This window comes from Oncorhynchus tshawytscha, linkage group LG07 (genome assembly GCF_018296145.1).
Source record: "Oncorhynchus tshawytscha isolate Ot180627B linkage group LG07, Otsh_v2.0, whole genome shotgun sequence".
NCBI lineage: Eukaryota > Metazoa > Chordata > Actinopteri > Salmoniformes > Salmonidae > Oncorhynchus > Oncorhynchus tshawytscha.
Genome location: NC_056435.1, coordinates 22,004,948 through 22,149,126, shown reverse-complemented (window position 1 = coordinate 22,149,126; position 144,179 = coordinate 22,004,948). Strand labels below are relative to the sequence as shown.

General features: G+C 42.7%; 3 protein-coding genes across 8 annotated transcripts; 1 reads left to right on the top strand and 2 right to left on the bottom strand.

The window, feature by feature from the left end:
- Positions 1-6,766: 6,766 nt before the first annotated feature.
- LOC112254141 lies at positions 6,767-17,025 on the bottom strand. 3 transcript variants are annotated; one of them, XM_024426416.2, is made up of 12 exons: positions 16,697-17,017; positions 15,788-16,054; positions 15,472-15,514; positions 12,224-12,267; positions 12,062-12,115; positions 11,351-11,387; positions 11,141-11,191; positions 10,786-10,878; positions 10,444-10,652; positions 8,491-9,962; positions 8,221-8,308; positions 6,767-7,492 (listed from the first exon to the last, which is right to left on the bottom strand). In XM_024426416.2, the coding sequence occupies exons 2-12, from the start codon at positions 16,020-16,022 to the stop codon at positions 7,392-7,394; spliced, it is 2,427 nt and encodes an 808-aa protein (XP_024282184.1). In that variant the 5' UTR covers positions 16,023-16,054; positions 16,697-17,017; the 3' UTR covers positions 6,767-7,391. The 3 variants fall into 3 exon arrangements, 2 of the variants coding, with proteins under 2 accessions (XP_024282184.1, XP_042180109.1); XR_006083713.1 differs by lacking the exon at positions 6,767-7,492 and having other exon boundaries at positions 8,231-8,308; positions 8,491-8,686; positions 8,814-9,962; positions 15,788-17,025; XM_042324175.1 differs by lacking the exons at positions 12,224-12,267; positions 16,697-17,017 and having other exon boundaries at positions 15,788-15,994.
- A 13,082-nt stretch (positions 17,026-30,107) lies between these two features.
- On the top strand, positions 30,108-46,773 carry LOC112254140 (poly(rC)-binding protein 2). Of its 4 annotated transcripts, none has more exons than XM_024426414.2 (12): positions 30,108-30,284; positions 32,014-32,152; positions 32,311-32,367; positions 32,478-32,594; positions 32,927-33,058; positions 36,444-36,578; positions 36,820-36,894; positions 40,078-40,119; positions 41,127-41,199; positions 41,572-41,627; positions 41,834-42,003; positions 45,735-46,773. In XM_024426414.2, the coding sequence occupies exons 2-12, from the start codon at positions 32,084-32,086 to the stop codon at positions 45,769-45,771; spliced, it is 963 nt and encodes a 320-aa protein (XP_024282182.1). In that variant the 5' UTR covers positions 30,108-30,284; positions 32,014-32,083; the 3' UTR covers positions 45,772-46,773. The 4 variants fall into 4 exon arrangements, with proteins under 4 accessions (XP_024282182.1, XP_024282179.1, XP_024282183.1 ...); XM_024426411.2 differs by having other exon boundaries at positions 41,106-41,199; XM_024426415.2 differs by having other exon boundaries at positions 30,109-30,284; positions 36,444-36,572.
- A 3,851-nt stretch (positions 46,774-50,624) lies between these two features.
- Positions 50,625-124,493, bottom strand: LOC112255227 (mitogen-activated protein kinase kinase kinase 12-like). The gene is made up of 16 exons (XM_024428267.2): positions 124,074-124,493; positions 107,229-107,811; positions 97,797-97,980; positions 97,091-97,282; positions 96,638-96,796; positions 87,516-87,674; positions 81,731-81,839; positions 65,396-65,505; positions 58,047-58,163; positions 57,709-57,846; positions 57,174-57,419; positions 56,420-56,613; positions 55,811-56,085; positions 55,548-55,615; positions 55,101-55,395; positions 50,625-50,734 (listed from the first exon to the last, which is right to left on the bottom strand). The coding sequence occupies exons 2-16, from the start codon at positions 107,725-107,727 to the stop codon at positions 50,666-50,668; spliced, it is 2,814 nt and encodes a 937-aa protein (XP_024284035.2). The 5' UTR covers positions 107,728-107,811; positions 124,074-124,493; the 3' UTR covers positions 50,625-50,665.
- Between the last annotated feature and the right edge of the window lie 19,686 nt (positions 124,494-144,179).

The window sequence follows — 144,179 nt, the reverse complement described above, 5'->3', positions numbered from 1 at the left end:
TTTAAGTGGCCATCACAAAGCCCTGACCTCAGTCCTATATAGAATTTATGGCCAGAACTGAAAAGGCATGTGCGAGCAAGGAGGCCTTACAAACCTGACTCAGTTACACCAGCTCTGTCAGGAGGAATGGGCCAAAATTCACCCAACTTATTGTGGGAAGCTTGTGGAAGGCTACCTGAAACGTTTGACCCAAGTTAAAGAATTTAAAAGCAATGCTACCAAATACTAATTGAGTGTATGTAAACTTCTGACCCACTGGGAATGTGATGAAAGAAATAAAAGCTGAAATTAAATTCTCTCTACTATTATTCTGACATTTCACATTCTTAAAACATAGTGGTTATCCTATCTCACCTAAGACAGTGAATTTTTTACTGGGATTAACTGCAGATTTTAGGAATTGTGAAAAACTGATTTTAATTGTAATTGGCTAAGTGGTATGTAAACTTCTGACTTCAACTGCATGTAAATGTGATATTTCATTTTTTTTATAGAGACAATTTCTAAAAGCCAGTTTTTACTTTGTCATTAATGGGTATTGTGTGTAGATTGATGTAGATTGATGAGGGGGAAAACAATTTAACATTTTAGAATAGGGCTGTAACCTACCAACATGTGGAAAAAGTAAAGGGGGCTGAATCCTTTACGAAGGCACTGTTCTGAATCGACTATCGTCGCATCTACAATGTAACCACATGGACTTGGTGAAGTACCTCATCCAAGTCTGTGGTTCCTCCTTCTGAAAAGACTGTGGCACATCCTCTTCCAGGTCCTAATAATTATAATAATATGGTTATTATGTGCTAAAAGAGCAAGGATTTCATTGTTACTAAAACCAATTCTAATGTACAGTTTCACTAGTCATCTAACTCAAGCATTTCAACTGTGATGTTCACAGTAACAGGTAGCCAGGGAGACATGCAAATAATTACCAAATCCCATACGTTAATATTGAAATATAAATTACTTTACTCTCAAAATACTTCCACTATTCTGAAAATATTTCCACTTTATTCTCTAAATATTGCCACTTTTTAAAGTACTATCCATGCAAAAACTATTATCCAAGTACCACCACCCATCTGTTGATTAATTTTTTTCTCTTCACTTGGCCTTAATACTCTTGCGTACTTCTTATTTGACATAACTATTGAGCATTAAAATAAAATGTGTGTGAGCCTGTGTATTTCGGACTTATTTGTTTCATAGGCTGTTGCATATTGCAGGCAATTATGACCACAACAGGAATAATACCTTTACGTTACTTCAATACTCACATGAAATCTTCCCACCAGCCCGCCACTAATTGCTACTGGTCAGATTTCTGCTAACAAATCCAAGCCAAATCAATGGAGGTGCAACAGCTGGGGGTACTTGAGAAGAGGTTTGAGAAACTGTGAAACAATGAAATGAAACAATTCTCTGTCTTAGCACTAGCATCCATCCACTTGCTCCCACAGGCAGTGGCACATCTAAATAGCCAGTCAAGTGGAACTCTGTAGCTAAGATGTTGTCCAGGCTCCATGATGTTCCTGTGGACCTGAGGAGCAGCCATGAGACGGAGGCAGAGGATGATACTTTTACCCTAGTGAGACATGGGGTGTGTTCATTAAGGCACAAAATAGGTAAATCATTTTACCTATGGTGCTCGTTGATGGCCTCTCTAAGCAAATAGTTTTTTTATTTTTTAATATTGCTGCTGTGCTCGTCTCTTGATACGTCGTCATTGTAAATAAGAGTCTGTTCTTAATTTTCTTCCTTGTACATATAAAGGTAAAATAAAATAAAAACATTTGCATGTGTTTGTATGTGAGATTCTGACTCCATTGTACCGTTGTCTCCTCTGTTGGCAGCAGGGGGGAAGCAGGGAAATGTAAAGGTTTGGGCTGTACATCTGATGGACTCTGAGGAACTCAGCAGGAGAGACAATACTGCAGCTGAGGAGCCACCCTCTGGGCATATCCAGCTCTAACTTATGCTCTCTGCTCCATGACCTCGCTGAGGAACAGCGCTTCAACGTCAGCTATCTCGACATAGGTAAATATCCCCCATTTTACTGGGGCCTGTACCATGGCCTGATTAGGAAAACTAGGCACTGGTGTTGTTCCTCATTTATCCATCACCACTCACTACTGCGTTATCTCTATAATTCACTCCTCAGCAATATTCCTTCTAATTTTGTTTCAGCAATGAGCAAATTTCAGGTCTGCTGAGCGCAAACTTGAATATTGTGAAAATTCTGTGCACCTTTTTGCACGTGTTTACTTTGAACACTGAGACTGTACCTGCTTTAAGTTACAATGTTAACAGTGGCCATGTACAGTATATGATCAGACCAATAATAGATTAGTTGTTGTATTACTTGTGATGCACAGCTGAGTGAGCATACATTTATTTTACTGGCTGATGGTGCCAGCATCAGATGGTCAGTCTCAGTGGCATGAGAGAGCAGCAAACTGAAGGCCCACCTCTCAACATCCCTCTGCTCCCCCTTTCTTCCACTGACACTGACCAAAAAGGGACACAGTCTCCCAGATGATGGCGAAACTTGAGTCGTACCGCATTATTTCTGCCTCATGCACAAGTGCATGTTACTCCTATGAACAGAGAAAGTTAAATATTCCTCGCTATTAAAAAAGACCCAGGCTGCTAATAATAACAACAACACAAGCCTATATATACACTTTTCTACTCATTCATTACTGCTGCAGGGCTTGTTGTAGTGGAAATAGAGTGAGTGGACATAGGAAGAAGTTGCATTTTAGGGCTTATAAAAGTGTTAAATACAAAGTTTTGACAGTGCTGAGTAAGAACTTAAACATGAACTCACTCATAAAAACAGCATATCTTTGCTGTTTACTCTGGGCCTTCCAAGAAGGCAGAGTTTGTACCTTCAGACAGATTAAATGTTTCAAAATGGCAACAGTTCGCGCACAGGGCAGCTGAATCGGGTGTTTAAAAAAAAAAGAAAGTTTGGTGATCGACTAGGAATGCCTTGGAGATCAACCAGTTAGTGACCACTGCTCTAGAAAGTTGAGTGAAGTTCAATATCGTGCTTCTCTCTGTGGGCTAATATTTCTGTGCAGCAGTCCCTGGGCAGTCTCACGGTTACTGTTGAGAGGGAACATTTCTCCTCAGTATTTAGTATCCTACATGTATGGCTTGACGCTGGCAACAAACAATAGAGGATTTGGTAACTAATAAACAGATCTGGCAACCAGGCTAGAGATGGTCTTTATTGTATTGAACCTAACGTAGGTTTGTTAATTTTAACTTGTTGTTCAAGAGGGGCGTAGTCTGAGCGATCTATGCCAGTGTCTGTTAGAGCTATCCACTCAGCCAATCAGTGTGCCACGGCTTCACACCCAATCCGGACGCTGCCCGTGCCAGCGCAGCCCACAATGCACTGCAGTACCTTAAAATCATAGCCAGGGGGAAGTGAGCAAGAAGTGACTCCGTCTTCCAGACCCAACTCGCTCTCCATGGCCAACCTTGACACTGGTCACATGACATCCACCTCTGAGGATGGAGCATCCTGCAATCAATGGTGGTCAAGGGACATGACCATTGATTGACCTATTCCACAAGTTTATCCAGAATTATCCATGAGGGAATTGAGATTTCTCCCCCCACACATCCCCAAAGTCCTTCTCTCTGTGTTTTTTATTCCATTTCTATATGACCTGAAGATATGGGATTTCCTTAGAGGATGCGTCCCTATACCATTGAAGATATGAGCTAGCCCTTGATGCTCTCCTATACCTCTGAAGATATCCCCCATAGCCTTAAATGCCCTCGATTGCCTACCCTGACCATTCATTTGGATGGTCAGTCACCCACCTGCTCAGCTGTAACATGCTTAGAGACAGACTCTGCAGGGAAAGGGCAGAAGACAATTTAAAAGATAAAAAAACAACATTTTACTGTAGCCTCAATAACCCTTTTTCACACCTAAAATGGTTCTCATTGATTGAAAAATGACCTTGGTTGCCTTTTCATTACTAAGTACTTTGTCGTTGACCAAAAACATTTCTCCCCCATTGTCACTTCCCCTGGATAACTGTTGGAAGAAGAGTGCTTGGTGCAAGTAAAGTATAATTTGGTGCACTTATAAAGTGGACATTTTAAATAGGAATTCTTAAATTGGAGACCAATATATTTTTATCTACAAGAATCACCCGGTCTGTCTTACATGCCTTGTCATTAGTTGGATTATACGGAACTATGTATTAAGGCCTTTAGAAAAGTACTCTGATAACTATTAAGGTCTACGTTTTACATTTGAATTGTTTAACATCTGAAGTGCAAAATGTTATTTTATGATTATTGGAAATACATTTTAAACATTGGGTACTTTACCATTGAATTTATTCATTTTCAGACCTCACAAAACCCAGTTTTAAATTGTGTGACAAGATTGCTACTGTGATTAAAATTTGTAATTTTAGGGTGTCGCAAGTTTTAATAGCTGTTGAAGCAATGTTGTCTTATGTGTTTGAGTAGCTGGCTACTCTCAAAAAACCATGTCCATGGTCCTTAATTCACTTCGGTAACACAACTACTATGATTTTGAATTGATAACATTACATACCTCAACTGTGGGTGTGTTCATAATGTCTGAAATAGAGCATCAAATTGAGATGGAACTACATTATTACTTCCTGAATTGACTGCCATTTAAATTGAATTGACCCCAACCCTGTTGCTGACTAATCTTTTCTTCATCTTCCGTTACATGCTAACCTGAACTCAATATTCTCCCATGTTTACTCCCAAGAGTTCAGATACAAATCCAATCAAATCAAATCAAATTTTATTTGTCACATACACATGGTTAGCAGATGTTAATGCGAGTGTAGCGAAATTCTTGTGCTTCTAGTTCCGACAATGCAGTAATAACCAACGAGTAATCTAACTAACAATTCCAAAACTACTACCTTAGACACACAAGTGTAAAGGGATAAAGAATATGTACATAAAGATATATGAATGAGTGATGGTACAGAGCGGCATAGGCAAGATGCAATAGATGGTATCGAGTACAGTAGATGAGTATGTAAACAAAGTGGCATAGTTTAAAGTGGCTAGTGATACATGTATTACATAAAGATGCAGTAGATGATATAGAGTACAGTATATATGTATACATATGAGATAAATAATGTAGGGTATGTGAAAATTATATTAAGTAGCATTGTTTAAAGTGGCTAGTGATATATTTTACATCAATTCCCATCAATTCCCATTATTAAAGTGGCTGGAGTTGAGTCAGTGTGTTGGCAGCAGTCAATGTCAATCACTCAATGTTAGTGGTGGCTGTTTAACAGTCTGATGGCCTTGAGATAGAAGCTGTTTTTCAGTCTCTCGGTCCCAGCTTTGATGCACCTGTACTGACCTTGCCTTCTGGATGATAGCGGGGTGAACAGGCAGTGGCTCGGGTGGTTGTTGTCCTTGATGATCTTTATGGCCTTCCTGTGACATCGGGTGGTGTAGGTGTCCTGGAGGGCAGGTAGTTTGCCCCCGGTGATGCGTTGTGCAGACCTTACTACCCTCTGGAGAGCCTTGGGTTGTGGGCGGAGCAGTTGCCGTACCAGGCGGTGATACAGCCCGACAGGATGCTCTCGATTGTGCATCTGTAGAAGTTTGTGAGTGCTTTTGGTGACAAGCCAAATTTCTTCAGCCTCCTGAGGTTGAAGAGGCGCTGCTGCGCCTTCTTCACGATGCTGTCTGTGTGGGTGGACCAATTCAGTTTGTCTGTGATGTGTACGCCGAGGAACTTAAAACTTACTACCCTCTCCCCTACTGTTCCATCGATGTGGATAGGGGGGTGTTCCCTCTGTTGTTTCCTGAAGTCCACAATCATCTTAGTTTTGTTGACGTTGAGTGTGAGGTTATTTTCCTGACACCACACTCCAAGGGCCCTCACCTCCTCCCTGTAGGCAGTCTCGTCGTTGTTGGTAATCAAGCCTACCACTGTTGTCAAACCATGTTTTGTATAGGTGGTAAAGTAAGGATAATTTTGGTAGTAAGTGTATCTAAAGTAAACTGGCCATAGTAGGCTATCTACCTATAAGGGATTGCTGCTACGGAGTAAGGCTACATCTCCTGATGATGATTATGATATGATTAGCAGAGAGAAGTTTAGCTGAAATTGACATAGCCCAATGTGTGTGATGTTGTGGAATGTGGTGCCCAAATACAAAGTATAATTGGAACCGAAATGTTGCCTATTATCATGTCCCTATGGCAGCTATAAACTGTTTGATTTGCTCCTGTTTTAATTAAATATTTGTGCTATTTCAGTGCAGGTTGATGTTAATTGAAGTCACTTAACATTCATATAATGATAATCTTAAATGTGTTTAAATTATCTTTATTAACATCCAATAAATAAATACCAACTTTCACAAAGGCACAGCAGTAATATCTTATCTACAGTACATCTGTCAAGGCTCAGGAGAAGACCTAGACGAAGACGGTTTCGAAGTAACAAACGTTTATTACAATAACAGAGAGGCAGGCAAATGACAGGTCAAGGGGCAGGCAGAGGTCAGTAGTCCAGAGCAAAGTCCAAAAGGTACAGAACGGCAGGCAGGCTCAGGGCAGGCAGAGGTCAGTAATCCAGGGTGGTGTGACAAGGTACAGAACGACAGGCTGGGTCGAGGCAGGCAGAATGGTCAAATACCGGGAAAGCTAGAAAACAGGAACTAGAGACAGATGGGAAACCACGCTGGTAGGCTTGACAAAACAAAACAAACTGGATACAGACAAAACACAGGTATAAATACACTGGGGATAATGAGGAAGACGGGCGACACCTGGAGGGTGGTTAAGACAAGCACAAAGACAGGTGAAACAGATCAGGGTGTGACAACATCGATTTAATGATTGTCATCAACAGTAACACTATACATGGAGATAGGACAATCTCTTCACAATTAAACAGTATGTGTGGACTATACCTCCAGGGCAATCCTTTCCATCAGATTACTCTGTCTGCACTCAGTCAAAGGACTGGTGTTGCATAGGAGTGGCAGCATTCAGAATGCACCGACTGATGCCACCTGATTCATAATGTCATTAACACTAACATGAACAGACCTCATACCTCATAATCAAACAATCAGTATCTGTTGGATGAACATGTTTCTGTGTGACTCATACAAATAATACTCACAGAGTTCCCTGAGTCTAGTTCCCAGAGGGCCTTGGTCAAGTTCCTGCCTGACTACGATGCCTTGATAGGTATTTAACATATCACCTAACCACATCGTATGATATAGTAATCTGATGCCCAACTGCACAGTCGATGACATGGCACGCGACCATTGGTTGATGCAATGCAATGCCTGCGTATCGAGTCAGGCAGGAACTCAACCCTTATCAGTCTGTCAGCTCTTGTCTCTGTCAGTGGAGTAGACTGAAGAGATGACGTCTTCATCAGCATAGCCACTACTGTCTGACTGCATGCTGTCCCCTCGAACCACCAGACCTACACAGAGACAAAGACAAATACACTGACACTGTCAGGTCTACACAGAGAGAAACACAACCACACTTACATGGCGCGTAACCCTCGAACTCCCAGGCCTGCATACTGTACAGGCAGAAAAACACAAAGTCAGGTCGAACGCAGATTTAGTTACACAGTCATACTCATGTCACTTAACCCTTGAACCACCACCAGGCCTACAACATACACACACAGATGGATACACAGTTATATTCTATTCATGGATTTAACACGTCAGGCCTGCTTTACAATATTTCCCAGAATAAAACATGCAGGGTTGGCCAGAAATTCACCCACACTTTACTCAACATTTCCAGTTAGCTGACAATCTTAAAGAACAAGAATGTGAGAAATTCTTATTACGAGAAGGTGTGAGAACAAGTGGTGAACGCACCCCTTTCTTCACACACACACATACATGCATGCACAAATGCACACAGCAACTCATTCACAGCTAACGTGACAACAGCACTGCCCATTTGAGGAACAGTATCAACCACATTCACTTTCAAACTGTAAATTGAAACGGTTGTGTGTTCCTGTGAAATTAAACTGACGTCACATTCAGCACATTGGCTGCTCCGAATCGCGGTAGTCAGTCACCTTTCACTAAACAACTACTTTGGTAGTAAGCAGATGTACACTGTTAATATCACTCGGTTCAGCTGAATATAACCATGATGTATCAATCAAGACTATGAACTCACCTGTGTTTTGATTGACAGTAGACAGTGACAAAGATGTTGACCTTATGGTTTCTTGCTGTCCAAAGTCTTCCTCCCCTGCACTATGTACCTGTTGTTAAACAAAATTGGAAAACAGGTGGTCAGGAAAACTCCTGGCTCCAAGTATATGTCAGGCAGCCATGGGTGGATAGGTAGTCGACTACGCCACCTAGATGTGTCAATAAGCCCTAGGAAGTCAGACTGGAGTAGATTGTGCCATATAGGTTAAATCCCCAAAATTCAGTCATTTACCTCCTCTAGCTCAAAGGAGTTGGCCTGTTGAAGACTGTGGGATGCCTCCCCTTGGACCCGGATTGGTGGCGGTTTCAGAGGACTCAGGCACCACTTGTTCTCCCATACACCTGGATAATACTGGGCTGCTGAAGGCACCTCAGTGGTACCACCACTGGGAGTGAGATCCATCTCCGGTGTGTATGCAGAACTAAAACTACAAGCCACATCAGTTACAGTGATTAGACAAGGGGACCTCTTTCCACTAGGGAGCTTTATGGGCACGAACGTTGACTCCACCAGTGTCCCAGTTTCTCCCAAACGAGAGTCACCCTCAGACTCACCCTCATAACTCAGAATGGGAGTTATGGCGACCTCTAAACTCTTGGCTGAGTTATTGGTAGTTAAATCCTTCTCCTCCCTGGATTTGTGTAGTGCGTCTGATGTGGTGAAGGACCGGTCAGATCTGACATTCTCAGAGGACACAACAGACGACAAAATGGTCGCCATCTGTGTGTTATTATTCCACTGTTGTAGTTGACTGCTGTAGAGTGCCTGGTGCACACTCTCAACGACCTGAGAACATATGACGTCATGGGTAACCTTGGCAACCGGTGCCACCACCGCTGCCCAGTCTGTGGGATGAATTGTGTTGTGAGTTTCTCCAACCTCACAAGTAGAACTTGAAGTAGTAAGGCAAAAGTCCAGCTTCATTCTACTACTGGGTTCTCGCTGACCTGATTCTGAAAGTGATGATGCTTGAAGATTTGGAGTTCCATCGTTGTCTCTCTCTCTCTCTAAATCAGCCCCATCCCCATCTGATGACGATCCCTGGTCCAACCCCTTGCCTCTGACTGTGTCTCTATGTCCCTGTGTCTCCGTCGCTCTGTCCTTGACCAGATGTGGCTCCACAAAACTAATCAAACTACTATGCCCTGTGTCCATATTCTGTACATCTGATAACAAACCCTGCTCCATCTCCTTGTCACTGACTGTGTCTATGTGTCCTTGTGTCTCTGTCTCTCTATCCTTCACCATAGTACTCGTGTCCACAGCAGCACTCATCCCATTACTGTCCCCTGTATCCTGATTATCCTCCTCCATGTCTCTGGATACAGCCTCTGCCTTGGCATTCTCCAAGACCAGTCCCACCAAGTCAGGCAGGCTGCTTCTCTCCTTGGGGGACAACCCAGACCCAGGTCCGGAAGAAAATCCCGGACCGTGGCAGGCAGAGTCCGAGCCTAGCTGGGTGGAACCACCAGAACTAGTATACAGGCACATCTTAGAAACCGTGTCCTTAAATCGCTCCACTGGAGACCTCGGTTCGCTGCGAACGCTTCCCATGAAGCGCCGTCCAGTCTGCATGTCGGCGGTGGGGGAGATGCTGAACTCGGGAGGGGAGAGCTTCTGAAGGGGCATGCGGGACACATGGGAGTAGAGGGAGTAGAAGGCATTGGCCATGGCTGTTAACACCTCTACCTGCCTGAAACGACCTGCAGGGGGGAGGTGCGTTCATCAGGACAATTGAAAGAGAAAACAACCATTTGTTTTGAATGTTCTGGCTGCCTAACACACAGGACAATGAGAGATGCATTAACGTTTTTTGTTCATAGCAAAAACTGAGTATAAGGTATTTATTGTATGTTTAGGATGATTGGTGGAGAAACATACTATACTAACAGTGCTATGTAAATGTAGACCGAATCATATGGACACTGTCTATTTAGAGATTAAGCTCTTTAAACCATTTGAACTGCATAAAAAGTGCTGCATAACTAAAGTTATTATGCAAATGAAAGTTGACTCATGTACAGACTCTCTATACCTGGTTGTGTTGTGGGTGGGTGTTTATGACAATGATGATCATTACCACAGTAATGTGTGGGATTCCGACACAATGGTGGTGTGTGTGGGTGCGTGCGTGAGTTTGTGTGTGTGTGTGTGTGTGTCTGCGTGCATGCGTTTGTGTCTTACTGGCCAGAGAGAGTCCTGGGTCCTCCTGTCGGAGGCGGTACAGTTGGGACTGGAGGAAGAGGCGGAAGTTGATACCGTGAAGCTGGGAAGGGAAGTTGAGGAAACGGGTGGGGATGCGGTCTGTAACATCAGGCTCGTCACATCCGAACCCCAAATCGTACAGAGTCTCCTCTGCATCCTCTGCACACAGTTGCAGCACCTCAGACACACTGGGGTGTGTGTGTGTATGTGAGTGGTGGGGATGGAGAGATAGAGGGAGATAGAGATGTCCTGACAGATTGTATATACTATATGACTGTTAAGACTGTAACATAAGGTTGATAGTGGTTGGTCCTAACACACCTTGATGCCTTACTGGTGCTGTTGGAGAAGCCACTGGAGGCAATACTGTAACCGAGGTGGAGTAAGGGCAGAGCCAGCCTCTGACGGGGAGTACTGCAGGAACAAAGAGATGAGATCAACATGCAACAGGTGAAAAATAAGCAATGAAACAACTTAAAAAACAAACCAGAATTATTATAGTAACAATGTAATAATGGTTGAAGCATGCCTGTATTCAACAGATACCATATGTTAATGTAATCGTATTTAATGTACTAGTAGCTGGAAAAATGCATAAAGAGGGATAGTCAAAATAAACTCTAGAATATAAATATAGCTTGCCATATGTCATAGTTTGTGGGTTGCTCTAACTGACCTGGTGGTGACTCCACCTCTGTGAAGATGTTTGGGTGGCGGAAGCAGCACCCTACACAGGCACCAGTCAGCAGGCACCACAGTGGGAAGATAAAAGCAGGTCAAGCTCAAGTCATGTCAACCAAACTTGACAAATCTAAACCTCCCTCTGAATAGGAAGGAATTTGGTGCAACATTTCTGTAATGAAATCACACATTCCATTTATCTTACCTCAGTTCTGAGACTCCTTTGACATTTAATGCTGTAGCTGTAAAACATAAAAGATTGAGTGAAAACAGAACACTGTGTGTGTTTGTGTATGTGTGCAAGCGTGCGCATTTGCATTCATGCTTGTGTGTGCGCATCTTCCTCCCAGATCTCTGTGACATTTGGCCCTTTGTGTTGAGAGGCTCCAGTGAGTGTTGGTTCCTCTCTTTGCAAACATGCTATTATTATTGCTTTGAATATTGGGCCAATCTTATAGCGTTTCCGTCAGTCAGCAGCTAAATCACATGCACCAGGATGTCAGTCACTCATGGAAGAGGTGAAGGCTTAAGGTTTGATGCTACAATGAGTACATGTTCCTGGTGTACTATCAGTGGAGAAGCAGTCCTTAGACATGAGGACGGGGTATGTCACCAACATGTACAGACTTCTACTCTGAACATTTAAAAATTGAAAGTGTCCACTATATTCAAACAGGTATAATATTGGATAAAAGGCCTATGTTCTTTAAACATATTCAGTAATGGAAAATTAGTTTGAATAGGAATAGCAAAAACAAAGAGGAAGGCGGTCACACAGAGGCAGGAACAAAGATGAAAATAACCTTTTTCCAAAACATTCATGATGCTCTCCTACTTTTCCTACAAAGCTATTTCCTGCTTTGATTATTTAATATGGTATGCGTGTCATTGGGTTTATGTTCTCTTTTATCCTCACCCTCGGCACCCAGACTCAGGTCATCTTCAAAACTGTTCGCTTTCAGCAGAGACTCTGGAAAAGGAGAATAAATTATAAAATAGAAACGGAGAGACTATAGTCAGTGTTTTATGCCGACCAGTCAGTAGATTGCAGTCACGGCGGCTTTATTGTCAGACTTACCAACAGTCAGATTATTGCTAGAGTTCTCTGAGCCTGTCTCCAGCCTAGTAAAAATATATAACATACACCGAAACAACATTTTAGGATTCTGTATGGAGGAATGTGTAAGGTTGTGAACTGGCGGCAGAGAAGTCAGACGCAGGAGAGAAATAGAGTGCCTTGCGAAAGTATTCGGCCCCCTTGAACTTTGCGACCTTTTGCCACATTTCAGGCTTCAAACATAAAGATATAAAACTGTATTTTTTTGTGAAGAATCAACAACAAGTGGGACACAATCATGAAGTGGAACGACATTTATTGGATATTTCAAACTTTTTTAACAAATCAAAAACTGAAAAATTGGCCGTGCAAAATTATTCAGCCCCCTTAAGTTAATACTTTGTAGCGCCACCTTTTGCTGCGATTACAGCTGTAAGTCGCTTGGGGTATGTCTCTATCAGTTTTGCACATCGAGAGAATGAAATGTTTTCCCATTCCTCCTTGCAAAACAGCTCGAGCTCAGTGAGGTTGGATGGAGAGCATTTGTGAACAGCAGTTTTCAGTTCTTTCCACAGATTCTCGATTGGATTCAGGTCTGGACTTTGACTTGGCTATTCTAACACCTGGATATGTTTATTTTTGAACCATTCCATTGTAGGTTTTGCTTTATGTTTTGGATCATTGTCTTGTTGGAAGACAAATCTCCGTCCCAGTCTCAATTCTTTTGCAGACTCCATCAGGTTTTCTTCCAGAATGGTCCTGTATTTGGCTCCATCCATCTTCCCATCAATTTTAACCATCTTCCCTGTCCCTGCTGAAGAAAAGCAGGCCCAAACCATGATGCTGCCACCACCATGTTTGACAGTGGGGATGGTGTGTTCAGGGTGATGAGCTGTGTTGCTTTTACGCCAAACATAACGTTTTGCATTGTTGCCAAAAAGTTCATTTTGGTTTCATCTGACCAGAGCACCTTCTTCCACATGTTTGGTGTGTCTCCCAGGTGGCTTGTGGCAAACGTTAAACAACACTTTTTATGGATATCTTTAAGAAATAGCTTTCTTCTTGCCACTCTTCCATAAAGGCCAGATTTGTGCAATATACGACTGATTGTTGTCCTATGGACAGAGTCTCCCACCTCAGCTGTAGATCTCTGCAGTTCATCCAGAGTGATCATGGGCCTCTTGGCTGCATCTCTGATCAGTCTTCTCCTTGTATGAGCTGAAAGTTTAGAGGGACGGCCAGATCTTGGTAGATTTGCAGTGGTCTGATACTCCTTCCATTTCAATATTATCGCTTGCACAGTGCTCCTTGGGATGTTTAAAGCTTGGGAAATCTTTTTGTATCCAAATCCGGCTTTAAACTTCTTCACAACAGTATCTCGGACCTGCCTGGTGTGTTCCTTGTTCTTCATGATGCTCTCTGCGCTTTTAACGGACCTCTGAGACTATCACAGTGCAGGTGCATTTATACGGAGACTTGATTACACACAGGTGGATTGTATTTATCATCATTAGTCATTTAGGTCAACATTGGATCATTCAGAAATCCTCACTGAACTTCTGGAGAGAGTTTGCTGCACTGAAAGTAAAGGGGCTGAGTAATTTTGCACGCCCAATTTTTCAGTTTTTGATGTGTTAAAAAAGTTTGAAATATCCAATAAATGTCGTTCCACTTCATGATTGTGTCCCACTTGTTGTTGATTCTTCACAAAAAAATACAGTTTAAAGTTTGAAGCCTGAAATGTGGCAAAAGGTCGCAAAGTTCAAGGGGGCCGAATACTTTCGCAAGGCACTGTAACTGTGTTTCCAACGACGCAGTTTATTGACAAAAAACCCCACAGGAAAGAAAACATAATAATTAAAATCAATGGGTAACATAACCCCGACGCACACCAGTACAGACGTACACATACACTTACAATAAACAATCACCGACAAGGACATGAGGGTTAAATACACAACATGAAATTGATGGGATTGGAACCAGGTGTGATGGAAGACAAGACAAAACCAATGAAAAAAAAAAATGGGATCAGCGATGGCTAGGTCGGTGACATTAAAAAGTAAAAAAAATGTGTTACTTGTTCAACAAAATCTCTGTCTCTGAGCAATTGTATTAGTATAAAATAATATCTAACTTTTTTTGAGCATACTATATAAAATAATAATTTGGTGTGTGCTTCTTATTTGTCCTATTTCACACAAGTACATGTGTATATTAATACACATATCCCAACTCTTCCTGAGATACTCTTGGAGAGTGGGGTCACAGCCAGGGTCTGCCATAATCAACGGTGACCCTGAAGCAATTAGGGTTAAGTGCCCCATTTCTTTTACAGATTATTAAAACAGAAGTTCACTTTGTCGGCTCGTGACCTTTCCGTTACTGTCCCGATGCTACCTGGGCTACCTGCCATCCTAGATATCTATTTTATACAGTCATTTTTGCTCATCTTTATCAAGGGTGTCAATTTCGCAGACCACAGTATACTACACAGCTCTGGATCAAACCTATAGGCATGATCTCTAGCTAGCTATCCTCCTAGTCTGTTCAGTAAAGCTACAGCTTTTAAAAGTCGGTTCACTTCCTACATAGGAGATGCTCTCAGGCTGAGTGATTAGCAGTCAGATTGTCAAGTCACGTTAACCACAGATGTTTTAAGAACGCCCCAACATTTCTTATCTGACATTATTTTAAATCAGATTCTATAAAACCCACAAAATAGCCTGAACATCCAAGTTCACACACCAGTTTAGCCACATTTTCAGACTCAACTTGATCAGCCAAGTTAGCCATGATCATTAGTAACACATGTGTAATTGCACAATAGTGAAGTTTGCATCCAGTGATGGAACAATTGCTTTTCTGTGCTTACATGACTACAATTTTTTTGGTCAACACATAACTGGAAGAATCAACAGAACAAACAGTACTTTTGTACCATTTCCTATGATGCAAACTTGGGACTATAAACACCAAAAGCATTCAAATAGAATGTCCTCTAGTATAAACAGAGCCAAACTAGTTCTAGAACCAAGGTGTTTTGGAACAAGAATCCACTTTGGGCAATGCCATTGACCTGTTTCCATATTCTAAACAGAATTCACATCTGTAACATTTCCCCAAACGGTGGGTGGTTTACCTAGACAATTTATTTTTATTGTTTAACTTACCAGTTGCCACTGGCTGACACACATCATCCTATTAAGAGTCTTTCTTGTAAATGTCATTTCAAAGTCAAACCTTGCACGGCATGCTCACTCACTCACCCACAGCCCAGAAGCCAGGTCTCAATCTTTCCTGCAGAGCATCCTGTGGAAACAGTGGACATAGAACAGTCTGGGTGAGCATTCAGCATTCAGAAAATTAAAACTTCTTACACACTTTTTTTCTGTGCTTTGTCGCAAAGATGTGTGATGCATCATGAAGTGGCCAACCGCCCACATATGAGTTATAAATATACCAGACTAAGCAGAGTTTTAACCCCCTGCATGTTATTTTCTTTATCACACAGATATCTTACAGTAATAAATCAATGTCACTCAAATGTAAATTCTTAATCAAGCTACCAAAATGAGAACTGACCATCTGAGAAGACGTCATCCTCTGATACAGACTGGTGTTGATCAGAGGGATGGGTGTATGGTGGTCCATGTGGGGCAGAAGGATGGGTATATCCTGGTCGTTGTAGGGTAGATGGGTGGGCAGAGGCGTGGATGTATGGTCCTGGTACCTGTGGATCTAGTTCTTCCAGGGTTAGCCACTGTCGACTGGTCTGGACCCAGGCCTGACGCCTGGTCGTAGAAGACGGGCTCTCCATCAGACCGCTCACCTATTCCCTCAACAGCTCACCTATTCATTAAATAGGCTACTTCAATAATTATCAACTGGGAGAACCCAAACCGTGAAGTAAGTACTGTATCAGTAGGTTTATATTGACACAATACTTCCAAACCAGGACCATCCAAATGATTAGTTTCAGTGAAACTACAGTAGCCTACAGGGCATTTCATGCAGGAAAATTTAACCCCCTGATTTATAATCTAGTACAGCTGGTTGGAATAGCAAATTATTACATTATTGAAATGAACAGCTGCAATTTTAAAAGATTTGACACCACACACTCACTCAAATCAATCCATAAGTAGATAATCATCATAAGTCACAAACTCACAAAATAATTGCAATTATGTTAATGTTGTGCTGAAAAATAATAGCCTACATGACAATCACATTAGAAGTTCCCTCTTAGAAAAATAAAGTTATTATATAGCTTAACAACTGCCAATATTTTTAGAAAGCTTTCAGTGAGTGCACATAATTACTCATGTTAAATTTGATACAACTTTATTTCACTGCTCAAGCAAAAACAAGGACATATTTAGAAAACATGGCTGAAAATCCAAACGCATGCAGATGCTGATACCAAAGTAGGCCTACAGTAATATATTTCAATAACTAATGTAGACAAGCAAATCTTCATTTCAAGCCTACCCTCACTGGCGCACCGCAGGTTTCAATTCTGGTTTCTCCCACTGCGCTCACCAGTCTCGACTCGTGTATCTTATTATCAGAATAGCACTGCTTAACGTTACATCATCCAGGTTTTCTTCAGTTTTTCTGATGACAATCTACTTAAACTGTTTATCAAGTACAAATGTTGAGACTATCAACACATCGCCTAGGCTACATGTTCGCCGCTGTCTCTTTAGGCGCAAATACAGAGAAGGTAAAAAAGGAAGTGTGGCTTCAAGTGAAATAAATTAACATTGCGACACATCCTCCCGGCAGTAAAAGAAGCCGACACATACACACTGTAGAATAGCTAGCCTAAAGACGAAGTAGCCCTCTTTATACCTGCTGGTGATAACATGCGCCCTGATATTTTCGTAGCAGGTTCAGGAGAATCTACGCTGCAGGTTAGGATAATTAGGTTAGGATAATTAGGTTAGGGAAATGGGGGAAAAATTGTTTACTTTTGAGGTCAATTTGACAAAAGCTGTATCCCATCTAGACATGACCCTCGAAGTTGGAGAGACACGCAGATAGTTGGCCCAACCTGGTCTCCGTGCATTTTGTATTATTGTGGGTGTAAATTCGAGACACTCTGCTTATTATGATATGTTATGTTTAGTTTGATATGCATTAATTTCTGGATATCCATCACCCATTTCGTATACGTTACAAATTAGTATTCGTAATTATATGTTACGGATTTAGAAAGTGTATAATATAGTGTATAATATATTAGCCAAATGTTTGAAATATTACGAATTCTAGCTAGGTGGCCAGCTGGCTAGTGTTAGCTAGGCTAGGGGTTAAGGTTAGGGGAAGGGTTAGCTAAAATGGTTAGGGTCAGGGGAAGTGTTAGCTAGCATGCTAAGTAGTTGCAAAGTAGCTACAAAAGCTGCTAAAAGTGTCCGTGATGAGATTTGAACTCTGGAACATTCAGGTTGCTAGACTTAAAGTTATAGGCCCACCCATCCACCCAAAACAAGTAACCATCTCTCTTGTCTAAGTATACCAAATGTAACATAGCACACATATTTTAATGATTTACGTTTACTATATTACGTCTAGTCTATGAGACCAGGCTGGACAGACAGACACCAGACCACAGGCTCTCCTGCTAGTGTGTGCCAAGGCTGCAAACAGGTTATCGATTATTTATCCCTTCAATTCCTTTACGTTCCTCACAACTAAGTCAAATGTATTTTTATTATAATAAATCCCTTTAATAACAGCAATATTTTGATGATCCTGAAACAAGACTGAAATCTGAGTTAGGCCGATGCTACTCGAGCCATAATCTTATGAAAGTTGTATTTATTTCTTTTTTTAACATTAAAATCATTGCCTGCAGTAGGGTTAGACATGCAGTACTAGTCATAAGTGTAGACACACCTACTCATTCTAGGGTTTTTCTTTATTTTTACTATTTTGTACATTGTAGAATAATAGTGAAGACATCAAAACTATTAAATAACACATTAAATAATTTAGTAACCAAAAAAGTGTTAAATATATCAAAATCTATTTTACATTTGAGATTCTTCAGAGTAGCCACCGTTTGCCTTGATGACAGCTTTGCACACTTGTTAAACGTTAATTTGTGAAATTTCTTTCCATCTTAATGCGTTTGAGCCAATCAGTTGTGTTGTGACAAGGTAGGGGTGGTATACAGAAGATAGCCCTATTTGGTAAAATACCAAGTCCATATTATGGCAAGAACAGCTCAAATAAGCAAAGAGAAATGACAGTCCATCATTACTTTAAGACATGAAGGTCAGTCAATATGGAACATTTCAAGTTTCTTCAAGTGCAGTCCACAAAAACAATCAAGTGCTATGATGAAACTGGCTCTCATGAGGACCGCCACAGGAAAGGAAGTTAAAAGTTAAAATCCAATCAATTGTATTTGTCACATGCGCCGAATACCTTACAGTGAAATGCTTACTTACAAGCTCTTAACCAACACCTTTAAAATAATACCTTTAAAAAGTAAGAAATTAAAGTAACAAATAATTAAAGAGATGGTAGCAGCAACATTATGAACAAAATAAGTTACAAACAATGCAAAAAAAACAAACAAAATAGCACAGTTGGTTAAGAGCCTATAAAACGGCAACCATCCTCTCCGGCGCCATTCTGTACAGATGATCTGTGTACTGTGTATCCAAGCAAACTATGGAACATTCTAATTAATCATAAACCCAGTTTTTAGTCTGTAACCTATGCATGTATCTATAGTTATGCAAATGCGCAAAGAGGATTTATTTACAATTATAAACCTGGGTCTAGTCCTGAAAGCCATGGTATATCAGACCATATACCACCGGTATGACAAACCATTACTTTTTACTGTTCTAATTATGTTGGTAACCGGTATATAATAGCAATAAGGCATCACAGGAGTTTGTGGTATACAGCCAATATACCACAGCTACCAGCTGTATCCAGGCACGCCACAAGAACAGCCTTTATCCGTGGTATATTGGCCATATACCATACCCCCTTGAGCCTTATTGCTTAATCATAGCAGTCCAAGTTAAATCTACATCCACTGATGGAAAATGATTTTTTGGGAGTCTAGTTTTCAGGCCTTTTAGATGGGTTTTGAGTGGTCATTGGCCTAGAAATTTTAGCCTGGCAACCCTGCACTGACAGAAAGTTGGAAAACCTCTGCTGTTTCTAGGAAACATGACAATGGCAGACATGGAATTCACCTTTGTGAAATGTATGCTATTGAAACCACTTCTCTGACACGAAGCTGAATGTGATCAACATGGTCCAAGGAATGAATATCAATATCTAACATCCACAATACTTATTTGGCATTTTTGTGATGGTTTTCTTAAAATATAACCAGGTAGTGAGTGCATAGACTACTAGAATGAGAACATATAGTTTTTTGTGGAATATTGGATTTTTAATTTTTTTTAACCTTTATTTAACTAGGCAAGTCAGTTAAGAACAAATTCTTATTATGCTCTGATATGCTCTGTAGTATGCCATAGTATGCCATTTCTCCGTGCCCTTGTACATTCCTCATTATTATTTGTGATTGTGCAACATGGAATTGTAACAGATGTGATTAAATGGAGTCCACAAAGATACGTCCTGTATGGTAATTAATTGCATGTAAGTATCACTAAAGCATGGAGTGTATTTATTTAATTCTCAACCTTTTTGTTGCTTTTGTCAGAAAACACATAAAGAGAATTTGATTAAATCACAAAACACTCACTGAACAGAAAAGGATTAGACTATACATGTACATCAGTTCACATATTGGGTAAACAATATGAAAAGGAACCTTCCGGGTGGTGCAGCGGTCTAAGGCAGGGAGGGTTTGGCCGGCCGGGATGTCCTTGTCCCATCACGCTCTAGTGACTCCTTGAGGTGGGCTGGGTGCATGCACGTCGACTTCGGTTGTACGGTGTTTTCTCTGACACATTGGTGTGGCTAGCTTCCTGGTTAAGTGAGCAGTGTGTCAAGAAGCAGTGCTGCTTGGCAGGGTTGTGTTTTGGCTGAAGCATGGCTCTTGACCTTCGACTCTCCTGAGTCCGTACGGGAGTTGCAGCGATGGGTCAAGACTGACTACCAATTGGATATCACAAAATTGGGGAGAAAAAGGGGTAAAAAGTACCTAAAATAAAAAATATATGAAAAGGCTTAGACTATACAGTATGTACATCAGTTCACATAACTTACTGGGTAAATAATATGCCAAGCAATCAAATACACTTGCTATTGACTCCACAACTGGTGTCTTGGGTACTTGCTCATCAATGGCTGGTTTCCTGGACACCGATTAAGCCTATACAATTGCCAGTGTAGAAATCCCCTACAATAACCCATGTGTAGCCTATTACACTTTACTCACACTTAATCGACAATCAACAAATTTGCATTTTTTTGGTGACAGCAATATTACAGACAAAACCAATTGCAGGCTCTAACATGGGACACAACATTTAGATAAATACATTAGCTATATTGTTGCAAGCAGCATACAGTCAGGTCCATAAATAATTGGACATTGACCAAGTTATTATTGTTTTAGCTGTCTACCTGTCAGGCATATGTGTATAGGTGGCAGGGAAGTCAGGCGCAGGAGAGTCAAACGGAGTGTAAAATGGAGTCTTTTAATAATGTCATAGTAACATGCTCCATAACACTAAACAGGAAAAGAACATAAACAAATATGGGTACGAAGACCCGTCGCGCACCTATACAACAAAAACACTACACTGACAATAAACAATCTCTGACAAAGACATGAGGGGAAACAGAGGGTTAAATACACAACAGGTAATGAATGGGATTGAAAACAGGTGTGTGGGAAGACAAGACCAATGGAAAATGAAAAATGGATCAATGATGGCTAGAAGACCGGTGACCTCGAACGCCGAGCACCGCCCGAACAAGGAGAGTCAACGACTTCGTCAGAAGTCGTGACACTACCACAGCATATTGGAGATTCAATGAAATAATAATATGAACTGAAAGTTCAGGTATTTACATCCAAATCAGGTGAACGGTGTAGGAATTACAGCACTTTTTATATGTTGTCCCCACCTTTTTAATGGACAATTAGCTGCTCAGCTGTTCCATGGCCTGGTGTGTGTGTTATTATCTCAATAGTTAATTTACAAGTAAGCAGAAAAAAAGGTCTGGAGTTGATTTCAAATGTCGCATTTGCATATGGAATCTGTTGCTGTTGTCATGACTCTCCTGTGAGCATACAACAGATCAGGCTACAGTGGATCAGCTCTACAGAGCTCTCTCTCTCCCACAGAGGGGGAGAGGGATGGATGTGGTGGTTTTATGACACCTCACGTCATTCGTAAAAAAAAAATAGGCAGCAGACGATTCCTTTTGGGGCTTAGTTTGGGTGATCGAATGTCTTTGTGTCTTATGAAGAGTTTGCAGCCCAAAACTACAACATCAAACCATGGACACTGGGACAATATATTTCAACATCCGGATATTGGGAATGATGAGAGATGGAATATGGAAAATGAATGTTTATTTTGTGATGTCATTAAAAGTTGCATGAAGACGTTATAATAAAAACATTGTAACTTGAAGAGTTTTCATACTGTGTATATCATGTTTACATACTTTACATTGTGTGGAAAGTATCCAGGATAAAGAGAATGTTTTGTGATGATAAGACTGTGATTTTAGTTCTCTAACGAGACCATAGTAAATTGTGAAACCTTGCCTTGTAACAAGGGAAGCCAGAGAGCGTGTCAGCCTTTTTACGTCCCCTTTTTACCCGAGGGTATAAAGCATTTGAGTTAAGAATTTAAATATCAGACTAAAACGGACCACAGCTGCAGCATGGGCTAAGATAGTCGCAACCCCAAAAACAGACAAAGGAACCTCATCTATGCTACGGTTGAGTAGCTGTTCTAAGTACTGTATCTAAGAAGGACAATTTAAGTAGGATCATCCAGTTATTCTCTTCAAATCATTGTGTCCTACACTGCTTTCATTGCCACTCTTGGATCATCGACATGGCTGATTAGCCATCCTCAGGCGACCACTCTTCCAGAATAAGTGGACGTAAACAGACAACTAAGGACATTGTGACCTCTTGTGGACAATCAGAAACTTACACCTGAGAACAAAAGACAAGGTCATCCAAAGAGAGCCCAACAGAGCTTTACGAGGAAGACCTTCAACACGTAAATGCATCATTATATTACCTCTTACCCAAAGGAACGGCACTTCGGGGCAAGGTATTCGGGCTAAACTAAGTGTAGTTTACAAATGTATCCAAGTGTTGCTTCTCTTTCTCGCTCTTTCGCTCTCTCTCTCTCTTTAAATCTAAATCTTGTGTAACAAGTCTCATATTTTATTAGTCCGTTAGGGACTTGTCATCATATTACGTTTCTAATCAATAACCTGTACCGTGTGTGTGTGTATCTTATGTTATCATTTAGCTTGTTAGTAAATAAATAATCAAATCAATTTGTGTGATTCAGAATAATTAGTAAGACTCGGGTTTGTGCAGATCTACGAAGTCAACGACATTCAGAATGAGACTGATATGAGGAAATGATTAATTGATGACTGGTATGATATCTATATATTCTTGAGTTAATTCGGGAGACGGGCACTCATTAAGACAGTAACTCCCGTGGTGCCCAAAAATCCTAATGAGTTAATTGTTACATGATTAATTATTATTCGATAAATAGCAGTCATCACATAAATTAGATTTAGATTAAATTAAAGATGAACGTCTACACTTAAAGCACATCTTGATCGATTCCTTTCAAATCCATTGTGGTGGCGTACAGAGTCAAAATTATGCAAATTGTGTCACTATCCAAATACCTGACTGTAATTTCATTTATTTACAGTGCCTTCGGAAAGTATTCAGACCCCTTGACTTTTTCCACATTTTGTTACGTTACAGTCTTTTTCTAAAATGTATTAAATAAAACATTTTCTTCCTCAATCTACACACAATACCCCATAATGACAAAGCAAAAACAGGTTTGTCTTATTTACATAAGTAGTCAGACCCTTTGCTATCAGACTCAAAATTCCAACTTGATTGGAGTCCACTTGTGGTAAATTCAATTGATTGGACATGATTTGGAAAGACACACACCTGTCTATATAAGTTCCCACAGTTGTCAGTGCATGTCAGAGCAAAAACCAAAACTTGAGGTCAAAGGAATTGTCTGAAGAGTGCAGAGACAGGATTGTGTTGAGGCACAGATCTAGGGAATGGTACCAAAAAATGTCTGCAGCGTTGAAGGTCCCCAATAACACAGTGGCCTCCATCATTCTTAAAAGACTGAGCAATCGGCAGAGCTCTATAGTTCCTCTGTGGAGAGCTGTGCGAGAACCTTCCAGAAGGACAACCATCTCTGCAGCACTCCACCAATCAGGCCTTTATGGTAGTAGCCAGATGGAAGCCACTCCTCAGTAAAAAGCACATGACAGCCTGCTTGCAGTTTGCCAAATGACACCTAAAGGACTCTGAAAATGAGAAACAAGATTCTCTGATCTGAATGCCAAGCATCACATGTGGAGGAAACCTGCAACCATCCCAACATTGAAGCATGAGGGGGGCACGCTGTGGAGATGTTTATCAGCGGCAGGAACTGGAAGACTAGTCAGGATCGAGGGAAAGATGAATGGAGCAAAATACAGAGATTCTTGATGAAAACCTGCTCAAAGTGCTCAGGACCTCAGACTGGGGCGAGGGTTCACCTGCCAACAGGACAACAACCCTAAGCACACAGCCAAGACAATGCAGGAGTGGCTTTGGGACAACTCTCAATCAGAGGTTGACCGATTAATCGGGAGGGCCGATTAATTAGGGCCGATTTCAAGTTTTCATAACAATCGGAAATCTGTATTTTTGGACGCAGATTTTGCAGGTATTTTTTTTACAACTTTATTTAACGAGGAAAGTCAGCTAAGAACACATTCTTATTTTCAATGGACGCCTAGGAACGGTGGGTTAACAGCCTTGTTCAGGGGCAGAACGACAGATTTTTACCTTGTCAGCTCAGGGATTCAATCTTGCAACCTTACGGTTAACTAGTCCAACGCTCTAACCACCCTGCCTCACGAGAAGCCTGCCTATTAAGCGAATGCAGTAAGAAGGCAAGGTAAGTTGCTAGCTAGCATTAAACTTATCTTATAAAAAACAATCAATCTATCATAATCACTAGTTAACTACACATGGTTGATGATATTATCTAGCGTGTCCTGCGTTGCATATAATCGATGCGGTGCGCATTCGAGAAAAAGGACTGTCATTGCTCCAACGTGTACCTAACCATAAAACATCAATGCCTTTCTTAAAATCAATAAACAGAAGTATATATTTTTAAACCTGCATATTTAGCTAAAAGAAAGGTTAGCAGGCAATATTAACCAGGTGAAATTGTGTCACTTCTCTTGCATTCATTGCACGCAGAGTCAGGGTATATTCAACAGTTTGGGCCGCAAACTAATTTGCCAGAATTTTACGTAATTATGACATAACATTGAAGGTTGTGCAATGTAACAGCAATATTCAGACGGAACCGTTCCGTATTTCACTGAAAGAATAAACCTTTGGTTTCCAGTTATAGATTCTGGACCATATTAATGACCTAAGGCTCGTATTTCTGTGTTATTATGTTATAATTAAGTCTATGATTTGATTGAGCAGTCTGACTGAGCGATGGTAGGCACCATCAGGTTCGTAAGCATTCATTCAAACAGCACTTTTGTGCGTTTTGCCAGCAGCTCTTCGCAATGCTTCAAGCATTGCGCTGTTTATGACTTCAAGCCTATCAACTCCCGAGATTAGGCTGGTGTAACTGATGTGAAATGGCTAGCTAGTTAGCGGGGTGCGCGCTAATAGCGTTTCAAACGTCACTCGCTCTGAGACCTGGAGTAGTTGTTCCCCTTGCTCTGCATGGGTAACGCTGCTTTGAGGGTGGCTGTTGTCGATGTGATCCTGGTTCGAGCCAAGGTAGCGGCGAGGAGAGGGATGGAAGCTATACTGTTACACTGGCAATACTAAAGTGCCTATAAGAACATCCAATAGTCAAAGGTATATGAAATACAAATGGTATAGAGAGAAATAGTCCTATAATTCCTATAATAACTACAACCTAAAACTTCTTACCTGGGAATATTGAAGACTCATGTTTTAAAAGGAACAACCAGCTTTCGGCAGGGTAGCCTAGTGGTTAGAGCGTTGGTCTAGTAACCGAAAGGTTTCAAGTTCAAATCCCCAAGCTGACAAGGTGCAAATCTGTCGTTCTACCCCTGAACAGGCAGTTACCCCACTGTTCCTAGGCCGTCATTGAAAATAAGAATTTGTTCTTAACTGACTTGCCTAGTAAAATAAAGGTCAAATTAAATTTCTCATGTTCTGAGCAAGGAACTTAAAATGTTAGCTTTCTTACATGGCACATATTGCACATTTATTTTCTTCTCCAACACTTTGTTTTTGCTTTATTTAAACCAAATTTGCCAACAGCATACCACCCTGCATACCACTGCTGGCTTGCTTCTGAAGCTAAGCAGGGTTGGTCCTGGTCAGTTCCTGGATGGGAGACCAGATGCTGCTGGAAGTGTTGTTGGAGGGCCAGTAAGAGGCACTCTTTCCTCTGGTCTAAAAAAATATCCCAATGCTCCAGGGCAGTGATTGGGGACACTGCCCTGTGTAGGGTGCCATCTTTCTGATGGAACGTTAAACGGGTGTCCTGACTCTCTGAGGTCATTAAAGATCCCATGGCACTTATTGTAAGAGTGTCCTGGCTAAGTTCCCAATCTGGCCCTCAAACCATCACAGTCACCTAATAATCTCCAGTTTACAATTGGCTCATTCGTCCCCTGTAACTATTCCCCAGGTCATTGCTGCAAATGAGAATGTGTTCTCAGTCAACTTACCTGGTAAAATAACAGATAAATTAAAAAATTGAACATTTTTCATTATTTATTTGAGGCTACATTGATTTTATTGATGTATTATATTAGGTTGAAATAAGTGTTCATTCAGTATTGTTGTAATTGTCATTATTACAAATAAATGAAATGGACGATTAATCGGTATCGGCATTGAAAAAAATCATAATCGGTTGACCTCTCGTCTCAATATCCTTGAGTGGCCCAGCCAGAGCCCAGACTTGAACCAGATCAAACATTTCTGGAGAGGCCTAAAAATAGCTGTGCAGCGACACTCCCCATTTAACCTGACAAAGCTTGAGAAGATCTGCAGAGAAGAATGGGAGAAACTTCCTAAATACAGGTGTCATACCCAAAAAGACTCGAGGCTGTAATCGTTGCCAAAGGTGCTTCAAGAAAGTACTGAGTAAAGGGTCAGAATACTTATGTAATTGTGATATTTCCGTATTGTGTGTAGATTGAGGGGGGGAAACTATTTAATCCATTTTAGAATAAGTCTGTAAAGTAACAATGTTGAAAAAGTCAAGGGGTCTGAATACTTTCCGAATGCGATGTACCTCAAGAGTGAAGTATTGTTTCTGAAAATGCTCTAAAGGTTGGTGGGACACGTCAAAAAGCCCAACAGCAAATGAAGAGGCAATTTACATTTATTTTGCCTGCAGAGATCCCAGTAAGAAGAAGCAGCATATCATATCGATCAAATCGCAGGTTGTGGGAAGGTGTATGGTAAGACGTCTCACCTTCTAACCCACCTCCGCTGGCACACTGGAGAATGACCATTTGTCTGCAGCTGGTCTTTCTGTGGGAAGAGATTCACACGCTCAGATGAACTGCAGCGCCGTAAGAGGAGACACACAGGTGAGACATGCCAATACAATATATCTTTATTTAGCCTAGTGGTTAGAGCATTGGTCCAGTAACCAGAAGGTTGCTGGATTGAATTCCCGAGCTGTAAAGGTAAAAATCTGTCATTCTGCCTCTGAGCAAGGCAGATAACCCACTGTTCCCCAGGCGTCGAAGACGTGAATGTCAATTAAGACAGCCCCCCTCTGATTCAGAGGGGTTGGGTTAAATGCGGAAGACACATTTCAATTGAATACATTGAATAACTGACTAGGTATCCCCCTTTCCCTTTATTTCCATTTTACAGCGATAATGGAAATGATATTTTGCTCTCAGTACCCAGCCTCACCACAAGTCATGGCCAAGTCAGGAGCTGTAGATACTGTTGTCACTCCTTACGAGGGCTAGATTTCCTTGGCAGACCGTATGGCCAGACCAAGAAAAGCTCTGGGCCCTAGTTACAGGCTCTGAGTTATAATAACTTGGTTTTAGGAATAACCCCTGGCCCTAGCTATTGACATTTCTGTCATTTAGCAGACTCTTCAGTCTTGGAAACTTTTATGGTCAAATGTGACAATGACTGTGCAGTTGATGTATGATGATTTCATTTCTGAATAATCGTTATGAATTAAACCGCTTGATGCCAGAGTGAATAAAAAAGAAGGAACATTTACACGGGATTTATAAAAAATTATAAAATATCTGAGAACAAGCTACCAGCAACCATGCATTTTCAATGAAATGAGGGACACGAGAAGACTAGAGAACTTGAGAGCCAAGTTCAGCATTTCCCAAGATTATTCAAATTTCAGCCACGTGATGGCCAATCAGGATAGGGCAGCTCAGGCTAGCCAGATTTGACATTGGCTAACAACCTGACAAAGATCCGGTTCGGATAGAAATGTTGATGGGGGGGGGGTTTACAATCTCACATATGCCAGCTGGGACACTAACCTTATGTTTCGTTATTACTTCCAGGTGAGAAGTTCTCATGTACATTGTGTCCAAATCGCTTAATGCGCAGCGACTTCCTCTCCAAATACATCAACACCCACCTCAATTTAAAGGAACCACCTGCGGTGCCACGGCCTCCAATAACTCTGCCCCTCAGTCAGGAGGCGGAATCACAAAGGGTGGGGCAGGGGGCGTAGTCAGCGATCAGCACGCACTTATCGCCATGGAAACACTATCGCCTGAGGGCATTGCCCGATTGGCCAGCAGCGGCATCAACGTGTTGCATGTGGCTGATCTGCACTCCAACTGTAACAGATATGAATTACTGATTGGATGTCGGAGTCAGGTCAGAAGAGGAAAGTAGTGTAGACAGTGGACATGGACTTTTATCTAAGGGCTAAGAAGGGATAATGGATAATGTATGTATGGATAATATACAGAACAAAAGTACAACTAAATGCTACTGATATGAAGGGAGGGTAGAGTTCAATAAGTTATTTTTGAGAGCTGCGGCAAGGCAGAAAGACCCTGTCCCTTTATTTAGATGTATGGCGTTGCCCCATGGACTTCAAGCCAATGGAATGTTAAGTGGAGTAGAATCTATATGTTGGTTAGCTAGATCTGATGATGGAAGGGTATGAATGGCACTACTAAAGTGGTGATTTAATTTTGTTTTATATAATTATTTATCTAGGCAAGTCAGTTATGAACAAATTCTTATTTACAATGACGGCCAAACTCGGACAAGGCTGGGACTCCCAATCACGGCTGGATGTGATACAGCCTGGATCCAGCCTGGAGTTTGAGGTAGGCTTCCAATGCAATATGAATCCATCTCTTCCAGTCTTGTTGTACAGCATACAGAAGGCTGCACACTACTACTATTGTTACTCAGAGTCTAGCCCCCCCTTCTCAGTTCCCTCTTGGGTCTCTTCTTTTCCAACCCTCTCTCCCTACCTGGGTATAGTACAATGTATACCAGGGCTTCCTTCTATACTCCACTGCACTAGCGCTTGTGAGTGGGCTGGGCCTTGCCACGCCTGCTCTGACCCCACCCAGTTTGACCATTAGTTCCTTCTCATTGGAGGCCAGTTTAAAGTTTTTATTTGCAAAGTTTGGAGCGTTTTAACTTGCTGAATATGCTGCAGACCTAGGAGCACTAATCATCAGGGGATGGAAGAACTCTCTGGTAGCCTATTCCCTACTTTTGACCAGAAGTCGTGCACTATGTAGGGAATAGGGTGCCATTTTGGACACCGATCTAAAATCCTAATTTGACATATTTTTTGTTGTTGTTGCCATTTATGATTAATTATAGGTATACATTCAAGCCATCATGCTTTGATAAGTTTACTCTCATAGCAAAACACTTTTTTGATAACTTTCTATGTACATATATATATATATATAATTATTTGTTTTAATTGTAAAGCTATGTAAATTACCATAGGAAGGATCAACTGAACTTTTCGCAAGAAATTGCTTTTCTGTTGTGAGTGATTGTGTATGAGAATCAATCTTAAAATGTATTGTTATAAACTTTTATATGATTATAAAAGATTTAGTTTGTTAACTCTATTTCGAGAATTCTGTCTATAGAATGAACTATGCATGTATTCAATACAGTCCAGTTCTTTCCAGTACAAAAACGTATTTCTGTGGCATTTGTCAACTTGCTTCATACTCAAGCCCTTTCTCTGATGCATTTTGGAAATCTAATTCCTCCTTGACTAACAGTTTATTTGCAAATAATGCAAAAAATAGACTATGGAATGTAAACTTTTGGATGTAACTTTTGTGGCGCAATGGGTAACGATGCTTCGTGAGTGACTGTGGTTGATGTGTGCAGAGGGTCCCTGGTTCGAGCCCAGGTTGGGGCGAGGAGAGGGACGGAAGCTATATTGTTACATCTGGAGTGTATGGTCGGTGAAACGGTAGTATGTATGTTGAAGAGACAGAAAGATTGAAGTCGGGGTTGGAAGGGATTTGGGGCATGCGGGAGGTTCTATTATAAGTCAGTAGAGCTCTTTAAAAAAAATGTTTTCTTTTTTCTCAGCAGTACTAGATAGGAGGATTTAAAAATGTGGAGCTTATGTTGTAAACCGTGATTGACCACACTCCTAAACAGTAGGTGGCGGCATGCACCTTTAACGTTTGTTTACGGACCGCCATTTTATCATGGAAGAAGAAGCAGCTCAGCGAGTGGAGCCCGATCATCATCTCACACTTCCCTCTTCCCCGAATCCTTTTAAAACTCTCCCCCGGGTTTCTACCCTCCCGAACCTCTCCCTTTCTACCCTCACAACCCCACCCCCTCCCCGACAACGCATCCCAAAACACGGATCAGGTAAGAACATTTTATATGTGTGTGCAATACAATCACAAATAAACCCAACGCGTGAATATGCCAGGCCACACGACTTGCACGCAGCTCACAAAGCCAGCCAAATAGCTGCTATTTACGCTTGTCCATTTGTAAATGACGAGTGTTGGTGTTTGTAGCCGATATATTATTGAAACAGTGCTAGCGTGAATGACTACAGCACAGCCATTCATACAATGTACACATGCTCCACATATGGATGCTAGCCACCCAGTTAACTTGCTAGTTAGCGCGCTATGCTAGGTCGTAAATCTAGCTAAAAGCTCAACTAGAGCCGGCCGGTGAGGCTAAACTGCGTGCCCTAGCTATGAGCGCAGTTAAATTCATTGGAGCCAAGTAATCGGACACATTGTCCATTCATTTACGAACTGAGCCGTAAGTTACTTTCGTTCCGGATTCAGTCTCGGGATCATTAACCTGTTTGTTAGTCTAACATGCCAGGAGTGTGCTACTAGCAAGCTAAAATATGCACACGTGAACCATTGCTATGATGACCCCGCCAACTAAATATGTTCCTTTTAGTCTAATGGCAGGTTACTTTGCATGAATTATGATACAGTTCTAATGATAATCATGGACGCAACCTCATACTAGAAGGCCCCATTCTTTTTGGGGGGTCAGAAGTTAGCTAGCTGAGAACTCAACTCTTTCCGTATAACGTTAGCTACATCTCTACGGAGTTGAGTGTTGGCGGAGTGTACCACTATCAGTCCATACTCGTAAAAATATATTGTTCTTTGCTTACCTTGTACTAGCTTTTCTTTGGGTGCTGATATCCGTAGTTTAAAAAATCAAAGTAAAAAATGTTCCTCTGCATAGGTAACGTTAGCCGTTGAGAAGGAGCAGACCGTCATTTCACGGCAGATTCTTACAGTAGTTTTGGCAAGGGACACAGAATGCATCATAGATTTATCAAACTATAGATTGCAACTGACAAGCACGGGTACCAGTAAGCGTTAAAAAAAATGATATGTATTAAAGTATCGAGTAGTAGAGCACGTTTTGAAGTCTGAACTTCGCACTCCATTGAAAAGCTGTGGATTAAAGGGTGCATATGACAGACCTCACTCAAAATGACTTTTTAATCAAAAACTACTCAATTCAGCACCCCAAAAAGTCCACAGTTACACAGGACAAACATGGGTACAAGGTGGAATAAAATAATGTACATTTTTACATCCCTGATAGCGACTCGATGTAGTTGGTGGTACTCTCAGCCAACACTTATAGCAACTCTACTCTGTAAAGGTACAGAGTTGAGTTTATGCAGCAAGGTGACGAGCTGCAAATTGATGTTTCACTCTTATAATAATGGCAATCAGTTTACATCAGGTGTTATGCATATATTTGATTAGTTTGTAAGAACATCAGTGCCTACAGATAATCTCATCCATTGAACTAAAAGCAGCTACTGTTTGTTGTAAGTGACATGGCATTATTTGGATGGTTTCAGCAGCTTGGATCGTTTACTTGATACCTTCCTATCAAGTTTTATGAGTTCAATAGTTCGCTAGCTATTTAGTATTATTGTACAAAGTCATAGGCTGAATTAAAAACCAAAACCACCAGTCTTGTTCTGTTCTCACATTCTATATTCAATTGTTCTCCTGCTCTTCCCTCGGCCCCATAATACTTCCAATGCACTATTCTAACTTTTCCTACTTTTCTCACTGTTTTCTTGTCTTACCTCCAGATCCAATCTTTGTGACCATACCCCAGTTTTGACCCATCTGCAGCAGCTACTCTCCCATCCAGTGGTAGTTATGGACTCCGGTGTTATTGAAGGAGGACTCAATGTCACCCTGACCATTAGATTGCTCATGCACGGCAAGGTGAGCAAGATCCCACAGCAGATGACTGTTAGCCCACGGTGCTAAAGGCTAGGTAATGTCATGCTGACCATTAGATTGCTGATGCAAGGAGTGACCTCCCACAGCAGGTGACTAAAGTTTAGGAATTACGTTTCTAAATGTATTTGTTTTTCTTTTAGGAAGTTGGAAGCATCATTGGCAAGAAAGGTGAATCTGTGAAGAAGATGAGAGAAGAGGTGACAGATGCCTTCTGTTTCTAAATGACACTAAAGCTGTTTGTGTTCTGTTAGTTGCACCTCTTTTATATAACTCTCTAATGGTGAATTTCCCAACCCCTTGCGTCCAGAGCGGAGCTCGCATCAACATCTCAGAGGGCAACTGTCCTGAGAGGATCATCACTTTGGCAGGCCCCACCACCGCCATCTTTAAAGCGTTCTCCATGATCATCGAAAAGCTGGAAGAGGTAACTTAATTACCCTGTCTTGTCCAGGCCCAACTGTTTATTTGTCACTTTGGCATCTACAGGGAATGTGATGTGGCTACTTTTACGGAACCGATTAACACTACCTCTCAGGTGCATGAATAGAGGGACTGACTGGATGTGTGAGGTGTTCAACTAATCCTAGAGGACTATTGGAAGTTGATTTGAAAAAAGGTTCTTTATTAACAATACATCTGTTTACAGTTGTCCTCCAAGAGTGTCTGAACACCTCTCACATATCCATCAATGATGTTGTCAAGTGGACGTTGTGGAGTAAGTTCATTGATCAATCATTCTTCTCTCTTCTCTCCCAGGACATCAGCAGCTCCATGACGAACAGTACGGCCACCAGCAAGCCCCCTGTCACCCTCCGCATCGTGGTGCCAGCCAGCCAGTGTGGGTCCCTCATTGGCAAGGGAGGCTGCAAGATCAAAGAAATCCGAGAGGTGGGTGGGAGAACATATGTACTCACATTTGCACTTGCTCTTTCTTACTAGCCAGCAATGCAAACTAGTCACGTTTCGGGTGAAATTAAGAATTTTTGAATCCAAAATAGGTGACCTACTACGTGATTTGTGTAGATGAGAAAAGTTTAGGCGGGGGAGGAAGGGGGAGTTGGCTTTGGATCACTACTGGCTGTAAGCGAACAAGTGAAGTGCGTTTGGAGCAATACTGGCTGTATCCAAGGCTCAACCAATCGTTCACATTAACAGAACGCAACACGCGACTGAAGTTAGAAGAGACAACCAATTTGCTTGTTACAGCATCAGCACGTGCTCTGGGATGAGAGTGGAAAGGCAGTTTGCCAGTTGCAGCAGCGCGTCCCCTGAATGATAACAGAGGTAGGTGAGAAACCTGACCACGGAGATGGGGGTGAGAAGGTGATGACCCGTATTTCATGAGCTGTAACCGAAAAACAACTGGCATTTGGAAAGTTTGAGGTAAGGTAGGGCTGGGCGCTATACCGTATTTTACTATATACCGGTATTGATGCACAGACCTGTTTGGGGTTTTTACTTTACTTTACCTTCTATAATGGTATTTTAATATTTGGTTTGTTAAATGTGATGCGCAGTGTGTAACGTCCGTTTTCATAGTTTACTCCGCTACTTGAGTCAATCCTCTACGCTCTCTCTTTCCATGCCGCTTTCCACACAGACCTAGTCCCACCCCTGTCACTCGAGGAGCGCATTTGTTGTTGCTTGACCACGGGACTGTTTCATTCAGTCTGCATGGTCAATGCAGCACATGCAACAATGTTGATGACAACAATGTTGTTTCCACTTTGATCTTAATATAAATCCACAAGCGTTCTATAATTACAATATTAGTTTGTTTCTTACATCTGCAAACAGCTAGTTTGTATTTTCTTAGTAAGTTCAGCTAAATAGTGTTAGCGACTAATGCTAATCGCTAGCTAACTATTGTTAGCTAATAAAAGTACTGAGTCAGAGCAAATGTAGCTAGCTAATACAGCCTGATACCAGTGCTGGTGGAGGCCTAAATCAGCATGTTTGTGCAACAGTATATTCTAAATTAAAGAGGAATAGGTGACGCATGAATGTTGGCTACATTAATTAATTTATTTTTATTTTACCTTTATTTAACTAGGCAAGTCAGTTAAGAACAAATTCTTATTTTCAATGACGGCCTAGGAATAGTGGGTTACGCTCTAACCACTAAGCTACGCTGCCGCCCCATAAAATATTTAATATAGCCAAAGACTGTAAGGTCCCCTAAGAAACACTGAACATCACTTTGGTTCCTACCCTGTCACAATAACTCATCCATGACATTTTCATTCGTTGTCATGTCAAACAACACTTTTCAAAGTGCCCACTATTAGTTATATTCCAACTATAGAATTATAATAAACATTCTATTTCTGTGATTCCAAAAGTTCACCCAAGTGTTTTGATCTTAATAACAATTGCAACATTTGGTTAAAAATACATTTTGTAATTTTGCCGATATCGTGGCAGTGTGGAAATTGATGGAAATGCAGAAAATAATTTTGGGTTGAATTTAACAGCATAAAACAATCTTAATGGAGAAAGACCCATTGAAATCATTTAGGATATATGTTGCCAACCTAGGGTCACCCACTACTCATAAAGCAAATGTAGAACTTTTATTAATCAAAAAACATAAAATACTGTCAAATGTGAAAAATACCATATGATATTTTGGCCATATCACCCAGCCCTTATGTGAGGGAGAAAGCGTGGTTGAACAAGTATTGTTAGCATTGTTAAGTATCTTGCTAGCTCGATCGAATTCTCCGTTAGCTAGCCAGAGAAATGTTGGGCAACATTAGCCAACTTAACTGATCAATTAGAGGTTTATGGTGTGAAAATTAGCTGATTTAATAAAGTCAGACCGCTAGCTAGCTAACGTTACAACATCAGATGAACCTAACCAATTCACTATAGTGTTAACTATGCGACTCCTTGCCGTTGTGTTGTTTACGCGCCTGCTTCTGCCTCCCACCGCTCAGTCAGATACTTAGATGCTTGTATGCTCAGTCAGATCATATGCAACACAGGACACGCTAGATAATATCTAGTAATATCATCAATATCAACCATGTGTAGTTAATTAGTGATTTTATGATTGATTGTTTTTTATAAGATAAGTTTAATGCTAGATAGCAACTTACCTTGGCTTACTGCATTTGCGTAACAGGCAGTCTCCTTATGGAGTGCAACGAGAGAGAGGCAGGTCGTTATTGTGTTGGACTAGTTAACTGTAAGGTTGCAAGATTGGATCCCCCGAGCTGACAAGGTGAAAATCTGTCTTTCTGCCCCTGAACGAGGCAGTTAACCCACCGTTCCTAGGCCGTCATTGAAAATAAGAATGTGTTCTTAACTGACTTGCCTAGTTAAATAAAGATTAAATAAAGGTGTACATTTTTTATTTATTTCCCGGCGCCCAAAAATATCGGCCATTCCGATTAATCGGTCGACCTCTAATAGAGGTGAAAGGAACACCCCCAATCTCACTTTTTCAATACACTTTTTCAATTATGCCAACAACGGGTATCATGCTCAGCTGGCACATTGTACACTTTCTGCCTGTGGACATCTGTTCTACAATGTAATAATGTGCAGTGTAGCCCAAAGATATTGGTTTTGTTGACCTTTCCTATAACACTTGTGTGAGTGAGGGGGATGATTACATTTTTACTCTGAATATTATTTTTGCATACATGTAGCCTTGTGCACTTGATTGATGTCTACTATAGTGGCCACTATAATAGAAAAAAATAGAATCCCTGTTTCATTCTATTTCTACTTTAAAATGTTTTTTTTCTGAAGTGCAATATATAGATTGTGTGTGGTCACAAGCTTTCTATTATAAAGGCTGTCATGGCTAACTGCCATTTTAGTGTATTGTTTTTTTCTCAAGACTTGAGTGTTTGCAGTAAAATCTAGGCAACAAATAACATTGCATTGCTTTCTTACTTTTTTTAGCTGTGAGTTAGGTTCACGTTAACCACTTTATCTTACACACAGACTGATCATGTAGATTCTTTGTTTAATTAACTTGCATTTTCCCCTAGCAGGGATTTTATGGATGTTTCAGTGCAAAGAAAGTGTCACCTTCTTGGGCCCTCACCAGTTTGCATACCCGACTTGCACAGATTTAGCAGAAAGTGGCTATTTTGAAAGGTTTTACTTGCAGTGACTAAGTTACTGCTGGTGGTCGTTTTACCTACCTTAGTTCAGAGCACTGATTGTAAGTTTTGTCTGGATATGAGCGTCTGCTAAATTACAAAAATGTTAATGTAATATGTAAGTCCAGACCAGTCAATCTCTCCTCTCTCTCTAGTCGACAGGTTCTCAGGTACAGGTGGCAGGGGACATGCTTCCTAACTCTACAGAACGGGCCATCACCATCGCAGGGACCCCCCAGTCCATAATTGAGTGTGTCAAGCAAATCTGCGTGGTTATGCTCGAGGTAAGTGTAAGTAATATCCTCAAATCGTTGATCTATTTTTATTCAGCTTAAATGTTTATAATTTTCTTAATTTGTCAAATTACCCGTACAACCTCTTTTGGTACCCATTTTGGCATCTCTTGCTTACTTATACAAAAGTGTTTTGAAAACACGTCTGAATTAAACCCATTTTCCTGTCCCTCCTTCTCTCCCATCCCTTCTTCTCTCCTGTCTCTCCTTTTCTCTTTCCCTTCCCTCTTTCCTCCAGTCTCCCCCTAAGGGGGTCACCATCCCATACCGACCAAAACCTTCAGGATCCCCTGTCATCTTTGCTGGAGGACAGGTATGTTTGATATATTTTTACACATTTATATACAGTGGGGCAAAAAAGTATTTAGTCAGCCACCAATTGTGCAAGTTCTCCCACTTAAAAAGATGAGAGGCCTGTAATTTTCATCATAGGTACACTTCAACTATGACAGACAAAATGAGAGAAAAATATCCAGAAAATCACATTGTAGGATTTTTTTATGAATTTATTTGCAAATTATGGTGGAAAATAAGTATTTGGTCAATAACAAAAGTTTATCTCAATACTTTGTTATATACCCTTTGTTGGCAATGACAGAGGTCAAACATTTTCTGTAAGTCTTCACAAGACTTTCACACACTGTTGCTGGTATTTTGGCCCATTCCTCCATGCAGATCTCCTCTAGAACAGTGATGTTTTGGGGCTGTTGCTGGGCAACACAGACTTTCAACTCCCTCCAAAGATTTTCTATGGGGTTGAGATCTGGAGACTGGCTAGGCCACTCCAGGACCTTGAAATGCTTCTTACGAAGCCACTCCTTCATTGTCCGGGCGGTGTGTTTGGGATCATTGTCATGCTGAAAGACCCAGCCACGTTTCATCTTCAATGCCCTTGCTGATGGAAGGAGGTTTTCACTCAAAATCTCACGATACATGGCCCCATTCATTCTTTCCTTTACACGGATCAGTCGTCCTGGTCCCTTTGCAGAAAAACAGCCCCGAAGCATGATGTTTCCACCCCCATGCTTCACAGTAGATATGGTGTTCTTTGGATGCAACTCAGCATTCTTTGTCCTCCATACACGATGAGTTGAGTTTTTACCAAAAAGTTCTATTTTGGTTTCATCTGACCATATGACATTCTCCCAATCCTCTTCTGGATCATCCAAATGCTCTCTAGCGAACTTCAGACGGGCCTGCACATGTACTGGCTTAAGCAGGAGGACACGTCTGGCACTGCAGGATTTGAGTCCCTGGCGGCGTAGTGTGTTACTGATGGTAGGCTTTGTTACTTTGGTCCCAGCTCTCTGCAGGTCATTCACTAGGTCCCCCCGTGTGGTTCTGGGATTTTTGCTCACCGTTCTGGTGATCATTTTGACCCCAGGATGAGATCTTGCATGGAGCCCCAGATCGAGGGAGATTATCAGTGGTCTTGTATGTCTTCCATTTCCTAATAATTGCTCCCACAGTTGATTTCTTCAAACCAAGCTGCTTACCTATTGCAGATTCAGTCTTCCCAGCCTGGTGCAGGTCTACAATTTTGTTTCTGGTGTCCTCTGACAGCTCTTTGGTCTTGGCCATAGTGGAGTTTGGAGTTGACTGTTTGAGGTTGTGGACAGGTGTTTTATACTGATAACAAGTTCAAATTAGGTGCCATTAATACAGGTAACGAGTGGAGGACAGAGGAGCCTCTTAAAGAAGAAGTTACAGGTCTGTGAGAGCCAGAAATCTTGCTTGTTTGTAGGTGACCAAATACTTATTTTCCACCATATTTTGCAAATAAATTCATAAAAAATCCTACAATGTGATTTTCTGGATTTTTTATCTTCTAATTTTGTCTGTCATAGTTGAAGTGTACCTATGATGAAAATTACAGGCCTCATCTTTTTAAGTGGGAGAACTTGCACAATTGGTGGCTGACTAAATAATTTTTTGCCCCACTGTACATGTTTTTATTTAGATCATTTAATCAACTTACTGCTGGCTGGGAAGGGGAATGGGGGGTTCCTCTGAGAACTAACCTGTAGTTGATCTGTTGTGTTCTGCTGTATTTTTATAGGGAATTTACCAATTATAAATTCTATGATAGTTTTGCCCAGCCTTTGGTTTTGTGTTACTGTTATGACATCTCTGGTGGTTACCAACAGAAATAGTGATGTGCACGGTTATTTGAACATCTGAACGGACATCAGTATTCAAATACTTGTGGGAGTATTTTTTGGGGGCGGAAGGGTAGCCTAGTGGTTAGAGTGGTGAACTTGTAACCAAAAGGTTGCAAGTTCAAATCCCCGAGCTGACATGGTGCAAATCTGTCGTTCTGCCCCTGAACTGTTCCTAGGCCGTCATTGAAAATAAGAATTGGTTCTTAACTGACTTGCCTAGTTAAATAAACGTAAATAATTCATTTTTGTGGGCAAGAGTGTAGGGGCCTATTAAACAGAGAAAAGGGCTTTTTTTCAAGTTAAAATATCCATGTTACATACAAGGATATACCATGACATTTCAAATTATTAATTCAATTTAAAAACCTTTTCAGTGTAGCTATGACCTCCCATACGTCATAGGAGAGTCTGCTTGCTCCCATTTCACTGGCCCCTCTGCAGCTTCAGCAATATCGCGCCAGCCTCTCTCCCTTGTGCCTTAGTGCTAAGGTTTATAACTTAAGTAAAAAATATCCAGAAATCCCACACAAATGCATGCTATTATTCGAATAGTGAACTTATTTCAAGCCCCATCCCTAAACTGAAGTAGACCTCCCTCCACCCACCATTGTTACTGGGAGAATTAATGAATAAAATCCCTGAAAATCCAAGCCCAGTTCATGCTCCGCTAGGCAGAATGGAAACGTGCTTTGTTTTTTCTGTGTTTTCAATCGCTTTAACATTCCTTTAGAAATGTTATCTTTCTCTATAATATGGATACTTTGTTCAAGATTTGGCTACTTTAAAATGTATTGAGAGCATTTAGAGATATAGACCTATAGGATCTGTGTGTGTTGAAGAAAAAGATACTCTTGTTTGGGGACATGAAACATTCAGGTACTGCACAGACTCTATGGAAGCTCTAGTCCTGAGCGCAGAGTTAAATTGTTTCAAACCATTTTTAAACTCGAAATTGTTGTTTGAGATGGATGTACAATGCCTAGTGAAAGTCGACACACCCTTGCAACGTTTTTACATTTTGTTGCCTTAAATTTCTATTTTAAAGAAAGGATCAAATTGAGATTTTCCCTCACTTATCTACACAATACACTCCACATTTTCAAAGTGAAAGAGAAATGTTCGGGAAATTTAATAAAACAGACCTCTTGATTGCAAAGGTCTTCACACCCCTTTCTGTGGCACATCTAAATACGTTCAGGAGCAAATTTTCATTTAAATTTCTTGGATGGGTTTTTTATACTTTTAACATTCTAACATACGTTTGTCCTGTATACTCTTGTGGCTGCGAATCGTGATATGTGAACAGGATGCCTATGAACACGTTCTTTTTTCAGGCGTACGCCGTTCAAGGACAACATGCGATACCACAGCCAGATGTGAGTACTGTTGTCGCAATTTCTTCCTCCTGGTGTCCGTATCCTCTCTACCCTCTGTCCTTCCCCCAAAATCCTTACCTGTCCCTGCCCTACCTTTCCGTACCTTCCCTACCTTATGCTATCATCCCTACCCTTCACCTCTCAATTTATACCCCCCCAGTTCCCTATCCTCTGTACCTCCCTGCCCTCCCATTTCTTTTATCTACCATTCCTAACCTACCCTCCCTCCAACCAGTGCACTAGGAAAAGGTGTTAGGTAGACTGTAGGGCCGAGGCTCCAAACCCAGCCTGGTTGTAAAATGCCTTAAGAGGAAGGGTTTGATCAGAAATTTGCCTTATGGTGAAGAGATGATATTAATAGACAAATCATTTAGAGGAGTTGGTGTATTTGGTAGTGTGTTAACCAGTAACATCATTCTCAACATTTTTATTTAACATAGCACTGGGTTATGGTTTAAGAAATGATGTTTATGTTCACTATTGATCTTATATTATTGTCCTAACTATTACTGTGTTGATTATACCATGGCCTGTAGTTGTGTGGGCCTGGTTGGTTTTGTTTGGTACAGGCCAGGAAATATCTATTCCTACATACTGAGAACATGTAGTGTCATATCCATCTGCCAGAAGACTATAAGCAAACATTCCGAGTCCGAGTTCTCCAGAGCTACAGTGGAAAGACCATTGGGGTACAAATTTATTAAGAATGATTCCACAACCCATCCAACACTTGTCCATTTTAGAGAAAGAAAATAAGATAGCTGGGTTGTGTGTTTATCAGTGCATGCAACTGAGTTTAACAGAAAAGGTCCAGGTAGTCCCTAACTGTTCGTTAGTTTGGTATGTAATGAACACAACCCCTACTATTATGAATAAATGTCATGGTGAATGAAATGGTTTTGGTACTTTACTGACTGTGCTTCTTGTCCCTTCTCTTTCCTTTCCATTTCTCTCCTCCCTCCCTGCCCCATCTCTTGCCCTCACAGTCTTCCTCTATCTCTCCACAGCTCACCAAGTTACACCAGCTGGCCATGCAGCAGAGCCCCTTCCCAATGGCCCCAAGCAACCAAGGATTCCAAGGTACTAAGGACATAACAATACAATAGTTTGTATAAAAAAATATAATAAAAAGATAAGGTTATTGAAACTACTGTGCTCAGAACTGGTGTGTTGACCAAATTAGAACATCAGCAGGAGTGCGAACTGCATTTTATGTTTTTTTAATTAATTTTTTTATTCGTTGAGGCAAAATGCAAATGTTCTGGCTGTCAGGCCATCATTGGTTTGTCACATGGATAGAGAAAACAACTCCTCGACAAAGGCTTTACCTACTGAAATGTCAGTTAAGATTTTGTTACATTGAACCTGCCACCACAATGGCATTTACATATCATGAAGAGTGCCAAATTGTTCCGGATCCTTGTTTTATGTATTTTTGGCTTGTTGATTTAGGAGGGATGGATGCGTCTGCCCAAACTAGTTCCCATGAGATGACCATTCCAAATGATGTAAGTATTTCCACAGTGATGACTGACCCTCCCCTTCCATTTCCCTCCAGTGGTTAGACATTTCACACTATCAATCGACTCCTCTCTAATTGATTGACGGAACTGAATTCCTGGTTCTGTCTCCCCTCTTGTTGATTGGCTTAACTGACTTCCTGTTTCTCTCTAATTGATTGGCTTAACTGACTTTCTGTTTTTCTTCCTCCTAGTTGATTGGCTGCATCATTGGTCGCCAGGGTGCTAAGATCAATGAGATCCGCCAGATGTCGGGTGCCCAGATAAAGATAGCTAACCCTGTCGAGGGCTCCGCAGACAGACAGGTCACCATCACTGGTTCCCCCGCCTCCATCAGCCTGGCAGAGTACCTCATCAACGCCAGGTCAGACACATTAGTGACAATCTTTTTAACCAACTACCATCTTTTGTCCTTTTAGAGTTGGGGATAAATTGACTTTGGGTTGCAAAATTCAAGAAACTTCCCCTAAATTCCAGTTGGAGGATTACCTCCCTGCACATTCCCTCCTGATTCTGGAAATCCTCCAACATGTTTTCTGAAAAACCTGAGGACTTTGGGTTCTGGGAACTTTCTGGAATTTTCCTCCTGGTCCTGGAGTACCACAGTTGCTTGGTGCAGTAGGCTTTTGATCCAGCCCAACGCAAACTAAAACAGCTGGGTTGGAACAAAAGCTTGTGGCTCTCCAGAAGGACCTTCTTCCGCCAAGTATTCAACCAAGCCCCCCACCCTTTTTTTTTTTTTTTTTGTAGAACTGAGAATCCACCCAATCTCATCTACCCCCACACCATGGTACTTCCTTTTGACATTTGGGTGCCTCCCAGTTAGTCTGCCTACAGTGCAATGTGTTTGTGTTAGATAACTGCTTAACCCCCACCCCTATCCATGGCATGTTTGAGGGGATCAGTTTGAACAAGACGAGGCACAGATTCACTGATCTTTATCACATAATGAGTAGTTATTTGGGGATGGAAGGTGATTTGTAGATCAGTGATCCTGTGCAGTCCGGCTGGAACGTAGTCGATCTTAAACACGCACATTGTCTATTGAAACATGAGTTGGTCTTCTAATGATGTTTGCTCATTGATGGCCACTATTGTCAGTTTTTCTATGCCTGTCACTCTCACACCCCTCCCTTGACTGTCAGTCTGTGCTTATGATTCCCCCTCATGCACCCTCCCAACCCTGAAGTCTACCCCTCACTCCTTCCATACTCACCAGCCTATCCTGGAACCCATCCCGACTGTGTGTCCCTCTTTTTCCTTCTTGTCTCTTGTTTCTACAGCGTAGAGTCCTCTAAATTCTCCTCCTCGAACCCTGAACAGACCCACAGCACCAGCCTCCTCTGCCCTCCTCTCTCCACTACTACCACCTCTCCTGCCGCTACCTCTACTGCTTCCTCCTTCTCTTCTTCCTCCTGTTTGGCGCCCCCCTCCGCCTCCATCTCTCTGTCCTTGTTGGCTCCTCAAGGACCTTCTTCCTCTGACTCACCACTCCCACCCAACTCCCCTGCTGTCCCCTGTGTCTCCAGTCTGCTCAGTCTTAAGCCCCTCCCCCACCTGGCCCTCCATGTTGTTTCCACTGGCCCCACCTCCTCTGGTAACCCTGTCCACTCAGCCAATCCCGAGCCAAAGCTTTCCTCAGAGCTGGGCTCCAAGTCTAAGAGGCGAAGGCTTTCTCCGTACTAAAGCTACAGCCATAATAGAAACTACAGTACAGACGTGAAGTGTGTCCCAAATGGCACTTCCTTATATAGTGCACTACTTTTCACCAGGGCCCTCGTCAAAAGTGGGCTCTGGTCAAAAGTGATACACTTTATAGGGAATAAAGTGCCATTTGGGATGTTGCTTAGCGTTTTCTGTACTTGGTTGTCACTGCTTTAAACCTGGCTGTGCCCTATGCCACATGCTTCTTAACTATACAATTAATCAAAAAATGCCACAAAAAAAGTTACACTTCCAGATCTGGCTTCTCTCCTCCATCTCCTTTGGTCCACTGCTTGGTATATGTCTCGCTCATCCTCTTGAAGGTCCCTGATCATTCTCTGATCGTTCTATCTAAAGACTGCATCCGCATGGGCACGCTTGTCTCAGACCGACTTTAACGTTACTAATTAAAAGCTTTTGGTTGGATTTTCTCTCTTGCTGTAAGCTCAGGTAGCACCTCTCATGCCATCTTTATGTTAAGATCTCATGCTGTATTTCATTTATTTGAATATTAACTTTGTCCTGGATAATACAGTCGGAAGTTTACAAACACCTTAGCCAACTACATTTCAACTCAGTTTTTCACAATTCCTGACATTTAATCCTAGTAAAAATTCCCTGTCTCAGGTCAGTTAGGATCACCACTTTATTTTAAGAATGTGAAATGTCAGAATAATAATAGAGAGAATTATTTATTTCAGCTTTTATTTCTTACATCACATTCCCAGTGGGTATTCCCAGAAGTTTACATACACTCAATTAGTATTTGGTAGCATTGCCTTTAAATTGTTTAACTTGGGGCAAATGTTTCGGGCAGCCTTCCACAAGCTTCCAACAATAAGTTGGGTGAATATTGACCCATTCCTCCTGACAGAGCTGGTGTAACTGAGTCAGGTTTGTCAGCCTCCTTGCTCGCACACGCTTTTTCAGTTCTGCCCACAAATGTTGGTATGGTGTTCTTCGGCTTGCAAGCCCTCCCCCCTTTTTCCTCCAAAAATAACAATAGTCAATATGGCCAAACAGTTCTATTTTTGTTTCATCAGACCAGAGGACATTTCTCCAAAAAGTATGATCTTTGTCCCCATGTGCAGTTGCAAACCGTAGTCTGGCGTTTTTATGGCGGTTTTGGAGCAGTGGCTTCTTCCTTGCTGAGCGGCCTTTCAGGGTATGTCGGTATAGGACTCGTTTTACTGTGGATATAGATACTTTTGTACCTGTTTCCTCCAGCATCTTCACAAGATTTTTTGCTGCTGTTCTGGGTTGATTTGCACTTTTTGCACCATTCATCTCTAGGAGTCTTCTTCCTGACCAGTATGACTGCTGCGTGGTCCCATGGTGTTTATACTTGCGTACTATTGTTTGTACAGATGAAGGTACCACGTTCAGGCATTTGGAACTTGCTTCCAAGGATGAACCAGACTCTTGGAGGTCTATAATTTGTTTCTGAGGTATTGGCTGATTTTCTTTCGATTTTCCCATGATGTCAAGCAAAGAGGCACTGAGTTTGAAGGTAGGCCTATCTACAGGTACACCTCCAATTGACTCAAATGATGTCAATTAGCCTATCAGAAGCTTTTAAAGCCATTACATAATTTTCAGAAATTTTCCAGTTAACTTAGTGTATGTAAACTTCTGACCCACTGGAATTGTGATACAGTGAATTATAAGTGAAATAATCATTCTGTAAACAATTGTTGGAAAAATTACTTGTCATGCACAGAGTAGATGTTCTAACCAACTTGCCAAAGCTATAGTTTGTCAAAACAAGACATTTGTGGAGAAGTTTTAATGACTCCAACCTAAGTGTATGTACATTTCTGACTTCAACTCTGTGGGGTAGCTAGTTATATTTGTAAAGTGTTCATTATAGTGCTAAAATATTGTTTTGTTTATGTATCCATCTGCCACATGGGGAAAAGTTGGGCTTAATCACTAATAATTTGCCCTCAGGTATCATATAGCCCTGCTAATCATGGGCTGTTGGACCTTTACAATTTCAGGAAATTGATGTCCTCGTAATGCCTAGATTAGGACTCTTGAATCGAGCCATAACTGCTTCTTTTATCCTTTCGCTGGCAATCACTGATGCACTACAATTTATTAGCACTGATCAGAGGTCAGTGACTGTAAGGTGAAATGGAAGGACATGGAATACACTCTTTGAAGAGGTTGATGTCAAGGAAACAACATCCTCTTATCCACTGATAGTTAATACACCTCTAGAGGTTTATCTATTGGGTAGACATTTTATGAACTGAAAAAAGCGGGTGTGGAGGTTTGTAAGAAGGTTAAATTGTGAAAAGGTGAGTTTGTCCTATTTTATCGTTGTAATTTGAAACGCACAGCATGGCTTATTCTCTCCCCCTTCGATCTCTCAATGTGTCTCTCCAGGCTCTCCTCTGAAGCTACAGGACTGGCGGCCAACTGATAGAACAGACTCTGCATAGATGTGATCTGCACTAATCCCCCCCACATTTTACCTTCTACCACCAATCGATCCATCAGCTCTCTCCTTTTAAAGTGGTCAATGCAACTATCCAACTTAGTTTATTTGTATTATTTTATGAAAATCACACCCACCCACCTGATTTTACTTTGATCTGCATTCATTTATGTTTTTACTTTTTTTTTTTTTATTAAGGCCCTTTGTGTCCCAGTTGGATGTTTTTAATGATTTGTTCTTAGGTTCTTTTTTGTTGAAGGGAGAAAGTTTTCCATATCTTTCTTGACACCATCACAAGAGTATAGATAGAAAAATCTGAATAGGTTTAGTTCGCTAAAAGTTTTTGTATTTTTTTGTTTTGAACAAATAAATGTCCAAACAAAAATGTACTTTTTTTTCTTCTGCATTTTTAGCCCCCCACGATCCTGGATCCCCTAGTAATTTTATCCATTGCAGAAATTCAAAACTCACCGTCATTTGGTTATGTCACTGCTCACAAAATTAAAGGGGAAATTGCCCACTGCTGTTATTTTGGGTATGACAAACAGCTCTAACACTACTAGAAGACATGGATATTGCATTTGTTGAAAACAATTTCAAACTGTATGTATTCATGTCACCTTAACTTTTTTGTTTCTGTGTCATTCCTATTTTTCCACCTTTGCCCCACCCACCCGTGTGATCATGTTTCTTCAATGGAGGAAATATTTGTTTTAACTACCAAAGGAGAGAAACTCCTGAACTGACTGGTGTGTCTGAGTGTGAGGAGAGAAACTAAGATATTATGAATCGCTGAAACTAAGACAGGGCGATTAAAAACAAATTAATTTCCTGCTCTTTACTTTCTTTGCTCAAGTCATATTTAATTTTTTATTATTTGCAGGAAATAAAATAACTTTTGTGCACGTTTTGGAAAGAAATGTAGACATTGGGTGCCACAACATTGTCAAAAAACTACAGAAATAAAGATGTGAAATGCTCAAACTACATTCTCGTTCGTGTTGCGTGTGTGTAACAATGTTCATTGGAAATTAAAGTTGATGGAAGTTTATTGGAATGGTCACTGCTATGATTTTATAAAAACCTATACTTACCCAGCATTAAAGTCTGACACCCACATTTCCGGTTTTTGAAACGTGATTTTTATTTGTCTTAAATTTGTTTCTTAAATATTTATTGTACACAGATGCAATTATAAAAACAAACATGTACTTTCAAAGGAACGAGGAGTCTGTTTGATTCAGCATATTGGAAACTAGCTTGGAGCCAAATCTGTTAAGTGTTCTGAAAAACCGTTAACGTGACATTTACCATAGGGACTTAGTAAGACAAATCAACATATCAGGCTAATCGGAAACATACAAGAGCCTCTTTCTCCAGTCACCATAGGGCAGTGGTCTTTTGCTGTATTGGCTACAAAACAAATCCACATCTACGGTCAGGTCCAAAATTACTGGCACCCTTGAAAGATGATTTTAAAAATATATATATATAAAATAAATGAAGAGTTAAGGGGACAGAATTAATTCAGATTTTTTTTTACATTTAAAAATCTATGCTTTTCCAGAAAATAAATACTAGTGGATCTATAAAACCTTACCGAACACAGGAGCTGCCATTTTATAGCTTATCAAATGGAACCTGCTGAGTCATTTGATAGGATGGAACGGAGGCTGTTGAAACAGGCCTCAATTGCATCCCAATGCTGCCCAAGTTTACACTTGCTCACTCCTACTAAAGGGAACACAAACACAATGTAACTCCAAGTCAATCACACTTCTGTGAAATCAAACTGTCCACTTAGGAAGCAACACTGATTGACAATAAATTGCACATGCTGTTGTGCAAATGGAATAGACAACAGGTGGAAATTATAGGCAATTAGCAAGACACCCCCAATAAAGGAGTGGTTCTGCAGGTGGGGACCACAGACCACTTCTCAGTTCCTATGCTTCCTGGCTGATGTTTTGGTCACTTTTGAATGCTGGCGGTGCTTTCAGTCTAGTGGTAGCATGAGATGGAGTCTACAACCCACACAAGTGGCTCAGGTAGTGCAGCTCATTCAGGATGGCACATCAATGAGAGCTGTGGCAAGAAGGTTTGCTGTGTCTGTCAGCGTAGTGTCCAGAGCATGGAGGCGCTACCAGGAGACAGGCCAGTACATCAGGAGACGTGGAGGAGGCGGTAGGAGGGCAACAACCCAGCGGCAGGACCGCTACCTCCACCTTTGTGCAAGGAGGAGCACTGCCAGAGCCCTGCAAAATGACCTCCAGCAGGCCAAAAATGTGCATGTGTCTGCTCAAACGGTCAGAAACAGACTCCATGAGGGTGGTATGAGGGCCCGACATCCACAGGTGGGGGTTGTGCTTACAGCCCAACACCGTGCAGGACGTTTGGCATTTGCCAGAGAACACAAAGATTGGCAAATTCGCCACTGGCGCCCTGTGCTCTTCACAGATGAAAGCAGGTTCACACTGAGCACATGTGACAGACGTGACAGAGTCGCAGTGGAGAACATTCTGCTGCCTGCAACATCCTCCAGCATGACCAGTTTGGCGGTGGGTCAGTCATGGTGTGGGGTGGCATTTCTTTGGGGGGTCACACAGCCCTCCATGTGCTCGCCAGAGGTAGCCTGACTGCCATTAGGTACCGAGATGAGATCCTCAGACCCCTTGTGAGACCATATGCTGGTGCGGTTGGCCCTGGGTTCCTCCTAATGCAAGACAATGCATTGTGGCTGGAGTGTGTCAGCAGTTCCTGCAAGAGGAAGGCATTGATGCTATGGACTGGCCCGCCCGTTCCCCAGTCCTGAATCCAATTGAGCACATCTGGGACATCATGTCTCGCTCCATCCACCGGGCCAGTCCATAGCATCAATGCCTTCCTCTTGCCACGTTGCACCACAGACTGTCCAGGAGTTGGCGGATGCTTTAGTCTAGGTCTGGGAGGAGATCCCTCAGGAGACCGCCACCTCATCAGGAGCATGCCCAGGCGTTGTAGGGAGGTCATACAGGCACGTGGAGGCCACACACTACTGAGCCTTATTTTGACTTGTTTTAAGGACATTACATCAAAGTTGGATCAGCCTGTAGTGTGGTTTTCCACTTTAATTTTGAGTGTGACTCCAAATCCAGACCTCCATGTGTTATTTTAGTGTTCCATTTCTTTTTTTGAGCAGTGTATTTGGATTGGGAGAGGGTGATTCCACCATATTTCTTACAGCAGTCCTTTCCTTTTCAATCCAAGAAGGGAAGTGAACAAGTGCGCATTTAGTTGATAATGATTTAGAATTGGGACACAACCTTAGCTGACAGGAAAGTAACTAGTTGCCAGACAACTAGTTTGTTCTTAAACTAACTAGTCTGCTACTCGTGAGTGGTAGATTTCCTTTATTCTATAGATTCTGTTTCTATGGGTGATTAAGTCCCTTTGATCTGAGCCTCATGCTCTGACTAACATCTGCATTTGGACAAAAATACAAGTACAACCCATACATACTATTATATTACAACCATGCTTTAGTAATCTGATCTAGGATCTTGACACTTGTAGATGGTAATGCAAATGGTCGGTGACTGAGGCTTCGTCTCGAATGGCACACTATTTCCTATGAAGTGCACTACTTTTGACCCAGAGCTGTGGGGATTAGGGTGCCATTTGAGATTTGACCTGAGTTTTTGTTCTCAATGGTATCCTAGTACGTAGTATTGCATTTTAATACAGTATAAAGACTGCAATACCAAATATACACAAAAGTTAATCAACAAAAACAAGTGCGGTCAAACCCTGAAAGAAAGGGGCTGTAGTTTTAGTTTACTCCACGGTGCAGTCAGGGGAATGATTGAGTTAGTGTACATATTGCTTGGTGTTGTTCATTATCTATTATTGTTCTGTTCTCTTCAATCTGTCTAATGCCATAGAAATATAATTATTAGATTTCTATGCTTATTAATGCCCTGTAATCATCATCATCATCATCATGAACAGCATCCGGTATCAGACCAATAGAATATCTGTTCAGGGCCATGTTCAGTAGGCAAACATTGAATGGTTCAGATAGAAATGTCATGAATAGAGCTGACATGATTAATTTGTTCTACATGTCAGAGAGGTATGTATGTTCTACATAATCTATTTCTATCTGAAATATCCACAATCTTGTGCCCTGCTGAATGCACCTGAGTTCTGTTGTCTGGTACAATTCAATAGCGCCCTCTAGTGTAAAACAGTCAGCACCATTAGATGATCCAGTCTCACATTTCAACTCTTACAAATGTTTGTTAATTGAATAGTGTCTCAAGAGGTCCAAATATTTACATACAGTTGTTACATTAAATAAAATACAGATTGTATAAAAAAAGTTGGACAACAAAATCCCTGATGAAAAACATTTATAAATACATGTGAAAATGTAAAGAAGAATGTAAACATTGATTCTTAATACCCAATAAATAAATTAAACGACACTCAGTGCACAATCCTTGTGAGGAAACAAAAGATTTTGGACATGAAATAATCAGTACCAATCAAGTAAACAAAGTGCAGATGCCTCTGACAATGTTGACATATAATCTGAATAGGAGACTTTACATAGAATAGATAATAAAGTATGACAATATTTGGAGAAAATATAGAAGTAAGAAACAACGGATAGTGAAAGAATCACTATAACATGTAGAAGTTACATCTGTAGTATGGTGTTGCAGAGGTACCTGTAGGTGAGGTGAGTTGGCTTGTTGAAGTGTTTTTGCAAGGCTGGGACTGGGAAGTGAGAGAAGGGAGGTTGAGGTGAGGGGGTTTGGTTGGCTGTACATAGGCCTGTCCAGGAGACTGGGGCTGAGGGGGGGGCTGGCCTCCTCACCAGTTGGTGCTTGAGGGTCTATGGGGCTGGGGCTCTGTGCAGCCTGAGTAGCTCAGCACTGTCACACTCAGAGTCATCATACAGGCCCTGGGGTGAGGTGGAGAGGCAGAGTTAGAGGATGGCAATGGGCATTACTGCATTGTTATTAATACAGTTTTCCTAGCCATTGATTAAATACATATTTCACTCATCAATCTACACACACTACCCCATATTGACAAAGCGATTACAGGCTTTTTGAAATCTTAGCAAATTATACTTATTTACATAAGTATTCAGACCCTTTGCTATGAGACTCAAAATTGAGCTCAGGTGCATCCTGTTTCCATTGATCATCCTTGAGATGTTTCTACAACTTGATTGGAGTCAACCTGTGGTAAATTCAATTCCGTGGACATGATTTGGAAAGGGACACACCTGTCTATATAAAAGGTCACACAGTTGACAGTGCATGTCAGAGCAAAAACCAAGCCGTGAGGTCGAAGGAATTGTCCGTAGACCTCAGAGACAGGATTGTGTCGAGTCACAGATTTGGGGAAGGGTACCAAGACATTTCTGCAGCATTGAAGATCCCCAAGAACACAGTGGCCTCCAAATGGAAGAAGTTTGGAACCACCAAGACTCTTCCTAGAGACCTCAGACTGGGACGAACGTTCACCTTCCAAATGCAAAACGATGCTAAGCACACAGCCAAGACAACACAAGAGTAGCTTTGGGACAATTCTCTGATTGTCCTTGAGTATCACAGCTAGAGCCCAGACTTGAACCTGATTGAACATCTCTGGAGAGTAGAGGTCGACCGATTAATTGGAATGGACGATTTCAAGTTTTCATAACAATCGGAAATCAGCATTTTTTGACACAATCATGGCCGATTACATTGCACTCCGTGGAGACTGCGTGGCAGGCTGACTACCTGTTATGTGAGTGCAGCAAGGAGCCAAGGTAAGGTGCTAGCTAGCATTAAACGTATCTTATAAAAAACAATCAATCTTAACATAATCACTCGTTACCTACACATGGTTGACGATAGTTTACCTAGCTTGTCCTGCGTTGCATATAATCGATGAGGTGCCTGTTAATTTATCATTGAATCATAGCCTACTTCGCCAAACGGGTGGTTTAACAAGCGCATTCGCGAAAAAAAGCAATGTCGTTGCACCAATGTGTACCTAACCATAACATCAACGCCTTTCTTAAAATCAATACACAAGTATATATTTTTAAACCTGCATATTTAGTTCATATTGCCTGCTAACATGAATTTCTTTTAACTAGGGAAATTGTGTCACTTCTCTTGCGTTCTGTACAACAGAGTCAGGGTATATGCAGCAGTTTGGGCCGCCTGGCTCGTTGCGAACTGTGTGACTATTTGTGTGACTATTTGTTCCAAATAAAGACAGCCAACTTCGCTAAAACGGGGGATGATTTAACAAAGCACATTTGCAGGAAAAAAATCCACAGTCGTTGCACGAATGTACCTAACCCTAAACATCAATGCCTTTCTTAAAATCAATACACAGGAGTATATATTTTTAAACTTGCATATTTAGTTTTAAAAAGTCCAGGTTAGCAGGCAATATTAAATTAGGGAAATTGTGTCACTTCTCTTGCGTTCATTGCACGCAGAGTATATAGAACAGTTTGGGCCGCCTGGCTCGTTGCGAACTAATTTGCCAGAATTTTACGTAATTATGACATAACATTTAAGGTTGCGCAATGTAACAGGAATATTTAGACATATGGATGACATCCGCTAGATAAAATACGGAACGGTTCCGTATTTCACTGAAATAATAAACGTTTTGTTTTCGAAATGATAGTTTCTGGATTTGACCATATTAATGACCTAAGGCTCGTATTTCTGTGTGTTATTATGTTAGAATTAAGTCTATGATTTGATATTTGATAGAGCAGCATTTCCGTCGGTGACATCGTTCGCCCTGAGCCCTGGAAGTAGTTGTTCCCCTTGCTCTGCAAGGGCCGTGGTTTTTGTGGAGCGATGGTAACGATGCTTCGAGGGTGGCTGTTCTCGATGTGTTCCTGGTTTGAGCCCAGGTAGGGGCGAGGAGAGGGATGTAAGCTATACTGTTACACTGGCAATACTAAAGTGCCTATAAGAACATCCAATAGTCAAAGGTATATGAAATACAAATGGTATAGAGAGAAATTTTCCTATAATAACTAACCTAAAACTTCTTACCTGGGAATATTGAAGACTCATATTAAAAGGAACGACCAGCTTTCATATGTTCTCATGTTCTGAGCAAGGAACTTTAACATTAGCTTTTTTACATGGCACATATTCCAATTTTACTATTTTCTCCAACACTTTGTTTTTGCATTATTTAAAACAAATTGAACATGTTTCATTATTTATTTGAGGCTAAATTGATTTTATTGATGTATTGTATTGTTGTAATTGTCATTATTACAAATAAATAAATACAAATCGGCAGATTAATCGGTATCTACTTTTTTCGGTCCTCCAATAATCTGTATCGGCGTTGAAAAATCATAGTCGGTCGACCTCTACTGGAGAGACCAGAAAATAGCTGTGCAGCAACGCTCCCCATCCAGCCTGATAGAGCTTTAGAGGATCTGCAGAGAAGAATGGAAGAAACTCCCCAAATACAAGTGTGCCATGCTTGTCGTGTTATACCCAGTGTTATACCCAGTCAGAACTTCTGGGTCTGGTCTAGCCTCCCTCCTAATGAGTCTCTCGCACTAGGTGGCTTACGTCCGCACATGAGACTAGATCTGCTCTATCAGGTACAGATGGTGCTAAAGCATAGTTAATTGAAATTAATCTGGAAATAAATAATCATAAGTGTTATCAGAACCTAAGCCGGACATCTACATCCAACAAGAGTCCAAGGACAGATGGATACACTAGCTAGAACTTTCTCATCACGGATATTATTATTTTTCTTTTTTACCTTTATTTTACTAGGCAAGTCAGTTAAGAACAAATTCTTATTTTCAATGACAGCCTAGGAACAGTGGGTTAACTGCCTGTTCAGGGGCAGAACGACAGATTTTGTACCTTGTCAGCTTGGGGGTTTTGAACTTGCAACCTTCCGGTTACTAGTCCAACGCTCTAACCACTAGGCTACCCTGCCGCCCCAATATATATAGTAGGACAAAAAAACATGACAGCTAGCTGGTTGCTAGCTAGCTGGTTGGTTGCTAGCTAGCTGGTTGCTAGTTGGTTGCTAGCTAGCTGGTTGCTAGTTGGTTGCTAGCTAGCTGGTTGCTAGTTGGTTGCTAGCTAGCTGGTTGCTAGTTGGTTGCTAGCTAGCTGGTTGGTTGCTAGCTAGCTGGTTGCTAGCTAGCTGGTTGGTTGCTAGCTAGCTAGTTGGTTGCTAGCTAGCTAGCTGCTAGCTAGTTGGTTGCTAGCTAGTTGGTTGCTAGCTAGTTGCTAGCTAGCTAGTTGCTAGCTAGCTGGTTGCTAGCTAGCTGGTTGCTAGCTAGCTGGTTGCTAGCTAGTTGGTTGCTAGCTAGCTGGTTGGTAGCTGGTTGCTAGCTAGCTAGCTGGTTGCTAGCTAGCTAGCTGGTTGCTAGCTAGTTGGTTGCTAGCTGGTTGCTAGCTAGTTGGTTGCTAGCTGGTTGCTAGCTAGTTGGTTGCTAGCTAGTTGGTAAGCTAGTTGGTTGCTAGTTGGTTGCTAGCTAGCTGGTTGGTTGCTAGCTAGCTAGTTGGTTGCTAGCTAGTTGGTTGCTAGCTAGTTGGTTGCTAGCTAGTTGGTTGCTAGCTAGTTGGTTGCTAGCTAGTTGGTTGCTAGCTAGTTGCTTATCTCCCATGCCAATTTCTAATATCTGACTTACTTATGAAGATATTTCATAATGAAAGTTAACTGGCTAGCACATCAAGGTTTGTGACATTAGCTATCCCCAGTTAGATCATGTGTTTTCACTTATTTATTGCATCTGCATGCTTGTTGCGTTCTCCCTGGTGCACTTGTTTGTTCGTGAGCTGGCTGCTCATTCTAAATAGTATAATCTAATCTGTTCAAAACAGTGGCATCATGTGACATGCAAAAGTGAAATAAGCATATTCATGCTGTTGTTGAAATGCACCGATCACTTTGAATATCTTTTCAAAGAAACTACCAGTAGTTTGAAAACTTGGCATATTTCTGTCATGCTGCTTTGTTGACAACTTCAACCACGACCACCCAGCCAATCAGCGGCCGCCACTGGTCCCTACACAAGAGCCAAATCCAAATGTAGACCTATATTCTGTTATAGGGATGGCAGCCTTAATGATCAGAGCATGCATTATGATCAGGATTTCGGCTCATCATTTCTCATCGATTATTACTAAACATAACAGTTCTCATGGTAACCTTAACATAGTTCTAGTTGTCACGGTAACACTTTGTCATAGTTCTAGTTGTTACAGTATCCCACCTCATAGTTCTACAGTTCCCAGAGTAACCCTGTCCCTACCTACCTCATAGTTCTGCTCTGAGTTGAGCTCGGTCTTGACCTGGCGGATGGTGGCCTCCTCTGATAGGCCTTCGGCTGGGTCAAGGGTAGGGTCGACAGAGATCTCCGACCCCTGGGACAGAAGGTCGTCGCTCTTGTCGTCCAGCCGCTCATCCGTGTTGGTGCTGACCACGTCGGGCGTGCCACTGTGGGAGTGGTCGCTGGTGTTGCCCTCCTCTCCGTCCGACACGGACACTGGTGACAGGTTCTCAGAGCTGAAGGTGGACAGGGACTGGCACTTGTTGATGCTCAATGGCCGACTGCATGGGGAAGAGAGGAAATAGATTAAATAATGGGGCTCTCAATAACTCAGACACAAGCTCTTTTTATCACACCAAGAAGTTCTTCCTGCTGGACTATGTACTATAGAATCTTGACTAAATACACTAATGTATAAGATGTATATTCGCACCGTCTCCGTGGTAACTCCACCTCCCTGTTTACCTCCCCTTCCTCTTCCTCTGACGACACACCACATCTCTGGAGGAGACATGGAAGAGATATGATGAGACTTAGAAAGAAATTAGAAACTATTTTTCTCAATTGATTTGGCACATGGTCAGAATGTTTTTAGGAAAAGAACCAGCACCGCATGCATTACAGAAAATGCACCACAGACAAACATATTTTTTTCTGGCCCAGCATCTTTATTTTTTACAACTGTGGCAGATCTACCTGTTTGCGTGTGACTTGTTTCCGGTAGAGCAGTGCTGCAGGTGTGAGATAGCACCTGGGTGACCTTATGATTCCCGTCTCCTCCTCCTCATCCTGGGGTATTCTCCCTGGGCCTCGCAGCATCGACCCCCTCCCTGCTGTCGCCCCCCTCCCACAGGGCGAATCTGGGCTACTGGAGAACGGGATGGAGGCCGCGTCCTCGCTGGGGGTGTCACTACGCACTGGGGTCTCTGTCTGATCGTCTGTCCCTCCTCCACCTCGACCTCCTCCTCCACCTGCAAGTCATTCATACCAACCAGCATCAGTTTCCTTATTTCCTAAACACAGAAGAACACTGTAGATGTTGTGTTATGGTGTATTTTTTAACAAATGTCTGATCATGTCTTGTGATTTATGTCCTGTGACTGAAGTGATGTAGGTGATATATTATGGATGCATCCCAAATAGCATCCTATTCCCTTATCGTGCACCATCATACGTCTCTAGTCAAAAGTAGTGCACTACCTAGGCAATAGGTTGCAATTTGGGATACAGACTATACGTACGCCATGTATCCCTGTATATTACCAGCAAATTTCCCTATGGGACATTATTATAACTATTCATCACCTCTTCCTCCCAGGCCAGCAGAGGCGCTCTGGCTGCCCCCTCTCTCCAGGCCGGGCTTCTCCTGTCCCTTGCGGCGGCCCTCTGCCTCCAGATCGGTGGAGATAAGGTCTGGGCTGGACGAGGACATCTTCTTCAGCAGCAGGTCATGTTGGAGACCTCTCAGGGCTGCGCTGGGGTCCAGGTGCTGCTTGCTGCTGGGAGGGGATACATCTTTATTGTGAGCACTGAAGGCCGATTTGAGGATAGTTTTCAATGTACACTGAGTGTACAAAATATTAACTTTCCATGACAGACTGTCCAGGTGAATCCAGGAGAAAGCTAAGATCCCTTATTGATGTCACTTGTTAAATCCACTTCAAATCAGTGTAGATGAAGGGAAGGAGACCAGTTAAATAAGGATTTTTAAGTCTTGAGACAATTGAGACATGGATTGTGTATGTGTGCTATTCAGAGGGTGAAGCACCACCAGTTTGTGTTAAGAACTGCAACGCTACTGGGTTTTTTACACTCAACAGTTTCCTGTGTGTTTCAAGAATGGTCCACCACTCAAATGACATCCAGCCAAATAGACACAACTGTGGGAAGCATTGGAATCAACATCGGCCAACATCCCTGTGGAACTCTTTCGACACCTTGTAGAGTCCATGCTACAACAAATTGTGGCTGTTCTGAGGGAAAATGGGGGTTGGGGGGATGGGGTGCAACTCAATATTAGGAAGGTGTTCATAATGTTTTGTGCACTCAGTGTAGATACCTGGGTGTGGAGGTGGTGGTGGTCAGTGACATAGTATTAGCCAAGCCCAGGTTAGAGGACAGGGCTGCCTTCAGCCCAGCCAGGTCTCCACTGCTGCCCTTCCCTGCCTTCCTGTAGCGGGGCTTGGCCCGACGCGACCTCCCCGGGGACGTGGAGCCCTTCTGGGGGCAAGAGGGGATGGTCACCTGGGTCATGGAGGAGTCCAGTTTGGGGAGGATCACCTCTGACTTCAGCAGGTCTGGCCTACTGGAACACACAGTGAGTAAAGTCTACAGTACACTGTACACTGAATAAATAAAGTCAAAGTCAAGTCAAGAGAAATAGATGCACCTGCAGCCTTTCTCCTTGTATCCAAATAAACAATATACAGTGAGGGCTCAAACTGTACATGCTTACGACCAGTAATAATACATAATAACTGTATGCCCAGTAAGTGTTACATGCTATTTCATTCAAAACACATGTATACAGACAGGGATTGAATGTGTGGGATTAGTGAGTGTGAATGGTTCAATGGTTTCCCCCTCAGTCTCACCTCTTGGTGTGAGAGGCCAGTTTCTGAGGTATGTTGCGTTTCTTGATGAGTTTCTCCATGGAGTTGGATGAGCGTTCTTGTCTGGAGCTGTGGTTTTTGACGCATACTGGGTACTTCTTATCCAGGGAATGCTCCCTCCTGGGAGACACACACACACACCACATCATTCATTAATTCATTACTTGGCCACAATAAACATATCACAAACGTCTGTATTATGTATTACATTATGTCTGCTATTCCCTCTCCCTGTATGTGTCTTTGGCAGATGAGCATGAATATTGTACACACAGGTAGATATTGATTGTAAGGTGTGCAACAATAAATATTATTATTACTTGAGTAGCTCTTTCTCCTTGAGTTCCAGCTGTAGCATGACAGCATTGAGCTCCATGTAGAGGTTGTTGGCTCTGTCCAGTTTCCTCTCGTAGTGCTCACGGATGTCCAGGGCATGCCTGAGATGGAGAGAGAGAGAATGGAACGGGACAGACGGGGTTAAAACATGGGGTACAGCTAGCTATTAATTTGATGTATGCAAAGGCGCAATGAACAAAATTGGGAGCAACATCAACAACATCATTGGACAGCCATAAACAACACACACAGTACAGCTTTTGCTGTATGTTGATACGTACAGTAAGTCGGAAGTTCACATACACCTTAGCCAAATACATTTAAACTCAGTTTCACAATTCCTGACATTTAATCCATGTAAAAATTCCCTGAAATTCCCTGACCCACAATAAGTTGGGTGAATTTTGACACATTCCTCCTGACAGATCTGGTGTAACGGAGTCAGGTTTGTAGGCCTCCTTGCACGCACACTCTTTTTCATTTCTGCCCACAAATTATCTATAGGGTTGAGGTCGGGGCTTTGTGATGGCCACTCCAATACCTTGACTTTGTTGTCCTTAAGCTATTTTTCCACAACTTTTGAAGTATGCTTGGGGTCATTGTCCATTTGGAAGATCCATTTGTAATCAAGCTTTAACTTAACTGATCTATTGAGATGTTGCTTCAATATATTCACACAATTTTCCATCCTCATGATGCCATCTATTTTGTGAAGTGCACCAGTACCTCCTGCAGCAAAGCACCCCCACAACATGATGCTGCCACCCCCGTGCTTCACGGTTGCGATGGTGTTCGGCTTGCAAGCCTCCCCCTTTTTCCTCCAAACATAACAATGGTCAAATTGACCAAACAGTTCTATTTTTGTTTCATCAGACCAGAGGACATTTCTCCAAAAAGTACAATCTTTGTCCCCATGTGCATTTGCAAACCATAGTCTGGCTTTTTTATGGAGGTTTTGGAGCAGTGGCTTTTTCTTTGCGGAGTGGCCTTTCAGGTTATGTCGATATAGGACTCGTTTTACTGTGGATATCGATACTTTTGTACCTGTTTCCTCCAGCATCTTCACAAGGTCCTTTGCTGTTGTTCTGGGATTGATTTCCACTTTTTGCACCAAAGTATGTTCATCTCTAGGAGGTAGAGATGTTTCCTCCTTCCTGAGCAGTATGACGGCTGCGTGGTCCCATGGTGTTTATACTTGCGTACTATTGTTTGTACAGATGAGTGTGGTACCTTCAGGTGTTTGGAAATTGCTCCCAAGAATGAACCAGACTTGTGGAGGTCTAGAATTTTGTTTCTGAGGTCTTGGCTGATTTCTTTGGATTTTCCCATGATGTCAAGCAAAGAGGCACTGAGTTTGAAGGTAGGCCTTGAAATACATCCACAGGTACACCTCCAATTGACTCAAATGATGTCAATTAGCCTATCAGAAGCTTCTAAAGCCATGACATAATTTTCGGGAATTTTCCAAGCTGTTTAAAGGCACGGTCAACTTAGCGTATGTAAACTTCTGACCCACTGGAATTGTGATACAGTGAATTATAAGTGAAATAATCTGTCTGTAAACCATTGTTGGAAAAATGACTTGTGTTTTGCACAAAGTAGATGTCCTAACCGACTTGCCAAATCTATAGTTTGTCAAAACAAGAAATTTGTGGAGTGGTTGAAAAACAAGTTTTAATGACTCCAACCTGTATGTAAATATCCTACTTCAACTGTATGTATACATGTATGTATGTAGCTATATATGTACAGTGTATTCGGAAAGCATTCAGAACCCTTGACTTGTCCACATTTTGTTACGGTACAGCCTTATTCTAAAATGGATTACATTATATTTTTTCTGCTCAATCTACACACAATACTCCATTATGAAAAAGCAAAAACAGGTTTTTGGAAATGTTTGCTAATTTATAAAAACAAAACTGAAATATCACATTTACATAAGTATTCAGATCCTTTACACAGTACTTTGTTGAAGTACCTTTGGCATCGATTACAGCCTCAAGTCTTCTTGGTTGTGACGCTACAAGCTTGGCACACCTGTATTTGGGGAGTTTCTCCCATTCTTTTCTGCAGATCCTCTCAAGCTCTGTCAGGATGGATGGGAGGGGGGCGTCGATGCACAGCTATTTTCTGGTTTCTTCAGAGATGTTCACTTGGGTTCAAGTCTGGGGTCTGGCTGGGCCACTTAAAGACATTCAGAGACTTGTCCTGAAGCCACTCCTGTGTTGTCTTGGCTGTGTGCTTAGGGTCGTTGTCCTGTTGGAAGGTGAACCTTTGCCCCAGAGCTCTGAGCACTTTGGAGCAGGTTTACATCAATGATCTATCTGTACTTTGCTCCGTTCATCTCTCCCTAGATCCTGATTAGTCTCCCAGTCCCTGCCACTGAAAAACATCCCCACAGGATGATACTGCCAACACCATAATTCACCATAGGAATGGTGGCAGGTTTGCACCATACATGACTCTTGGCATTCAGGCCAAATAGTTCAATCTTGGTTCTCATGGTCTGAGAGTCTTTAGGTGCCTTTTGGCAAACTCCAAGTGGGCAGTCATGTGCCTTTTACTGAGGAGTGACTTCCGTCTGGCCACTCTACCTAAAGGCCCGATTGGAAGGTTCTCACATCTCCACAGAGGAACTCTGAAGCTCTGTCAGAGTGACCGTCGGGTTCTTGGTCACCTCCCTGACCAAGGTCCTTCTCCCGAATTGCTCAGTTTGGCCGGGCAGCCAGCTCTAGGAAGAATCTTGGTGTTTCCAAACTTCGTCCATTTAAGAATGTTGGAGGCCACTGTGTTCTTGGGGTCCTTCAATGCTGCAGACATTTTTAGGTACCCTTCCCCAGATCGGTGCACCGACACAATCCTGTCTCGGAGCTCTACAGACAATTCCTTCGACCTCATGGTTTGTTATTTGCTCTGACATGCACTGTCAACTGTGAGACCTTATATAGACAGGTGTGTGCCTTTCCAAATCATGTCGAATCAATTGAATTTACCACAGGTTGACTCCAATCAAGTTGTAAAAATATCTCGAAGACGATCAATGGAAACAGGATGCACCTGAGCTCAATTTTGAGTCTCGTAAATAAGGTATTTCAGTTTTTTATTTTTAATACATTTCGAAGCATTTCGAAAAACCTGTTTTCACTTTGCATTTAGTGGGGTATGGTGTGCAGATTGCTGAGGATTTATTTTTATTTAACAAAATGTGGAAAAAGTCACGGGGTCTGAAAACTTTCCGAAGGCATTGCATGTATGTATGTATGTATGTATAGTGGCAAGAAAAAGTATGTGAACCCTTTGGAATTACCTGGATTGGTCATACAATTTGATCTGATATTCATCTAAGTCATAACAATAGACAAACACTGTCTGTTTAAACTAATGACACACAAACAATTACATGTTTTGTTTGTATGTCTTTATTGAACATGTCGTGTAAACATTCACAGTGCAGGGTGGAAAAAGTAAGTGAACCCTTGGATTTAATAACTGGTTGACTCTCCTTTGGCAGCAATAACCTCATCCATTTGTTTTCTATAGTTGCAGATCAGACCTGCACAACTGTCAGGAGGAATTTTGGACCATTCCTCTTTGCAAACTGTTTAATTTCAGCAATATTCTTTGGATGTCTGGTGTGAACTGCTCTCTTGAGGTCATGCAACAGCATCTCAATCGGGTTGAGATCAGGACTGGGCCACGCCAGAAGGCATATTTTCTTCTGTTAAAGCCATTCTGTTGTTGATTTAGTTTTGGGTCATTGTCCTGTCCTATTGAGCTTCAATTGGCGGACAGATAGCCTTACATTCTCCTGCAAAATATCTTGATAAACTTGGAAAATCTGTCTAGGCCCTGAGGCAGCAAAGCAGCCCCAAACCATGATGCTCCCTCCACCATATTTTACAGTTGAGATGAGGTTTTGATGTTGGTGTGTTGTGTCTTTTTTTTCTCCACACATAGTGTTGTGTGTTCCTTCCAATCAACTTTAGTTTCATCTGTCCACAGAATATTTTGCAAGTAGCGCTGTGGGACATCCAGGTGCTCTTTTGCGAACTTCAGACATGCAGCAATGTTTTTTTTTTTGGACAGCAGTGGCTTCTTCTATGGTGTTCTACGATGAACATTATTCTTGTTTAGTGTTTTACATATAGTAGACTTGTCAATAGAGGTGTTAGTTAGCATGTTCCAGATATTTCTGTAAGTCTTAAGCTAACACTCTAGGATTCTTCTTAACCTCATTGAGCATTCAGCATTGTGCTCTTGCAGTCATCTTTGCAGGATGGCCACTCCTAGAGAGAGTAGCAACAGTGCTGAACTTTCTCCATTTATAGACAATTTGTTTTACAGTGGACTGATGAACATCAAGGCTTTTAGAAATTATTTTGTAACCCTTTCCAGCTTCATGGAAGTCAACAATTCTTAATCTTAGGTCTTCTGAGATCTTTGAGGCATGGTTCAAATCGAGCAATGCTTCCTGTGAATAGCAAACTCAAATTTTGTGAGTGTTTTTGATAGGGCAGGGAAGCTCTAACCAACATCTCCAATCTCATCTCATTGATTGGACTCCAGGTTAGCTGACTCCTGACTCCAATTAGCTTTTGGAGAAGTCATTAGCCTAGGGGTTCACATACTTTTTCCAACCTACACTGTGAATGTTTAAATTATGTGTTCAATATAGACAAGAAAAATACAATAATTTGTGTGTATTTGTTTAAGCACACTGTGTTTGTCTATTGATGTGACTTAGATGAAGATCAAATCAAATTTCATGACCAATCTATGCAGAAATCCAGGTAATTCCAAAGGGTTCACATACTTTTTTATTTTCTTACCCCTTTTTTCTCCCCAATTTTGTGGTATCCAATTGGTAGTTTATACAGTCTTGTCTCATCGCTGCAACTCCCGTATGGACTCGTGAGAAGCGAAGGTCGAGAGCCATGCGTCCTCTGAAACACAACCCAACCTAGCCGCACTGCTTATTGACACAACGCACATCCAACCCAGAAGCCAGCCGCACCAATGTGTCTGAGGAAACACCGTACACCTGGCGACCTGGTCAGTGTGCACTGCGCACGGCCTGCCAGACAAGGATATCCCTGCCGACCAAACCCTTCCTAATCCGGACAATGCTGGGCCAACTGTGCGTCGCCCCATGGACCTCCCGGTCGCGGCCGGCTGCGACAGAGCCTGGGCTCGAACCCAGAATCTCTGGTGGCACAGCTAGCACTGCGATGCAGTGCCTTAGTCCACTGCACCACCCGGGAGGTCCACATACTTTTCTTGCCACTGTATGCATGCATGTAGCTATGTACAGTGGGGAGAACAAGTGTTTGATACACTGCCGATTTTGAAGGTTTTCCTACCTACAAAGCATGTAGAGGTCTGTCATTTTTATCATAGGTACACTTTGGGGTGGCAGGGTAGCCTAGTGGTTAGAGCGTTGGACTAGTAACCGGAAGGTTGCAAGTTCAAACCCCTGAGCTGACAAGGTACAAATCTGTCGTTCTGCCCCTGAACAGGCAGTTAACCCACTGTTCCTAGGCCGTCATTGAATATAACTTGTTCTTAACTGACTTGCCTAGTTAAATAAAGGTAAAATAAATGTAACTGTGAGAGATGGAATTTAAAACAAAAATCAAGAAAATCACATTGTATGATTTTTAAGAAATTCATTTGCATTTTATTGCATGGCATAAGTATTTGATCACCTACAGTACCAACCAGTAAGAATTACGGCTCTCACAGACCTGTTAGTTTTTCTTTAAGAATCCCTCCTGTTCTCCACCTGTATTAACTGCACCTGTTTGAACTAGTTACCTGTATAAAAGACACCTGTCCACACACTCAATCAAACAGACTCCAACCTCTCCACAATGGTCAAGACCAGAGAGCTGTGTAAGAACATCAGGGGTAAAATTGTAGACCTGCACAAGGCTGGGATGGGCTACAGGACAATAGGCAAGCAGGTTGGTAAGAAGGCAACAACTGTTGGCGCAATTATTAGAAAATGGAAGAAGTTCAAGATGACGGTCAATCACCCTCAGTCTGGGGCTCCATGCAAGATCTCACCTCGTGGGGCATCAATGATGATGAGAAAGGTGAGGGATCAGCCCAGAACTACACGGCAGGACCTGGTCAATGACCTGAAGAGAGCTGGGACCACAGTCTCAAAGAAAACCATTAGTAACACACTATGCCGTCATGGATTAAAATCCTGCAGCGCACGCAAGGTCCCCCTGCTCAAGCCAGCACATGTCCAGGCCCGTCTGAAGTTTGCCAATGACCATCTGGATGATCCAGAGGAGGAATGGGAGAAGGTCATGGGGTCTGATGAGACAAAAATAGAGCTTTTTGGTCTAAACTCCACTCGCCGTGTTTGGAGGAAGAAGATGGATGAGTACAACCCCAAGAACACCATCCCAACCGTGAAGCATGGAGGTGGAAACATCATTCTTTGGGGATGCTTTTCTGCAAAGGGGACAGAACGACTGCACCGTATTGAGGGGAGGATGGATGGGGCCATGTATTGCGAGATCTTGGCCAACAGCCTCCTTCCCTCAGTAAGAGCATTGAAGATGGGTCATTTCTGGGTCTTCCAGCATGACAACGACCCGAAACACACAGCCAGGGCAACTAAGGAGTGGCTCCGTAAGAAGCGTCTCCGTAAGAAGCATCTCAAGGTCCTGGAGTGGCCTAGCCAGTCTCCAGACCTGAACCCAATAGAACATCTTTGGAGGGAGCTGAAAGTCCGTATTGCCCAGCGACAGCCCCGAAACCTGAAGGATCTGGAGAAGGTCTGTAGGGAGGTGTGGGCCAAAATCCCTGCTGCAGTGTGTTCAAACCTGGTGAAGAACTCCAGGAAACGTATGATCCTTGTTATTGCAAACAGAGGTTTCTGTACCAAATATTAAGTTCTGCTTTTCTGATGTATCAAATACATAAGTATTTGATACAAGGGGACAGGACGGCTGCACCGTGATGTATAATACATAAGTATTTGATACATCAGAAAAGCAGAACTTAATATTTGGTACAGTTTGTCTTGTCATGCAATAAAATGCAAATGAATTACTTAAAAATCATACAATGTGATTTTCTGGATTTGTGTTTTAGATTCCATCTCTCACAGTTGAAGTGTACCTATGATAAAAATTACAGACCTCTACATGCTTTGTAAGTGGGGAAACCTGCAAAATCGGCAGTGTATCAAATACTTGTTCTCCCCACTGTATGTAACTTTTGTAGCATTATTCCTGTATGTTCATTCCCTCGCTTTCTCACTCACTCACTCACTCAAATATGCATTAATCCGTCCATAATACTCTCCCTGTACCTGAGCTCCTCTTTGCGTCGTATGATCATCTCCTCATCCAATCTGTGTATACAGGTCCCCTCAGACTTGATCTTTTCAAAGTGCTGCTTCACCTCCACTCGCCACTCCACCTGCAACACAGACACAGCAACAGATAATGTGTTAGTTAAAACTCAGCAACACAGATCATAGTGTCTCAGTCATAACAGTCAGACAGACAGCAGCATAGACATACCATGTTTCAATCAAAACAACGGTCAAAACAAATCCATGTCACAGAGCATCTCAATCGTGCTCAGTAAGCACAGTGAAAACATTCTGAAAGGACACCGTGGACATTTTCCTGACTGTGTATCATTCTGACCTGTCCCTCTAGCTGCTGTCTGTTTGTCTTTTACAAGGACAGAAAGGTTTTAAAGAGAGAGAGATTGTGTGTGTGTGTGTGTGTGTGTGTGTGTGTGTGTGTGTGTGTGTGTGTGTGTGTGTGTGCTCGCGTGCATGTCAGTCTATCACGGTCCCTCTGTGTGTGTGTGGCTCTTGTTATTAAGCTAATGCAGCCATCCCTCATTCCTCTATGTCCCTCCCTTCTCTCTGCCTCTCCTCCCTGCATTTCCTCCCCTCTTGCCTGCCTCTCCTCCCATCCTCTCTGCTTCTGTCCCCTCCCTCCCAGACTCTCCTCCTCTCCTCTCCTCCCCTACTCCTTGCTTTTCCACCCATCCTCTCCTCCCTGCCTCTTCTCCCTCCCCCCCCCTTCTCACTGCCTTTCCTCCTCTCTCCTCCTCCCTGCCTCTTCTCCCCTGCCCCTCCTCTCCACCTCACCTCTGTAATATAGTGGGTACAGTAGAGCAGTGGTTCCCAAAATGTGGGTTGGTGTATTATTATTATTTGAATACACAGTGCATTCAGGAAAGTATTCAGACCCCTTGACTTTTCCCATATATTATTACGTTACAGCCTTATTCTAAAATGTATTAGATAGATGTTTCCCCCCTCATCAATCTACACACAATACTTCATAATGACAAAACAAAAAACAGGTTTTTATACATTTTTGCAAATGGATTACAAATACAAAACTGAAATATCACATTTACATAAGTCTTGAGACCCTTTTCTCAGTACTTTGTTGAAGCACCTTTGGCAGCGATTATGGCCTAGCAAACTAGCCAACGTTAGCCAACAGCTTGACTGCTGTTTTTAGGTCAGAACGCTCGGATCCACCATACTCCTTGGGTTTTTAGAAATGTTAGCAAATGTATTACAAATAAAACGCATAAATACCTTATTTACATAAGTATTCAGAACCTTTGCTATGAGAATAATTGAGATCGGGTGCATCCTGTTTCCATTGACCATCCTTGATGTTTCTGCAGCTTGATTGGAGTCCAACAGTGGTAAATCCAATTGATTGGACAAGATTTGGAAAGGCACACACCTGTCTATATAAGTTCTAACAGTGAATGTCAGAGCAAAAACCAAGACATGAGGTCGAAGGAATTGTCCGTAGAGCTCCGAGACAGGATTGTCTCGAGACAGAGATATGGGGAAGGGTAGTGAAAAATGACTGCAGCATTGAAGGACCCCATGAACACAGTGACCTCCATCATTCTTAAATGGAAGAAGTTTGGAATGACCAAGATTCTTCCTAGAGCTGGCCACCAGGCCAAACTGAGCAATCGGGGGAGAAGGGCCTTGGTCAGGGAGGTAACCAAGAACCCGATGGTCACTCTGACAGAGCTCTAAAGTTCCTCTGTGGAGATGGGATAATCTTCCAGAAGGACAAACATCTCTGCAGCGCTCCACCAATCAGATTAAGAGTGGCTAGACAGAAGCAACTCCTCAGTAAAGGCACATGACAGCCCGCTTGGAGTTTGCCAAAAGGCCCCTAAAGACTCTCAGACCATGAGAAACAAGATTCTCTGATCTGATGAAACCAAGATTAAACTCTTTGGCCTGAATGCCAAGCGTCACATCTGGAGAAAACATGGCACCATCCCTACGGTGAAGCATGGTGGTGGCAGCATCATGCTGTGGGGATTCTTTTCAGTGGCAGGGACTGGGAGACTAGTCAGGATCAAGGGAAAGATGAAAGGAGCAAAGTACAGAGAGATTCTTGATGAAAACCTGCTACAGAGTGCTTAGGATCTGAGACTGAGGAGAAGGTTCACCTTCCAACAGGACGACCCTAAGCGTTGTCTTGGTTGTGTGCTTAGGGTTGTTGTCCTGTGGCTTCGGGACAAGTCTCTGAATGTCTTTCAGTGGCCTTGCCAGAGCCCGGACTTGAACCCGATCTAACATCTTTGGAGAGACCTGAAAATAGGTGTGCACCGAAGCTCCCCATCCAACCTGACAGAGCTTAAGAGGATCTGCAGAGAATGGGAGAAACTTCCCACATACAGGTCTGCCAAGCTTGTAGCGGCATACCCAAGAAGACTCGAGGCCATAATCGCTGCCAAAGGTGCTTCAACAAAGTACAGAGATATTTCAGTTTTTTATTTTTCATAAATGTGCCAAAATTTCTAAAAAAACTGTTTTTGCTTTGTCATTATGGGGTATTGTGGGTAGATTGATGAGGATTTTTTTAATATACATTTTAGAATAAAGCTTTAATGTAACAAAATGTGGAAAAAGTCGAGGGGTCTGAACTTTCCGAATGCACTGTATACAGACACATTTTCGGAATGGAAAAACGCTTTCAAATGTAAACTTAAACGACCTACACCAAATAGAACGTTTTTGCCCACTGAAGTTGGTTAACAATGCCGAACTGCAGTCAGGTCAAGTCCCTGGTGAGGACGACAAGCACGCAGATGAGCTTCCCTGAGACGGTTTCTAACAGTTTGTGCAGAAACTCTTCAGTTGTGCAAACCCATAGTTTCATCAGCTGTCCGGTAGCTGGTCTCAGACGATCCCACAGGTGAAGAACCCGGATGTGGAGGTCCTGAGCTGGCGTGGTTACACGTGGTCTGCGGTTGTGAGTCCGGTTGCACTTCCTGCCAAAATGTCTAAAATGACGTTGGAGGCAGCTTATATCTGGTGGACATTCCTGCCGTCAGCATGCCAATTGCCCGCTCACTCAGACTTGTGACACTTCTGTGGCATTGTGTTGTGTGACAAATCTTCATATTTTAGTGTGGCCTTAATTGTCCCCAACACAAAATTTGAGAGGAATAAGCTTTTTGTGCTTATGGAACATTTCCGGGATATTTTATTTCAGCTCATGAACATGGGACCAACACTTTACATGTTGCGTTTATATTTTTGTTCAGTATATTTTTCTTATGCCAGAAGCAAGAAGTATTAGCTGGTAGATTTGAGCTTTTGATGGCTGTAGATGTGCATAAAGATAAACACACGTAACTTTACTTGCCAAAGTCTGGTGGTTTATTCACCAGCTAGCATACAGCCAAATATGCTCCTTGTTCTATCTGTGATACAGTGGTACCAAAGACAGCACAGTATGAAGATAGGCAGAAACTGCTTCTCCAATAGAAATCCCTGATCACGCTTGTAGGCGTTGTCAGGCAATGTTGGCTAGATAAGCTACAACACAGAAACATGCCTTCGGGTCTAACATTCATCTCGCACCGAACTGCGAATGTGCAGACCATCAAATCAAAGGCACTCCTTCAATATAAAGTAGCTTTTGTCACTGTCACAAGGTTGGAGTAATAACATTTTCAACTATTTTAGACATTGGCTCAACTCTAGGTTGTACTTTTAGATTTCGTCTTCTCTCGTTGACTTCTCAAACTGAAAACCCCGGCCTCGTCTGCTTGGTCTGTTTCGCAAGTGTATAAGCACCTCTAGCTTTAGAATCTCTGTGGCGGTACTGGTACATCCAGATACCTCCGAGTGACTGTGACCTACCCATGATGCTCTAGTGATGACCTAGGCAACAATAAACAAAAACACATTCCATATTTAGGCTAAGGCTAGATTAGCCATAACATTGCCTATGGCTGGTTCTGGAGATGGTTTGTCATAAGCATTTAGGGAAAACTTTGCCATCTAATGTTCTCTAAATGGGTGTTCTTGTGTCCACTGCAAGTAAAAATCTGTGCTGCAGAGAGGTAGAGGAGAAAGCATATGTTGCAGATTGCATTTCATTCTCAGTACATAGTCATCAATCATGCAAGGGAAAATGACTGGTTGTTATGAGCCCTTTGTTGTTCACACAAGAAACCTATTTCCAATGATATAGCTACCATCACATAACAGATGAAAGGGTAAAGGGTTTATAATAAACTTTGAGCAAAAGTGTATGCCATAGGATTAGGAATGAGTAATTTAATAGGATCTCTGTGGTGTATGTATGCACTGTACAGGTGATGGCAAAGTGCAAAAACGTGTTGGTGGCTTGCTACACCCAGGTTTTGCCCTATATGCCTCAACCCATATGCCCGGCTGTATGCAATGCTTACAGGCAAGAACATGGGGACATGGATGCTGAAATAAGTGGGTAGGTAAATGCAAAGTATGCTATGTTAGAGCATAGGAAGGTTTCTAATTATAGGGAGACTGGACATCCCTATAATAACTGAATAATAAATTAACCCGGGAAATCGGGAAATCTAACCCTGAGCAAAATAATAGTGGACTAGAACACACCTGTAGGCTTTCTGTAGATTGGAATAACTTTTTATTCCATTTCAAAGTCTTCAATCAGATCAAGCATTAACCAGTGATAGCAGACACTCATATATGTTTTGGTGGATGCTTTGTTGGTGTCAGAGGTGGAACTGCATTGGTCAAATGGTGAGCAGCTACTCTTGCGATCATTTTCACGAAGCCACACACGCCCTACTCCAGTCAGAAGTTCAGAATGAGAAAGTGTAGGCTATATAGAAATAATTACGCTCAAATTGAAAAATCATTAAAGGAAATTAGGATCTCTTATCCTAATCGAGGTGTAGAGCACATTTTATATTCCAGTGTTCGAACTTGTACACAAGGCTGCATGGGATTCTGTTAATGCGACACGGTGCAGCCAATGGCAATGGCAATGTCCACTTTAGGTATAATGCCGGGAGCCACTTGAGGATTTGACAGCTCTAATGCAGTTCCACCCTGACACCGTCAAAACAACTCTGCAGATGTTGGCTAAAGCGGATCTGATTGAATCGAGCCCTTAGTTTGCAATTGATAACAGGTTCTGAAAGGTAGGCAAATCGTTGGCAGAAAGTTGTTGTGCATTAGTGTCGTGGGTACCTAAGAACAAATGTCCACTTGGTAATCCCAGCGTGTACAGACCAGCTCCCCGATCCCACCTACACTGGCTTAAAACGAACCCCATTAGAATGATTTAGTGAGTCAAATTGTGTAAACATCTTTACTTTATTTGAAGGATATAACTCTTTTAAAAACTGTATTTATTGCAATTACAACCACTGCCTCAGCCTCTGTCCATCTGGTCTCATGCAGCACAGCAGTCCTGTAAAACAAATGGCACAAATGTAGAGTTAGTTCATTAAAGTTATTGTAGGTGGAATCCTAAACTTGAGATCTATGTAATTTCACTTCTGTGCAAATCATGATGTGATGTCAGTAGAAGATTTATGGCAGAAATTATGTGTTGATATGACTCAGCCCATTATGTTATGGCTCCAAATCCAACATCAACAAATCTTAGTGGTAGGATTCCATGACTTACCTTCACTATACTTGAATGAGTGTGTAGACAGCACTCTGAGCACAGACATGAAATACAGAGGTATATTACAGTTGAATAGTGATCAGTCTCCATCATAGCTCCAAATCAAACATCAACATTACCTAGTGATAGAATTTGAAGACACACTACCGTTCAAAAGTTTGGGGTCACCTAAAAATGTCCTTGTTTTTGTTTTTTTGTCCATTAAAATAACATCAAATTGATCAGAAATACAGTGTAGACATTGTTAATGTTGTAAATGACTATTGTAGCTGGAAAAGCCTGATTTTTAATGGAATATCTACATAGGCGTACAGAGGCCCATTATCAGCAACCATCAGTCTTGTGTTCCAATGGCACGTTGTGTTAGCTAAGTTTATCATTTTAAAAGGCTAATTGATCATTAGAAAACCCTTTTGCAATTATGTTATCGCAGCTGAAAACTGTTGTTCTGATTAGAGAAGCAATAAAACTGTCCTTCTTTAGACTAGTTGAGTATCTGGAGCATCAGCATTTGCAGGTTCGATTACAGGCTCAAAATGGCCAAAAACAAAGCCTTTCTTCTGAAACTCGTCAGTCTATTCTTGTTCTGAGAAATGAAGGCAGGCAAATCCCTGATCATCTATGTGATAAATTGCCATATTGAGGCCTGTGATACATTTTCTTCAAAAAGTACAATCTTTGTCCCCATGTGCAGTTGCAAACCGTAGTGTGGCTTTTTTATGGCGGTTTTGGAGCAGTGGCTTCTTCCTTGCCAAGCGGCCTTTCAGGTTATGTCGACATAGGACTCGTTTTACTGTGGATATAGATACTTTTGTACCGGTTTCCTCCAGCATCTTCACAAGGTCCTTTGCAGTTGTTCTGGTATTGATTTGCACTTTTCACACCAAAGTACATTAATCTCTAGGAGACAGAACGTGTCTCCGTTCTGAGCGGTATGACGGCTGCGTGGTCCCATGGTGTTCATACTTGCGTACTATTGTTTGTACAGATGAATGTGGTACCTTCAGGCGTTTGGAAATTGCTCCCAAGGATTAACCAGACTTGAAGGTCTACAATTTTTTTTCTGAGGTCTTCACTGATTTCTTTGGATTTTCCAAAGAGGCACTGAGTTTGAAGGTAGGCCTTGAAATACATCCACAGGTACACCTCCAATTGACTACAATTATGTCAATTAGCCTATCAGAAGCTTCTAAAAGCCATGACATAATTTTCTGGAATTTTCCAAGCTGTTTAAAGGCACAGTCAACTTAGTGTATGTAAACTTCTGACCCACTGGAATTGTGATACAGTGAATTATCTGTAAACAATTGTTGGAAAAATTACTTGTGTCATGCACACAGTAGATGTCCTAACCGACTTGCCAAAACTATAGTTTTTTAACAACAAATTTGTAGAGTGGTTGAAAAATTAGTTTTAATGACTCTAACCTAAGTGTATGTAAACTTCCAACTTCAACTGTATACACATGTTCTGAAAGGCCACAGAGTCTGCAACACCACTAAGCAAGGGGCACCACCAAGCAAGCGGCACCATGAAGACCAAGGAGCTCTCCAAACAGATCAGGGACAAAGTTGTGGAGAAGTACAGATCAGGGTTGGGTTAAAACCATTATTAAACAACAAACCTGCCAAGAGAGTGCCGCCCACCAAAACTCACGGACCAGGCAAGGAGGGTATTAATCAGAGAGGCAACAAAGAGACCAAAGATAACCCTGAAGGAGCTGCAAAGATCCACAGCGGAGATTGGAGTATGTCCATAGGACGGCAGGGGGGCGGCAGGGTAGCCTAGTGGTTAGAGTGTTGGAATAGCAACCGGAAGGTTGCAAGTTCAAAACTCCCGAGCTGGCAAGTCTGTCGTTCTGCCCCTGAACAGGCAGTTAACCCACTGTTCCTAGGCCGTCATTGAAAATAATAATTTGTTCTTAACTGACTTGCCTAGTTAAATAAAGGTTTTAAAAAAAACTACAATAAGCCGTACACTCCGCAGAGCTGGGCTTTACGGAAGAGTGGCCAGAAAAAAGCCATTGCTTAAAGACCAAATAAGCAAACACATTTGGTGTTTGCCAAAAGGCATGTGGGAGATTTTTGGCCATCATGGAAAATGTCTGGCGCAAATCCAACACCTCTCATCACCCCGAGAACATCATCTTCACAGTGAAGCATGGTGATGGCAGCATTATGCTGTGGGGGTGTTTTTCATCAGCAGGGACTGGAAAACTGGTTCAAATTGAAGGACTGATGGATGTGCAAAATACAGGGAAATGCTTGAGGGAAACCTACTTTATTCTTCTAGAGATTTGAGACGGAGGTTCACCTTCCAGCAGGACAATGCCCTTCAGGATACTGCTAAAGCAAGCAGCAAGCAAGTGTTGCTTTAGCAGTATCCTGAAGGCCATTGCCCTGCTGGAAGGTGAACCTCCATCTCAAATCTCTAGAAGAATAAAGTAGGTGGTTTAGAGTAGAGTGGTTTAAGGGGAAACATTTAAATGTCTTGGAATGGCCTAGTCAAAGCCCAGACCTCAATCCAATTGAGAATCTGTTGTATGACAAAGATTGCTGTACACCAGCGGAACCCATCCAACTTGAAGAAGCTGAAGCAGTTTTTCCTTGAAGAATGGGTAAAAACCCCAGTGGCTAGATGTGCCAAGCTTATAGAGACATACCCCAAGAGACTTGCAGCTGTAATTGCTGCAAAAGGTGGCTCTACAAAGTATTGACTTTGAGGGGGTGAATAGTTATGCACGCTCAAGTTGTCGTGTTTGTTTCACAATTAAAAATATTTTGTATCTTCAAAGCGGTAGGCATGTTGTGTAAATCAAATGATACAACCCCCCCCAAAATCTATTTTAATTCCAGGTTGCAAGGCTACAAAATAGGAAAAAAGCCAAGGGGGTTGAATACTTTCGCAAGCCACTGTACATTTCAGTCATTTAGCAGACGCTCTTATTCAGAGCGACTTACAGTAAGTATTTGAACTTGTCCTCTGTGGGACCATCGAACCCACAACACTGTCGTTGCAAGTACCATGCTCTGACAACTGAGCCACCAGGCTCTCCTGGACATGGTTAGCTACCGATGTCCACTTTGTCACAATTTCCTAACCAGTACAGGTGGTTGATTATGGACCTCCCCCAGCATCTCACCACATCACAGTTTCTCTCCTTCCCAAGAGCATTCTCCCATTCTTCTCTACAGATCCTCTCAAGGTCTGTCAGATTGGACGGGGAGTGTCGCTGCACAGCTATTTTCAGGTCTCTCCAGAGATGTTCGATCGAGTTCAAGTCCGGGCTCTGGCTGGGCCACTCAAGGACATTCAGAGACTTGTCCCGAAGCCACTCCTGCGTTGTCTTGGCTGTGTGCTTAGTGTCGTTGTCCTGTTGGAAGGTGAACCTTCTCCCCAGAGGTCCTGAGCGCTCTGGAGAAGGTTTTCATCAAGGATCTCTCTGTACTTTGCTCTGTTCATCTTTCCCTTGATTGACTAGTCTCCCAGTCCCTGCCACTGAAAAACATCCCCACAGCATGATGCTGCCACCACCATGTTTCACTGTAGGGATGGTGCCAGTTTTCCTCCAGATGTGACACTTGGCATTCAGGCCAAAGAGTACAATCTTGGTTTCATCAGACCAGAGAATCTTGTTTCTCATGGTCTAAGAGTCCTTTAGGTGCCTTTTGGTAAACTCCAAGCAGGCTGCCATATGCCTTTTACTGAGGAGTGGCTTCCGTCTGGCCACTCTACCATAAAGGCCTGATTGGTGGAGTGCTGCAGAGATGGTTGTCCTTCTGGAAGGCTCTCCCATCTCCACAGAGGAACTCTGGAGCTCTGTCAGAGTGACCACCGGGTTCTTGGTCACCTCCCTGACCAAGTCCCTTCTCCCCATATTGCTTAGTTTGGTCGGGCGGCTAGCTCTAGGAAGAGTCTTGGTGGTTCCAAACTTCTTCCATTTAAGAACGATGGAGGCCACTGTGTTCTTGGGGACCTTCAATGCTGCAGATATTTTTTGGTATCTTTGGTGGGCGGCACTCTCTTGGCAGGTTTGTTGTCTGTGCCTCAACACAATCCTGTCTCTGAGTTCTATGGACAATTCCTTCAACCTCATAGCTTGGTTTTTGCTCTGACATGCACTGTCACTGTGGGACCTTATATAGACAGGAGTGTGCCTTTCCAAATCATGTCCAATCAATTGCATTTACCACAGGTGGATACCAATCAAGTCGTAGAAACATCTCAAGGATGACCAATGGAAACAGGATGCCCCTGAGCTCAATTTCGAGTCTCATAAAGGGTCTAAATAAGGTATTTCTGTTTTTAATAATTAATAAATGTGAAAAATGTTCTAAAAACCTGATGTCACTTTGACATTATTGGGTATTGTGATTGATGAGATTGATTGATGAGGATTTAAAAATATATATATTTTAAAACAAGGCTGTAATGTAACAAAATGTGGAAAAGGGGAAAGGGTCTGAATACTTTCCGAATACACTGTATGGCTGACTCTTCCACGTCTTGATGTGGTTGCAGTGAGGGCATATCTGGACAATGGAGATCAGTATGCCTTTGAACCGCTTTCTGAAGATGTGTGTTCTGGTGCAAACCAGACAGGAGTGGAAAAGCTGCAGCAGACAGTCTTCGTACACAATGTAATTCCTCAACATGTGAACAGGTGTGTTAAGGACTCTGTAATTGCCAGTATGAGGTACACTTTTTTCACTGTCTACATTAGTCTACAACACACTTAGTCATAAAATCACATTACAAGCTCACTACAGTGTCATCTTACAGTTTGGCATCGCAGATGGTGTTTGTGTCATCATCAGGGTGACAACTGGAGTCATCGTTGGAAAAGTCCAAGGAGCTGAGGACTGCAAGGAGCTGAGGTTTCAGGCATGCACACCAGTGTTGCTGTATTTGAAGACACGCTCTTGTGTTTTGGCTGGAACTGGGTGGCTGTAAATTATACAGAAAGACAACAGATGTTTTGGTGTCTCTGTGATACTCCTATCATGGCTTACCATCCACATGCAACTCTTTGTGGTGATAAACAGGCAAAATGACACGTTTGATAATCTAGTGGCTACATAAATCATTATCTCATTCCCATTGGCAAGTCCAGTCAAACTGTCTGCCCCCAAACCCCTTTCCCACTTGAGTGCAGCCTGTCCCTTTCACACTCTCCACAGCTCCACTGAACCCTACCTAAGATAGCAATTTGTATTGATATTGTTTCTTAGAGATGTTTTTCAATTGAGCTGCGGATTTACACAGTATGCCTGTATTTGAAGTCATCTGAATGTCAACTATGTCAGTAACAACAGTAACATGAGGTAACATTACATCTGAATAGGTGGGGAGAGGCAAAGGGAATAGCCAAGCCAACTAGCTAATTATTCGTGTTGTTTCTACTTGAGCGTCATAAACTCGACCTTGCTCCTCCTTTGTGGGGATGCTTGCACAGAGAAATTACAAGCCTGTGGCGGGTCTGCCTGGGAGCAATCTCTCTTCTGCTAGAAACCTGTAAATATATGTACATTGTAACCTAGAAAGTTTTGGATACGTTTTGTCCTAAACCAAATAGTTTGGTAGCTTGCTAGCTGAACTGAACTCACTTCATTCGGATGTTTTGATGTCATACATTTATCACAGCTAAGCTAACGTCGTTATCTAGCTAGTTTATTGCATAAGCATTTTATGTAATGATGTAGCTAACTATTGTAGAAGGGGCACAGTTATAATTTACATTTGATCAGATAACTAGCTAGCTGAGAAGTTCTCTTTTACTTACAGTCTCGCCGTCCGGGTAGATGGTTGGAAAAGCATCTTCATTGAGTCAAAGCCTCATTTGAAAGCCCAGCTCCACCGGCAAGTAATTTTAAAAAAGGACTCCCGGGTGATATACACATTGCAGATTGACACGCGTACAGTTTCTTACGACTCTTCAAAGCTGAGGAAAGTCATTCACTGGCAGTAAACATGAGGATGGAGAGGGCAACTCATACAAACTCCAGTCTTTGATGTTTGCACGCACCGTAGCCGCGGGGCATTGCACAATTGGACAGACAGACAAACGTATAAAGCTACAAAAAGACAAAGAGATACAGAAGTGAGACAGATAAACTTGGACAAAACTACAAACAGACAAATGGATTTAGACAAATAGACAGATTGATATGTAGATACAGAGTGCAAAATAGCTGTTTAAAACAGCAGCAATAGCAAGTGGACGTCGAAAGGATGTTTGGCTCAGTCGTGAAGAGGAATAACTTTGAATGTGTTTCTAATTAATGTTTTAAAAATTCAGGCCATGCTTGTCGGTGGTAACATTTAAATAAAACCCAGCCCTGAAACAAAACGTAGGCAAAAAATGATTTGTACTTCATCTCATAGGAAAACACAACATTGACTTGGATTTGCAATAAATGGGCAGTTCGGATTTGTCCAAATATATCATACGTTGACTAAAAGGGTGACTTATTGATTTAAATCGTGCAACATCATGGGTAAGCTCTGGCCGTTGTCTTTCAACTCAAAAAATTGGATTTCTACTCGCATGGGCGTTTTTAAAGAATTAAAAAGTTATTTCAGAACTTGAATTACTTGCCAATACAACTACATGAATCTAGAAAATACAGTGGGGCAAAAAAGTATTTAGTCAGTGTCACACCCTGACCATAGTTTACTTTGTATATTTCTATGTTTTGGTTGGTCAGGGTGTGAGCTGAGTGGGCATTCTGTTTCATGTCTAGTTTGTCTATTTCTATGTCTGGCCTGATATGGTTCTCAATCAGAGGCAGGTGTTAGTCATTGTCTCTGATTGGGAACCATATTTAGGTAGCCTGGGTTTCACTGTGTGTTTGTGGGTGATTGTTCCTGTCTTTGTGTTTGCACCAGATAGGGCTGTTTCGGTTTTCACATTTCATTATTTTGTCGTTTCTTTTTGTATAGTTTCTTCCTTCATTAAAATAACATGAATCATCATCACGCCGCATTTTGGTCCGACTCTCCTTCACCACAAGAGAACCGTTACAGTCAGCCACCAATTGTGCAAGTTCTCCCACTTAAAAATATGATAGAGGCCTGTAATTTTCATCATAGGTACACTTCAACTATGACAGACAAAATGAGAACGAAAAATCCAGAAAAATCACATTATAGGATTTTTAATTAATTTATTTGCAAATTATGGTGGAAAATAAGTGTTTGGTCACCTACAAACAAGCAAGATTTCTGGCTCTCACGGACCTGTAACTTCTTCTTTAAGTGGCTCCTCTGTCCTCCACTCGTTACCTGTATTAATGGCACCTGTTTGAACTTGTTATCAGTGTAAAAGACCAAAACTTCACAACTTCAAACAGTCACACTCCAAACTCCACTATGGCCAAGACCAAAGAGCTGTCAAAGGACACCAGAAACAAAATTGTAGACCTGCACCAGGCTGGGAAGACTGAATCTGCAATAGGTAAGCAGCTTGGTTTGAAGAAATCAACTGTGGGAGCAATTATTAGGAAATGGAAGACATACAATACAACTGATAATCTCCCTCGATCTGGGGCTCCACGCAAGATCTCACCCCGTGGGATCAAAATGATCACAAGAACGGTGAGCAAAATACCCAGAACCACACGGGGGGACATAGTGAATGACCTGCAGAGAGCTGGGACCAAAGTAACAAAGCCTACCATCAGTAACACACTACGCCGCCAGGGACTCAAATACTGCAATGCTAGACGTGTCCCCCTGCTTAAGCCAGTACATGTCCAGGCCCATCTGAAGTTTGCTAGAGAGCATTTGGATGATCCAGAAGAAGATTGGGAGAATGTCATATGGTCAGATGAAACCAAAATAGAACTTTTTGGTAAAAACTCAACTCGCCGTGTTTGGAGGACAAAGAGTGCTGAGTTGCATCCAAAGAACACCATACCTACTGTGAAGCATGGGGGTGGAAACATCATGCTTTGGGGCTTTGTTTTTCTGCAAAGGGACCAGGACGACTGATCCGTGTAAAGGAAAGAATGAATGGGGCCATGTATTGTGAGATTTTGAGTGAAAACCTCCTTCCATCAGCAAGGGCATTTTTATTAAAAAAATGTATTTCACCTTTATTTAACCAGGTAGGCTAGTTGAGAACAAGTTCTCATTTGCAACTGCGACCTGGCCAAGATAAAGCATAGCAGTGTGAACAGAAAACACAGAGTTACACATGGAGTAAACAATTAACAAGTCAATAACACAGTAGAAAAAAAAGGGAGTCTATATATACATTGTGTGCAAAAGGCATGAGGAGGTAGGCAAATAATTACAATTTTGCTGAGAAGTTGAGGTTTAGCAAAATGTTTTAAAAGATATGCGAAGAAAAATAGGTTTTAAAAAAAGTAAAACAATTTAAAAAACGATATATACAAGGGACACGACACGACAAGACATCTGACTGCTACGCCATCTTGAAGATGAAACGTGGCTTTCAGCTTTCAGCATGACAATGATCCCAAACACACCGCCCGGGCAACGAAGGAGTGGCTTCGTAAGAAGCATTTCAAGGTCCTGGAGTGGCCTAGCCAGTCTCTAGATCTCAACCCCATAGAAAATCTTTGGAGGGAGTTGAAAGTCCGTGTTGCCCAGCAACAGCCCCAAAACATCACTACTCTAGAGGAGATCTGCATGGAGGAATGGGCCAAAATACCAGCAACAGTGTGTGAAAACCTTGTGAAGACTTACAGAAAACGTTTGATCTCTGTCATTGCCAACAAAGGGTATACAACAAAGTATTGAGATAAACTTTTGTTATTGACCAAATACTTATTTTCCACCATAATTTGCAAATAAATTCATTAAAAATCCTATAATGTGATTTTCTGGATTTTTTTTTTCTCATTTTGTTTGTCATCGTTGAAGTGTACCTATGATGAAAATTACAGGCCTCTCTCATCTTTTTAAGTGGGAGAACTTGCACAATTGGTGGCTGACTAAATACTTTTTTGCCTCACTGTAAGTTTTGTGGGTCTGCAGTATTTATTTAGTTAAGTGCCTTCGGAAAATATTCAGACCCATTGACTTGTTCCACATTTGTTAGGTTGCAGCCTTAATCTAAAATCGATTAAATAGTTTGTTTTCATCAATTTACACACAATAACCCATAACGACAAAGCAAAAACAGTCTTTTAGAAATGTTTGCTAATTTATACAAATATTTTTTTAAATCACATTTACATAAGTATTCAGATCCTCTCAAGCTCTGTCAGGTTGGACGGGGAGTGTTGCTGCACAGCTATTTTCAGGTCTCTCCAGAGATGTTCGATCGAGTTCAAGTCCAGGCTCTGGCTGAGCCACTCAAGGACATTCAGAGACTTGTCCCGAAGCCACTCCTGCGTTGGTTTGGCTGTGTGCTTTGGGTCATTGTCCTGTTGGAAGGTGAAACTTCGCCCCAGTCTGAGGTTCTAAGCGCTCTGGAGCAGATTTTCATTTAGGATCTCTACAATTTACTCCGTTCATCTTTGCCCCGATCCTGACTAGTCTCCCAGGCCCTGACGCTGAAAAACATCCCCACAGCATGATGCTGCCACCACCATGCTTCACCATAGGGATGGTGCCAGGTTTCCTCCAGACGAGACATTTGGCATTCAGCCCAAAAAGTTCAATCTTGGTTTATCAAACCAGAGAATTGTGTTTCTGTGAGTCCTTTAGGTACCTTTTGGCAAACTCCAAGCAGGCTGTCATGTGCCTTTTCCTGAGGAGTGGCTTCAATCTGCCCACTCCACCATAAAGGCCTGATTGGTGGAGAGCTGCAGAGATGGCCATACTTCTAGAAAGCTCTCCCATCTCGACAGAGAAACTCTGGAGCTCTGTCAGAGTGACCATTGGGTTCTTGGTCACCTCCCTGACCAAGGCCCTTCTCCCCGATTGCTCCATTTGGCTGGGCGGCCAGCTCTAGGAAGAGTCTTAGTGGTTCCAAATCCATTTAAGAATGATGGAGGCCACTGTGTTCTTGGGGACCTTCAATGCTGCAGACACATCTGTGCCCCGACACAATCCTGTCTTGTAGCTCTACGGACAATTCCTTCGACTTCATGGCTTGGTTTTTTCTCTGAGATGCACTGTCAACTGTGGGACCATATATAGACAGGTGTGTGCCTTTTTTATTTTTACATTTGCAAAAATGTCTAAAAACCTGTTTTCGCTTTGTCATTATGGGGTATTGTGTGTAGATTGCTGGGGATTTCAAAATGTTTATCCATTTTAGAGTAAGGTGGTAACAAAATGTGGAACAAGTCAATAGGTCCTGAATACTTTCCGAAGGCACAAAAGTTTGCTAGCAAGTCTTTCACACTGGCTTTAGCCAGGGCCTCTCTGGGCATGTCCAGCGGGTTGCCTAGCAGCACTTGCCTCTAACAGCTATCACGACAGCTCAAATGGCTTTGAAAAAATACAATTTCAGCTAATAGGGAGAAGTGTCTAACAAAATAATTATATTATGGAATTCACTAATCATAAACTATTTACATATAATAGAAATGTGGGTACATTTGTGGACAAAATTCAAAATTACTGAACTGTACCATGAAAGTTTAATTTCTAAATGGCCGTCCTGTAGTAATGTTGCCGGCATGCCAATGTCCATTCTAGTGTTTCATTTATTTATGTACCTGATATTGTAAGTACGTCTCTTGTGGGGTTAGAGAGCTGTACTCTGCTGGGCTCTACTTTACCTGAGATTTGAAGTATGTCTCCTGTGGGGTAGACAGCAGGTCAGCTGAAGCGATATCCAGATGTAGGAGGATCTGACGGAAAGAAGGTCTGTTCCTGGGCTTACAGCTCCTGGGAGCAGAAAAAAACAACATTAGAACATCTCTACTTCTACCTTTTAAAGGGTAACTCTCAACCCCAATTTCAGCCTTTGTCCAACGCCTTCAAAAAATAAAAACGCATTCAGGTGAGAAGTTGTGGGTGGGGAGAATTGCTCATAAATACTAATTTTGGGGGTGGGTAAATGTAGTTATACCTGACCCCAACAATTTCTCACTAGCATACTTACCAGAAGTCCACTGGCATGCTCTGATAATAAAATGGTGTGCATCGCAAGCAAATATGGCTCTGGATAGTTATCTCACCGTGGTAATATGCCAAGTTCCTGACATTAACTGCCACTTGCCAGTTCAAATTCCCCATGCAGTTATTTATTTATTCACCTCCTGGCTACACTAGTGACCATATCCCCCGTGCATCCCGCAAAGGCGGAGGGGTTGCTAACATTTACGATAGCAAATTTCAATTTACAAAAAAAAAAATGACGTTTTCGTCTTTTGAGCTTCTAGTCATGAAATCTATGCAGCCTACTCAATCACTTTTTATAGCTACTGTTTACAGGCCTCCTGGGCCATATACAGCGTTTCTCACTGAGTTCCCTGAATTCCTATCGGACCTTGTAGTCATAGCAGATAATATTCTAATCTTTGGTGACTTTAATATTCACATGGAAAAGTCCACAGACCCACTCCAAAAGGCTTTCGGAGCCATCATCGACTCAGTGGGTTTTGTCCAACATGTCTCTGGACCCACTCACTGTCACAGTCATACGCTGGACCTAGTTTTGTCCCATGGAATAAATGTGGTGGATCTTAATGTTTTTCCTCATAATCCTGGACTATCGGACCACCATTTTATTACGTTTGCAATTGCAACAAATAATCTGCTCAGACCCCAACCAAGGAACATCAAAAGTCGTGCTATAAATTCACAGACAACACAAAGATTCCTTGATGCCCTTCCAGACTCCCTCTGCCTACCCAAGGACGCCAGAGGACAAAAATCAGTTAACCACCTAACTGAGGATCTCAATTTAACCTTGCGCAATACCCTAGATGCAGTTGCACCCCTAAAAACTAAAAAAATTCTCATAAGAAACTAGCTCCCTGGTACACAGAAAATACCCGAGCTCTGAAGCAAGCTTCCAGAAAATTGGAACGGAAATGGCGCCACACCAAACTGGAAGTCTTCCGACTAGCTTGGAAAGACAGTACCGTGCAGTACCGAAGAGCCCTTACTGCTGCTCGATCATCCTATTTTTCTAACTTAATTGAGGAAAATAAGAACAATCCGAAATTCCTTTTTGATACTGTCGCAAAAAGCAGCATTCCCCAAGAGAGGATGACTTTCACTTTAGCAGTGATAAATTCATGAACTTCTTTGAGGAAAAGATTATGATTATTAGAAAGCAAATTACGGACTCTTCTTTAAACCTGCGTATTCCTCCAAACCTCAGTTGTCCTGAGTCTGCACAACTCTGCCAGGACCTAGGATCAAGAGAGACGCTCAAGTGTTTTAGTACTATATCTCTTGACACAATGATGAAAATAATCATGGCCTCTAAACCTTCAAGCTGCATACTGACCCTATTCCAACTAAACTACTGAAAGAGCTGCTTCCTGTGCTTGGCCCTCCTATGTTGAACATAATAAACGGCTCTCTATCCACTGGATGTGTACCAAACTCACTAAAAGTGGCAGTAATAAAGCCTCTCTTGAAAAAGCCAAACCTTGACCCAGAAAATATAAAAACTATCGGCCTATATCGAATCTTCCATTCCTCTCAAAATTTTAGAGAAGGCTGTTGCTCAGCAACTCACTGCCTTCCTGAAGACAAACAATGTATACGAAATGCTTCAGTCTGGTTTTAGACCCCATCATAGCACTGAGACGGCACTTGTGAAGGTGGTAAATGACATTTTAATGGCATCGGACCGAGGCTCTGCATCTGTCCTCGTGCTCCTAGACCTTAGTGCCGCTTTTGATACCATCGATCACCACATTCTTTTGGAGAGATTGGAAACCCAAATTGGTCTACACGGACAAGTTCTGGCCTGGTTTAGATCTTATCTGTCGGAAAGATATCAGTTTGTCTCTGTGAATGGTTTGTCCTCTGACAAATCAACTGTAAATTTCGGTGTTCCTCAAGGTTCCGTTTTAGGACCACTATTGTTCTCACTATATATTTTACCTCTTGGGGATGTTATTCGAAAACATAATGTAAACTTTCACTGCTATGCGGATGACACACAGCTGTACATTTCAATGAAACATGGTGAAGCCCCAAAATTGCCCTCGCTAGAAGCATGTGTTTCAGACATAAGGAAGTGGATGGCTGCAAATTTTCTACTATTAAACTCGGACAAAACAGAGATGCTTGTTCTAGGTCCCAAGAAACAAAGAGATATTCTGTTGAATCTGACAATTAATCTTAATGGTTGTACAGTCGTCTCAAATAAAACTGTGAAGGACCTCGGCGTTACTCTGGACCCTGATCTCTCTTTTGAAGAACATATCAAGACCATTTCAAGGACATCTTTTTTCCATCTACGTAACATTGCAAAAATCAGAAACTTTCTGTCCAAAAATGATGCAGAAAAATTAATCCATGCTTTTGTCACTTCTAGGTTAGACTACTGCAATGCTCTATTTTCCGGCTACCCGGATAAAGCACTAAATAAACTTCAGTTAGTGCTAAATACGGCTGCTAGAATCCTGACTAGAACCAAAAAATTTGATCATATTACTCCAGTGCTAGCCTCTCTACACTGGCTTCCTGTCAAAGCAAGGGCTGATTTCAAGGTTTTACTGCTAACCTACAAAGCATTACATGGGCTTGCTCCTACCTATCTCTCTGATTTGGTCCTGCCGTACATACCTACACGTACGCTACGGTCACAAGACGCAGGCCTCCTAATTGTCCCTAGAATTTCTAAGCAAACAGCTGGAGGCAGGGCTTTCTCCTATAGAGCTCCATTTTTATGGAACGGTCTGCCTACCCATGTCAGAGACGCAAACTCGGTCTCAACCTTCAAGTCTTTACTGAAGACTCATCTCTTCAGTGGGTCATATGATTGAGTGTAGTCTGGCCCAGGAGTGGGAAGGTGAACGGAAAGGCTCTGGAGCAACGAACCGCCCTTGCTGTCTCTGCCTGGCCGGTTCCCCTCTTTCCACTGGGATTCTCTGCCTCTAACCCTATTACAGGGGCTGGGTCACTGGCTTACTGGGGCTCTCTCATGCCGTCCCTGGAGGGGGTGCGTCACCTGAGTGGGTTGATTCACTGTTGTGGTCATCCTGTCTGGGTTGGCGCCCCCCTTGGGTTGTGCCGTGGCGGAGATCTTTGTGGGCTATACTCAGCCTTGTCTCAGGATGGTAAGTTGGTGGTTGAAGATATCCCTCTAGTGGTGTGGGGGCTGTGCTTTGGCAAAGTGGGTGGGGTTATATCCTTCCTGTTTGGCCCTGTCCGGGGGTGACCTCGGATGGGGCCACAGTGTCTCCTGACCCCTCCTGTCTCAGCCTCCAGTATTTATGCTGCAGTAGTTTATGTGTTGGGGGCTGGGGTCAGTTTGTTATATCTGGAGTACTTCTCCTGTCCTATTCGGTGTCCTGTGTGAATCTAAGTGTGCGTTCTCTAATTCTCTCCTTCTCTCTTTCTTTCTCTCTCTCGGAGGACCTGAGCCCTAGGACCTGAGCTCCAGGACTACCTGACATGATGACTCCTTGCTGTCCCCAGTCCACCTGGCCATGCTGCTGTTCCAGTTTCAACTGACCTGAGCCCTAGGACCATGCCCCAGGACTACCTGACATGATGACTCCTTGCTGTCCCCAGTCCACCTGGCCATGCTGCTGTTCCAGTTTCAACTGACCTGAGCCCTAGGACCATGCCCCAGGACTACCTGACATGATGACTCCTTGCTGTCCCCAGTCCACCTGGCCATGCTGCTGCTCCAGTTTCAACTTCCACCTGACTGTGCTGCTGCTCCAGTTTCAACTGTTCTGCCTTATTATTATTCGACCATGCTGGTCATTTATGAACATTTGAACATCTTGGCCATGTTCTGTTATAATCTCCACCCGGCACAGCCAGAAGAGGACTGGCCACCCCACATAGCCTGGTTCCTCTCTAGGTTTCTTCCTAGGTTTTGGCCTTTCTAGGGAGTTTTTCCTAGCCACCGTGCTTCTACACCTGCATTGCTTGCTGTTTGGGGTTTTAGGCTGGGTTTCTGTACAGCACTTTGAGATATCAGCTGATGTACGAAGGGCTATATAAATAAATTTGATTTGATTTGATTTATTTATTGTGGACTGTATTGTTTTGGGAAGAAAAGTGCTATCGTCACTGTGAAAAATGAAGATTAGGGGCTCAATTCAATCCAACCCGCATTGCAGTATTTACCCAGTAGCTTTTTTTCCAGTGGTCAAATTACTCACAGATTTGTCTTGGGTACTGTATAACAACTACTACCAACCATCTCACAGGTATGCTTTCCCTTTCAGAATTAGATGTGTGTGCAGGTAGCTTGCGATTGACCTGTTGGAGACGACAGACATAGAGGTGCCTCTACATCAGGATTTCAATCGTAGAGTTGAACCGCTGTGGGCAAAAAGAGCTAGATTGACAACTAAAAGACCAAAAGAAGTATGTGAACACCTGCTCGTCGAACATCTCATTCCAAAATGATGGGCATTAATATGGAGTTGGTCCCCCCTTTGCTGCTATAACAGCCTCCACTCTTCTGGGAAGGCTTTCCACTAGATGTTGCAACATTGCTGCAGGGACTTGTTTGCATTCAGCCACAAGAGCATTAGTGAGGTCGGGCACTGATGTTGGGTGATTAGGCCTGGCTCGCAGTTGGCGTTCCAATTCATCCCAAGGTCAGGGCTCCGTGCAGGCGCCAAGTTCTTCCACACCGATCTCGACAAACCATTTCTATATGGACCTCGCTTGGTGCACAGGGGCATTGTCATGCTTAAACAGGAAAGGGCCTTCCCCAAACTGTTGCCAAAAAGTTGGAAGCTCAGAATCGTCTAGAATGTCATTGCATGCTGTAGTGTTAAGATTTTCCATTACTGGAACTAAGGGGCCTAGCCCGAACCATGAAAAACAGCCCCAGGCCATTATTTCTCCTCCACCAAACTTTACAGTTGGCACTTTGCAAGGTAGAAGGTAGCGTTCTCCTGGAATCCACCAAACCCAGATTCGCCGGACTGCCAGATGGCGTGTTTCATCACTCCAGAGAACACGTTTCCACTGCTCCAGTGTCCAATGAGTTTTACACCACTCCAGCCAACTCTTGGCCTTGTGCATGGTGATCTTAGGCTTGTGTGCGGCTGCTCTGCCATATAAACCCATTTCATGAAGCTCCCGACGAACAGGTATTGTGCTGACGTTGCTTCCACAGGCAGTTTGGAACTCGGTAGTGAGTGTTGCAACCGAGGACAGATTTCTACGTGTTACGTGTTTCAGCACTCGACGGTCCCGTTCTGTGAGCTTGTGTGGCCTACCACTTCGTAACTTAAAATTTTTTTTTTCATGAAAGCTACCCTTGTAGCTCTTGTTTATCTCCTCCTCAGTTACAGGCATGTTTATGGCCTTTCCTCCACGACTCCCTCCCTTCATCCATCTCTCCATTTCTCTACCTCCCACCCCTTTCCCCCTCCCTTCCTCTCTCCCATTCCTCTATCTCACCAGCACTGTCGCAGCAGTATTTTGAATCCATCTGGGCAGCTCTCTGGGACAGGCAGGTTCAAGCTGTTGTTGCCCACTCCCCAGATGATGGCCGAGGAGTCCACGTCTTTATACGGCACCTCTCCTGTTAGCATCTCCCACAGTACCACACCAAATGACCTAGAGTGAAAGAGAGAGACATCTATGAGCTCCAACTAATCTTTAAGACTAACCTTTCCATACCACCCTGCATCCTACAGCTGGCCTGCCTCTAAAGCTAAGCAGGGTTGGTCCTGGTCAGTCCCTGGATGGGAGACCAGATGCTGCTGGCAGATGATGCTTCCCTCTAGTCTAAGGAGATCCAAGGATAGTGAAGGGGATATTGCCCTGCCTAGGGTGCCATCTTTCAGATGAGATGTTATAAGGGTGTCCTGTGGTTTTAAAAAAATCTCATGGCACTTATCGTAAGACTAATGTTCTAAACCTTGGTTTCCTAGCCAAATTCCCAATCTGGCCCCTTTCAATCATGACTACCAAATCATCCCCCTGATTCCCAATTGGCATATATCACACCTCATTTCTCCACCATGACAGCTGATGTGTGGTGAGTGTTCTTAAGCAAAATGGTTTCCATGCATCCCCCTAAGTGGCTGTTACACATTGGTCATGGAAGAGGTAAGTTTGCCACCTTACTATGTAAAGCACTTTTAGCACCTACTGTAGCAGGAAAGGCACTATATAAATGCAATAAATGATTATACAATAAAGACTGAAATCACTCTAGTACACAAGTTTTATAAGACATCAAATTCCTACCCCACTTGTGTTTGTTTTTCAGCCTCTTATGTACCCACCATACTTTTTCCAATGTTGTTTTCATCTCTGAACTAACACACAATGAACACAACACTGTGTACATGTTTGTTTGAGTAGTAAAGGGGTTAGTCAGACAGCCTGTGTTTATGTGTGTACTGTGCTCCCCTGGCCGCCGATGCAGGTCACCACCACTCATGAGGACTGTGAGCTCTCGTTCTCTGTGGCCGACGCGAGTAGGAAATGTAAGCGTGCTAACCCTCGCAAGGCTGCCGGCCCAGACGACATCCCAAGCCGTGTTCTCAGAGCATGTGCAGACCCGTTCAATCTCTCCTTATCCCAGTCTGCTGTCCCAATTGCTTCAAGATGTCCACCATTGTTCCTGTACCCAAGAAAGCGAAGGTTACTAAACTAGCACTCACTTCTGTCAACATGAAGTTCTTTGAAAGGCTAGTTAAGGATCATATCACCTCCACCTTACCCGGCACCCTAGACCCACTACAATTTGCATACCATCCCAACAGATCCATGGATGACACATTCGCCATCACACTGCACACTGCCCTATCCCATCTGGACAAGAAGAATACCCATGTAAGAATGCTGTTTATCAACTACAGCTCAGCCCTCAACACCATATTGCCCTCCAAGATCATCACTAAGCTCTGGGCCCTAGGTCTGAACCCCACCCTGTGTAACTGGGTCCTGGACTTCCTGACTGGCTGACCCCAGGTGTTGAAAGTAGGCTGATCCTCACAAGGGTGCATGCTGGGCCTCCTCCTACACTCCCTGTTCACCCATGACTGCGTGGCCACGTACGTCTCCAACTCAATCATCAGATGACGCAACAGTGGTAGACCTGATTACCAACAACGATGAGACAGCCTACAGGGAGGAGGTGAGGGCTTTGGCGGAGTGGTGACAGGAAAATATCTCTCCCTCAATGTCAACTAAATGAAGAAGCTGACCGTGGACTTCAGGAGACAGCAGAGGGAGCACGCCCCATGTCCACATTGACGCGGTCGTAGTGGAGAGTGTGAAGACAATTACGGACTACAAAGGGAAACCCAGACGCAAGCTGCCTTGTGACGTGAGCCAACCAGACGAGCTAAATGCCTTTTATGCTCGCTTCGAGATAAGCAACACTGGAGCATGCATGAGAGCACCAGCTGTTTTGGACGACTGTGTGATAACGCTCTCGGTAGCCAATGTGAGCACGAACTTTAAACAGGTTAACATTCACAAAGCCACAGGGCCAGACTGATTACCAGGACGTGAACTCAAAGCATGTGCGGACCAACTGACAAGTGTCTTTACTGACATTTTCAACCTCTCCCTGACCGAGTCTGTAATACCTACATGTTTCAAGCAGACCACCATAGTCCCTGTGCCCAAGGAAGCGAAGGTAACCTGCCTAAATGATTACCGCCCCGTAGCACTCACATTGGTAGCCATGAAGTGCTTGGAAAGGCTGGTCATGGCTCATATCAACAGCATCCTCCCGGATACCCTGGACCTACTCCAATTCACATACCGCCCCAACAGATCCACAGATGATGCAATCTCAGTTGCACTCCACACTGCCCTTTCCCACCTGGACAAAGGAACACCTATGTAAGTAAGAATGCTGTTCATTGACTACAGCTCAAGGTTCAACACCATAGTGCCCACAAAGTTCATCACTAAGCTAAGGACCATGGGACTAAACACCTCCCTCTGCATCTGGATCCTGGACTTCCTGATGGGGCGCCCCCAGCTGGTAAGGGTAGGCACCAACACGTCTGCCACGCTGATCCTCAACACTGGGACCCTTTGGGGGTGTGTACATAGTCCCCTCTTGTACTCCCTGTTCACCCGTGACTGTGTGGCCAAACACAACTCCAACACAATCATTACGTTTTCTGATGACACAACAGTGGTAGGCCTGATCACCGAAAATGATGAGACAGCAGTGTGGTGCCAGGACAATGACCTTTCCCTCAATGTGAGCAAGACAAAGGAGCTGATCATAGACTACAGGAAAAGGTGGGCCGAACAGGCCCCCATTAACACCGATGGGGCTGTAGTGGAGCAGGTTGAGAGCTTCAAGTTCCTTGGTGTCCACCTCACCAACGAACTATCATGGTCCAAGCACACAAAGACAGTCATGAAGAGGGCACGACAACACCTTTTCCCCCTCAGGAAAATGAAAAGATTTGGCATGGGTCCCCAGATCCTCAAAAAGTTCTACAGCTGCACCATCGAGAACATCCTGACCGGTTGCATCACCGCCTGGTATGGCAACTGCTCAGCATCTGACTGTAGGGCGCTACAGAGGGTAGTGAGTATGGCCAAGTACATCACTGGGGCCAAGCTTCCTACCATCCAGGGCATATATAATAGGCGGTGTCAGAGGAAAGGCGGAGTCAGAGACTGTTTTCTCTGCTACCGCACAGAAAGTGGTACCGGAGCGCCAAGTCTAGGACTAAAAGGCTCCTTAACAGCTTCTACCCAGGGGCTGAACCAGAGTGCCACCCCAAAATTTCAGGTGCCACCCCAAAATGTAATTCGCTACTGGCAGTTTGATGCTGATTGACATCTCATTTCAACTCTTGTTGAAAGAAGCATTTATTTTGATGTTTGGCGGCAGATTTTTCAAATCGAGGACGAGGAAGAGAGAATATTAACTTTGGTTGCGAGATACATAAGAATAAGAAGAACATACAGAAGGAGAAGAGGGAATATTTCCACAGCTCCACAAGCTCTTTTTGTGATTAGCGAAAGCATCATATTTGAAGTAAGTTTTAAGGTTTACCAACGGGTTTAGGTTTCCTGAACAACGCTGTGTAAGTTAACGTTAGACCTTTGGCTCCATTTAAAAATATATATACTGTATATATTGCACCTTTATTTAACCAGGTAGGTCAGTTGAGAACAAGTTCTCATTTACAACTGCAACATGGCGAAGATAGAGCAAAGAAGTGCGACACAAACAACAGAGTTGCACATGGAATAAACAAACATACAGTCAATAACACAATAGAAAAGTCTATATACAGTGTGTGCAAATGTGGTAAGATTAGGGAGGTAAGGCAATAAATAGGCCATAGTGGCGAAATAATTACAATTTAGCAATTAAACACTGGAGTGATATATGTGCAGAAGATGAATGTGCAAGTAGAGATTAGAGGTCGCCCGATTAATCAGAATGGCCGATTAATTAGGGCCAATTTCAAGTTTTCATAACAATCGGAAATCGGTATTTTTGGACATACCGATTTGGCCAATATATATATATTTTTTTTTTTACACCTTTATTTAACTAGGCAAGTAAGTTAAGAACACATTCTTAATTTCAATGACGGCCTAGGAACGGTGGGTTAACTGCCTTGTTCAGGGGCAGAATGACAGATTTTTACCTTGTCAGCTCGGGGATTCAATCTTGCAACCTTACAGTTAACTAGTCCAACGCGCCAACCACCTGATTACATTGCACTCCATGAGGAGGCTGCCTGTTACGCGAATGCAGTAAGAAGCCAAGTTAAGTTGCTAGCTATCATTAAACGTATCTTATAAAAAACAATCAATCAATCATAATCACTAGTTAACTACACATGGTTGATGATATTACTAGTTTATCTAGCGTGTCCTGTGTTGCATATAATCGATGTGGTGTGTATTCTCGAAAAAGGACCGTCTTGCTCCAATGTGTACCTAACCATAAACATCAATGCCTTTCTTAAAATCAATACACAGAAGTATATATTTTTTTAAACCTGCACATTTAGTTAATATTGCCTGCTAACATGAATTTATTTTAACTAGGGAAATTGTGTCACTTCTCTTGCATTCTGTACAACAGAGTCAGGGTATAATGCAGCAGTTTGGGCCGCCTGGCTCGTTGCAAACTGTGTGAAAGACTATCTGTTCCTAACAAAGTGTTAAGGGATTTTTTATCAATAATGACTAATTATGTATACATTTCAATCAGGACTGACTAATCAGAATACTATTATGTTACTGTATATGTATGAATTTTCTTTTTAATCCTAGTACTGAATATAATGTGTGTAAATATAATCAAGAATTAGAACAATGACTGTCTGTTCCTTGGTATGAACTAATGAACTATATCGCCAGACTGGCTAGAATGCTTATCTACACAGGTTGATCTTGGCTCTAGACGATGTGGGAAGGCTTGATAACTATACAGCCTTTGTACCAGTGTCAAGAAGAGACGGAACAGTTTAAAAAACGCTGACGTCATTTTCAGTTTATAACAGGTGATAAAATGTATCATGGGCAGTACTCACGAGAATAAACGCAGCTGGTTGATTTCAAAGACTGGTCTCTGCCCATTTTATACAAATAAGGGTCTTACAAACTCTTATGAATTGGCAGAGTGATTCATTTTAATTGGGTATTAAAACATAGAGGAATTGAATTCCTCTAACACAAAGACAGCCAACTTCGCCAAACGGAGGATGATATAACAAAAGCGCATTTGCGAAAAAAATCACAATCGTTGCACAAATGTACCTAAACATAAACATCAATGCCTTTTCTTAAAATCAATACAAAGAAGTATGTACAGTGCCTTGCGAAAGTATTCGGCCCCCTTGAACTTTGCGACCTTTTGCCACATTTCAGGCTTCAAACATAAAGATATAAAACTGTATTTTTTTGTGAAGAATCAACAACAAGTGGGACACAATCGTGAAGTGGAACGACATTTATTGGATATTTCAAACTTTTTTAACACAACCAAAACGGAAAAATTGGGAGTGCAAAATTATTCAGCCCCCTTAAATTAATACTTTGTAGCGCCACCTTTTGCTGCGATTACAGCTGTAAGTCGCTTGGGGTATGTCTCTATCAGTTTTGCACATCGAGAGACTGAAATATTTTCCCCATTCCTCCTTGCAAAACAGCTCGAGCTCAGTGAGCTCGAGCTCGAGCTCTCATTTGTGAACAGCAGTTTCAGTTCTTTCCACAGATTCTCGATTGGATTCAGGTCTGGACTTTGACTTGGCCATTCTAACACCTGGATATGTTTATTTTTGAACCATTCCATTGTAGATTTTGCTTTATGTTTTGGATCATTGTCTTGTTGGAAGACAAATCTCCGTACCAGTCTCAGGTCTTTTGCAGACTCCATCAGGTTTTCTTCCAGAATGGTCCTGTATTTGGCTCCATCCATCTTCCCATCAATTTTAACCATCTTCCCTGTCCCTGCTGAAGAAAAGCAGGCCCAAACCATGATGCTGCCACCACCATGTTTGACAGTGGGGATGGTGTGGTCAGGGTGATGAGCTGTGTTGCTTTTACGCCAAACATAACGTTTTGCATTGTTGCCAAAAAGTTCAATTTTGGTTTCATCTGACCAGAGCACCTTCTTCCACATGTTTGGTGTGTCTCCCAGGTGGCTTGTGGCAAACCTTAAACAACACTTTTTATGGATATCTTTAAGAAATGGCTTTCTTCTTGCCACTCTTCCATAAAGGCCAGATTTGTGCAATATACGACTGATTGTTGTCCTATGGACAGAGTCTCCCACCTCAGCTGTAGATCTCTGCAGTTCATCCAGAGTGATCATGGGCCTCTTGGCTGCATCTCTGATCAGTCTTCTCCTTGTATGAGCTGAAAGTTTAGAGGGACGGCCAGGTCTTGGTAGATTTGCAGTGGTCTGATACTCCTTCCATTTCAATATTATCGCTTGCACAGTGCTCCTTGGGATGTTTAAAGCTTGGGAAATCTTTTCGTATCCAAATCCGGCTTTAAACTTCTTCACAACAGTATCTCGGACCTGCCTGGTGTGTTCCTTGTTCTTCATGATGCTCTCTGCGCTTTTAACGGACCTCTGAGACTATCACAGTGCAGGTGCATTTATACGGAGACTTGGTAACACACAGGTGGATTGTATTTATCATCATTAGTCATTTAGGTCAACATTGGATCATTCAGAGATCCTCACTGAACTTCTGGAGAGAGTTTGCTGCACTGAAAGTAAAGGGGTTTTAATTTTGCACGCCCAATTTTTCAGTTTTTGATTTGTAAAAAAAGTTTGAAATATCCCATAAATGTCGTTCCACTTCATGATTGTGTCCCACTTGTTGTTGATTCTTCACAAAAAAAATACAGTTTTATATCTTTATGTTTGAAGCCTGAAATGTGGCAAAAGGTCGCAAAGTTCAAGGGGGCCGAATACTTTCGCAAGGCACTGTATGTAATTTATGTAACACACAAATGCTATCTTATCTCCTTGGTGCTTGAGCTTTATTTTCTGAAAATATTTTGATGTTCAAAACACTTATAGACCCAGATTATATATTCATGAAAACAGAGTGACTCAAGTCTCTCCATGTATGTGAGTACAGTGTGTGTGTGAGAGAGAGAGTAAGAAATTGAGCTGCAGTTCCGAGGTAGAGACACTGACTATTCATAGTATGTTAAAGAATTCTAGTGAAGCAACCCTTTTGGACAACACTTTCTGCCACATTGAAGAACTCTGGGTTAAGTGAATTATCACTTTTACCTCTAATCAGCAATCATAGGATTCATTCATGATCCTTAGACACCAGGTCAGGGTTACACACTAATTTTATGTCATGGTCTATGACGAAGTAACCTTGGCCACCATGTATAAAACTCTAGTTCTACCACTGCTTCTACCCCCAAGCCATAAGACTGCTGAACAATTAATGAAATGGTCACCGGACTATTTACATTGACACCATCCCCCCATTTATTTTGTACACTGCTGCTACTCACTGTTAATTATCTATGCATAGTCACTTTACCCCTACCTACATGTATAATTTACCTCAACTTATATGTACCCCCACACATTGACTCGGTACCAGTACCCCTGTATATAGCCTCGTTATTGTTATTTTCTTGTGTTACTTTTTATAATTTTTTACTTTAGTTTATTTGGTACATATTTTCTTAACTTCTTGAACTGCAGTATAACGGCCTTCCTCCTCCTCTAAACGTCCATAACGTTTATTTAAAGACATAAACTGAACACCACAAAACAATAAACGTGAAACGAACGAAACCCGAAACAGTACCGTGTGGCAACAAACACACACGGAAAACAAACACCCACAAACCAAAGGTGAAACCCAGGCTACCTAAGTATGATTCTCAATCAGGGACAACAATAGACAGCTGCCTCTGATTGAGAACCATACTAGGCCGAACTCAAAAACCAACATAGAAAAACAAACATAGACTGCCCACCCCAACTCACGCCCTGACCGTACTAAAAATTTTGTTTATATTAAAAATTGGGCTGGCTAGGCTGCCTATACGTTTTTAATCCAAAATTATTAAGTGTAATTAATCAGTCAACATAATAGTGATGACTGATGTGAGTAAATGTTTTATAAGCCCTACAGTTGCATTGGCCTGCATGATGCTAACATGCATAAAGCAAGCTCAGCCCTGTGAGTTCTATTGTCTCTCAGTTGTTGTCTGTGTCTGGGTAGAACCTTCCAGAAGGACAACCATCTCTGCAGCCCTCAACCAATTAGGACGTTATGGTAGCGAAGCCAGATGGAAGACACTCCTCAGTAAAAGGCTCATGACAGCCCGCTTGGAGTTTGCCAAAAGGCACCTAAAGATTCTCAGACCATGAGAAAAAAGATTCTCTGGTCTGATGAAACCAAGATTGAACTCTTTGGCCTGAATGCCAAGTGTCACGTCTGGAGGAAACCTGGCAACATCCCTACGGGTGAAACATGGTGGTGGCAGCACCATGCTGTGGGGATTTCTTTCAGCGGCAGGGACTGGGAGACTTGTCAGGCTCGAGGGAAAGATGAACTGAGCAAATTACAGGGAGTTCCTTGATGCAAACCTGCTCCAGAGTAAGTATGAGGTTATTTTCTGCATATGCATCTTGCTTTGACGCCAAACCCACCGCTGGTGTCCGTGGCCAAAGACCATAGCATCTGGTTCCAATCCAAGTGCCAATGCCTTTTAACAAGCTTCAGGCATTTACATTTCTTGGTTACTGTCAATAAAGGCTTTTTCTAGCAACGCTTCCAAATAGCCTATTGGCATTGGGGTGGCGTCCAATTGTAAATTAAGAGACTCTGTCAGCTCTCCAATTCGCCAACTGTGGCTTTATACTTTTCTTTGCCTCCAGAAACATCTTCCTGACTTTGTGTGGGGACAAGATACACCCCACTGGGCACAGATGTCAATTCAACATCTATTCCAATGTTGGTTTAACGTCATTTCATTGAAATTACGTGGAAACAACATTGATTAAACCAGTGTGTGCCCAGTGTGCCTGGTGCCTTGGGACACAGAGACACACAGAGACACACAGAGATTACTCTTACCAGATGTCGACCTTCTCTGAGATGGGTTCGTTCCTGATGACCTCCGGGGCCATCCAGGCGACCGTACCGGCGAACGACATCTTGGTGCTCTTATCACTCATTTCCTTAGATGTGCCAAAGTCTGAGATCTTCACTGCGTCGTCGTACGTAATCAACATGCTGGAGGGAACAGGCACAGTCAGGAAAGTGTACTGTAGCCACAGCTACAGCCATTCTAGGTTTCCCTGGCCTAGAACTATTCAAATGACCTTAACGAGAATATGGTTTTGAGGTCTGGTACCGTGATACACTAACACTAAAACACCCTCAATGGAAGTAAGTCATATAAATTGATATTTACTTTGTGTATGACCATATGTTTGCATGACAATGAACACAATAGAGTTGTTGGCTCAAGCACAAACAGGACTGCAATGAAGCTAAAGTATAGTTATCAATGTAGGTAGAACTTACTTGGGTGACTTGAGGTCCCTGTGGATGATCTTGTGGAGGTGAAGGTAGTTCATGCCCCCAGCGATGCCCATGGCCCAGTCGATGAGTAGGGAGGGGGTGATTTTCCTGCCCGCCCTTAGCACCTCATACAGCTGGCCCTGTGCACAGTACTCCATTAGGATACAGTAGCAAGGAGCCTGGGTGCAGATACCCCTAGAGAGGAATAGAGAGAGGATAGGAAGGAGAAGAAGAGAAGAGTGGGTGAGTAAAGACATGACACAGTACTCCATGATGATGCAGTAGCACAGAGCCTGGGTGCAGATACCCCTGGAGGGAGGAGAGGAGAGAAGAAAGGGGGAGAAGAGCGTGAGTAAAGACATGACTCAACATATAATATTTTATAACTTATATATGTCTTTGTAGGGAAGAGAGGGAACAGTGGGATTATAGAAGGCTTGAGGAAATGTGCCAGAAAGACCCTGAACATATAATCACTATTTACAAGCTACTGTACCTACCGGAAGGAATTAATAAATAAAACGTATTGATTCTCTAAGGGGAAATTTGGTTTGTCACTAGTATAATACAAAAACATGGACAACCCAGACACAGGCATACATGATCAGAACACAAATATCTGAGGACTAATGGCGAGGAAAAGAGGAAACTGGGGACGACATGAGCAGATGAACAAGAAACCCCCTGATATTTCTGCTAGTATTCTCACTTGAATGTGATGATGTTGGGGTGTTTGAGCTTCCTCAGGTGTCTAATGTCTGTCTCCTTGATGTCTCGAACCTTCTTCACAGCTACTTCCTGTCCGTGGAGTTTCCCCAGGAAGACAGCCCCCTGGACCCCGCTGCCCACCCACTGCAGCTCTGAGATGTCCTCAAACGGTACCTCCCACAACTCTGAAGGGGGAGAGAAGAGGGGATAGGAGGGAGGGGGAGAGAACACGGAAAGACGGAGAGAAAAGAGAGAGGTCAGTGATACAGTATCGTCAGAAAAAAGGGGTCGGGGTGAGACACATCCTGTTTATGAGTGAGTCACTGCTTTTAGAATGACAGTAATTAAAACCAACATTTCCAATATTACTGCATCTAGGATGGACACCATTCCTTGATATACTATGTACATGTACATACTGTATGTCACGCTCGTCTGAATGAATGGACCAAGGCGCAGCGTACTTAGAGCATGCGCAGTAGTACTCTCCTGTACTCCCTGTTCACTCATGACTGCACGGCCAGGCACGAGTCCAACACCATCATTAAGTTTGCCGATGACACAACGGTGGTAGGCTTGATCACCGACAACAACGATTCAGCCTATAGGGAGGAGGTCAGAGACCTGCCCGGTTGGTGCCAGGACAACAACCTCTCCCTCAACGTGATCAAGACAAAGGAGATGATTGTGGACTACAGGAAAAGGAGGACCAAGCACGCCCCCATTGTCATCGACGGGGTTGCAGTGGAGCAGGTTGAGAGCTTCAAGATCCTTGGTGTCCACATCACCAACAAACTAACATGGTCCAAGCACACCAAGACAATCATGAAGAGGGCACGACAAAACATATTCCCCCTCAAGAGACTGAAAATATTTAGCATGGGTCCTCAGATCCTCAAAAGGTTCTACAGCTGCACCATCGAGAGCATCACTGTCTGGTATGGCAACTGCTCAGCCTCCGACCGCAAGGCACTACAGAGGGTATTGCGAACGGCCCGTTACATCACTGGGGCCAAGCTCCCTGCCATCCAGGACCTCTATACCAGGCGGTGTCAGAAGAAGGCCCTAAAAATTGTCAAAGACTCTAGCCACCCTAGCCATAGACTGTTCTCTCTGCTACCGCATGGCAAGCGGTAGCACTAAGTCTAGGTCCAAGAGGCTTCTAAACAGCTTCTACCGCCAATCTATAAGACTCCTGAACACCTAATCAAATGGCTACCCAGACTATTTGCATTGCCCCCCTCCCCTTTACACCTCTGCTACTCTCTGTTGTTATCATCTATGCATAGAAACTTTAATTTAATTTAATTTAACTCTACCTACATGTACAGTGCCTTGCAAAAGTATTCGGCCCCCTTGAACTTTGCGACCTTTTGCCACATTTCAGGCTTCAAACATAAAGATATAAAACTGTATTTTTTGGTGAAGAATCAACAACAAGTGGGACACAATCATGAAGTGGACCGACATTTCTTGGATATTTCAAACTTTTTTAACAAATCAAAAACGGAAAAATTGGGCGTGCAAAATTATTCAGCCCCTTTACTTTCAGTGCAGCAAACTCTCTCCAGAAGTTCAGTGAGGATCTCTGAATGATCCAATGTTGACCTAAATGACTAATGATGATAAATACAATCCACCTGTGTGTAATCAAGTCTCCGTATAAATGCACCTGCACTGTGATAGTCTCAGAGGTCCGTTAAAAGCGCAGAGAGCATCATGAAGAACAAGGAACACACCAGGCAGGTCCGAGATACTGTTGTGAAGAAGTTTAAAGCCGGATTTGGATACGAAAAGATTTCCCAAGCTTTAAACATCCCAAGGAGCACTGTGCAAGCGATAATATTGAAATGGAAGGAGTATCAGACCACTGCAAATCTACCAAGACCTGGCCGTCCCTCTAAACTTTCAGCTCATACAAGGAGAAGACTGATCAGAGATGCAGCCAAGAGGCCCATGATCACTCTGGATGAACTGCAGAGATCTACAGCTGAGGTGGGAGACTCTGTCCATAGGACAACAATCAGTCGTATATTGCACAAATCTGTCCTTTATGGAAGAGTGACAAGAAGAAAGCCATTTCTTAAAGATATCCATAAAAAGTGTCGTTTAAAGTTTGCCACAAGCCACCTGGGAGACACACCAAAAAGGTGGAAGAAGGTGCTCTGGTCAGATGAAACCAAAATTGAACTTTTTGGCCACAATGCAAAACGTTATGTTTGGTGTAAAAGCAACACAGCTCATCACCCTGACCACACCATCCCCACTGTCAAACATGGTGGTGGCAGCATCATGGTTTGGGCCTGCTTTTCTTCAGCAGGGACAGGGAAGATGGTTAAAATTGATGGGAAGATGGATGGAGCCAAATACAGGACCATTCTGGAAGAAAACCTGATGGAGTCTGCAAAAGACCTGAGACTGGGACGGAGATTTGTCTTCCAACAAGACAATGATCCAAAACATAAAGCAAAATCTACAATGGAATGGTTCAAAAATAAACATATCCAGGTGTTAGAATGGCCAAGTCAAAGTCCAGACCTGAATCCAATCGAGAATCTGTGGAAAGAACTGAAAACTGCTGTTCACAAATGCTCTCCATCCAACCTCACTGAGCTCGAGCTGTTTTGCAAGGAGGAATGGGAAAAAATGTCAGTCTCTCGATGTGCAAAACTGATAGAGACATACCCCAAGCGACTTACAGCTGTAATCGCAGCAAAAGGTGGCGCTACAAAGTATTAACTTAAGGGGGCTGAATAATTTTGCACGCCCAATTTTTCAGTTTTTGATTTGTTAAAAAAGTTTGAAATATCCAAGAAATGTCGTTCCACTTCATGATTGTGTCCCACTTGTTGTTGATTCTTCACCAAAAAATACAGTTTTTATATCTTTATGTTTGAAGCCTGAAATATGGCAAAAGGTCGCAAAGTTCAAGGGGGCCGAATACTTTCGCAAGGCACTGTATTTATTACCTCAACTAATCGGTGCCCCCCCGCACATTGACTCTGTACCAGTACCCCCTTATATATAGTCTCGCTATTGTTATTTTACTGCTGCTCTTTAATTACTTGTTACTTTTATTTCTTATTCTTATCCGTATATTTTTTAAACTGCTTTGTTGGTTAGGGGCTTGTAAGTAAGCATTTCACTGTAAGGTCTACTACACCTGTTGTATTCGGCACATGTGACTGATAACGATTTGATTTGATTCTCATCTAAGTTTTATGAGAAATATTACTGTGATTAAAAATTCCAGGTTGTCTGGAATATCAACTAACATTCAGCTCAGACACCCATACATACCCCACAAGACATGCCACTAGGGGCCTTCACAGTCCCAAAGTCCAAAACGAATTCACGGCAACGCAGAGTATTATACAGAGCCATGATTGCATGGAACTCCCTTCCATATCCAATTACTCAAGCAAACAGCAAAGTCGCCTTTAAAACTTGATTAAACAACATCTCATGGAACGATGGGACTGTGAGGGGACACACACAAACACACGAGCAAACATAATTTTTGTTGTTGTATTGTTTTTATATCATTGTATCTAACATTTGTGACTGTCCTTGTCTATCAGTGTATCAGTGTTTTGTTGCTTGTTGTGTTTTGTGTATCTTGTGGACACCAGGATGAGTAACTGCTGCTTCTGCAAAAGCTAATGGGGATCCAAATAAACAAATTATTATTTGTTGGTTGCAGTGCAAACCATGCATGAACAAAAGACAACTACAACAACAACAGAATATAACAATCATACTTCATGGCAATAATTGATAGACTTATGAAAAAACGAATCCATCAAGGTAGATCCTTAATCATTCGTAGCGCCCTGGCTAATTTGATAAATGTATCAGAAAATTATCCCTGTGATGGAAGGGAACAGCAGAACAGCAGTAAATTTTGCATCCTGTGTTAACCGTCTGTCTGTCTCCCCTTACCAGGCACACTCCCCTTCCCAACCACCATCACCCCCATCCCTGGGGAATCCCCCCCACCCCTCCTCTGCTATCCTTCCATATTAGCCTCTCAAATCCCCCTCTTCCCGTCCTCTCAACACTCCCCTCATGTTCCCTCGCTCTACCCCCTCCTCTTCTACCCTTCCACAATAGCTTCCAAAATCCTTACCTTCCTCTCATTTTCCCCTCTCCTCCTCCCTTTCCCTCTCCCACTACTTTTCCCCTCTCCTCCTCCTCCTCTCATCCCCCTTCTCCCGTTCCCTCTCTCTGTCCCCTCTAGAGCACAGAAGTCTTGTTACAGTCGACTTGCCACAATAGCAGGATTTAGAGTAGAAAGTGTATTACCCAGAATTTAGTGTGTGTGTGTGTGTGTTGTGTTTGGGGGTGAGGTGAGGTGAGGTTCAAGTGTATTCACACATTCCAGGTGTAAAGCTAGCTTAGGGGTGAACTGGGAGGGGGGGTGTGGTATGTTATTTGAATCTTGATTCTGAAACCAGTACAATGCATGTGTGCTACTGATTGAAAAAACAGAAATAAAGGCGATGAGGCTATGTTAGAATACCCTGCGTCGGTATTCTTTGAACTAGATAAACAGAACAATTTAGACTACAGCCTTGTGTTGTTATTGCAGATCCCCAACAGTTCTTTGAAATTGATAGCCAATGGAAGCAGTCCAATACTACTACTACAGTCTGTAGGTAACACAACAATGGTCCATCTTATCAAAACAGGCCGGCCTGAGCTACCTTAACACAAAGGGTCTTTATGATGGTCCAATCTGCTTTTCCTTTCCTGTTATTTTATGGATTCAAAAGGGGGACATTGTGTAGTGTACAGGCAAGGTACAGAGAGGTGGAAGCTCAAGATGTTTAGAGAATAATAAGAATGAATCAAATGAGTGCAAGAGATGGGGAGAGAGAGAAAAAGAGAGAGGGATTGAGAGAGCATAGGACTACTCCATAAAAGCTTTTATGGACATTTTTACTTTTAATTTCCCCATCCCTCTGCTCTACCTGGCTGTTCCTCCCCCACCGAGCTGTATCTATCTGCCTAGCAGTGACTGTGTGTGTATGTATGCATGTGTGTGTGTGCGCGTGTGTGCATGCCTGCACTGGTGGTGTGTGTGTGTGTGTGTGTGTGTGTGTGTGTGTGTGTGTGAGACACAGGCAGGGAGGCAGGCCTGTTTATGTCTGCAGCCTGGCTGCTACAATAGCCCTCCTTTCCCCTGGGAACCCTCCACCAAATCTAACTCATACATTATTCAACACCACAAACTGACACTGCACCTCTCATCTCTATTAACACACACAGCCTCAGCAAACACTATCTCTCACACACACGGGCATGCACACACACACAAACACACTTACATAAACACAGGCGTGCACACACACACACACACAATCTGGCAAAGAGGTGCACATATGTTTTATTCCACCTCTCTCTCTCTTTCTCATTCTCTCTCCAGTCAGAGTGGGTTTTCTTACAATATGCTGGTGTGTTTTAATTTTTGAATAATTTTACCACCGACTGGTTGATATAATTATACATAATCACATGTAGGCCTAATCATCCCATTAACATACACTACACAGTTGATGTCGGGAAGTTTACATACACCTTAGCCAAATACATTTAAACTCAGTTTTTCACAATTCCTGACATTTAATCCTAGTAAAAATTCCTTAGGTCTTAGGTCAGTTAGGATCACTACTTTATTTTAAGAATGTGAAATGTGAGAATAATAGTAGAGAGAATGATTTCTTTCAGCTTTTATTTCTGACATCACATTCACAGTGGGTCAGTTGTTTACATACACTCAATTAGTATTTGGTAGCATTGCCTTTAAATTGTTTAACCTGGGTCAAATGTTTCGGGTAGCCTTCCACACGCTTCCCACAATAAGCTGGGATAATTTTGGGCCATTCCTCCTGACAGAGCTGGTGCAACTGAGTCAGGTTTGTAGGCCTCCTTGCTCGCACATACTTTTTCAGTTCTGCCCACAAATGTTCTATGGGATTGAGGTCAGGGCTTTGTGATGGACACTCCAATACCTTTACTTTGTTGTCCTTAAGCCATTTTGCCACAACTTTAGAAGAATGCTTGGGGTCATTGTCCAATTAGAAGACCCATTGCAACCAAGCGTTGCTTCAACATATTCACATACTTTTCCTTTCTCACGATGCCATCTATTTTGTGAAGTGCACCAGTCCCTCCTGCAGCATAGCACCCCCACAACATGATGCTGCCAACCCCGTGCTTCATGGTTGGGATGGTGTTCTCGTTTTACTGTGGATATAGATACGTTGTACCTGTTTCCTCCAGCCTTGTGAACAAGGTCCTTTGCTGCTGTTCTGGGATTGATTTGCACTTTTTGCACCAAAGTACATTCCTCTCTAGAACGCTTCTCCTTCCTGAGCGTTATTTTTATTTTTTTTAACCTTTATTTAACCAGGAAGGGCTCATTGAGATTTGAAATCTCTTTTTCAAGCGCGTCCTGGCCAAGATAGGCAGCACCAAGTCATTACAAATTTACAGACAAACAACATGAAAAAGTACATAACATAAATAATAAAATCATAAAACAGCAAAAACATTGACAGGTCGGGGAATCAGTCTCAAGATCATTCATCAGTGATTTAAAAATACCAATCGGGACAAGTTCTTCCAGTTTAAAAGTATTTTGTAAAACGTTCCAAGACGATGGCACAGAGTACATAAAAGCCCTTTTACCAAAAGACATTGAACAGTTTGCAGGATAAAGTCCAGTGAACAAAGAGAGTACCCACCACATTTCTGAGCAATAAAAATGGCCAAATAAAAGTATACCAATGACTGAGCCTACGAGTGACTTGAGAAGGCCAGCCAACCCTGGTATACAAAGTGCAGTGGTGCGTAAGGGTTTTGCAGTTTAAAATAAATCTCAAAGTGCCATGGTAAAGGGTGTCAATTGATCTCAAACACTGAGCGGAAGCATTCATATATAAAATATCCCCATAGTCTAGTAAAGGCATAAATGTAGCTGATACTACTATAGCCTCCTGGCTTCAAAAGAAAAACAGGCCTCATTCCTAAAATAAAATCTCAATTTCAGCTTCAATTTTTTTGTAAGTTGTTGAATATGCAATTCAAAAGAGAGGCCGTCATAAATTAAAATTCCAAGATATTTATGAGGTTACAGTCTCAATCTCATTGCCCTGACAGGTAATAATAGGTGAAAGGTCTAGAGGTCTATTTCTTGATTTAGAAAACACCATTAGTTTAGTCAGTATTGAGGATAAGCTTCAATTGACAAAAGGTATGTTGAACAGTATAAAAAGCAGTCTGCAAGTTCTGGAAAGCTTTTGTAAGAGACAAGGCACAACAGTAAATAACAGTATCATCAGCATAAAAAATGAAGTTGCGCATTTTGGACATTTTTGTATAAATGATTTATATAAATAGTGAATAAGAGAGGACCAAGTACAGAGCCTTGGGGCACACCATTACAGACAGACAATTTAACAGACATGAGCCCATCAAATTGAGTTATGACGGCTGCATGGTCCCATGGTGTTTATACTTGCGTACTATTGTTTGTACAGATGAACGTGGTACTTTCAGGCATTTGGAAATTGCTCCCAAGGATGAACCAGACTTGTGGAGGTCTACAATTTTTTTTCTGAGGTCTTGGCTGATTTCTTTGGATTTTCCCATGATATCAAGCAAAGAGGCACTGCGTTTGAAGGTTGGCCTTGAAATACATCCACAGGTACACCTCCAATTGACTAAAATTATGTCAATTAGCCTATCAGAAGCTTCTAAAGCCGTGACATCATTTTCTGGATTATTCCAAGCTATTTGAAGGCACAGACAACTTAGTGTATGTAAACTTCTAACCCACTGGAATTGTGATACAGTGAATTATAAGTGAAATAATCTATCTGTAACAATTTTTTGAAATATTACTTGTGTCATGCACAAAGTAGATGTCCTAACCGACTTGCCAAAACTATAGGTTGTTAACAAGAAATGTGTGGAGTGGTTGAAAAACGTTTTAATGACTCCAACCTAAGTGTTGGAGTCAACTTCCGACTTCAACTGTATTTGCAAAAGTATGTGGACACCCCTTCAAATTAGTGGAATTGGCTATTTCAGCCACACCAGTTGTTGACAGGTGTATACAATCCAGCATACAGTCATGCAATCTCCATAGACAAACATTGACAGTAGAATGGCCTTACTGAACAGCTCAGTGACTTTCAACGTGGCACCGTCCTGGGATGCCTCCTTTCCAACAAGTCAGTTTGTCAAATTTCTGCACCTCCTAGAGCTGCCCTGGTCATATGTAAGTGCTGTTATTGGGAAGTGGAAGCGTCTATGAGCAACAATGGCTTAGCCGTGAAGTGGTACGCCACATAAGCTCACAGAACGGGACCGCCTAAACATTTCTTGTCCTTGGTTGCAGCACTTACTACAACACTTGCTGCCTCTTGAAGCAACATCAGCACAAGAACTGTTCATTGGGAGCTTCATGAAATGGGTTTCCATGGCCAAGGAGCTGTACACAAGCCTAAGATCACCATGCGCAATGCCAAGCTTTGCCAGGAGTGGTGTAAAGCTCACCGGCATTGGACTCTGGAGTAGTGGAAATGCGTTCTCTGAAGTGATGAATCATGCTTCACCATCTGGCAGTCTGACGGACAAATCTGGGTTTGGCGGATGCCAGGAGAATGCTACCCCCACCAATGCAAAGTGCCAACTGTAAAGTTTGGTGGAGTAGGAATAATGGTCTGGGGATGTTTTTCATTGTTTGGGCTAGGCCCCCTAGTTCCATTGAAGGGAAATCTTAAAGCTACAGCATACAATGACATTCTAAACAATTCTGTGCTTCTAACTTTGTGGCAACAATTTGGGGAAGGCCCTTTCCTACATCAGCATGACAATGCCCCTGTGCACAAAGCGAGGTCCATAGAGAAATGGTTTGTCGAGATCGGTGTGGAAGAACTTGACTGGCCTGCACAAAGCCCTGACCTCGACCCTATCGAACACCTTTGGGATGATTTTAAACGCGGACTGCGAGCCAGGCCTAATCGTTCAAAATCGGTGCCCGACCTCACTAATGCTCTTGTGGCTGAATGGAAGTAAGTCCCTGCAGCAATGTTCCAACATCTAGTGGAAAGCCTAGTGGAAAGGCTGTTATAGCAGAAAGGGGGGACCAACTCCATATTAATGCCCATGATTTTGAAATTAGATGTTTGACGAGCAAGTGTCCACATACTTTTGGTTATGTAGTGTATCAACACTTTCCTCCATACTTAAATCTATTTATTTTTCTGTAAAGGCATACCAAAAAGCTATCATTAAATCTGTTCAAATTGTGATCACACACAATAGTGTGCAGGACGGGTCAATATTTGCATTGTTTCCTGGTCAGGTCATGTTGTCAGGAGAAGCTCCCGACTCTAAATACAATCCCTATCTCTCTTCTTACCTTCCAGGTTGTGTTTGTGTTCGGTGGAGTAGGCCTTGCCGATCATGGTCCAGACTGGCTTCAGACACCCAAACAGTCCCTCCAGAAACCCTCCACTTCCTCCCGACAGCAGTCTCACATCATCAGCCTTGCTCTGGACCGCACCATCCTCCGCGTCCTGGCCCTCTCCCCTCCCCCCTCCTTCCCCATTCTCACGGAGCTTCAGCACGCTGTTGGCAAAGTGCTCCTGCTGTTCTTCGCTCGGCGTGGGGCTGTGTCCATCGCAGGTGTGTTCTTCATTATGACCGCCTCTTCCACCGCCCTCAGACTCCGGAGCACCCCCGGTATCGATGGATAGTACATTCCGCAGGACACACTGGGTGGGGGTCAGATCCATCTCAGGGGTGCAGGCGGGGGACTCGTCCAGCTGGTTCCGGAAGAGAGGGGTGTGTTCTGAGAGGGGGGTGTTGCACTCTGAGAGGGAGGGGGACGGGGCGCGGGTCTCAGTGATACAGGCCATGGGGAGCTGTGGTCATGGGAACCTTAAGAACCCCGGGACTTGTGTCTGGCTGACTGGTGGTCAGGGCCAGAGAGAAAGGTTGGCCTGTAGGAGGAGAAAGGATAGTCATCATTGTAGATAACTACAGTTTGCCTTCTATCAATAGCAACCTTGGAACGACATATGTATTACACTGTATACTTGTAAGGGGATACTGAAGTCAGAGTCTGCATCAGGATTTTGGGGTTACCATGTCAACCTTTTATCCTGATATGACTAGCCTCCAATGAGGAGTACCCTATGATGATAATAATAACAGAGGCTAGTCATATACGGGCTAGTCACCACTAACCAAAGAATAAACATGATGTGTGTCTTTTCATATTTTATATTCTTAGAAGAGTATTCAGTCATTGTTCAAATACAAACAGTTAGAGTGTGTAGGCTAGCATACTGCAAATCAAATTGGAGGGAATTTTAGCGTTGTGCACAGTCCTTCTGTTTTCTCTCATATCCTCCTACTACATCTCTGGGAGATCAGTGCAACTTTTGTTAATAGATCAGTGTTATCTTAATATAATAGCAGTTCTTGTGTTGCTGTTAGTAATGACAGAAAAGAGTGAGTGGCTGCTCTACAAAGCTTGTCAGGTCCCCAAGGACAGACATCCCCCACAACAGATCCCGGAGAATATGAATAGATTTTCCTCTGACTTCTAGGCTATTTTTTATTACTAATGATGATAGAGTATAAGGACAATACTGCAATGACATATTCCTATAGCAACATTCCCTTGCTAAATTAGCTGTTCAACAAAATAATGATAGCCAATCTGGATATCAAGGCAAAGTTATGATAACTAGGCCTAGTAAGACGATCTAAACCCATCTCACGTTCCCTATTAGTAGGTGAACAATCCAACAAAATGATTTGCACAGATAATTCCAGGAGGATATTAATATTAAGGAAGTCTCGAGGTTCTGTTCACCTGAGTTAGAATACCTTACGATAAGCTGTAGACCATACTATTTACCAAGAGTTTTCATTAATTAAATTTGTAGCTGTCTATTTACCACCACAAACCGATGCTGGCACTAAGAATGCACTCAACGAGCTGTATAGAGCCTTAAGCAAACAAGGAAATACTTAAGTGTTGTCCATTAGTTTACTCCAATTAGGGGAGAGGTGGTAGGGCAAGAGGAAAATATATTTTTAAAAGATAAACATAGTGCATTCGGAAAGTTTTCAGACCTCTTGACTTTTTCCACATTTTGTTATGTAACAGCCTTGTTCTAAAATGTATTCAATAAAACATTTTCCTCATTGCTCTACACACAATACCCCATAATGACTAAGTTAAACAGCATTGAAGGTCCCCAAGAACATTCTGGCCTCCATCATTCTTAAATGGAAGAAGTTTGGAACACTAACGCTCTTCCTAGAACTGGCCGCCTGGACAAACTGAGCAATCAAGGGAGAAGGGCCTTAGTCAGAGAGGTGACCAAGAACCCGATGGTCACTCTGACAGAGCTCCAGAGTTCCTCTCTGGATATGGGAGAACCCTCCATAAGGAAAACCATCCCTCCAGCACTCCACTAATCAGGACTTAATGGTAGATTGGCCAGCCGGAAGACACTCCTCAGTAAAAGTAAAAGGCACATGACAGCCCGCTTGGAATTTGCCAAAAGGCACCTAAAGACTCTCAGACCATGAGAAACAAGATTATCCTGTCTAATGAAACCAAGATTGTACTCTGGCCTGAATGCAAAGAGCCATGTCTGGAGGAAACCTGGCACCATCTCTATGGTGAAGCATGGTGGTGGCAGCATCATACTGTAGGGATGTTTATCAGTGGCAGGGACTGGGAGACTAGTCAATCAAGGGAAAGATGAACAGAGCAAAGTACAGAGAGATCCTTGATGAAAACCTTCTCAAGAGCGCTCAGGACCTCTGGGGCAAAGGTTCACCTTCCAACAGGATAACAACCCTATGCATATAGCCAAGACAACGCAGGAGTGGCTTCGGGACAAGTCTCTTAATGTCCTTGAGTGGCCCAGCCAGAGCCCGGACTTGAACCCGATCGAACATCTCTGGAGAGACCTGAAAATAGCTGTGCAGCGATGCTCCCCATCCAACCTGACCTATCTTGAGAGGATCTGCAGAGAAGAATGGGAGAAACTCCCCAAAAACAGGTGTGCCAAGCTTGTAGTGTCATACTTAAGAAAACCTAAGAAAGCTGCAATCGCTGCAAAAGGTGCTTCAACAAAGTACTGTGTAAAGGGTCGGAATACTAATGTAAATGTGATATCTCAGTTTTTTTTATACATTTGCAAAAAAATTCTAAAAACCTGTTTTTGCTTTGTCATTATGGTGTTTGTGTGTAGATTGATAAGGAAATAGCTTATTTAATACATTTTAGAATAGGGCTTTAACATAATAAGATGACTCAAAGGGTCTGAATACTTTCCGAATACACTGTGTGTACATATATATATATATATATATACACACACACAATACCAGTATAAATCTTCTCATTCAAAGGTTTTTTTATTTTACTATTTTCTACATTGTAGAATAATAGTGAAGACATCAAAACTATGCAATAACAAATATGTAATCATATAGTAACCAAAAAAGTGTTAAACAGATCTAAATGTATTTTATATTTAGTTTCTTCAAAGTAGCCACTCTTTTCCTTGTTGACAGCTTTGCATTCTCTCAACCAGTTTCTTGAGGTAGTCACCTGGAATGCTTTTCAAACAATCTTGAAGGAGTTCCCACATATGCTGAGCACTTGTTGGCTGCTTTTCCTTCACTCTGCCGTCCAACTCATCCCAAACCATCAATTGGGTTGAAATTGGGGGATTGTGGAGGCCAGGTCATCTGATACACCACTCCATCACTCATTCTTCATCAAATAACCCTTACACAGTCTGGATGTGTGTGTTGGGTCATTGTCCTTGTTGAAAAACAATTGATAGTCCCACTGGGGCGGCAGGTAGCCTAGAGGTTAGAGTGTTGGGCCAGAAACCAAAAGGTTTCCAGATCAAATCCCTGAGCTGACAAGGTAAAAATCTGTAGTTCTGCAATTAACCCACGGTTCCTAGGCCGTCATTGTAAATAACAATTTGTTCTTAACGGACTTGCCTAGTTAAATAAAGGTTAAATATTCTAAAATAGACCAGTTCTACAAAGTATGGGAACCTTATCTAAATTACCTAGAACCTGAGGTATCAGCTATTATGCTGCAAGGATTCTCTTAGAATGGCGGGGATCTATGTATTTCAGAACTACACTGTACGTTCCATGTGTGGAACCTAACCTCTTGGTTTAAACTGAGCTTTTTTTTAAATTTCTGTTTGTAAGTATGTTTAAAATGTATGTATTGAGAGACGCAATGATGGTGATGGGGTGATAGAAGCACCGAGCGGGAAGAGGAAAATGGTGTACGTATGTATGTGTGTGTGTGCGTACGCATATGTATGTGTGTGTATATGCATGGGTATATGTATGTGTGTGTATATATATGCACATAGATATGTGTAAGTGGGTGCTGTTTTTCTTGTTTTTGTTCTGTGTGCTTTGTCTCTGTTGTTGTATCTCTTAATATGGGTGAAAATTGTGAAATTCCAATAAAAATACTGTTACAAAAAAATAAAAAATAAAGGTTAAATATTTTTATATTTTTTTAAGAAGTGGTTTCTTTGCAGCAATTTGACCATGAAGGCCTGATTCACACAGTCTCCTCTGAACAGTTGATGTTGAGATGTGAATGTTACTGCCTGTGTCTGAAGGTGCAATCTGTGGTGCAGTTAATTAACTTTCTGTGGTTGGTAACTCTAATGAACATATCCTCTGCAGCATAGGTAACTCTGGGTCTTCCTTTCCTGTGGCGCTCCTGATGAGAACCTGTTTCATCGTAGAACTTGATGGATTTGCAACTGCACTTGAAGAAACTTTAAGAGTTCTTAAAATGTTCTGCATTGACTGACTTTCATGTCTTAACATAGTGATACTGTCATTTCTCTTTGCTTATTTGAGCTGTTCTTGTCATAATATGGACTTGGTGTTTTGCCAAATAGGGCTATCTTCTGTATACCACCCCTAACTTGTCATAACACAACTGATTGGCTCAAACGCATTAAGAAGGAAAGAAATTCCACAAATGAACTTTTAACAAGTGTGCAAAGCTGTCATCAAGGCAAAGGGGGCTACTTTGAAGAATCTCAAATATAAAATATATTTTGATTTGTTTAAAACTGTTTTGGTTACTTCATGATTCCATATGTGTTATTTCAAAGTTTTGATGTCTTCACTATTATTCTCAATGTAGAAAATAGTAAAAAACTTTTGACTGGTACTGTATATACCTGTACCTGTAACGTCTGCTTCCAACTCACACTCTCAAGCACATAGATCCCCTGAACGCAGCTCACTTTCCAGCTCACACCCTCAAACACATAGATCCCCCGAATGCAGCTCACTCTCCAGATCCCAATCACCTGAATTCTGATCACCTGTATGTCATTTACACACACTATTTAGTTCGGTTCTTTGCACCCCATCATTGTGGGATATTGTTTTGCCTATCAGATTTCCTGTCATCGACCTCTTGCCTGATCTCCCAGACTATGTTATTAGCCTTTTCCCTGCCTGTACTGTTACCTTTTTGGAGTCCCTGTGTATGACCTTCTGCCTGGACCAAGTTACCTGCCTCCTCCTATGGTCCTTTACTAATAAACACCTGCTGCGCCCTACGCTTGAAACCAGCACTCTGTTTCCCATCGTACTCATTACAGAATACCTCAACAAAAACTACAGATGGATTCAGAGAAGCTGCAGCTACGTCTAACCCGACAGGAGGAACGAATCGATGAACTCTGCGACCTCCTTCGCCAGTCCATTCCTGCTTCACTGATATCAGGTGCCACAGCCTCCTCTTGTTCATCTCCCTCTATATCCATGCCTAATAAATACGACGGCTCCATAGAGAAATGTCAAGGATTTCTCATGCAATGTAACCTGTACATAGACCATCACCCCGCTGACTTCAAAGACAGGGTGGACTTCGTCATCTCCCTACTCACAGGCAAAACTCTGGATTGGGGCATGGCCCTGTGGGCCGCTCAAAGTTCTGATCTGTCCTCTGAGTCCCGTTTCCACTCCCTCTTCAAGGAGGAATGAGGTATTTTCGTGGCTGTTTTATTTACCACCACAGACAGATGCTGGCACTAAGACCGCACTCAGTCAGCTGTATAAGGAAATAAGCAAACAGGAAACCACTCCCCCAGAGGCGGCTCTCCTAGTGGCCGGAGACTTTAATGCAGGGAAACTTAAATCAGTTCTACCAAATTTCTATCAACATGTTAAATGTGCAACCAGAGGGAAAAAATTCTAGATCGCCTGTACTCCACACACAGAGACGCGTACAAAGCTCTCCCTCGCCCTCCATTTGGTAAATCTGACCACAACTCTATCCTCCTGATTCCTGCTTACAAGCAAAAATTAAAGCAGGAAGCACCAGTGACTCAGTCTATAAAAAAGTGGTCAGATGAAGCAGATGCTAAACTACAGGACTGTTTTGCTATCACAGACTGGAACATGTTCCGGGATTCTTCCGATGCCATTGAGGAGTACACCACATCAGTCACTGGCTTTATCAATAAGTACATCGAGGACATCGTCCCCACAGTGCCTGTACGTACATACCAGAAGCCATGGATTACAGGCAACATTCGTACTGAGCTAAAGGGTAGAGCTGCCACTTTCAAGGTGCGGGACTCTAACCCGGAAGCTTACAAGAAATCCTGCTATGCCTGCGATGAACCATCAAACAGGCAAAGCGTCAATACAGGGCTAAGATTGAATCATACTACACCGGCTCCGACGCTCGTCTTATGTGGCAGGGCTTGCAAACTATTAGACTACAAAGGGAAGCACAGCTGTGAGCTGCCCAGTGACACGAGCCTATCAGACGAGCTAAATCAGTTCTATGCTCGCTTCGAGGCAAGCAACACTGAGGCATGCATGAGAGCATCAGCTGTTCCGGACAACTGTGTGATCACTTTCTCCGTAGCTGACGTGAGTAAAACCTTTAAACAGGTCAACATACACAAGGCTGCGGGGCCAGACGGATTACCAGGATGTGTGCTCCGGGCATGTGCTGACCAAGTGGCAGGTGTCTTCACTGACATTTTCAACATGTCCCTGATTGAGTCTGTAATACCAACATGTTTCAAGCAGACCATCATAGTCCCTCTGCCTAAGAACACAAAGGCAACCTGCCTGAATGACTACAGACCTGTAGCACTCACGCCCATAGCCATGAAGTTCTTTCGAAAGGTTGGTAATGGCTCACATCAACACCATTATCCCAGAAACCCTAGACCCACTCCAATTTGCATACCGCCCAAACAGATCCACAGATGACGCAATCTCTATAGCACTCCACACTGCCCTTTCCCACATGGACAAAAGGAACACTTATGTGAGAATGCTATTCATTGACTACAGCTCAGCGTTCAACACCATAGTACCCTCAAAGCTCATCACTAAGCTAAGGATCCTGGGACTAAACACCTCCCTCTAAACACCTCCCTCTGCAACTGGATCCTGAACTTCTTGACGGGCCGCCCCCAAGTAGTAAGGGTAGGTAGCAACACATCTGCCACGCTGATCCTCAACACTGGAGCTCCACAGGGGTGTGTGCTCAGTCCCCTCCTGTACTCACTGTACTCCCTGTACACCCACGACTGCATGGCCAGGCATGACTCCAACACCATCATTAAGTTTGCAGACGACACAACAGTGGTAGGCCTGATCACAGACAACGACGAGACAGCCCATAGGAAGGAGGTCAGAGACCTGGCTGTGTGGTGCCAGAATAACAACCTTTCCCTCAACATAACCAAGACTAAGGAGATGATTGTGGACTACAGGAAAAGGAGGACCGAGCACGCCCCCATTCTCATCGAAGGGGGTGTAGTGGAGCAGGTTGAGAGCTTCAAGTTCCTCGGTGTCCACATCAACAATAAACTAACATGGTCCAAACACCCCCTCAGGAAACTAAAAAGATTTGGCATGGGTCCTGAGATCTTCAAAAGGTTCTACAGCTGCAACACTGGTTGCATCAGTGCCTGGTACGGCAATTGCTCGGCCTCTGACCGTAAGTTACTACAGAGGGTAGTGCGTACGGCCCAGTACATCACTGGGGCTAAGCTGCCTACCATCCAGGACCTCTACACCAGGGGGTGTCAGAGGAAGGCTGTAAAAATTGTCAAAGACCCCAGCCACCCCGGTCATAGACTGTTCTCTCTACTACCGCATGGCAAGCGGTACCGCAGTGCCAAGTCTAGGACAAAAAGGCTTCTCAACTGTTTTTACCCCCAAGCCATAAGACTCCTGAACAGGTAATCAAATGGCTACTCTGACTTTTTGCATTATGTGCCCCCCCCAAACCCTCTTTTTACGCTGCTGTTACTCTCTGTTTATCATATGCATAGTCACTTTAACTATCCATTCATGTACATACTACCTCAATTGGGCCAACCAACCAGTACTCCCGCACATTGGCTAACCGGGCTATCTGCATTGTGTCCTGCCACCCGCCAACCCCTCTTTTGCGCTACTGCTACTCTTTGTTCATCATATATGCATAGTCACCTTAACCATATCTACATGTACATACTACCTCAATCAGCCTGACTAACTGGTGTCTGTATGTAGCCTAACTACCTTTATAGCCTCACTACTGTATACAGCCTGTCTTTTTACTGTTTTATTTCTTTACTTACCTGACCCCTTTTTTTGCACTATTGGTTAAAGCCTGTAAGTAAGCATTTCACTGTGAGGTTGTAATATTCGGCGCACATGACAAATACACTTTGATTTGTTCGACAACTCGGCTTCAGGTCGTCAAACCGGGGACCTGTTATGTGAGCTGCGACAGGGCTGTCGCCCCACCACTGAGTATGCAGTTGAGTTCCGCACCATGGCTGCAGGCAGTGGATGGAGTGAACCTGCGCTCCTTACAGACTACCGGAGGGGTCTAAATCGGGAGTTACAGACCGAACTGGCCTGCAGAGGAGATTTAAATATACATTGGCAACCTACTGGTGGACCACAGACTCATACAGTCACCCATGGCCTGCGAGTCTTCCACACCCTTCTCTTATTCATCAAGGTCTAATAGCCCCGAACCAATGCAACTTGGTTGTGCCCCTCTCACGCCTGCCGAGAGACAATCGGAGGGTATGTGAAAACCTGTGCCTCTATTGTGGAGAGAATAACCACCTACTCAATAGGTTGTCCTATTTGCCCCCCACCAACGGATGACCACAACCCCTCTACTTCTGCCTGGGTAGGCATCTCTACGTTTTTAAATATTACCAAAAAGCAGTTTTGTATCCTGGCAATTTAATTGACTGACAATTGGCACAACTGGTAAAAGCCTAACTAATCCCTGTTAATCCTCCCTTTTAGGATGAATGCGCTGGACCTCTCGGAAACTGGTCTTGTGACTCACATGACCGAAAGTATCACCCTTCAGATTGGCCTCCTTCACTCTGAGGTCATTCAGTTAATGGTGTCGTGTTCGCCTAAAGAACCCCTCATTCTCGGTCACCCCTGGCTAAGCCTTCACGACCCTGCCATCTCTTGGCAACAAGGGGAACTGCTGTCATGGTCTCCCACCTCCCAACTGCTTCAATCTACCCTGTCGAGCCACCTCTATGTAATAATCGGAGTCCGCCATTCCAACCCACATCCCACCTGTATATGCCCAGTTCCAGAGCATCTTCCGCTAGAAAAAGGCATCCATTCTGCCCCCTCATTGCCCCGAGGACTGTGCGATCGACCTCCTCCTCCTTTATGGCAAGGCTGAGAAGAGCGCCTTTCACATTTCTACGGTAACCTTCCTAGATTTCGTGTTGACACCAGGAGGGGTCAACATGGACGAAGGCAAAGTCACGGCCGTGCTTAAACTAACCCCGTAAAGGAACTACAATGTTTCCTAGGATTTTCCAATTAAACTCAAAAAAAGAAACGTCCCTTTTTCAGGACCCTGTCTTTCAAAGATAATTCGCAAAAATCCCAATAACTTCACAGATCTTCATTGTTTAAGGTTTAAACACTGTTTCCCATTCTTGTTCATTAAACCATTTAATGAACATGCATCTGTGGAATGGTCGTTAACTTCTCTAGGGTAGGGGGCACCATTGGGAAATTTGGATGAAAAGCGTGCCCAAATTAAACTGCTTGCTACTCAGCCATAAAAACTAAAATATGCATATATTTAGTAGATAGAAAACACTCTGACGTTTCTAAAACTGTTTGAAATGTATGTGAGTATAACAACCCATATGGCAGATAAAAGCCTGAGAAAGAAATACAACCAGGAAGTGGTAAATGTGAGGTTGGTCATTTTTCAACTCATTCCCTATTGAGGATACAGTGGGATATTGGTCATGTTGCCCTTCCTAAGTCTTCCACTAGATGTCAACAGTCTTTAGAAACTTGTTTGAGGGTTCTACTGTGAAGTGGGGGCGAATGAGAGCGGAATGAGTCAGAGGTCTGCCAGGAGCCACAAGATGACCATGCGCGGTCACGTGAGAGTTAGCTTGCGTTCCATTGCTTTTCTACAGACAAAGGAATTCTCCGGTTGGAACATTATTGAAGATTTATGTTAACATCCTAAAGATTGATTCTATACTTCGTTTGACATGTTTCTACGGACTGTAACGGAACTTTTGGACTTTTCGTCTGCTCGTGCGTCATGAGGTTGGAGGAATTTGGACATAAATGATGGACATTATCCAACAAAACAAACATTTATTGTGGAACTGGGATTCCTGGGAGTGCATTCTGATGAAGATCATCAAAGGTAAGTGAATATTTATAATGCTATTTCTGACTTCTGTATTTCTGACTTCTGTTGACTCCAACATGGCGGATATTCTTTCCGTAAAGTTTTTAAAAAATCTGACACAGCGGTTGCATTAAGATACTAACAGCTTACATACGGTAGGCAATTAAGGTCACAGGTACACAGGGACAGGTACAGGATAGCAACAACAACTGCCTGAGTTCCACCAGTAACGCACAATCCCTCCATCAGTGCTCAGACTGTCCACAATAGGATGAGAAAAGCTGGACTGATGGCTTGTAATCCTGTTGTAAGACAGGTCCTCACCAGACATCACCGGCAACAACATTGCCTATGGGCACAAACCCACCGTCGCTGGACCAGACAAGACTGGCAAAAAGTGCTCTTCACTGATGAGTCGAGGTTTTGTCTCACCAGGGGTGATGGTCGGATTTGTGTTTATCGTCGAAGGAATGAGCTTTACACCGAGGCCTGTACTCTGGAGTGGGATCGAGGTGGAGGGTCCGTCATGGTCTGGGGCGGTGTGTCACAGCATCATCTGACTGAGCTTGTTGTCACTGCAGGCAATCTCAGCGCTATGCATTTACAGGGAAGACATCCTCCTCCCTCATGTGGTACCCTTCCTGCAGGCTCATCCTGACATTACCCTCAGGCATGACACCAGCCATACTGCTCATTCTGTGTGTGATTTACTGCAAGATAAATTTCAGTGTTCTGCCATGGCCAGTAAAGAACCCGGATCTCAATCGCATTGAGCACGTCTGGTACCTGTTGGATCGGAGGGTGAGTGCTAAGGCCATTCCCCCCAGGAACTTGCAAGTGCCTTGGTGGAAGCGTGGGGTAACATATCACTCCAAGAACTGACAAATCTGGTGCAGTCCATGAGGAGGAGATGCACTGCAGTACTTAACCCAGCTGGTGGCCTCACCTGACTGTTACTTTTGATTTTTACCCCCACCTATGTTCAGGGACACATTAGTCCATTTCTGTTAGTCACATGTTTGTGGAACTTGTTCAGTTTGTCTCAGTTTTTAAAACTTATGTTCATACAAATATTTACACAAGTTACGTTTGCTCTGAAAATAAACGCAGTTGACAGTGAGAGGACGTTTCTTTTTTTGCTGAGGTTACTACCACCGGTTCATCCAAAACTGCACCATCACAACCGCTTCTCTCAGCTCTCACCAGTCAAAAAACCTGTGCCCTCCAATGGGCCGACACCACCATAACAGCTTTTGAAACCTTGAAACGCCTCTTCACCTCTGCACCCATCCTTAGGCAGCCAGATCCTACCCTTCCTTTGTTCTGGAGGTTGATGCATCCGAGGTCGACATAGGAGCGGTTCTCTCTCAGCGGGTAGGGACACCTCGCAAATTACAACCGTGCACCTTCTTCTTTTCCAAGAAACTGTCACCCGCTGAGAGGAAATATGATGTCAGGAACCGAGAGCTCCTCGCCATTAACTTCTTGACGATACCCATCCCTGTCGATACCCATCCCTGTCATGGGATCATTTTCGCCAGCAACTGCTGAATAGCATAGTGCAACAGTCAAATAATATTACGAAAAAATATTCATATTCATGAAATCACAAGTGCAATATTTCAAAACACAGTTTATCCTTTTGTTAATCCACATGTCGTCTCAGATTTTGAAATTATGCTTTACAGCGAAAGCAATCCAAGCATTTGTAAGTTTATCGATAGCCTAGTTTAGCATTATGTACACTTAGCATCAGGAAGCTTGGTCATGAAAATCAGAAAAGCAATCAAATTAACCGTTTACCTTTGATCTTCGGATGTTTTCACTCACGAGACGCCCAGTTACACAACAAATGTTCCATAAAGATTATTTTTATACCCAAAATACCTCCGTTTGTTTGTCGCGTTCTGTTCAGAATTCCACAGGAAAGATCAGTCACGACAACGCAGACGGAAATTCCAAATAGTCTCCATAATGTCCACAGTAACATGTCAAACGTTTTTTATAATCATTCCTCAGGTAGTTTTTAAAATATATACAGTGGGGGAAAAAGTATTTAGTCAGCCACCAATTGTGCAAGTTCTCCCACTTAAAAATATGAGAGAGGCCTGTAATTTTCATCATAGGTACACTTCAACTATGACAGACAAAATGAGGAAAAAAATCAACGTATCGTTGTATCGTAGTAACGAGTGGAGGACAGAGGAGCCTCTCAAAGAAGAAGTTACAGGTCTGTGAGAGCCAGAAATCTTGCTTGTTTGTAGGTGACCAAATACTTATTTTCCACCATAATTTGCAAATAAATTCATTAAAATCCTACAACATGATTTTCTGGATTTTTTTCACCCCATTTTGTCTGTCATAGTTGAAGTGTACCTATGATGAAAATTACAGGCCTCTCTCATCTTTAAGTGGGAGAACTTGCACAATTGGTGGCTGACTAAATACTTTTTTGCTCCACTATTCGATAATATATCAACCGAGTGTGTAGGTTTTTCAATAACAATGGGAGGAACAATGGAGGCTTTACTCTGTAGCGCAAAAACTCACTCTGAGCCCCCACCTATCCACTTACACAATGTGATCTTTCACGCTCATTTTTCAAAATAAAAGCCTGAAACTATGTCTAAAGACTGACACCTTAGGGAAACCAGAGAAAAGGGAATATGGTTGGTGTCCCTTTTCAATGGAGGATAGACATGTATAGGAACAGAAGGGTTTCAAAATGAGAGACACTTCCTGATTGGATTTTCCTCAGGGTTTCGCCTGCAATATCAGTTCTGTTATACTCACAGACAATATTTTGACAGTTTTGGAAACTTTAGAGTGTTTTCTATCCTAATCTATTATATGCATATTCTAGCATCTGGTCCTGAGAAATAGGCCGTTTACTTTTGGAACGTTATTTTTCCAAACATAAAAATAGTGTCCCCTAGCTTCAAGAGGTTAAGCTGGCTATCGAAGAGTGACGTCACTGGATAAAGAGAGCTCATCACCCATTCCTGGTCCTCACATACCATCGTAATTGTGCTAAGTGGCTCAAGAGAAATTTGAAGGCTGATTCCTTATCCCGTCTATTTGATTCCCCTTCCTCTAACCCAGCTCCTGAGCCCATCCTGCCTCCATCTTGTGTCATGGGACCCATACAGTGGAAAATCCAATCAGCCGTCCAAGAGGCCCTATGCTCCGACCCAGCACCTCCCGACACCCCTGCCGGCAAGACCTACGTTCTGGCCTCCATCAGACCCCAACTAATGCAGTGGTGCCATACCTCACTGAGTTCTGGCCATCCCGGGATAACCCGGACCACAGAGCTACTGAGAAGCAAGCTCTGGTGGTCATCCCTAACAGCAGACGTACAAGATTATGTTCTTTCCTGTCCCGTCTGCATGGGCAAAGAGCCCTGTCCAACTACCTACCGGTAAACTTAAGCATTTACCTACACCACACAGACTATGGTCCACATTGCCATGGATTTCTTCACTGATCTGCCAGACTCTTCGGGCTTCACTACTATTTAGATGCAGAAGGGGGATGAGTCCCCCCTTCCGCATCTACCTAATGCCATGGAAATGGCCAAGTGCATGTTCCAACAGGTGTTCCATCTGTATGGGATCCCAGAAGACATTGTTTCTAATTGGAGACGCCAGTTCGTCTCCAGGGTGTGGCAAGCCTTCTGTGACCGACTGGGGGTCGGCCTATCCACCGGATACCATCCCAAACCAACGGGCAGATGGAACGCCTGAATCAGGAAATAGGGAAGTACCTTTGCCAACACTGCACCCACCAACCACACGAGTGGAGTTGTTATCTAGCCTGGGCCGAATACGTACAGAACACCCCGGTGCATTTCTCACTCCTTTTCAGTGTGGGGATACCAACCCCCCCGTGTTCCCATGGAAGACAGAGCCCGGAACTTTGCCTGCCGTCGACTAGTGGTTTCGATGGAGTGAGCAGGTTTGGGAAACCACACATCGGCACCTACATCGTCCTTCCTACTCCCAGAAACAGTTCACTGACCGGCGTCGCGGAACGACTCAACTCTTCCACCCTGAGCAGCGTGTGTGGCTCTCTACCCGGGACATCCTGCATCGTGACCCCTGCAAAACGTTCAGTCCCTGGTTCATTGGTCCCTTCAAAATAACACACTGCATCAATCCTGTCACCTACCTCCAGTTGCCCCACCATTACTGGATCTCCTCATTCTTCCATGTGTCCCTTCTCAAGCCTGTGAGGTACAGCCCTCTCCATCCTCCAGTTGCACCCCCTCCGTTTGACGTTGGCGGTGTACCCGCTTATTCCATCCAAGCCCTCCTTGACTCCAAGCGCCTGGTTGGTCGCATCCACTACCTGGTGGATTGGGAGGGGTACGGACCCAAAGAACGGTCCCAGGACATCCTCGACCCAGCCATGATCCTGGCTTTCCAACGTAACCTTCCTGACCGCCCAGCTCTACGTCTCCGTGGGACGTCTCTACGTCTTCCTAGACCATCAAAAGCCACCCGTGGAGGGGGGCTCTTGTAACATCTGCTTCCAACTCACACTCTCAAACACACAGATCCCTGAACGCAGCTCACTCTCCAGATCCCAATCACCTGAATTCTGATCACCTGTATGTCATTTACACACACTATTTAGTTCAGTTCTTTGCACCCAATCGTAAGGTATTGTTTGTTTTGATACAACATTATATTCAGAGCTCTGTTTATTTCCATATTAGTCCTGCCGTGTATCGTAGTTTTTGGCCATCCTTTTTTTTGCAGATTTCCTGTCATCAACAGGAACCAGATCCAGATCAGATTTCCTGTCATCAACCATAGTCTCCCGGACTACGTTATTAGCCTTTTCCCTGCCTGTACTGTTATCTTTTTGGAGTCCCTGTGTGTGACCTTCTGCCTGCCCCTGGATCCAGCTACCTGCCTCCTATGGGCCTTTACTAACGAACACCGGCTGCACCCTGCGCTTGAAACTAGCACTCTGTCTCCCATAATACTCATTAGATAACCAAACTATCATTGCTCATTGTGTATTTATTACAATTATTTTCTTATTATTAGTTTTTATTTGGGGGAGGGAGGGAGGTTCTGCATTGTTGGGAAGGGCCAGTAAATACGCATTTTACTCAGTCTACACCTTTTGTTTACGAAGCATGTAACAAATAAAATTTGATTTGAGAATCACATGACTAAAGGACAGAATTATGATTTGGATGAATCTTGTAAATGAAGCTCCTTTTCACTGGCATTTTACCTACTCTCCTCTGTTCTGAGAGCCTTGGAATCTGAAGGCCAGTGTCTCAAATAATAGGCCTACTCACTCACTCATTTCTGTAGGCCTGGATCGCTCCATTACCTGGACACAACTCACTGGACAAAAACGGGTTGAAACTGATTGGATTTTAAAAAGTAATCATGGTAAGAGAATTACGTATTTTTTCTCCCCACCCAACTGTTAACTTAAATCCAATGAAATTGTGAAATGTTTTGTTGATTTCACGTTGAATTCATGTTGACAACTCAACCAAATGTAAGGCAAAACTAGATGTTGAATTGCCGTCTGTGCTCAAAGGGAAGCTGCTTCATACAAATCAAATCAAATGTATTTATATAGCCCTTCGTACATCAGCTGATGTCTCAAAGTGCTGTACAGAAACCCAGCCTAAAATCTAACTGGAAACACATTTGTCCAAGTTAACTTCAGGGCCATGGATAGCGCACGTTGTTGCAAACATTATTTACCAGTTGACTATCTAAAGTTACATGCAGTGCTTCCCATTCTCTTGGTATATCCCATGTTTGTAAAACTAACTGATAATTCATGGGACCTCTACCCTGCATGCAAAATCAAAAAGATCAGAGGCAGGAACACAAAAATAAAAATGTTCAGGCACAAACATGTCCAGCATATTATGTATAGGTCTAACCATGTTCCTGTTTTTATGTGTTTTGTTTACAACAGGAGATACACAACAGAAGAGACACACCACAACAGTCTCAGCCAGACATTCAAATGAACCATTTTTGGATGCTTCAAATTCAGATTTGCTGAATTGGAGGGAGAAACCTGTTCATTGTCTGTAAACTGTCAAATCTCAGAGTAATCACTAAATCATTTCATGCCACTGATTTTTCTCTCAGAGACCCTGTTCCCCTCCGTAACAGCAACTGCTAGTAGACAAGCGGAAAAAGTCCCCATGCTGTATAGGCTGGGCAGTGCATTGTATCGACCTCTTTAATGGCACCGGTGCATAGCCTACGGCACCACACCATCTACGGGACCCATGCGCTAAGTGCATCACCATTGAATAGCCTATATGTCTATCTATATAAATTAGGCTACTACTGATTTATTTACATGGAAATGTGATTTACACAAATGACATACCATGTATTGTGCTTAAATAGTGCGTAATTTGCTATCTGTATACTACATCAATTGAGCATAGCCTGGCAGATTTACAAATATCATTTTATGCATTTGTTTATCATAAAGAAGGCCTACCTTTACCAAATGCAGCAAGCTCAAGTCAAACTCCATTGTTGTTAATTGTATCGTTCATATAGGCTGCTTTTTATTTAATTTGTGTCAGACTCAGACGTCTAAAACAGTGCAATCATTCTACTTTCCTCGTTTTGGTTATATAATCAGTGTCACCGCGCGCGACTCGCATCCACTATTACTGCACAGATTATTCTAGAATGGGCTCTCGAGCGATGGAAGTGATCAACCCGATCCATTTAGACTTAAAGCTAAAATCTCTATCCCGGTCCCGCCGGTGATGCGGTCATAGACATGATTTCCCTTTCTTCTCGCCTTTAAGGTGATGAGATGTTATGTTTGGAGGAGCTGCATGTCCTCCTCTTCAAGCCCCTGTAGGTTTTATATTGCGGGAGTGTCTCTCTCACCTGCAAGAGAGAGAGAGAGAGGCGCCGGGCATGTGTCACTGCTCGTGCACGTACACTAGCGGCCGGTGTACATTACTGGATGCACCGCGCAGTGAAACACCGCTTCCCATTCATTGTCAATGGAAGGAAACCGGTGAGAAGCGGAGTGGGCAGGGCGGTGCGAACGTGGCGTGGGAGGCGGTGAAAAAGTTCAGCATTTCCCAACTTTATGCAAATCACCAGATATTTTTATTGAACATCTACTTAGGCGTACAGAGGCCCATTATCAGCAACCATCACTCCTATGTTCCAATGGCACGTTGTGTTAGCTTATCCAAGTTTATACTTTTAAAAGACAAATTGATCATTAGAAAACCCTTTTGCAGCCACATTCCTTCAATGATAAACGCAAATCCGACCATCACCCTTGCTGAGACAAAACCGCGACTGTCGTGAAGAGCACTTTTTGCCAATCTTGTCTGGTCCAGCGACGGTGGGTTTGTGCCCATATGCGACGTTGTTGCCGGTGATGTCTGGTGAGCACCTGCCTTCAACAGGCCTACAAGCCCTCAGTCCAGCCTCTCTCAGCCTATTGAGGACAGTCTGAGCACTGATGAAGGGATTGTGCGTTCCTGGTGTAACTTGGGCAGCTCTACCTGTCCCGCAGGTGTGATCTTCGGATGTACTGATCCTGTGCAGGTGTTGTTACATGTGGTCTGCCACTGTGAGGACGATCAGCTGTCCATCCCGTCTCCCTGTAGCGCTGTCTTAGGCATTGCAATTTATTGCCTTGGCCACATCTGCAGTCCTCATGCCTCTTTGCAGCATGCCTAAGGCACGTTCACGCAGATGAGCAGGCACTCTGGGCATCCTTTATTTTGGTGTTTTTCAGAGTCAGTAGAAAGGCCTCTTTAGTGTACTAAGTTTTCATAACTGTGACCTTAATTGCCTACCGTCTGTAAGTGTCTTAATGACCTTTCCACAGGTGCATGCCCATGAATTGTTTATGGTTCATTGAACAATCATAGGAAACAGTGTTTAAACCCTTTACAATGAAGATCTTTGAAGTTATTTTGATTCTTGTCAATTATCTTTGAAAGACAAGGTCCTGAAAAAGGGAAGTTTCTTTTTTTGCTGAGTTGACTTCTTTTTTTTTTTATCTAGCAAATGGATTGTGTTGATAATCCGTTGCATTAAAGCAGTAATTATAGTGGAACACTCCCATAGTAACTTGCTGATAGAAGATGTGTGTTTGCTTTTTTGAAAATATTAACATTGTAGATCATTTCTCCCTTGATAATTTCTCCCTCAGATAATGATGGGCAATATCAGGTACCTTCAGACTGGTGAGCGGCTGGCCCCTGTGATGAAGAGGACTGAAGACCTGTTCAGATCAAAGTTAAGCATTGTTATTTGTCCTATACATCTGAGTTCACAGCCAAACTATTTCAGCATTCCTTCAAAAAACACACAACATTAGTTAAGCATAATGTTATGTGATATACATTCAGTACATAAGATGCACTTACCCCCAGCAGAGAGTGACAAAGAGGGTCTAGAAGATACTGTTGCAAATTAAATGCAGATTGTGAAAATTAGACTTATACTTTGTATGAACTATTCATTGCTAGGAACTGAAATCTTGCATATACTTTTTTTATGTGTGGAATCAACCCTTTCTGGGGTGAATTTGGGGGTCTTTGGCGTTGATGGATACTGCTTATGATCAGCATCAGACTCAGAGTCGATCTGATAAAATGTTGGATTTTGCCTGGGAATGACAGCAAGCATGACGCTTTCAGAGTAGTAGTGTAGATTTATTTTATTTCAAACACTAAATCTGGTGAGACTCTGGCACCGTTCCCAGGCTTGAGCCTTTTTCTGCCCGAAACAAGGCACTCATGGGCTTTCTCATATGAATCTGAAAACATCACGAAACAGGAGCTTATCAGTTCATCTGTAAATGTCTGCAAACAAGACATTTAGTACAATTATATTCAGTTAAAGTACTCACTCTTTGTCTTCAGTAATTGAATTGAATACACCTCCCAAGTGTCAATGTTCGGCTGTTCATGCAAGATCACTGCTTTCCTTAACCTCTCTTGTATAGAGGCCAAAATAACATTTGTCCTTGATGCACCAGGTTTCTGAGATGACAGCTAAACTGTCATCTTCATTTGGGAAATGAACCACGACAAATATGGTACTATGAATAAAAAAGCAAATAAGGGCACTCAATTAGATTAGTTTACACGAACTCTAAGGGGAAGCAAGAGATATTGTCAAGAACACCAAATGCTTGTGCTTCATGACTGAGATGGGTTAGGCAATGCATGTTATATGTTTTCCTTCCCATACAGGCAGCTACAGTGGTCCACAAACAAAACCAGTATCAGGAATCAAGGTAAGACACAGATGCAGACACGTCTAATTGACAATGGTTTAATATTCCAACAGGGGCAGGCAATAGACATGTCAAGGCGGGCAGGGGTCAGTAAACCAGAATTGGGGCAAGTGCACAGATCGGCAGGCAGGCTCAGGGTAGGCAGAGGTCAACAATCCAGAGGTGGGGCAAAGGTACAGTTCGGCAGGCAGGCTAAGGGGCAGGCTGAGTGGTCACGCAGGCGGGCTCAGAGTCAGGACAGGCAAGGGTCAAAACCAGGAGGGGAAAAAAAGAGAGACTGGGAAAAGCAGGCGCTTATAACAAAACGCTGGTTGACTTGACAAACAAGACGAACTGGCAACGTACAAACAGAGAACACAGGCATAAATACACAGGGGATAATGGGGAAGATGGGCGACACCTGGAGGGGGTGGAGAAAATCACAAGAACAAGTGAAACAGATCAGGGTGTGACAGTACCCCCCCCCCTCTAGGGGCGCCACCTGGTGTCCTACCTGAGTGCATATCTGGTTGACCGGGGTGTCTGCGTTGAAATTCTACGATGAAGCCTGGGTCCAGGATGTCCCTGGCAGGGGACCCAGCACCTCTCCTCCAGGCCATAACCATCCCAGTCAACCCCCTGCCCCGAGGTCGAACCTTCAGGAGGTGAGGTGAGGTGAGGTGTCACCGTGTAAGCTGGTTGACCATCGATGAGACTGAGGAGAGGGGTGGGCCTGGAAACAGGAGACAAAGGGCTGTGAGACATAGGTTTGACTCTGGGATATATATGGAGGGTACGGGGCAACAGAAGACGAACAACAGAGGGGTTAATAATCTTGGAGATGGGAAATTGGCCAATAAACCGGAGGGGGGGAGTTTGCGGGACTCCACCCGGAGGGGCAGATCCTGGGTGGATAGCCATACCTTCTGCCCGAGACAATTACCGGGGAGCTGGGGTCCGATGGCGATCCGCTTGTTGATGATACTTGGAGGTGGTCTTGACGACGGCCGGACCGGGCTCTCCCCTAGGTACGACGACAGCGGCGGATAAACATCTGGGCAGAAAGTACGCCGACCTCTTCCCCCTGCTCGGGGAATAGTGTGGCTGATACCCCAGGGAATACTCAAACGGAGATAGGCCCGGGTGGAGCAGGGAAGGGTGTTGCGGGCGTACTCGACCGGAACGAGAGCTGAGACCCCCAGTCGGAGACCATGTCCATGGGTAGTCCATGGATCCGGAAGACGTGCTGCACCATGAGCTGAGCCATCTCCTTGGCCGAGGGTAGTTTGGCGAGAGGAAGGAAGTGAGCGGTCTTGGAAAACTAGTCGACCACAGTCAGGATGGCAGTGTTGCCCCCAGACGGGGGGAGACCCGTGACCAAATCCAGGGATATGTGGTACCAGGAACGGTGAGTGGTTGCTGAAGACCAGACCGGGGTTGCCGAGGGTCTTATTCTTAGCAGGCGGAGACTGTGCAGGCGGAGACAAACGCGGCGACATCCGGAACCATTGTAGGCCACCAAAAGCAGTGTCGCAAGAAGGCCAGGGTCCGGCGGGTGCCCGGGTGGCAGGCAAACCTGGAAGAATGGGCCCACTCCAGGACCGCATAGGAGGAGGACAGCGTCAGGCACAAACATCTGATTATCAGCCCCCCCCCGGTTCGACTGGGACTGCTCAGTAAACCAGAGGTGGGGCAAAGGTAGAGGTCGGCAGACAGGGTCAGGGGCAGGCAGAGTGGTCAGACAGGCGGGCTCAGAGTCAGTACAGACAAGGGTTTAAAACCAGGAGTGTGAGAAAAAGAGACTGGGAAAAGCTCGAGCTGATCACAAAAACGCTGGTTGACTTGACAAACAAGAAGAACTGGCAATGGACAAACAGAGAACATTTAAATACACAGGGGATAATTGGGAAGATGGGCAACACCTGGTGTGGGGTGGAGACAATCACAAGGACAGGTGAAACAGATCAGGGTGTGACAACCAGGAGGTTTCAGGCATAGTCTGTGTGGTCTGCACACAACGATACACTTAGGAAGATGGTCATGGCAACAGCAAGCAACATGAAGTGTTCATACATCACCCTTGGAATATTAGACAGGCCCAGTGTACAAGAGAAATGTACGAACTCAGTTGCCTTCCAACTGTCAGACTCATTCAATGATCTGGGTCTTCTGTTCATTTCTGATGGAGTGTGAGGTCTTATGTCAGTCAGCTGTGAAGATACATTTCTGACAACAGCTGGACCCAAACGTGTTTTCAGTGGCCCTTTCTGCCATAGAATTATCCGTTTCCATGTAACTCCCAAACATACCAGGTGCATGTAGTCAAGAGGAAATGGAGGCAATTGACAATGATCCTAAATGTGTTGCCCCACTGTAATAAGAGTCATCAGTCAAATCATCAAAAGTGTCGTGGTTGGACCTCCGAGGGGCTGTTGTTTCTGGGAAGGTCATACGATTCAGGTTTGGGAAGGAATTTGTCACAGCCATAGTAGCCATTGTGACCTTTTGCATTTCTGACAGAAACCCTTGCTGGTGCGTTAAAAATAAAGCCAGAGATTTGGACTTTAAAATTTCTGTCTCCAAAAGAAACACCTTCAGTTTCCAGCCGCTGCATTTCCTCAACAAAATCATGAAAAAAAATCAAGACTGGTTGGTTTCTTCTCCTAAAAGGACATCCCAATGACAAATGGTGACTTGTTTGTCTGGACCACACCTTTTGTAGTTTTCTACTAGCCCTAAGATAGGTCAGAATTGAGCATTTGAGCTCTTTTATAGAGGAAGGCCATCAATATTGATTTGGAGGTACACTCAGACAACCTTGTATGAACAGATGTTGTAAGCGCACCAGGTTTAATGCCAGCAAGGAAATAAGTTCCCCCAGAGACATCTTTAGTTTCCACCACTGGTTTTGTTTTCAACAAAGTCTGTAATTCTTTTGGTAGACCTAATTTGGGTATTTTCTTGAATAGAATCTTGAGTAGTTCAGCTAATGACGAATGTGGAATTTGTATCCTAAGAACCTAATCTGAAAGGAACTTTCTGATATCATCCTCCTCATCTGTACTTTCATCAATGCTCTCCTCTGTGCTCTCAGTGAAGCTCTCGTTAACCCCACCCTCACTGCCACTAGTGTGCAAACATCAGCTGTGTGTCAACTGTGTGTCAGCAGTGTCAACCCTACTCTTTGACTCCTGCATTGGAAGAGCCACTTGCACAAAAGTGCTTATGACATAACAACCATGCCTCTCTTCCCTTTCCACAGATCCTGACTTTCCACAGATCCTGACTCCCCTCTGAATTTTTCTATGTTCACTCCTGTAACTGGAAATTTTACCTGGACACTTTCAGTATATAGACTGGATATCTGCAAAGAAAATCAAATGATTACAATCAACACTGGAATGTTCAACATTACTTTAAGTCAACAACAAAACAATGCAAGATTGGTCACTGGTTATCTAAGAAGGGCAACAACAGGAAAATTAAATGTCAATGAATGTAGTTTACACCCATCTCTATGGTATCTTTCTTTGTGTGTCTAAGGATGGTGGACAATTTCTACTCTGTGCATGCAGATAATACTTCACTGAATGTATAGCACCAATACTAGACTGATGTAGTCCTAATTAATAACTAAATATATAATTGAAGAAACGAGGGCTGAGTATTACCCCCAAAAAATGACATTATAATTGCTTTAGTCAGTATATTCACTTTATTGTTGTGTAAACTTGTCAATTGTAAACAAATTAGCTGATTTCGTGGAATCGCAGAACAGCGTTAAACATATTTACAGTTAATTCTATTGGTGCGTAAACCGGTGAAATGGTGATTATGATTGGTGCTCATTTTTGTTGACCAAATGACCTTTAACTCAGTATTTAAATATGCGTGTCTCAGCTCTAAGTTAAAGCGACACTGAAGAGCTATGCTAGAATTGTATCAACGTGATGAGGACACCTCTGTGCAGCTGGATGAGAGCTACAGCTAGCTTAGAGATAAGTTAGATAAATTAAGGTATATTTGGTGAGCAAACAGGGCTAGTAAGTTAATTGTAGCAATAATTTTAAGTAACCTAGATTTAAGGTTGCTCTTTACAATTTAGCCAAGCTAACGTTACAACAAGGCAGTTCCAACGGCTACTCACGTGACCCCTGCAGCTTGCTAGTTTGTTCTGAAGAACATCTCACAACCCCGAAAGACCGTTGACTAGCCAGCATAGCTAGCTAACTAAGCAATTATCTTTACTATTTTTTTAACTTTTAGCTCGTTACTGTTTGTAACTTGACAATGTTAACTTTCTGGCTCCCTATAATTGTTCGTGTTACCGGACAACAGTAGGGCACTTTTATTGTCCATGTAACGTTAGTTGGCCAAACCTAAAGTTGTCTGCCAACTTAGCTAACGTTAGCTAGTCTAATGTTAGCGTCTGTCAACTAACCTAAAGTCCCTAACGTTAACCCTGAAGGCATTACTGACTTATTGACACATGACACTACTGAAAGAGCTGCTTCCTGTGCTTGGCCCTCCTATGTTGAACATAATAAACGGCTCTCTATCCACTGGATGTGTCCCAAACTCACTAAAAGTGGCAGTAATAAAGCCTCTCTTGAAAAAGCCAAACCTTGACCCAGAAAATATAAAAAACTATCGGCCTATATCGAATCTTCCATTCCTCTCAAAAATTTTAGAGAAGGCTGTTGCTCAGCAACTCACTGCCTTCCTGAAGACAAACAATGTATACGAAATGCTTCAGTCTGGTTTTAGACCCCATCATAGCACTGAGACGGCACTTGTGAAGGTGGTAAATGACATTTTAATGGCATCGGACCGAGGCTCTGCATCTGTCCTCGTGCTCCTAGACCTTAGTGCTGCTTTTGATACCATCGATCACCACATTCTTTTGGAGAGATTGGAAACCCAAATTGGTCTACACGGACATGTTCTGGCCTGGTTTAGATCTTATCTGTCGGAAAGATATCAGTTTGTCTCTGTGAATGGTTTGTCCTCTGACAAATCAACTGTAAATTTCGGTGTTCCTCAAGGTTCCGTTTTAGGACCACTATTGTTTTCACTATATATTTTACCTCTTGGGGATGTTATTCGAAAACATAATGTAAACTTTCACTGCTATGCGGATGACACACAGCTGTACATTTCAATGAAACATGGTGAAGCCCCAAAATTGCCCTCGCATGTGTTTCAGACATAAGGAAGTGGATGGCTGCAAACTTTCTACTATTAAACTCGGACAAAACAGAGATGCTTGTTCTAGGTCCCAAGAAACAAAGAGATCTTCTGTTGAATCTGACAATTAATCTTAATGGTTGTACAGTCGTTTCAAATAAAACTGTGAAGGACCTCGGCGTTACTCTGGACCCTGATCTCTCTTTTGAAGAACATATCAAGACACTTTCGAGGACAGCTTTTTTCCATCTACGTAACATTGCAAAAATCAGAAACTTTCTGTCCAAAAATTATGCAGAAAAATTAATCCATGCTTTTGTCACTTCTAGGTTAGACTACTGCAATGCTCTATTTTCCGGCTACCCGGATAGAGCACTAAATAAACTTCAGTTAGTGCTAAATACGGCTGCTAGAATCCTGACTAGAACCAAAAAATTTGATCATATTACTCCAGTGCTAGCCTCTCTACACTGGCTTCCTGTCAAAGCAAGGGCTGATTTCAAGGTTTTACTGCTAACCTACAAAGCATTACATGGGCTTGCTCCTACCTATCTCTCTGATTTGGTCCTGCCGTACATACCTACACGTACGCTACGGTCACAAGACGCAGGCCTCCTAATTGTCCCTAGAATTTCTAAGCAAACAGCTGGAGGCAGGGCTTTCTCCTATAGAGCTCCATTTTTATGGAACGGTCTGCCTACCCATGTCAGAGACGCAAACTCGGTCTCAACCTTTAAGTCTTTACTGAAGACTCATCTCTTCAGTGGGTCATATGATAGAGTGTAGTCTGGCCCAGGAGTGGGAAGGTGAACGGAAAGGCTCTGGAGCAACGAACCGCCCTTGCTGTCTCTGCCTGGCCGGTTCCCCTCTTTCCACTGGGATTCTCTGCCTCTAACCCTATTACAGGGGCTGAGTCACTGGCTTGCTGGGGCTTTCTCATGCCGTCCCTGGAGGGGGTGCGTCACCTGAGTGGGTTGATTCACTGTTGTGGTCATCCTGTCTGGGTTGGCGCCCCCCTTGGGTTGTGCCGTGGCGGAGATCTTTGTGGGCTATACTCAGCCTTGTCTCAGGATGGTAAGTTGGTGGTTGAAGATATCCCTCTAGTGGTGTGGGGGCTGTGCTTTGGCAAAGTGGGTGGGGTTATATCCTTCCTGTTTGGCCCTGTCCGGGGTGTCCTCGGATGGGGCCACAGTGTCTCCTGACCCCTCCTGTCTCAGCCTCCAGTATTTATGCTGCAGTAGTTTATGTGTCGGGGGCTGGGGTCAGTTTGTTATATCTGGAGTACTTCTCCTGTCCTATTCGGTGTCCTGTGTGAATCTAAGTGTGCGTTCTCTAATTCTCTCCTTCTCTCTTTCTTTCTCTCTCTCGGGGACCTGAGCCCTAGGACCATGCCCCAGGACTACCTGACATGATGACTCCTTGCTGTCCCCAGTCCACCTGGCCATGCTGCTGTTCCAGTTTCAACTGACCTGAGCCCTAGGACCATGCCCCAGGACTACCTGACATGATGACTCCTTGCTGTCCCCAGTCCACCTGGCCATGCTGCTGCTCCAGTTTCAACTTCCACCTGACTGTGCTGCTGCTCCAGTTTCAACTGTTCTGCCTTATTATTATTCGACCATGCTGGTCATTTATGAACATTTGAACATCTTGGCCATGTTCTGTTATAATCTCCACCCGGCACAGCCAGAAGAGGACTGGCCACCCCACATAGCCTGGTTCCTCTCTAGGTTTCTTCCTAGGTTTTGGCCTTTCTAGGGAGTTTTTCCTAGCCACCGTGCTTCTACACCTGCATTGCTTGCTGTTTGGGGTTTTAGGCTGGGTTTCTGTACAGCACTTTGAGATATCAGCTGATGTACGAAGGGCTATATAAATAAATTTGATTTGATTTGACAGTTCCCAGGGTTCTTGTTAACGTTAACCTTAGACATACTGTTTTTCATGATATAACATATCAAACAATAACCATAAAAGTTTTGAAGATCAGATCAAATTTTATGACCAATTTATGCAGAAATCCAGGTATTTCCAAAGGGTTCACATACTTTTTCTTGCTACTGTATGCCATTAGAATATTTATTGAAGGTGGTGGTGGGGATATGATTGAGAAGGCAGGTAGAAGGCTTAAGTTGTGATATCCCTTTCCTGAGCATGTCTGTGTCAACCAGGGAAAATAACTCCATAGTGCCTTTGCACATATCATCAAACTTCTCATCAGGTCTTGTTTGACTGACATTAGGCTGGGTATCTTATCTCTGAAACATGCTCCAAACTCATAAAAATGAGATGTGAAGGAAAGTTCACATAGGTTTGCGGGGGAAGGATTTATCAGGCCATCAATGGTCGATAAGAGCACTCTCAAATGATTTTGATAATATAGTGACCGTCTGGCATTTCTAATTGCCTTGTTATATTTGCCAAGTTGCACTCTCAGAATATCATAATAGACCTGCAACTTTGACTTTCTCTACTTCCGCTCTGCATTTCTGCAATTTCTCTTTAATTGATTTGTTTCCCCACTCATCCAAAAGGCTCTCCATTTGGATGCAGCCTTTTCCGACCTTACTGGACCTATGGCATCAATGCTTGTCCTAATTTTCCATTAAAGTTATCAACTAAATCATCACAAGAGGAAGGCAAAATAGGTGATGGTGTATTGTTCATACATTCAATAAAAACTGTAGCAACTTCAAAGGTAAGATAGCGTTCTTAATAATGCGTTCAGTGTCATCCAGAAGGCGAGGTCACTACAGGTGCATCAAAGCTGGGGACCGAGAGACTGAAAAAACAGCTTGTTTCTCAAGGTCATCATACTGTTAAATAGCCGTCACTAGCCGGCCTCCACCCAGTACCCTGCCCTGAACTTTGTCACTGTCACCAGCTAACTACCACGCAGTTACTATACAATGCACTTTAGTGACTGCTGCCCTATGTCCATATAGACATTGAACACTGGTCACTTCAATAATGGAACACTGGTAACTTTAAACATGTTTACATACTGTTTTACTGATTTCATATTTATATACTGTATTATAGTCTAGGGCTGTGGTAGTCACAAAATTTCGTCAGCCGGTGATTGTCAAGCAAATAACCGTTGGTCTCACGGTAATTGACCATTAATGCTAAGAATGCCACAGTGCTGGGAGCTAACCAACCAGGTTCAATGTTAGCTAGCTAACATTAGGCTCTAAGTGGAAAAGCGAATGGCTCCAGACTACAAATAATAACGTCAGCTAGGGAGCCAGCCAGCTAACGTTAGCTAGCTAGCCAACAGTACACTTTAGCTTGAGACATATAGCTAGCTAGCTAGATATCTAGGTAAACAATGAACCTAGCTAGGTAAACAACATTTAAGATCACACACGTCACGTAACATTAGCTAATGAGCCAGCCAGCTAACGTTAGCTAGTTAAACCACAATCAACACAGTGTCAAATCATGTTGTTTATACCCTGCATGAATACCACTAGTTAGCTAGCTAACAGTACACGTTAGCTTGAAATGAAACCACTTTCTGTCAAAATTAGAAATGTGTAATATCTGAAAATGTAGTTAGTCTAGCATAGCTATCTTACCATTATTATACATTATTATCCACGGTTGCCCTTAGTTTGAATATATAATCCAGAGACAGGGGTTTTATACATCTCTTTAGCTATCATATTCTAATTCCACTGATTTCAAAACTTGATCGTCCACAAAGTGGAGAGCAACACTTACGCAGCCCCACTACACAATTACATTTGAAAAATCCTGCGTTCGGGAGGATTACCAACACAAACTGACGAGCTCAAATAGACAGATGCCTTCTATATGGCAAATCAATCCGAACTCATCTCTCGACATGTCCAGCCCACTCATTGTCTCAGCCAATTATGGCTAGTGGGAAGGTTGCTGTCTTTTACTGTGGCTTAACCAACAAGGCTTTTAATTTAACAATTTCATACGTCTTTACAGACGGCATGCACGTTTGTTATTAAGGCATATGAAAGTTCACATGTCTGAGAAGGCCAAAAACACTCCAGTAGTCACAATTTGACAAGTACTTCATAATGCCTCGAATTTCACAGCGGCATCCCTTTTGTGTCCGTAAAGCACTTGAAAAAACTGACGAAGAACACAAGCACTATCCTATGTCAGTCTACTATCCCCCATAGTACAAAAGTCGACCTATTCTGTGTGATACATAAATATTACAAATAGTCTGGGACAGTGGTGGGATGCGATAGATCCCAAATGAATACAACCACTAGCATCCCAAAAACTTTTTTATGCAATGTGGCTGACGCAACAGAATGTTTAGCTTCAAATGTTGATAAGCTATTAGGCTATTTCTTCACATTATAAGCGCAGCAATGTGCACATGGTAGTAGGCTATAAGCGCAAATGTTCCATTAGTGGAAAACACCATTATCAAAAGTGACCTCAAATGCATTTATGCATGTAATGCTTTTATTATAAAGGTGCATTTGTATGGTGAAAATTATCTTTCCCAAACTTGAAAGTCACGCGCTGCTTATGTATGCCAGTTAGGCTCCACACCCCTTGTAAAGCAGATGAATGTGCTTAATTTTAAGAAGTTATTTGGCCACTTTAGTTGTGATATATATATATATATATATATAAAGTTACATCCAAAATGTACATCCAAAATGTAATGAGCACTAGTGTATAGAGTAAAGGGTACATTATTTTCTTTCAGAATGTAGTGAAGTAAAAGTAAAAAAACTGATGCCTCACAAGTCCTCAACTGGCAGCTTCATTAAATAGTACCAAAACACCAGTCTCAACGAAGAGGCGACTCCGGGATGTTGAACTTCTAGGCAGAGTTGCAAAGAAAAAGACATCTGACTGGCCAAGAAAAATAAAAGATTAAGAAGGGCAAAAGAACACAGACACTGGACAGAGGAACTCTGCCTAGAAGGCCAGCATCCCGGAGTTTCCCGGAGTAGTGAACTGTTCAGTTGAGACTGGTGGTTTGCGGGTACTATTTAATGAAGCTGCCAGTTGAGGACTTGTGAGGCGTCTGTTTCTCAAACTAGACACTCGAATGTACTTGTCCTCTTGCTCAGTTGTGCACCAGGGCTTCCCACTCCTCTTTCTATTCTGGTTAGAGCCAAGTTCTGTGAAGGGAGTAATACACAGCGTTGTACGAGATCTTCAGTTTCTTGGCAATTTCTCGCATGGGATAGCCTTAATGTCTCAGAACAAGAATAGACTGACGAGTTTCAGAAGCAAGGTGTTTCTGGCCATATTGAGCCTATAATCGAACCCACAAATGCTGATGCTCCAGATACTCAACTAGTCTAAGGAAGGCCAGTTGTATTGCTTCTTTAATCAGAACAACAGTTTTCAGCTGTGCTAACATAATGCAAAACGGTTTTCTAATGATCCATTAGCCTTTTAAAATGATAAACTTGGATTAGCTAACACAACGTGCCATTGGAACACAGGAGTGGTGGTTGCTGATAATGGGCCTATGTACTCCAATGTAGATATTTTATAAACAAAACAGCAGTTTCCAGCTCCAATAGTAATTTACAACATTAACAGTGTCTACACTGTATTTCTGATCAATTTGTTGTTGTTTTAATGGACATAAAATGTGTTTTTCTTTCAAAAACAAGGACATTTCTAAGTGACCCCAAACTTTTGAACAGTAGTGTATCTGAGGGGGGTGTTTTTGTTTTTGTGACCCACTTCTATGGTAATGGAGAAGTGAATAGCAGTGGTATGGTCTTCAACTTATTTTTCCTTGGTCAAGAACAGAGTGTAGCGGGTACAATGACTAATTTACCTGACACTTCAAATCAGAAAACATCAAATTTTACACCAACATTTTTATTTTGTACAGGCTTAAATCCCATGCCTCGTGGACTTCCACAACAAAAAAAATGATATAGGCCTACCATGTAGCTCAAAGGCCTGCTACCTGCATATCAGTCATGAGATCTACGTTATTCAATTCTCTCATAAATCCGCAAAAAAGATCATTTGAGAAAGGTAACTGATTTCCACTATTGTTTACCTAGCTGCATCAAAAATCATGCTCATCCAAGGAGAGTTCCTGAAATGACTCATGAGAGAGTTCAACACTTGCAAAAGTTTGATCGTCAGAATCTGCTGAGTTGAATTTGACAGTGGAGGAAACCTAGAGGAGGAAACCTAGAGAGGAACCAGGCTATGAGGGGTGGCCAGTCCTCTTCCGGCTGTGCCGGGTGGAGATTATAACAGGACATGGCCAAGATGTTCAAATGTTCATAAATGACCAGCAAGGTCAAATAATACTAATCAGAGTAGTTGTCGAGGGTGCAGCACCTCAGGTGCAGCACCTCAGTCAGCACCTCAGGAGTAAATGTCAGTTGGCTTTTCATTAAGAGTATCTCTACCGCTCCTGCTGTCTCTAGAGAGTTGAAAACAGCAGGTCTGAGACAAGTAGCACGTCCGGTGAACAGGTCAGGGTTCCATAGCCGCAGGCAGAACAGTTGAAACTGGAGCAGCAGCATGGCCAGGTGGACTGGGGACAGCAAGGAGTCATCATGCCAGCAAGGAGTCAAGATGCTTAATTAAAGAGAAGAGTGTAATAATTTCTCAGAACCAGCTAGATTTCAAACAGGAACAGCCAGGTCTCAGAACAGTATTCAATGCACATTTGATTGGGATGAGAACCTGACTGATAAACAGTTAACTTCTGCAGGGGCAGTATAGAGTAGCTTGGATGAAAAGGTGCCCATTGTAAAACAGCCAGCTCCTCGGTCTCAGTTGCTAATATATGCATATTATTATTAGTATTGGATAGAAAACACTAAAGTTTCCAAAACTGTCAAAATATTGTCTGAGTATAACAGGACTGATATTGCAGGCGAAACCCTGAGGAAAATCAAACAGGAAGTGGCTTCTATTTTGAAAACTCCATGTTCCATAGCCTCCCTTTGCTCCATTTAAAGGGATATGAGCCAGATTCCTTTTCCTATCGCTTCTTCAAGGTGTCATGGAAACTATTTGGAATTTTCTTCTGCGTTGTCGTGACCGCTCTTTCCTGTGGATTTCTGAACATAACGCGACAAACAAACTGAGTTATTTTGGATATAAAAATAATCTTTATGGAACAAACGGAACATTTTTTATGTAACTGGGAGTCTCGTGAGTGAAAACATCCGAAGATCATCAAAGTTAAACGATTAATTTGATTGCTTTTCTAATTTTCGTGACCAAGCTACCTGATGCTAAGTGTACTTAATGTTTTATCGTGCGATCGATAAACTTACACAAACGCTTGGATTGCTTTCGCTGTATAAAGCATAATTTCAAAATCTGACACGACAGGTGGATTAACAAAAGGCTAAACTGTGTTTTCCTATATTGCACTTGTGATTTCATGAATATAAATATTTATAGTAATATGTATTGTATGTAGCGCTATGCTATTTGTTTGTTGATGACACTTATCCCGATAGGGGGATTGCAGCCATAACAGGTTCAACAAGACTAAAGGCGTAGTCGTAAATAATATTGTGGTAATGAATTTGAACTGCTTTCAATCACCCCCTCCTCAGATAAGATTCTCTCTCTCACTCTCACTCTCACACAGTGTTTTTAAAGGCCATAGTCCTCACCTGGTCTATTTCCAGACGGCTCTGACTTTCAGCATCATTTATTTATTGCGCCTTGCTTGGTTCCAGCTAGGGTAGACAGGGTACAAGGAAATACCAATCCACAGCCTCTGCAGTGCTTCTGGTGTCCGTAAATTCACTTACTTCTCTACATAACTGACTCTGCTCTTCTCCTCTCTAACTGCTAGGAGATTCCAGTACAGTAGATTATGTCCCCGTGTGTGAGAGGTCCTTGGTTCAAATCCCAACAGTTACACCAACATGCCTCACATTACATTTAGTACAAGGGAATTACAGTATGTTTGTATGTTTGTGATTTTAGGGATGGTGGATGGTAGTGGCATGCCGTCGTATGCTTAGGGAAGGGGAGGAGGGAGGAAGGCGGAGTTGGTGTGAAAGAGCCCCAAATTATAAATATAATTTTGGGGTAGTGTGGGGGATGGGTGATTGGGGTAGGGGTGTAGGGTAGGGAGTCATTTTGGCTGGCTGTACCACAGCCCCCCTGGAGAGTTGAACATTGAAAATGTCTCTTGGATAATGAAGAGAAGAGATCTTAATGCCATTGTCGTGTCTTTACTATCATTAAATTGAAGACATAGTTTTATTAAAGATTCTCTGTAATTAGTATTACGCGATTAGACTGATTAGTCATGTAACTGTAATTAACTAGGAAGTCGGGGCACCAAGGAAAAATATTCAGATTACAAAGTTATCATTTCCTAAAATAACTTTTCAGATATTTTATCTGATCAATTAGTCTTCGAATTAATTAATTATTTACTTTACCTCACATTAGTCTCATTCTAAACGTCGTAAATTATTGGTTATCTGCACGAACCCAGTCTTCACTATAAGTCATCCATACATCAATTGTCTTAAATACTTTATTTATTACTAATTAAGTAATTCACAGAAATGCATAAACAAACAAACAAACAAGGTAAATGTGGTTACAAGAAATGATAAGGGAATGTGCCCTAGTGGGCTAAACCGACATCCCGGCTTGTTAGACAAAAGGGGAAGTGGGGGTCAACTGAGATGAGACACTACAAAGTTGATATTATAACAATTGAAATGCTAATCCTTTGCAGATGAACACTCACTCATTCGGGAACAAATGCAATCAATACATATATTTACGCTCAGTGTGTCGTCTGGATCTTTGTTGAAAGTTTGTTTCTGTTGGAGAGTTTTGTCCGTCTCTCTCTGACTTGGTTAAAGGGGATAATTCAGAGCGAGATTCATTCATGTTTTTGTAGAATGGATGTATCGGCAGTTGTCGTTCTTCGCGTTCAATGATACCGAATTCCTAGCTGCAGACTAGTAATTAATATCAAAGACTTGTTCTTATTCTGTCGGTATCGATAGTCTAAGAGTTTAACCACATGGTATGGTTAAAAGATTCAGCAATGGTCTTCAAACTTTTACTTCTCCGAATGGAGAAAAACATGGTCTGGTGATAATTTCTCCAAGTTGGGTTTTATTCGGAATTGCAGAAAAGGGCTGTCCCAGGACGCCTGACCCTAACTTGGCTCAGGGGCAGCCCTCTGATTTAGTTAACTCCATTTCCCTTTTTGAGTTTTTCTTCATTAAACAGTCCAAAATCACATTGTAAAATTGTGTAAATAGTATCATACTCACTCATTCATCTTATACAACAATTAGATGTAAACCTCATATATCTGAGGCTATTATATAAACAGCGTTATGGTAATGTGGCCACACCGTCTCCCATGAGCTTCCCCAAGTTGTAACAAACGGACCAGTTCGTAGCTGGATTCTTCACCGATCTTTTATACTTTCTCCGGAACATGAAATTTGTTCGTACCTCAAGTTCTGTGAGGTGGGAGAAATTCCTTTGTTCTCGATGAAAATTTACTCTCTCTTTACTGTGTGTCCATGTGGAGATCCTCAGGAATTTACGACGTCTCTCTGACCACAGCAGTCTAGTTGAAGGAAGAAAGGGAGAGGCAGGGAGAGGGGGATGGGGCTTGCTATACCCAAAGAGGGCAACGTCATGACACCATTGTTCATATCTATTCACACCTTTGAATGAAGTGCATTTATTCTGTATTCTAGCTAGTGAAATCCATCGTACAATGGAAAAAATATTATTATTTACATAATTTATTTGTACTTCAATTCTGTTTCCCTTCTAAAGAGTTAAAGGAGACCTTTGAAATAGCAGAGGCAATAAATAGTAATTATTTCATGTAATTTATGAAAGGGAATCATCAACCCTAGAGATCTCTTGGAGAGGAAGCTGATGTGATGTCCATTGTCCATTTCATCCATTTTGTCTGGTGTTTGTGTGTGTGTGGGTGTGTGTGGTGGGGGTGATCATTAGAATTAATGAAATCTCCAACCAATGAAGGGGATTCTCCAATTTCATGTATGACCTCACCCACTGTCTACAAGCCAGGAACTCCGGAAGAGGTTTCATTCATAAAGTTACATGACGCACAGGTACATGCACACGCTTGATGACACACACAAACACACCCACACACACACAACAGCACAGGTGTACACTCACACACACACACACACATCTAAATTACCTCACCCACTGTCTACACTTCAGGATGGCATGATGCCACACACACACATGGCTTCCCCTGGGAGAAAGAGGAGGGTAAAGTCCAAGTGAGATTATTTCCTGACAGACTACATATTCACTATTGAACATTTCATATTTCCAATTCATGTGTGCTTCCCGAAATGCACCCTATTCCCTATACAGTGCACTAATTTTGACCAGAGCCCTGTGGGTGCTGGATAAAATTAGTTCACTATCTAAGGAACAGGGTGCCATTTGGGATGCAAACCGGTAACAATTTACACTAATTTACACTGCTCATTGACATTCATAAATGGTCTAACTTTAGTACTTCCTCATTGTGCTTTGACTTTGGTGTAGTTTTGAGTAGTAATATAGCACCAGTAGGCTACAGGAAAAGGAATATTGCGGACAGCATTGTGATTTCATCAGTTTGGTTAATTTTCTTTAGTACAATTTCCATTTATGAATCTCATTAACCATTAATGTTCATTATGTTAATCCAACATTTTGATCACACAGGTCTTTGATGTTGTAGAGATTGACAATCTCTGTCATTGTGCTTAAAAACTAGAGACTTCAGACTCTGGGTTGTAGGATGTACAGCTCAGTGAACTCAATGATCAACAGCCAGCTCAGGCAGAGTGAGACAGGAGCTATGGCAGGATAGGGTTAATGACTATAAAAGAGCCTGGAGAGATACTATGCATCTTTCTGAAAGTCACATGGCACATTGGCGGGAAGGGGAGTGTAATGGGGAGGATGGGAGGGGAAATAGGAGGCTAATGGGGAGGAGAGGGGGTGTGGTCTTGGACCGTGTTGCTGTGGCAACATAATCCTGGGTGAGTTGGCAATCCAGTGCTGTGCTGTGTGACGTCAGAGCGTAATATTAGATGCTGACTGTAGAGCTAGCTGCTGCTGTGGTTGTGGAGGAGCAGGAGAGTGAGTCACAGTGATACTTTGACCCCTGCATTCTAATGAAGGAGAGGAGAACTACAGAGGATAGGGGCCTCTGCCTCTGGCTTTGTGTGGTGTGGTAATGGCCCCTGCCTGGCTGTAGCCTATCGTCCTGTGAGTATGGATGAAGATAATATCATATCCCTATGAAGATAGTAGCTGTGTGGTGTATTTCCCATACAGTTAAATGGATGGACCGGAGTGACTGTTTTAGATTGTTTTTCAACCTGCCATAGTCATGAAAAGGCTGACATTGCTTACCAAAACACACACACACGCACACGCACACACACACACACACACAAAGGCTGCTGAGGGGAGGTTGGCTCAAAAATAATGGCTGGAATGGAGTAAATGGAATCGTATCAAGCACATGTAAACCACATGTTTGATAGAATTGCATTTATTCCATTCCAGCCTGTGACCCAGCGGTAGATTTTACAGTGAGGAGGCTGACAATGAAGATAATTTTTGGCAAATGTGAGGATAACAGGCGCCTAAAATACTTCCCGAGGCATCATATATGTCTGATATTTTTTACATGGGCAGCAGAAAATATAGTCCAACCTTCCCTGTGTCGTGTCTTTGGCTATGCCAGATTAAGTGATATGACATACTATTCTATAAAATCATTTCTCTGTAATTAATATTACCTTATTGAGCTAATCATGTAAATGTAATTAACTAGAGAGTCGGGGCACCACTAAATAATATTTATAGAGCTGTTATCTTCCGAATAAACTCTTAACCTCTTGAATATAGGGGGCAGTATTTTCATTTTTGGAAAAATAACATCCCCAAAGTAAACTGCTATTGTGTCAGGACAAGATGCTAGAATATGCATATAATTGACAGCTTAGGATAGAAAAAAACTCTGAAGTTTCCAAAACTGTAAAAATATTGTCTGTGAGTATAACAGAACTGATATTGCAGGCGAAAGCCTGAGAAAAATCCAATCAGGAAGGGACTCTTATTTAGAAAGCTCTGCGTTCCTATGCGTCTCTATTGAGCAGTGAATGA

Coding starts and splice junctions, on each gene's coding strand:
- LOC112254141 (XM_024426416.2), bottom strand. CDS start 16,022: ATGGAGAGCCCGTCTTCTACGACCAGGCGTCAGGCCTGGGTCCAGACC. Junction 11,192..11,350: donor AAAGGAGTCTCAGAACTGAG/GTAAGATAAATG, acceptor GTGCCTGTGTAG/GGTGCTGCTTCCGCCACCCA. Junction 10,653..10,785: donor AGCACCAGTAAGGCATCAAG/GTGTGTTAGGAC, acceptor CACACACCCCAG/TGTGTCTGAGGTGCTGCAAC.
- LOC112254140 (XM_024426411.2), top strand. CDS start 32,084: ATGGACTCCGGTGTTATTGAAGGAGGACTCAATGTCACCCTGACCATT. Junction 32,368..32,477: donor TGAAGAAGATGAGAGAAGAG/GTGACAGATGCC, acceptor CCTTGCGTCCAG/AGCGGAGCTCGCATCAACAT. Junction 36,895..40,077: donor TCATCTTTGCTGGAGGACAG/GTATGTTTGATA, acceptor TTCTTTTTTCAG/GCGTACGCCGTTCAAGGACA.
- LOC112255227 (XM_024428267.2), bottom strand. CDS start 107,727: ATGGCCTGTATCACTGAGACCCGCGCCCCGTCCCCCTCCCTCTCAGAG. Junction 97,981..107,228: donor ACACAAACACAACCTGGAAG/GTAAGAAGAGAG, acceptor CTCCCCCTTCAG/AGTTGTGGGAGGTACCGTTT. Junction 87,675..96,637: donor TCAGAGAAGGTCGACATCTG/GTAAGAGTAATC, acceptor CTTTCACTCTAG/GTCATTTGGTGTGGTACTGT.